Genomic DNA, 144,179 nt, shown 5'->3' on the forward strand with positions numbered 1-144,179 from the left:
TATAGACTACTGTACAGTACATACCACATATAGACTACTGTACGGTATATATCATATATAGACTACTGTACAGTACATATCATATATAGACTACTGTACGGTACATGTCATATATAGACTACTGTACAGTACATATGATATATAGACTACTGTACGGTACATATCATATATAGACTACTGTACGGTACATATCATATATAGACTACTGTACAGTACATATGATATATAGACTACTGTACGGTACATATCATATATAGACTACTGTACAGTACATATGATATATAGACTACTGTATGGTACATATCATATATAGACTACTGTACAGTACATATGATATATAGACTACTGTACGGTACATATCATATATAGACTACTGTACGGTATATATCATATATAGACGACTGTACAGTACATATGATATATAGACTACTGTACGGTACATATCATATATAGACTACTGTACGGTACATATCATATATAGACTACTGTACAGTACATATGATATATAGACTACTGTACGGTACATATCATATATAGACTACTGTACAGTACATATGATATATAGACTACTGTACGGTACATATCATATATAGACAACTGTACAGTATATATCATATATAGACTACTGTACAGTACATATGATATATAGACTACTGTACGGTACATATCATATATAGTCTACTGTACGGTACATATCATATATAGACTACTGTACAGTACATATGATATATAGACTACTGTACGGTACATATCATATATAGACTACTGTATGGTACATATCATATATAGACTACTGTACAGTACATATGATATATAGACTACTGTACGGTACATATCATATATAGACTACTGTACAGTACATATGATATATAGACTACTGTACGGTACATATCATATATAGACTACTGTACAGTACATATGATATATAGACTACTGTACGGTACATATCATATATAGACTACTGTACGGTATATATCATATATAGACTACTGTACAGTACATATGATATATAGACTACTGTACGGTACATATCATATATAGACTACTGTATGGTACATATCATATATAGACTACTGTACAGTACATATGATATATAGACTACTGTACGGTACATATCATATATAGACTACTGTACAGTACATATGATATATAGACTACTGTACGGTACATATCATATATAGACTACTGTACGGTATATATCATATATAGACTACTGTACAGTACATATGATATATAGACTACTGTACGGTATATATCATATATAGACTACTGTACAGTACATATGATATATAGACTACTGTACGGTACATATCATATATAGACTACTGTACGGTACATATCATATATAGACTACTGTACAGTACATATGATATATAGACTACTGTACGGTACATATCATATATAGACTACTGTACGGTACATATCATATATAGACTACTGTACAGTACATATGATATATAGACTACTGTACGGTACATATCATATATAGACTACTGTACAGTACATATGATATATAGACTACTGTACGGTACATATCATATATAGAGTACTGTACAGTACATATGATATATAGACTACTGTACGGTACATATCATATATAGACTACTGTACGGTACATATCATATATAGACTACTGTACAGTACATATGATATATAGACTACTGTACGGTACATATCATATATAGACTACTGTACAGTACATATGATATATAGACTACTGTACGGTACATATCATATATAGACTACTGTACGGTACATATCATATATAGACTACTGTACAGTACATATGATATATAGACTACTGTACGGTACATATCATATATAGACTACTGTACGGTATATATAATATATAGACTACTGTACAGTACATATGATATATAGACTACTGTACAGTACATATGATATATAGACTACTGTACGGTACATATCATATATAGACTACTGTACGGTATATATCATATATAGACTACTGTACAGTACATATGATATATACACTACTGTACGGTACATATCATATATAGACTACTGTACGGTATATATCATATATAGACTACTGTACAGTACATATGATATATAGACTACTGTACAGTACATATGATATATAGACTACTGTACGGTACATATCATATATAGACTACTGTACGGTATATATCATATATAGACTACTGTACAGTACATATGATATATAGACTACTGTACAGTACATATCATATATAGACTACTGTACGGTACATATCATATATAGACTGTACATACCATATATAGACTACTGTACAGTACATACCATATATAGAGATCATAGATCACAGTCCCCCCACCCACCCTAGTAGTTTCAGGCCTCACCTCGCCGTGCGGTATGTGCTTGCTCATGGATGAAGGCTCCTGGGAGGTGATGTAATCCAAGGGAAAAAGGGGAACTACCCTGGTGGTAAAGTAATTTGATCCCTCCCCGGGCTATTTAGCTTCTGCCTAAAACCATTACTTTCTGCTCCCAGATCAGCCCCAGCATGCACAGAGAGGAGATTAAAGCCTCCTAGCTGCTCCGAGTGCAGCTCAGGACCCAGCGACTCCCAGCGATTAGCCTAATCACTTCATGTGGAGTTGGATGAAGTTGTTCATAGGAAGTGATCCAATGTCAGTTTTGAGTCCCTTCCCTGCTAGGGGGTACTCTGATGTCAGTGCAGACAGAGGGTACAGTGGAGTGAGACAGCACAGGAACTGGGCCTACTGACTCACACTGCCCACATGAACAAATACTACCGTACTACACACTGTAGTATCCCTCGATCATGTCTAGTACTTTCTATAGAATGTTGTAGTATTAATACTATAGTAAATATTACCGTATTATCCACAAAAAAACACTGTAATAATTACTACATAACAGCCCTCAAAAACACTACAGTTTTTTAACTATAGTAAATACTACAATATTTAATTTGCATATACCCTGCCCATTCCCCTCCGTCCATAAGTGAGAAACCTAAATGCCAAGTATTGACCATATATTGTGTTCCCTACAGGTTATAGAAAAGAGCAGAAGCTCTGAACTATCCATTCAGAACCCAGTCCAAACTACCTACCTACAGGTTTTGGTAAATGTCCTCTTTAAGTATTTCTCCAGTAGGTTTCCTCAAGGAGAAAGCCTCCACCTCTATGTCAAAGATAATAAAGCTAAAACACTTTAGTAAATACAACAGTAATGTTCCCAAAAACACTACAGTAAATACTACAGTGTGCAAAAACACTACAGTAATTACTATAGTATATGCTACAGTTTTACTACAGTATTTATACTATACTAAACTGTAAATACCAGGGTTTGGAACATAAATTACATTCCAACTGTTCAGTTCCAACAGAAACCCTTTTTTTTGTTTGTTCTGGTGTTCTGGACAGAAAATAAAGTTCTGATCCCATTCAAACAAATAAGGTAATGGTTCATATAGTACATTTTTGTTCATTCTTTTACCTGGGAAATCAACAGTGTTTTTACATTTTAGCTCATTAATTTACTCCACCAATTAGCACTGATAGTGCAGCTTGCTATGGAACGAGTTAGAAAGTTGTTGACATGTTTGATTGGTCAGATAGGCCTAAGTGCAGGTGCGAGATGCGACTGAAATGTTTTGCTAAAATTGAATTATAAGCGAAACAAATCAAATAAAATTTTATTGGTCACATACACATGGTTAGCAGATTCCAAGATGGCGTAGCAGTCAGACGTCTTTTGTCCTCGTGTCCCGTGTATATATCTTTTTATATATTTTTCTTCGCATATCTTTTTTATATTTTTTCTAAAACTCAACTTCAAAACACTCTCCTGGAACCCGCCTCACCCAATGTGGTGCGGATCTGTATTATTCACCTCGAATCCGAAATCCCCCAACAGAAGCTAGCCAGCTCACTAGCTACTAGCTAGTAGTCAGCAGCTAACCTTTAGCTCGGACAGCTCTCGCCAGTCTGTACAACGCGACTCAAACCAGAGCATTCCGGACCTATTTTCTCTCCATATCCCCGGATTCCTACCGCAAGCTCTGGACATTTTCACCTGGATCTTCGCAGCTAGCTAGCTGCTATCCGAGTACTGGCTAACGTCGGTCTCAGAGCAAGCACCAATTAGCCTGAAACTAGCCCATGCTAGGCCCTTTCTCCCGTTTAGCTAAAGAGGCCCATCAGCCACTCCTGGGCTACAATACCCAGACCCCTTCTAGTGCTGGTACGGGGCACGGAACCCCGCCAATCCTTCACGACTGGACTAGGACATAATCTGCTCGAGGGGGTACTCAACTGGCCTCTATATCGCGACCACCCCTGAATGCCCGCTAGCCACGGCCCGCTAGCTGCTAGCTATCTAGAGCATATTGTTAGCTGTATAGATCCATCGGCCAATTTCTTGGGCCATTATACCTATTTTGCCAATTGGACTTGGACCCCTCTGTTACTCGGAACCCTACTAATCCATCATGACTGGTCTACCGACGTCACTGCATGTGGAGGCCAAAACAGACTTTCCTCCGTCGAGACGTCCCTCTAAGGCCCTTCTGCTAGCTTGCTAGCCCCGGTCTGCTAGCTTGCTAGCCCCGGTCGGCTAGCTGTCTGAATCGCCGTGTCTCCAGCCAGCCCAACCACTCATTGGACCCCTGATCACCCGGCTATGCATGCCTCTCCCTAATATCAATATGCCTTGCCCATTACTGTCCTGGTTAGTGATTATTGTCTTATTTCACTGTAGAGCCTCTAGCCCTGCTCAATATGCCTTAACCTACCATTTAGTTCCACCTCCCACATATGCGGTGACATCACCTGGTTTAAACGTCTCTAGAGACAATATCTCTCTCATCATTACTCAATGCCTAGGTTTACCTCCAATGTACTCACATCCTACCATACCTCTGTCTGTACATTATGCCTTGAATCTATTCTCTCAACGCCCAGAAACCTGCTCCTTTTACTCTCTGCTCTGAACGCACTAAACGACCAGTCCTGATAGCCTTTAGCCATACCCTAATCCTACTCCTCATCTGTTCCTCTGGTGATGTAGATGTTAATCCAGGCCCTGCAGTGCCTAGCTCCACTCCTACTCCCCAGGTGCTCTCATTTGTTGACTTCTGTAACCGTAAAAGCCTTGGTTTCATGCATGTTAACATTAGAAGCCTCCTCCCTAAGTTTGTTTTATTCACTGCTTTAGCGCACTCTGCCAACCCGGATGTCCTAGCCATGTCTGAATCCTGGCTTAGGAAGTCCACCAAAAACCCAGAAATTTCCATCCCTAACTATAACATTTTCCGACAAGATAGAACTGCCAAAGGGGGCGGTGTTGCAATCTACTGCAGAGATAGCCTGCAGAGTTCTGTCTTACTATCCAGGTCTGTACCCAAACAATTCGAACTTCTACTTTTAAAAATCCCTCTTTCCAGAAACAAGTCTCTCACTGTTGCCGCTTGCTATAGACCACCCTCTGCCCCCAGCTGTGCCCTGGACACCATATGTGAATTGATTGCCCCCATCTATCTTCAGAGCTCGTGCTGCTAGGTGACCTAAACTGTGACATGCTTAACACCCCGGCCATCCTACAATCTAAGCTTGATGCCCTCAATCTCACACAAATGATCAATGAACCCACCAGGTACAACCCCAAATCCGTAAACACGGACACCCTCATAGATATCATCCTAACCAACTTGCCCAAATACACCTCTGCTGTTTTCAACCAAGATCTCAGCAATCACTTCCTCATTGCCTGCATCCGTAATGGGTCTGTGGTCAAACGACCACCCCTCATCACTGTCAAACACTCCCTAAAACACTTCAGCGAGCAGTCCTTTCTAAACAACCTGGCCCGAGTATCCTGGAAGGATATTGACCTCATCCCGTCAGTAGAGGATGCCTGGTTATTCTTTAAAAGTGCCTTCCTCATCATCTTAAATAAGCATGCCCCATTCCAATTTTTTTTTAACCAGGAACAGATATAGCCCTTGGTTCTCTCCAGACCTGACTGCCCTTGACCAGCACAAAAACATCCTGTGGCGTTCTGCATTAGCATCGAACAGACCCAACTTTTCAGGGAAGTTATGAACAAATATACACAGGCAGTTAGGAAAGCTAAGGCTAGCTTTTTCAAGCAGAAATGTGCATCCTGTAGCACAATCTCAAAAAGGTTCTGGGACACAGTAAAGTCCATGGAGAATAAGAGCACCTCCTCCCAGCTGCCCACTGCACTGAGGCTAGGAAACACTGTTACCACCGATAAATCCACTATAATTGAGAATTTCAATAAGCATTTTTCTACGACGGGCCATGCTTTCCACCTGGCTACCCCTACCCCGGTCAACAGCCCTGTGCTCCCCACAGCAACTCGCCCAAACCTCCCCACTTCTCCTTCACCCAAATCCAGATAGCTGATGTTCTGAAAGAGCTGCAAAATCTGGACCCCTGCAAATCAGCCGGGCTAGCCAATCTGGACCCTCCCTTTCTAAAATTATCTGCCGAAATTGTTGCAACCCCTATTACTAGCCTGTTCAACCTCTCGTATCGTCTGAGATTCCCATAAATTGGAAAGATGCCGTGGTCTTCCTCCTCTTCAAAGGGGGAGACACTCTAGACCCAAACTGCTACAGACCTATATCTATTCTACCCTGCCTTTCTAAGGTCTTCGAAAGCCAAGTTAACAAATAGATTACCGACCATTTCGAATCCCACCGTTACATAGAGTCCAATGAAGTTCTTTCAGGGCTGTCGAGGTGTCTGCTTGGGGGGGATGTACACGACTGTGATTATAATCGAAAATAATTCTCACTTAGGAAGAATTTTCACTTGGGGGTGTACTCACTTTTGTTGCCAGCAGTTTAGACATTAATGGCTGTGTGTTGAGTTATTTTGAGGGGACAGCAAATTTACACTGTTATACAAGCTGTACACTCACTACTTTAAATTGTAGCAAAGTGTCATTTCTTCAGTGTTGTCACATGAAAAGATATACTCAAATATTTACAAAAATGTGAGGGGTGTACTCACTTTTGTGAGATACTGTATATACAGTTGAAGTCGGAAGTTTACATATACTTAGGTATATACACTGCTCAAAAAAATAAAGGGAACACTTAATCAACACAATGTAACTCCAAGTCAATCACACTTCTGTGAAATCAAACTGTCCACTTAGGAAGCAACACTGATTGACAATACATTTCACATGCTGTTGTGCAAATGGAATAGACAACAGGTGGAAATTATAGGCAATTAGCAAGACACCCCCAATAAAGGAGTGGTTCTGCAGGTGGTGACCACAGACCACTTCTCAGTTCCTATGCTTCCTGGTTGATGTTTTGGTCACTTTTGAATGCTGGCGGTGCTTTCACTCTAGTGGTAGCATGAGACGGAGTCTACAACCCACACAAGTGTCTCAGGTAGTGCAGCTCATCCAGGATGGCACATCAATGCGAGCTGTGGCAAGAAGGTTTGCTGTGTCTGTCAGCGTAGTGTCCAGAGCATGGAGGCGCTACCAGGAGACAGGCCAGTACATCAGGAGACGTGGAGGAGGCCGTAGGAGGGCAACAACCCAGCAGCAGGACTGCTACCTCCGCCTTTGTGCAAGGAGGAGCAGGAGGAGCACTGCCAGAGCCCAGCAAAATGACCTCCAGCAGGCCACAAATGTGCATGTGTCTGCTCAAATGGTCAGAAACAGACTCCATGAGGGTGGTATGAGGGCCCGACGTCCACAGGTGGGGGTTGTGCTTACAGCCCAACACCGTGCAGGACGTTTGGCATTTCCAGAGAACACCAAGATTGGCACATTCGCCACTGGCGCCCTGTGCTCTTCACAGATGAAAGCAGGTTCACACTGAGCACATGTGACAGACGTGACAGAGTCTGGAGACGCCGTGGAGAACGTTCTGCTGCCTGCAACATCCTCCAGCATGACCGGTTTGGCGGTGGGTCAGTCATGGTGTGGGGTGGCATTTCTTTGGGGGGCCGCACAGCCCTCCATGTGCTCGCCAGAGGTAGCCTGACTGCCATTAGGTACCGAGATGAGATCCTCAGACCCCTTGTGAGACCATATGCTGGTGCGGTTGGCCCTGGGTTCCTCCTAATGCAAGACAATGCTAGACCTCATGTGGCTGGAGTGTGTCAGCAGTTCCTGCAAGAGGAAGGCATTGATGCTATGGACTGGCCCGCCCGTTCCCCAGACCTGAATCCAATTGAGCACATCTGGGACATCATGTCTCGCTCCATCCACCAACGCCACGTTGCACCACAGACTGTCCAGGAGTTGGCGGATGCTTTAGTCCAGGTCTGGGAGGAGATCCCTCAGGAGACCATCCGCCACCTCATCAGGAGCATGCCCAGGCTTGTAGGGAGGTTATACAGGCACGTGGAGGCCACACACACTACTGAGCCTCATTTTGACTTGTTTTAAGGACATTACATCAAAGTTGGATCAGCCTGTAGTGTGGTTTTCCACTTTAATTTTGAGTGTGACTCCAAATCCAGACCTCCATGGGTTGATAAATTGGATTTCCATTGATTATTTTTGTGTGATTTTGTTGTCAGCACATTCAACTATGTAAAGAAAAAAGTATTTAATAAGATTATTTCATTCATTCAGATCTAGGATGTGTTATTTTAGTGTTCCCTTTATTTTTTTGAGCAGTGTATATATACATATATATAGGTATATATATATATATATATATATATGTATGTTTATTGTCACATACACTGGATAGGTACAGTGAAATGTGTTGTTTTACAGGGTCAGCCATATTAGTATGGCACACCTGGAGCAAATTAGGGTTAAGTGAGACAGCTGCATCACTAGCTGATTTCTTGACCACAGGAAGCCCAAACAGATATAATATTAGACTAAAACATAATAATTTCAAACATCTGTATATGACCACGTGTCTCTCTATTCTGCATGATAATACTTGTGAACAGAATTCTTCAATTAAAATCACTTGTCTGAGACCTGATGACTCGTGTAAGCTCCCACAAGCTAACACCGCTTTATCTCAGCGGGGTAAACACTATCTTCAGTCATACGGGTGACCTAGGCTCGATACCCAGTCGGTCACAAAGAGGGTACAGTGGAGGCAGGTGGGACAGGAGAAAGGGCTTACTGAGTCACACAGAGGTGCTGTCACTCACAGCTAACGACTCACCACTCAGAAATCCGGTAGTGATGCAGCCGTCTCCTCCTCTTCCTCCTCAATGCCAGACCTGCCCAATCACACACAGATTAGCTGGGTTTGTCCTTCCTGTGTCATACTTCTCTCTCTTCCCCCTGGCTATGGTCTGTCTGTCTGTTGCCTTTGTGTCCTACCTCTGTCTCTCTATCGGGTCATCCTATCCCATCCCTCTATCATTCATCATCCCTCTCTCTTTCTTTGTCACGGTAACGGAATTCTGCTGAGACTCTGATTTTTCACTTAAAATGTATGCCAAACAAAAACCATTGATTTCAAAGTTTAACAAACCATACAACTCTATGCACAAGGACTAAAACATTTTACAGATTCAAAGTTTGGTAACAGAATTTCTGTAAAATCTCAATGTGTTTTTTACGTGTCCAAGTTTTCCAAAAACTCTGCTAAATATCTTCTCTGAATTAAGATGAGCGACGTCTGCAGAAACAATGGGGTGTCAACTATGACATGACACATTGACTTTGAAAACATCTATTTTGGTTATTGAACTACAGTAAGTGAAGTGGATTTACACCCGTTAAGAAAATTGCGATAATGGAATTTCATCATGGATCCCTGATCTGTACTACACAGAAATGCATAATTATGGATATGAATGTCATTCTCTTCATGGTGATGTATCCTAAATAGGTACACTAAGGTATACATATGTACAGTGGCTTGCGAAAGTATTCACCCCCTTGGTATTTTCCCTATTTTGTTGCCTTACAACCTGGAATTAAAATAGATTTTGGGGGGTTTGTATCATTTCATTTACACAACATGACTGCCACTTTGAAGATGCAAAATATTTTTTTGTGTGAAACAAACAAGAAATAAGACCCAAAAACAGAAAACTTGAGCTTGCATAACTATTCACCCCCCCAAAGTCAATACTTTGTAGAGCCACCTTTTACAGCAATTACAGCTGCAAGTCTCTTGGGGAATGTCTCTATAAGCTTGGCACATCTAGCCACTGGGATTTTTGGCCATTCTTCAAGCAAAAACTGCTCCAGCTCCTTCAAGTTGGATGGGTTCCACTGGTGTACAGCAATATTTAAGTCATACCACAGATTCTCAATTGGATTGAGGTCTGGGTTTTGACTAGGCCATTCCAAGACATTTAAATGTTTCCCCTTAAACCACTCAAGTGTTGCTTTAGCAGTATGCTTAGGGTCATTGTCCTGCTGGAAGGTGAACCTCCGTCCCATTCTCAAATCTCTGGAAGACTGAAACAGGTTTCCCTCAAGAATTTCCCTGTATTTAGCACCATCCATCATTCCTTCAATTCTGACCAGTTTCCCAGTCCCTGCAGATGAAAAACATCCCCACAGCATGATACTGCCACCCCCAAGTTTCACTGTGGGGATGGTGTTCTTGAGGTGATGAGAGGTGTTGGGTTTGCACCAGACATAGCATTTCCTTGATGGCCAAAAAGCTAAATTTTAGTCTCATCTGACCAGAGTACCTTCTTCCATATGTTTGGGGAGTCTCCCAGATGCCTTTTGGCGAACACCAAACGTGTTTGCTTATTTTTTTCTTTAAGCAATAGCTTTTTTCTGGCCACTCTTCCGTAAAGCACAGCTCTATGGAGTGTACGGCTTAAAGTGGTCCTATGGACAGATACTCCAATCTCTGCTGTGGAGCTTTGCAGCTCCTTCAGGCTTATCTTTGGTCTCTTTGTTGCCTCTCTGATTAATGCCCTCCTTGCCTGGTCCGTGAGTTTTGTTGGGCGGCCCTCTCTTGGCAGGTTTGTTATGGTGCTCCGTGGCATGTTCAAACCAAACCCTGATCTGTACTTCTCCACAACTTTGTCCCTGACCTGTTTGGAGAGCTCTTTGGTCTTCATGTGGCTGCTTGCTTGGTGGTGCCCCTTGCTTAGCGGTGTTGCAGAGTCTGGGGCCTTTCAGAACAGGTGTATATATACTGAGATCATGTGACACTTAGATTGCTCACGGGTGGACTTTATTTAACTAATTATGTGACTTCTGAAGGTAATTGGTTGCACAAGATCTTATTTAGGGGCTTCATAGCAAAGGGGGTGAATACAAATGCACGCACCAATTTTACGTTTTTTATTTTTTTCATTTCACTTCACCAATTTGAACTATTTTGTGTATGTCCATTAAATTAAATCCAAATAAAAATCAATTTAAATTACAGGTTGTAATGCAACAAAATAGGAAAAATGCCAAGGGGGATGAATACTTTTGCAAGGCACTGTAATATCCTCCTGGCTATTATTTGAATGACATCTATGTTTCACAAGTTTGGACATCAAAGTACAGCACTTTAGAACTCAGTACAGAACAGTAGAGTAGAGTTCAGTACAGTACAGTAAAATAGAGTATAGTTCAGTACAGTATACTTCAGTACAGTAAAGTAGAGTATAGTACAGTACAGTACATTATAGTGTACTAATCTCTAGTGTGCTCTACTGTGTACTGTACTGAAGTATACTCTACTTTAATGCACTGAAGTATACTCTACTGAACTCTACTGTACTGAACTATACTCTACTGTACTGTGTTGCACTGCACTGTGCTGTGCTGTGTTGCACTGTACTGTATTGTACTGTGCTCTTCAAACATGTGAACCCAACTGTGATTTGTGATTACTTTGATTTCCCATTGTAGACAATTCAATCGTTTTAATCACTTAATACTTCATTAACAAAATTGATATCAGTAAAAACACTAGAACTAATTGATAGGTCTACCTTTACCGGTTACTTCTGTGAATTTTCATTATCCTCCCTCCTCATGAGGGAGAGAAATTCGAAAATGCCTTCAAGTTATGTGGGTTTTTGGTAAAGGAATTTCAAGGCACAAGGCAATGTTCCTTAAACTTACAGAAGGCAGAATAATTTCTACAAAACAAAATAGAAGTGTTGAAATTAGCAGACGGGGGTCTTTACTTCAACATTATTGTGTTTAGATGTATTTCTGATACATTTTAAGTCTTTTTCTGGTAGATGTTTTCTAAGACCCCTTTTCCATCTGTGTGACCAGAAATCAAAGCCTTTGATTATTCAAAATTTTGGGGATGGAAAATGTTTGAAAAATGTATACAGTGCATTCGAAAAATATTCAGACCCCTTGACTTTTTCCAAATTTTGTTACGTTACAGCCTTATTCTAAAATGTATTAAATAGTTTTTTCCCCTCATCAATACCCTTATTCTAAAATGTATTAAATAATTTTTTCCCATCACACAATGCCCCATAATGACAAAGCAAAAACGTTTTTTTAGAAATCATAGCAAATGTATTAAAAATAAAAAACTGAAACGTCACATTTACCTAAGTATTCAGACCCTTTACTCAGTACTTTGTTGAAGCACCTTTGGCAGCGATTACAGCAGATCCTCTCAAGCTCTGTCAGGTCTCTCCAGAGATGTTCGATCGGGTTCAAGTCCGGGTTCTGGCTGGGCCACTCAAGGACATTCAGAGACTTGTCCTGAAGCCACTCCTGCGTTGTCTTAGCTGTGTGCTTAGGGTCGTTATCCTGGAGAAGGTTTTCATCAAGGTTCTCTCTGTACTTTGCTTCGTTCATCTTTCCCTCGATCCTGACTAGTCTCCTAGTCCCTGCTGCTGAAAAACATCCCCACAGCATGATGCTGCCACCATCATGCTTCACCGTAGGGATGGTGCCAGATTTCCTCCAGACGTGACGCTTGGCATTCAGGCCAAAGAGTTCAATCTTGGTTTCATCAGACCAGGAAATCTTGTTTCTCAAGGTCTGAAAGTCCTTTCGGTGCCTTTTGGCAAACTCCAAGCGGGCTGTCATGTGCTTTTTACTGAAGAAGGGCTTTCGTCTGGTCACTCTACCATAAAGGCCTGATTGGTGGAGTGCTGCAGAGATGGTTGTCCTGGAAAGTTCACCCATCTCCACTGAGGAACTCTGGAGCTCTGTCAGAGTGACCATCGTGTTCTTGGTCACCTCCCTGACCAAGGCCCTCCCCCCTCGATTGCTGAGTTTGGCCGCGCGGCCAGCTCTAGGAAGAATCTTGGTGGTTCCAAACTTCTTCCATTTAAGATTGATGGAGGCCACCATGTTCTTGGGGACCTCAATGCTACAGAAATTTTTTGGTACCCTTCCCCAGATCTGTGCCTCGACACAATCCTGTCTCGGAGCTCTACGGACAATTCCTTCGACCTCATGGCGTGGTTTTTGCTCTGACATGCACTGTCAACTGTGGGACCTTATATAGATGTGTGCCTTTCCAAATCATGTCCAAACAATTGAATTTACCACAGGTGGACTCCAATCAAGTTGTAGAAACATCTCAAGGATGATCAATGGAAACAGGATGCACCTGAGCTCAATTTCGAGTCTCATAGCAAAGGGTCTGAAGGTATTTCTGTTTTCGCTTTGTCATTATGGGGTATTGTGTGTAGATTGATGAGGAAAATGTTTTATTTAATCAATTTTAGAATAAGGCTGTAACGTAACAAATGGGTCTGAATACTTTCCGAATGCACTGTATATGCCTTAATTTCTAAAACAATATAAACTCTCAGTTTTCATTTGACACCCTATTTAACATGCTCCTATGAACTTCCCATGTTAGTGCTCATGGGTAATTTAACATGGATATGACCTCATTCCATTCTCTTTCCCCTGGCGATAGTCAGTCTTTCTGCCATCATATCTCTCTTTCTAGCTGGTCATTTTTTTTACATTTACGTCATTTAGCAGACGCTCTTATCCAGAGCGACTTACAGTAGTGAATGCAAACATTTCATTTCATGCATTTTTTTTTTGTTTTGTACTGGCCCCCCATGGGAATCGAACCCACAACCCTGGCGTTGCACACACCATGCTGGCGTTGCAAACACCATGCTCTACCAACTGAGCCACAGGGATAGTTGTCATCCTGTCCCTTCCCTCTCTTATTCATCCTCCCCGCTCTCTCTCTGTCATCCCTTTCTCTTTCCCCTTGCTCTGTCTATTTAGTCTGTCTATTTTCTTTCTGTTGTCCCTTGTGTTCTTTCACTCTATTCCTGGGGAATTTCCATCTTATCTATGACCAGGGAGCATTCCTGACATTCCAGCCATTCTTCCTGGCACTGCAAGGGGTCCAGCCAGATGCAGGGGCGTCACTAATACAGAACAGACACTGACACAGCCAGGGCCAGCTCGACCTGGCCCCACTAACACCAACACTGACCTTCTCATAGACCCACAGAGAGGGAGATGGAGTAGTGGAGAGAAAGAGAGTTGGGGAGAGAGAGATGGAGAAATAGGGAGTGAGAGAGGGATGGGGAGAGGGAGATGGAGTAGTGGAGAGAGAGAGAGTTGGGGAGAGAGAGATGGAGAAATAGGGAGTGAGAGAGAGATGGGGAGAGGGAGATGGAGATGGTGAGTCAGGAAGAGATGGAGGTGAGGGATGGAGATAGAGGTATGGAGAAAGAAAGGGAGAGAAAGAAAAACAGAAAGCGAGGAAGACAACGAGAGGACAGACAGAGAGGTGGAGACAGACAGAGAGAGTGGGCGGGTGTGTAATCGTAGTGTATGTAAACTGACACAAAAATAGAATGTTGAAGAATAACTTTCATTTCCAGCCCCTGACTCACTGCCTGATATTGTTAAAAGGAGGCCAGTGAAGAGTTTGTTCCTCTTCCGGCAGAAGTTGTGTGTAATTGGGAGCATTAGTGGGGTCAAAGTGCGTGTAAACATTCTCCACTAGAATAGAAGAGTTAAGATGACTGTCATGTCTTACTACTGACTCACTAAACTGATCATGATAAAGGTGGTTAAGTGGCTTCATACAAAACCTAGTGAGTTTCAGTTGTTACTGCACAGGTGAGACAGTAAGAGTTGAGAGAAATGGGGGCAGGAGAGGTCAAACACAATGAAAGATGTTTTTCTGGAAGATATCTTTAAATGGAAAAATACCCGAAACTCATTATTACTAAGTCTGATAATGATTAATGAGGGGAATGCAGGCGGAATGCACGCTACCCTATTACATCATAGATATTAAGGAAGTAGGAAGTGATTGGACAGGTCAGGGTGTATGTAAACATTGACGTTTTTCTTTACACAGTATCATGTACGTAGCATATAAATGCAAACTCATACGTTGAGGATTAATATAATCTCTACAAACAAAGATTTACAACTGGGTTATGATGAAACATGAAGAAAATTCACAGATTCTGCAGTTAATTCACACACAGACAGGAAATAGAAAAATGAACAGGTAAACATGCAGTCATAAAAACTCGAATAAATCCTTGTTATCTGCTGTTGTTATCTGTGTGTGATTTATGATGCTTGGGGTTTACTGGGTTCTATTGTAATGTCCGGTGATGGAAGGGCTGATGTACGTCAGTGTGGACAGACACCCAGCCAGGCCCTGTCAGATGTGTGGGGAGGAGAGAAGGAGGAGGAGGACGAGAAGAGGTAGAGGAGGAGGGGTTATAAATGGTTTAAATGGTAGATTACTGAGGTGGTGTGAGCTCTAATTACTCTGTAACAGACGTAAGCATGAGTGAGTGTGTGTGTGTGTGGGGGGGGGGGCGCACGTTGACACGGTTACTCAGTGGGACAGACTGCGACGTCACAGAATTCCTGCTTCCTTTGTCTGTCTGCCCCCCCCCGCCCCCCGGGGTGTTTGTCAGCAACTCTCAGCTTCCGTAGAATAACATCAGACTCAGAGTGTGGCTGACGCAGGGAGCATGGCACAGAGAGCAGAGGTGGTCAGCTCTGTTACACTACACACACACACACACACTCACACTCACACTGACAGACAGAGACGGTGAGGGAAGACTGACAAAGAGAGAGAATGCTCAAGTAAAGTCTCCTGGGTGACTTTGCTACACGCTTAAGAATGTGCTAAAAATAAGATCCCTCACTCACTCTCTCTTTTTATTTTCTCTCTGTCTTTCTCTTTTTGCAAGTAGACCTCCTGGAGTTGCAGTGTGGGGTCACTTTGGGGAGATGGTGTAGCAGCCAGCCAGGCCAGCTGATGAAAATGATCAACTGTTGCTGGGCTGCTGAGAATGTTGTGTTGCGTTGTGTTGTGCTGTGTTGCGTTGCGTTGTGTTGTGTTGTGTTGTGTTGTGTTGTGTTGTGTTGTGTTGTGTTGTGTTGTGTTGTGTTGTGTTGTGTTGTGTTGTGCTGTGCTGTGCTGTGCTGTGCTGTGCTGTGTTGTGTTGTGTTGTGTTGTGTTGTGTTGTGTTGCGTTGCGTTGCGTTGCGTTGCGTTGCGTTGCGTTGCGTTGCGTTGCGTTGCGTTGCGTTGTGTTGTGTTATGTTGTGTTTTTGTATGTGTCGTTTTTGTTGTTTAGGGCTTCTTGTTTTTACAGATCATTAAGCCTTCAGTAAAAGTATGGCTACTGTCTAGCATGTTACACTATTATTGTATTAAAGGCACACCTGCAGGAGGGGAGAGAGAGAGAGAGGGTAAGATGAAGGTAAGAGAGATACAGAAGAGATGGACAGAGAAAGGCAAAGATGGACAGAGAAGGTAAGATAGATGGAAGAGATGGAGAGAGAGAGAGGGATGCAGACAGGACACACACAATGACAGGGGAGGAAAGAATGTTTAGGGTGACTGAGAATGGCGGTGGGAGGAGAGGGAGCTCTGAAACTGGGAGGCTTCCCCAGCGCATTAACACTGGCCCGAGATGGAGAGAGCGAGAGGGAGGGAGACAGCCGGGCAGATGGAAAGAGTGTTTGCATAGTAAAAAGTTCCTTTTTGCGTGGGTTGCCTGCTTCTCCCCTCCCTTCCCCCCATCCTTCCTCCTCTCCCTCTCTGTCTCTGACCTATTGCTTCAACTCAATCATTCATAGATTTCTTCACTTGCAGACACAAGACAACTTGGAAGGAGTGAGGGAGAAAGAGAGAGAGAGGGAACGTGAGCAGGAGAGCGATGCACAGTGAGAGGGAGGGAGGAACGGAGAGGGTTTTCGGCTGGCACTCACAGTCACACACACACACACACTGTGTTCTGTCACATACCATAGAGTTTGGTTTAATAGAGAACAGACTTAAATGTTGTTCATTCCTACTCTCGTTTCTCTCCCTCACTCTCTCTTTCATCCCTTCTTCCTTTGCAGAGAGAGAGTCTGTTAGCTGATAGAGGACAACTGTAATAATGATGCTGGTTAACGTCCTCTTCTAATGAGCCAATAAAAGAGAGCAGAGCAGATGCTCCATATCACAACACAACCCAATACAGGACAACACAACCCAATACAGGACAACACAACCCAATACAGGACAACACAAAACAACACAACACAGGACAACACAATACAGGACAACACAAAACAACACAACACAATACAGGACAACACAACACAGGACAACACAACACAGGACAACACAACACAACAACGCAGGACAACACAACACAATACAGGACAACACAACACAGGACAACACAACACAGGACAACACAATACAGGACAACACAACACAACACAGGACAGGACAACACAACACAATACAGGACAACACAACACAGGACAACCTAACACAGGACAACACAGGACAACACAACACAACAACGCCGGACAACACAACACAGGACAATCCAACACAGGACAACACAACACAGGACAATCCAACACAGGACAACACAACACAACACAGGACAACACAACAACGCAGGACAACACAAAACAACACAACACAACACTGAACAACCCAACACAGGACAACCCAACACAGGACAACACAACACAACAACGCAGGACAACACAACACAGGACAATCCAACACAGGACAACACAACACAGGGCAACACAACACAAACACAGGACAACCCAACACAGGACAACACAACACAGGACAACACAACAACGCAGGACAACACAAAACAACACAACACAACACTGGACAACCCAACACAGGACAACACAACACAGGACAACACAGGACAACACAACACAACAACGCAGGACAACACAACACAGGACAATCCAACACAGGACAACACAACACAGGGCAACACAACACAAACACAGGACAACCCAACACAGGACAACACAACACAGGACACCACAACCCAGCACAACACAGTCAACACAACACAGGACAACCCAACACAACACAGGACAACACAACACAGGACAACCCAACACAACACAGTCAACACAACACAGGACAACCCAACACAGCACAGGACAACACAACACAGGACAACCCAACACAACACAACACAGGACAACCCAACACAACACAGTCAACACAACACAGGACAACCCAACACAACACAGTCAACACAACACAGGACAACCCAACACAGCCATATCTGCATGTAGAAGGCAGAGAGAGACAAATGGAAAGGAAGAGAGCAATTGACACGCATAATTTGAAAATCACATCCGTGGGGAGTTTTCCTAACTAAACTAGCCAGAGGTGAGGGGGTGAATGGGCAGGAGCAGGGGGGTAGGAGGTGGAGGAGGTGACGGGGGTGAATGGTCGGGAGCAGGGGGGTAGGAGGAGGTGACGGGGGTGAATGGGCAGGAGCAGGGGGGGTAGGAGGTGGAGGAGGTGACGGGGGTGAATGGTCGGGAGCAGGGGGGTAGGAGGAGGTGACGGGGGTGAATGGGCAGGAGCAGGGGGGTAGGAGGTGGAGGAGGTGACGGGGGTGAATGGGCAGGAGCAGGGGGGTAGGAGGTGGAGGAGGTGACGGGGGTGAATGGGCAGGAGCAGGGGGGTAGGAGGTGGAGGAGGTGACGGGGGTGAATGGGCAGGAGCAGGGGGGTAGGAGGTGGAGGAGGTGACGGGGGTGAATGGGCAGGAGCAGGGGGGTAGGAGGTGGAGGAGGTGACGGGGGTGAATGGGCGGGAGCAGGGGGGTAGGAGGTGGAGGAGGTGACGGGGGTGAATGGGCGGGAGCAGGGGGGTAGGAGGTGGAGGAGGTGACGGGGGTGAATGGGCAGGAGCAGGGGGGTAGGAGGTGGAGGAGGAGAGGGGGGTGGATGGGCGGGAGCAGGGGGGTAGGAGGTGGAGGAGGTGACGGGGGTGAATGGGCAGGAGCAGGGGGGTAGGAGGTGGAGGAGGAGAGGGGGGTGGATGGGCGGGAGCAGGGGGGTAGGAGGTGGAGGAGGTGACGGGGGTGAATGGGCAGGAGCAGGGGGGTAGGAGGTGGAGGAGGAGAGGGGGGTGAATGGGCAGGAGCAGGGGGGTAGGTGGTGGAGGAGGAGAGGGGGGTGAATGGGCAGGAGCAGGGGGGTAGGAGGTGGAGGAGGAGAGGGGGGTGAATGGGCAGGAGCAGGGGGGTAGGTGGTGGAGGAGGAGAGGGGGGTGAATGGGCAGGAGCAGGGGGGTAGGAGGTGGAGGAGGAGAGGGGGGTGGATTGTTGTATATCTCTTGGACGGAAGACAACAGCACATTAACCGTGATCACTGACTGTGAGAAACAGAGAGTGAGAGACGTCACTTTATTGCCCAATGAATATCATCCCCGTGTGTGTCACTAGTTCATTCTCTTTTTCCCAAAAAACATCAACACACTCACTCGCTCTTTGACGTACGTAGATGCATAAAGGGCATGTGGGGAGAGGGGGTAGGGGGGAAATGATGGTGTGTGTAGGGGGGTAGTGAGTTAGGGTTACCACGACAGTTGGTCAGATAGGATGCCCTACTGGAATCATGCACTCTGAGGCAGGAATGGAAGGATGGCGTGAGGGAGGGGATGGAGGGAGGGATGTCTGAGAGGAGAGAGGTGGAGGTTATGTAGAGAGTTAAGGGGTTGTCCATCTACACAGTCATACTAGAGTAAACATTAACAGTAGTATACTATGTCGGCCTCGCGTCCGTTCCCTTTGAGCGTAAACGCTGTTTATTCTACAGCTTGGTGGAATTCCCTGGAGGAGGAAATGGTGGAGCAACATCAGCATGATGAAATGATTGGCTCCCAAAATCACGTTTGCAATTGGAGCTTCCTGTTTTTCCAGCGTTGCGTCATATTCAACATTCCCTCTGTTTACACATCCAAGGCTGTGAGGTAGGCAGGATCAGAGCCTTAACCTTCACCTCCATTACACTACAGTCACTTACAGGAGACATACAGTAACCAATGGTGTCATTTAGAACAGGAGTTTTACACTACATAAACCAATTGGAATACCAGAAGGGTTATTTGGACAATACCAACATATTAAAATGTAAATGTAAAAAAGTATGATAAATATTATGAAATGATTCAAATGTGCCCTTATTGTATTCCAGGGATGATCAACTCCCAGCCAATCAGAGCGCAAGGATCAAACCCAGCAGACACTCTGACCCATCAAAAGGCTTCATATGACAGTGAGGAAACCATGTAAGAGACAGTCGCGTGCAGAACTACACGGCGCCAGGGTTTGTCAGGGCTACGCAAAGATTGACTAACCCAGTAAAGTTGGACTAAGTGAGTCAGGTTTGTCTGGCCAGGAGGCCAAGGGAAGGCCATGTCACAGGTTCCCTACTCTCACTCTCTGATGTCTTACTAATGTTTCATACACACACGGACACAGTCACAGACATAGGGACGGCTGTAGTAAGCCGTGACACAGTCACAGACATAGGGAGGGCTGTAGTACGCTGTGACACAGTCACAGACATAGGGAGGGCTGTAGTAAGCCGTGACACAGTCACAGACATAGGGAGGGCTGTAGTACGCTGTGACACAGTCACAGACATAGGGAGGGCTGTAGTAAGCCGTGACACAGTCACAGACATAGGGAAGGCTGTAGTACGCAGTGACACAGTCATAGACATAGGGAGGGCTGTAGTAAGCCGTGACACAGTCACAGACATAAGGAGGGCTGTAGTACATCGTGACACAGTCACAGACATAGGGAGGGCTGTAGTACGCCGTGACACAGTCACAGACATAGGGAGGGCTGTAGTACGCCGTGACACAGTCACAGACATAGGGAGGGCTGTAGTAAGCCGTGACACAGTCACAGACATAGGGAGGGCTGTAGTAAGCCGTGACACAGTCAAAGACATAGGGAGGGCTGTAGTACGCCGTGACACAGTCACAGACATAGGGAGGGCTGTAGTAAGCCGTGACACAGTCACAGACATAGGGAGGGCTGTAGTACGCCGTGACACAGTCACAGACATAGGGAGGGCTGTATTAAGCCGTGACACAGTCACAGACATAAGGAGGGCTGTAGTACGCCGTGACACAGTCACAGACATAGGGAGGGCTGTAGTAAGCCGTGACACAGTCACAGACATAGGGAGGGCTGTAGTGAGCCGTGACACAGTCACAGACATAGGGAGGGCTGTAGTACGCCGTGACACAGTCACAGACATAGGGAGGGCTGTAGTAAGCCGCGACACAGTCACAGACATAGGGAGGGCTGTAGTACGTCGTGACACAGTCACAGACATAGGGAGGGCTGTAGTAAGCCGTGACACAGTCACAGACATAGGGAGGGCTGTAGTACGCCGTGACACAGTCACAGACATAGGGAGGGCTGTATTAAGCCGTGACACAGTCACAGACATAAGGAGGGCTGTAGTACGCCGTGACACAGTCACAGACATAGGGAGGGCTGTAGTAAGCCGTGACACAGTCACAGACATAGGGAGGGCTGTAGTGAGCCGTGACACAGTCACAGACATAGGGAGGGCTGTAGTAAGCCGTGACACAGTCACAGACATAGGGAAGGCTGTAGTAAGCCGTGACACAGTCACAGACATAGGGAGGGCTGTAGTACGCCGTGACACAGTCACAGACATAGAGAGGGCTGTAGTACGCCGTGACACAGTCACAGACATAGGGAGGGCTGTAGTAAGCCGCGACACAGTCACAGACATAGGGAGGGCTGTAGTACGCCGTGACACAGTCACAGACATAGGGAGGGCTGTAGTACGCCGCGACACAGTCACAGACATATGGAGGGCTGTAGTACGCCGTGACACAGTCACAGACATAGGGAGGGCTGTAGTACGCCGTGACACAGTCACAGACATAGAGAGGGCTGTAGTATGCCGTGACACAGTCACAGACATAGGGAGGGCTGTAATAAGCCGTGACACAGTCACAGACATAGGGAGGGCTGTAGTACGCCGTGACACAGTCACAGACATAGGGAGGGCTGTAATAAGCCGTGACACAGTCACAGACATAGGGAGGGCTGTAGTACGCCGTGACACAGTCACAGACATAAGGAGAGCTGTAGTAAGCCGTGACACAGTCACAGACATAGGGAGGGCTGTAGTAAGCCGTGACACAGTCACAGACATAAGGAGGGCTGTAGTACGCCGTGACACAGTCACAGACATAGGGAGGGCTGTAGTAAGCCGTGACACAGGTTCATCTGATGTATAACATTTGAACACACACACACACGGCTGGTATAGACCATGTCACAGGTTACTCTGATGTATAACATTTTAACACACACACACGGCTGGTATAGACCATGTCACAGGTTACTCTGATGTATAACATTTTAACACACACACACATGGCTGGTATAGACCATGTCACAGGTTACTCTGATGTATAACATTTTAACACACACACACACGGCTGGTATAGACCATGTCACAGGTTACTCTGATGTATAACATTTTAACACACACACACACACGGCTGGTATAGACCATGTCACAGGTTCCTCTGATGTATAACATTTTAACACACACACACACACGGCTGGTATAGACCATGTCACAGGTTACTCTGATGTATAACATTTTAACACACACACACACACGGCTGGTATAGACCATGTCACAGGTTCCTCTGATGTATAACATTTTAACACACACACACACGGCTGGTATAGACCATGTCACAGGTTACTCTGATGTATAACATTTAAACACATACACACACACGGCTGGTATAGACCATGTCACAGGTTACTCTGATGTATAACATTTTAACACACACACACACGGCTGGTATAGACCATGTCACAGGTTCTCTCTGATGTATAACATTTTAACACACACACACACACGGCTGGTATAGACCATGTCACAGGTTACTCATATGTATAACATTTTAACACACACACACACACGGCTGGTATAGACCATGTCACAGGTTACTCTGATGTATAACATTTTAACACACACACACGGCTGGTATAGACCATGTCACAGGTTACTCTGATGTATAACATTTTAACACACACACACACACGGCTGGTATAGACCATGTCACAGGTTCCTCTGATGTATAACATTTTAACACACACACACACGGCTGGTATAGACCATGTCACAGGTTACTCTGATGTATAACATTTTAACACACACACACACACGGCTGGTATAGACCATGTCACAGGCTCCTCTGATGTATAACATTTTAACACACACACACACGGCTGGTATAGACCATGTCACAGGTTCCTCTGATGTATAACATTTTAACACAACACAACACACACGGCTGTATAGACCATGTCACAGGTTCTCTCTGATTGTATAACATTTAACACACACACACACACGGCTGGTATAGACCATGTCACAGGTTACTCTGATGTATAACATTTTAACACACACACACACGGCTGGTATAGACCTGTCACAGGTTACTCTGATGTATAACATTTTAACACATACACACACACGGCTGGTATAGACCATGTCACAGGTCCTCTGATGTATAACATTTTAACACACACACACACGGCTGGTATAGACCATGTCACAGGTTACTCTGATGTATAACATTTTAAAACACACACACACACACGGCTGGTATAGACCATGTCACAGGTTACTCTGATGTATAACATTTTAACACACACACACACGGCTGGTATAGACCATGTCACAAGTTCCTCTGATGTATAACATTTTAACACACACACACACACACACACACGGCTGGTATAGACCATGTCACAGGTTCCTCTGATGTATAACATTTTAACACACACACACACACACGGCTGGTATAGACCATGTCACAGGTTCCTCTGATGTATAACATTTTAACAGACACACACACACACACACGGCTGGTATAGACCATCTCACAGGTTCCTCTGATGTATAACATTTTAACACACACACACGGCTGGTATAGACCATGTCACAGGTTCTCTCTGATGTATAACATTTTAACACACACACACACGGCTGGTATAGACCATGTCACAGGTTCCTCTGATGTATAACATTTTAACACACACACACACACGGCTGGTATAGACCATGTCACAGGTTCTCTCTGATGTATAACATTTTAACACACACACACACACGGCTGGTATAGACCATGTCACAGGTTCCTCTGATGTATAACTTTTTAACACACACACACACACACACACGGCTGGTATAGACCATGTCACAGGTTCTCTCTGATGTATAACATTTTAACACACACATACACACGGCTGGTATAGACCATGTCACAGGTTCCTCTGATGTTTAACATTTAACACACACACACACACGGCTGGTATAGACCATGTCACAGGTTCCTCTGATGTATAACATTTTAACACACACACACACACGGCTGGTATAGACCATGTCACAGGTTCCTCTGATGTATAACATTTTAACACACACACACACACGGCTGGTATAGACCATGTCACAGGTTCATCTGATGTATAACTTTTAACACACACACACACACACACACACACACACACACACGGCTGGTATAGACCATGTCACAGGTTCTCTCTGATGTATAACATTTTAACACACACACACACGGCTGGTATAGACCATGTCACAGGTTCTCTCTGATGTATAACATTTTAACACACACACACACGGCTGTATAGACCATGTCACAGGTTACTCTGATGTATAACATTTTAACACACACACACACGGCTGGTATAGACCATGTCACAGGTTCCTCTGATGTATAACATTTTAACACACACACACACGGCTGGTATAGACCATGTCACAGGTTCTCTCTGATGTATAACATTTTAACACACAGACACACGGCTGGTATAGACCATGTCACAGGTTCTCTCTGATGTATAACTTTTTAACACACACACACACGGCTGGTATAGACCATGTCACAGGTTCTCTCTGATGTATAACATTTTAACACACACACACACACGGCTGGTATAGACCATGTCACAGGTTCCTCTGATGTATAACATTTTAACACACACACACACGGCTGGTATAGACCATGTCACAGGTTCCTCTGATGTATAACATTTTACACACACACACACGGCTGGTATAGACCATGTCACAGGTTCCTCTGATGTATAACATTTTAACACACACACACACGGCTGGTATAGACCATGTCACAGGTTCCTCTGATGTATAACATTTTAACACACACACACACACGGCTGGTATAGACCATGTCACAGGTTACTCTGATGTATAACATTTTAACACACACACACACACGGCTGGTATAGACCATGTCACAGGTTCCTCTGATGTATAACATTTTAACACACACACACACACGGCTGGTATAGACCATGTCACAGGTTCCTCTGATGTATAACATTTTAACACACACACACACACACACGGCTGGTATAGACCATGTCACAGGTTCCTCTGATGTATAACATTTTAACACACACACACACGGCTGGTATAGACCATGTCACAGGTTACTCTGATGTATAACATTTTAACACACACACACACACACAGCTGGTATAGACCATGTCACAGGTTCCTCTGATGTATAACATTTTAACACACACACACACACGGCTGGTATAGACCATGTCACAGGTTCTCTCTGATGTATAACATTTTAACACACACACACACGGCTGGTATAGACCATGTCACAGGTTCTCTCTGATGTATAACATTTTAACACACACACACACACGGCTGGTATAGACCATGTCACAGGTTACTCTGATGTATAACATTTTAACACACACTCACACGGCTGGTATAGACCATGTCACAGGTTCCTCTGATGTATAACATTTTAACACACACACACACGGCTGGTATAGACCATGTCACAGGTTACTCTGATGTATAACATTTTAACACACACACACACGGCTGGTATAGACCATGTCACAGGTTCCTCTGATGTATAACATTTTAACACACACACACACACACGGCTGGTATAGACCATGTCACAGGTTCCTCTGATGTATAACATTTTAACAGACACACACACACACGGCTGGTATAGACCATCTCACAGGTTCCTCTGATGTATAACATTTTAACACACACACACGGCTGGTATAGACCATGTCACAGGTTCTCTCTGATGTATAACATTTTAACACACACACACACGGCTGGTATAGACCATGTCACAGGTTCCTCTGATGTATAACATTTAACACACACACACACACGGCTGGTATAGACCATGTCACAGGTTCTCTCTGATGTATAACATTTTAACACACACAACACGGCTGGTATAGCCATGTCCACAGGTTCTCTCTGATGTATAACATTTTAACACACACACACAACACACGGCTGGTATAGACCATGTCACAGGTTCCTCTGATGTATAAATTTTAACACACACACACACACACACACGGCTGGTATAGACCATGTCACAGGTTCTCTCTGATGTATAACATTTTAACACACACATACACACGGCTGGTATAGACCATGTCACAGGTTCCTCTGATGTTTAACATTTTAACACACACACACACACGGCTGGTATAGACCATGTCACAGGTTCCTCTGATGTATAACATTTTAACACACACACACACACGGCTGGTATAGACCATGTCACAGGTTCCTCTGATGTATAACATTTTAACACACACACACACACGGCTGGTATAGACCATGTCACAGGTTTCATCTGATGTATAACTTTTTAACACACACACACACACACACACACACACACACACACGGCTGGTATAGACCATGTCACAGGTTCTCTCTGATGTATAACATTTTTAACACACACACACACGGCTGGTATAGACCATGTCACAGGTTCTCTCTGATGTATAACTTTTTAACACACACACACACACACGGCTGGTATAGACCATGTCACAGGTTACTCTGATGTATAACATTTTAACACACACAACACACGGCTGGTATAGACCATGTCACAGGTTCCTCTGATGTATAACATTTAACACACACACACACACGGCTGGTATAGACCATGTCACAGGTTACTCTGATGTATAACATTTTAACACACACACACACGGCTGGTATAGACCATGTCACAGGTTCTCTCTGATGTATAACTTTTTAACACACACACACACGGCTGGTATAGACCATGTCACAGGTTCTCTCTGATGTATAACATTTTAACACACACACACACGGCTGGTATAGACCATGTCACAGGTTCTCTCTGATGTATAACTTTTAACACACACACACACGGCTGGTATAGACCATGTCACAGGTTCTCTCTGATGTATAACATTTTAACACACACACACACACGGCTGGTATAGACCATGTCACAGGTTCCTCTGATGTATAACATTTTAACACACACACACACGGCTGGTATAGACCATGTCACAGGTTCCTCTGATGTATAACATTTTACACACACACACACGGCTGGTATAGACCATGTCACAGGTTCCTCTGATGTATAACATTTTAACACACACACACACACGGCTGGTATAGACCATGTCACAGGTTACTCTGATGTATAACATTTTAACACACACACACACACACACACGGCTGGTATAGACCATGTCACAGGTTCCTCTGATGTATAACATTTTAACACACACACACACGGCTGGTATAGACCATGTCACAGGTTACTCTGATGTATAACATTTTAACACACACACACACACACAGCTGGTATAGACCATGTCACAGGTTCCTCTGATGTATAACATTTTAACACACACACACACACGGCTGGTATAGACCATGTCACAGGTTCTCTCTGATGTATAACATTTTAACACACACACACGGCTGGTATAGACCATGTCACAGGTTCTCTCTGATGTATAACATTTTAACACACACACACACACGGCTGGTATAGACCATGTCACAGGTTCCTCTGATGTATAACTTTTTAACACACACACACACACGGCTGGTATAGACCATGTCACAGGTTCTCTCTGATGTATAACATTTTAACACACACATACACACGGCTGGTATAGACCATGTCACAGGTTCCTCTGATGTATAACATTTAACACACACACACACACGGCTGGTATAGACCATGTCACAGGTTCATCTGATGTATAACTTTTTAACACACACACACACACACACACACGGCTGGTATAGACCATGTCACAGGTTCCTCTGATGTATAACATTTTAACACACACACACACGGCTGGTATAGACCATGTCACAGGTTCTCTCTGATGTATAACATTTTAACACCACACACACAACGGCTGGTATAGACCATGTCACAGGTTCTCTCTGATGTATAACATTTTAACACACACACACACGGCTGGTATAGACCATGTCACAGGTTACTCTGATGTATAACATTTTAACACACACACACACGGCTGGTATAGACCATGTCACAGGTTCCTCTGATGTATAAACATTTTAAACACACACACACACGGCTGGTATAGACCATGTAACAGGTTCCTCTGATGTATAACATTTTAACACACACACACACGGCTGGTATAGACCATGTCACAGGTTCTCTCTGATGTATAACATTTTAACACACACACACACACGGCTGGTATAGACCATGTCACAGGTTCCTCTGATGTATAACATTTTAACACACACACACACGGCTGGTATAGACCATGTCACAGGTTCCTCTGATGTATAACATTTTAACACACACACACACGGCTGGTATAGACATGTCACAGGTTCCTCTGATGTATAACATTTTAAACACACACACACACGGCTGGTTATAGACCATGTCACAGGTTCCTCTGATGTATAACATTTTAACACCACACACCACACACACGGCTGGTATAGACCATGTCACAGGTTCCTCTGATGTATAACATTTTAACACACACACACACGGCTGGTATAGACCATGTCACAGGTTACTCTGATGTATAACATTTTAACACACACACACACACACACAGCTGGTATAGACCATGTCACAGTTTCCTCTGATGTAAAACATTTTAACACACACACACACGGCTGGTATAGACCATGTCACAGGTTACTCTGATGTATAACATTTTAACACACACACACACACACGGCTGGTATAGACCATGTCACAGGTTCTCTCTGATGTATAACATTTTAACACACACACACACGGCTGGTATAGACCATTTCACAGGTTCTCTCTGATGTATAACATTTTAACACACACACACACACGGCTGGTATAGACCATGTCACAGGTTACTCTGATGTATAACATTTTAACACACCACACAACACGGCTGGTATAGACCATGTCACAGGTTCCTCTGATGTATAACATTTTAACACACACACACACAGGCTGGTATAGACCATGTCACAGGTTCCTCTGATGTATAACATTTTAACAGACACACACACACACACACACACACACGGCTGGTATAGACCATGTCACAGGTTACTCTGATGTATAACATTTTAACACACACACACGGCTGGTATAGACCATGTCACAGGTTCCTCTGATGTATAACATTTTAACACACACACACACACGGCTGGTATAGACCATGTCACAGGTTACTCTGATGTATAACATTTTAACACACACACACACGGCTGGTATAGACCATGTCACAGGTTCCTCTGATGTATAACATTTTAACACACACACACACACGGCTGGTATAGACCATGTCACAGGTCTCTCTGATGTATAACATTTTAACACCCACACCACACACGGCTGGTATAGTACCATGTCACAGGTTCTCTCTGATGTATAACATTTTAACACAACACACACCACGGCTGGTATAGACCATGTCACAGTTTCCTCTGATGTATAACATTTTAACACACACACACACGGCTGGTATAGACCATGTCACAGGTTCTCTGATGTATAACATTTTTAACCACCACACACACAACGGCTGGTATAGACCATGTCACAGGTTCCTCTGATGTATAACATTTAACAAACACACACACACGGCTGGTATAGACCCATGTCACAGGTTCCTCTGATGTATAACATTTAACACACCACACACACGGCTGGTATAGACCATTTGTCACAGGTTACTCTGATGTATAAATTTTTAACACACACAAACACGGCTGGTATAGACCAGGTCCACAGGTTTCCTCTGATGTAACATTTTAACACACACACACACACGGCTCGGTATAGACCATGTCACAGGTTACTCTGATGTAAACATTTTAACACACACACACACGGCTGGTATAGACCATGTCACAGGTTCTCTCTGATGTATAACTTTTTAACACACACACACACGGCTGGTATAAGACCATGTCCAAGGTTCCTCTGATGTATAACATTTTAACACACCACACACACGGCCTGGTATAGACCATGTCACAGGTTCCTCTGATGTATAACATTTTACACACACAAACACGGCTGGTATAGACCATGTCACAGGTTCATCTGATGTATAACATTTTAACACACCACACACACGGCTGGTATAGACACAGTCACAGGTTCCTCTGATGTATAAACATTTTAACACACACACACACACACACACGCTGGTATAGACCATGTCACAGGTTCCTCTGATGTATAACATTTTAACCCACACACCACACGGCTGGTATAGACCATGTCACAGGTTACTCTGATGTATAACATTTTTAACACACACACAACACACGGCTGGTATAGACCATGTCCACAGGTTCCTCTGATGTATAACATTTTAACACACACACACACACGGCTGGTATAGACCATGTCACAGGTACTCTGATGTATAACATTTTAACACACACACACACACGGCTGGTATAGACCATGTCACAGGTTCCTCTGATGTATAACATTTTAACACACACACACACGGCTGGTATAGACCATGTCACAGGTTCCTCTGATGTATAACATTTTAAACACACACACACACTGCTGGTATAGACCATTTCCCAGGTTCTCTCTGATGTATAACATTTTAAACACACACACACACGGCTGGTATAGACCATGTCACAGGTTCCTCTGATGTATAACATTTTAACACACACACACACACGGCTGGTATAGACCATGTCACAGGTTCCTCTGATGTATAACATTTTAACACCACACACACACACGGCTGGTATAGACCATGTCACAGGTTCCTCTGATGTATAACATTTTAACACACACACACACACGGCTGGTATAGACCATGTCACAGGTTACTCTGATGTATAACATTTTAACACACACACCACACGGTCTGGTATAGACCATGTCACAGGTTCCTCTGATGTATAACATTTTACACACACACACACCGGCTGGTATAGACCATGTCACAGGTTACTCTGATTATAACATTTTAACACACACACCACGGCTGGTATCGACCATGTCACAGGTTCCTCTGATGTATAACATTTTACACACACACACAACGGCTGGTATAGACCATGTCACAGGTTACTCTGACTGTATAACATTTTAACACACACACACACACGGCTGGTATCGACCATTGTCAAGGTTCCTCTGATGTATAACATTTTAACCACACACAACACCACGGCTAGGTATAGACCGATGTCACAGGTTACTCTGATGTATACATTTTACACACACACACACACGGCTGTATAGACCATGTCACAGGTTCCTCTGATGTATAACCTTTTAACACACACACCACACGGCGGTATAGAACCATGTCACAGGTTACTCTGATGTATAACATTTTAACACACACACACACGGCTGGTATAGACCATGTCACAGGTTCCTCTGATGTATAACATTTTAACACACACAACACACACACACACGGCAGGTATAGGACCCATGTTCACGGTTACTCTGATGTATAACATTTTTAACACACACACACACGGCTGTATAGACCATGTCACAGGTTCCTCTGATGTATAACATTTTAACACACACACACACACGGCTGGTATAGACCATGTCACAGGTTACTCTGATGTATAACATTTTAAACACACACACCACACGGCTCGTATAGACCATGTCACAGGTTCCTTGATGTATAAACATTTTAACACACACACACACGGCTGGTATAGACCATGTCACAGGTTCCTCTGATGTATAACATTTTAACACACACACACACACGGCTCGTATAGACCATGTCACAGGTTCCTCTGATGTATAACATTTTAACACACACACACACACGGCTCGTATAGACCATGTCACAGGTTCCTCTGATGTATAACATTTTAACACACACACACGGCTGGTATAGACCATGTCACAGGTTCTCTCTGATGTATAACATTTTAACACACACACACACACGGCTGGTATAGACCATGTCACAGGTTCCTCTGATGTATAACATTTTTAACACACACACACACGGCTGGTATAGACCATGTCACAGGTTCCTCTGATGTATAACATTTTTAACACACACACACACGGCTGGTATAGACCATGTCACAGGTTCCTCTGATGTATAACATTTTAACACACACACCACACGGCTGGTATAGACCATGTCACAGGTTACTCTGATGTATAACATTTTAACACACCACACACACGGCTGGTATAGACCATGTCACAGGTTCCTCTGATGTATAACATTTTAACACACACACACCACGGCTGGTATAGACCATGTCACAGGTTACTCTGATGTATAACATTTTAACACACACACACACACCGGCTGGTATAGACCATGTCACAGGTTCCTCTGATGTATAACATTTTAACACACACACACACACGGCTGGTATAGACCATGTCACAGGTTCCTCTGATGTATAACATTTTAACACACACAACCTACCACACACACACACGGCTGGTATAGACCATGTCACAGGTTCTCTCTGATGTATAACATTTTTAACACACACACACACGGCTGGTATAGACCATGTCACAGGTTCCTCTGATGTATAACATTTTAACACACACACACACGGCTGGTATAGACCATGTCACAGGTTCCTCTGATGTATAACATTTTAACACACACCCCACCACGGCTGGTATAGACCATGTCACAGGTTCCTCTGATGTATAACATTTTAACACACACACACACGGCTGGTATAGACCATGTCACAGGTTCCTCTGATGTATAACATTTTAACACACACACACAGGCTGGTATAGACCATGTCACAGGTTCCTCTGATGGTAGAACGTTTTAACACACACAACACGGCTGGTATAGACTCATGTCAAGTTCTCTCTGATGCTATAACATTTAAACACACACACACACACGGCGGGTATTAGACCATGTCACAGGTTCCTATTGAGTATAACATTTTACCACACACACACACACACACGGCTGGTATAGACCATGTCACAGGTTTTTACTTAGAGTATTAACATTTTTAACACACACACCACACACGGATGGTATAGACCATGTCACAGGTTCTCTGATGTATAACATTTTACACACACACACACACGTGCTGGTATAGACCATGTCACATTTTACTCTGATGTATAACATTTTAACACACACACACACACGGCTGGTATAGACCATGTCACCGGTTCTCTCTGATGTATACACTTTTAACACCACACACCACACCACACGGCTGGTATAGACCATGTCCACAGGTTACTCTGATCGTATAACATTTTAACACACACACACACACGGCTGCCGTATAGACCATGTCACAGGTTCCTCTGATGTATAACATTTTAACACACACACACACACACACACGGCTGGTATAGACCATGTCACAGGTTACTCTGATGTATAACATTTAACCACACACACACCGGCTGGTATAGACCATGTCACAGGTTCCTCTGATGTATAACATTTTAACACACACACACACACGGCTCGTATAGACCATGTCACAGGTTCCTCTGATGTATAAATTTTAACACACACACACACGGCTGGTATAGACCATGTCACAGGTTCCTCTGATGTTTAACATTTTAACACACACACACACACGGCTGGTATAGAACATGTCACAGGTTCTCTCTGATGTATAACATTTTAACACACACACACACGGCTGGTATAGACCATGTCACAGGTTACTCTGATGTATAACATTTTAACACACACACACACACGGCTGGTATAGACCATGTCACAGGTTCCTCTGATGTATAACATTTTAACACACACACACGGCTGGTATAGACCATGTCACAGGTTCCTCTGATGTTTAACATTTTAACACACACACACACGGCTGGTATAGACCATGTCACAGGTTCTCTCTGATGTATAACATTTTAACACACACACACACGGCTGGTATAGACCATGTCACAGGTTACTCTGATGTATAACATTTTAACACACACACACACACGGCTGGTATAGACCATGTCACAGGTTCCTCTGATGTATAACATTTTAACACACACACACGGCTGGTATAGACCATGTCACAGGTTACTCTGATGTTAAACATTTTAACACACACACACACACGGCTGGTATAGACCATGTCACAGGTTCCTCTGATGTATAACATTTTAACACACACACACGGCTGGTATAGACCATGTCACAGGTACTCTGATGTATAACATTTTAACACACACACACACGGCTGGTATAGACCATGTCACAGGTTACTCTGATGTATAACATTTTAACACACACACACACACGGCTGGTATAGACCATGTCACAGGTTCCTCTGATGTATAACTTTTTAACACACACACACACACACACGGCTGGTATAGACCATGTCACAGGTTACTCTGATGTATAACATTTTAACACACACACACACACGGCTGGTATAGACCATGTCACAGGTTCCTCTGATGTATAACATTTTAACACCACACACACACACGGCTGGTATAGACCATGTCACAGGTTACTCTGATGTATAACATTTTAACACACACACACACACGGCTGGTATAGACCATGTCACAGGTTCTCTCTGATGTATAACATTTTAACACACACACACACGGCTGGTATAGACCATGTCACAGGTTACTCTGATGTATAACATTTTAACACACACACACACGGCTGGTATAGACCATGTCACAGGTTCTCTGATGTATAACATTTTAACACACACACACACACACGGCTGGTATAGACCATGTCACAGGTTACTCTGATGTATAACATTTTAACACACACCACACACGGCTGGTATAGACCATGTCACAGGTTCCTCTGATGTATAACATTTTAACACACACACACACACGGCTCGTATAGACCATGTCACAGGTTCCTCTGATGTATAACATTTTAACACACACACACACGGCTGGTATAGACCATGTCACAGGTTCCTCTGATGTTTAACATTTTAACACACACACACACACGGCTGGTATAGACCATGTCACAGGTTCTCTCTGATGTATAACATTTTAACACACACACACACGGCTGGTATAGACCATGTCACAGGTTACTCTGATGTATAACATTTTAACACACACACACACACGGCTGGTATAGACCATGTCACAGGTTCCTCTGATGTATAACATTTTAACACACACACACACGGCTGGTATAGACCATGTCACAGGTTCCTCTGATGTTTAACATTTTAACACACACACACACACGGCTGGTATAGACCATGTCACAGGTTCTCTCTGATGTATAACATTTTAACACACACACACACGGCTGGTATAGACCATGTCACAGGTTACTCTGATGTATAACATTTTAACACACACACACACACGGCTGGTATAGACCATGTCACAGGTTCCTCTGATGTATAACATTTTAACACACACACACACACGGCTGGTATAGACCATGTCACAGGTTCCTCTGATGTATAACATTTTAACACACCCACACACACGGCTGGTATAGACCATGTCACAGGTTCACTCTGATGTATAACATTTTAACACACACACACACACGGCTGGTATAGACCATGTCACAGGTTACTCTGATGTATAACATTTTAACACACACACACACGGCTGGTATAGACCATGTCACAGGTTACTCTGATGTATAACATTTTAACACACACACACACGGCTGGTATAGACCATGTCACAGGTTACTCTGATGTATAACATTTTAACACACACACACACACGGCTGGTATAGACCATGTCACAGGTTACTCTGATGTATAACATTTTAACACACACACACACACGGCTGGTATAGACCATGTCACAGGTTACTCTGATGTATAACCATTTTAACACACACACACACACGGCTGGTATAGACCATGTCACAGGTTCCTCTGATGTATAACATTTTAACACACACACCACGGCTGGTATAGACCATGTCACAGGTTACTCTGATGTATAACATTTTAACACACACACACACACGGCTGGTATAGACCATGTCACAGGTTCCTCTGATGTATAACATTTTAACACACACACACACGGCTGGTATAGACCATGTCACAGGTTACTCTGATGTATAACATTTTAACACACACCCACACACGGCTGGTATAGACCATGTCACAGGTTCCTCTGATGTATAACATTTTAACACACACCACACACGGCTGGTATAGACCATGTCACAGGTTACTCTGATGTATAACATTTTAACACACACACACACACGGCTGGTTATAGACCATGTCACAGGTTACTCTGATGTATAACATTTTAACACACACACACACACACGGCTGGTATAGACCATGTCACAGGTTACTCTGATGTATAACATTTTAACACACACACACACACGGCTGGTATAGACCATGTCACAGGTTACTCTGATGTATAACATTTTAACACACACACACACGGCTGGTATAGACCATGTCACAGGTTCCTCTGATGTATAACATTTTAACACACACACCACACGGCTGGTATAGACCATGTCACAGGTTCCTCTGATGTATAACATTTTAACACACACACACACACGGCTGGTATAGACCATGTCACAGGTTCCTCTGATGTATAACATTTTAACAGACACACACACACACGGCTGGTATAGACCATGTCACAGGTTCTCTCTGATGTATAACATTTTAACACACACACACACACGGCTGGTATAGACCATGTCACAGGTTCCTCTGATGTATAACATTTTAACACACACACACACACACACACGGCTGGTATAGACCATGTCACAGGTTACTCTGATGTATAACATTTTAACACACACACACACACGGCTGGTATAGACCATGTCACAGGTTCCTCTGATGTATAACATTTTAACAGACACACACACACACGGCTGGTATAGACCATGTCACAGGTTACTCTGATGTATAACATTTTAACACACACACACACACGGCTGGTATAGACCATGTCACAGGTTCTCTCTGATGTATAACATTTTAACACACACACACACGGCTGGTATAGACCATGTCACAGGTTACTCTGATGTATAACATTTTAACACACACACACACGGCTGGTATAGACCATGTCACAGGTTACTCTGATGTATAACATTTTAACACACACACACACACACGGCTGGTATAGACCATGTCACAGGTTACTCTGATGTATAACATTTTAACACACACACACACACGGCTGGTATAGACCATGTCACAGGTTCCTCTGATGTATACATTTTAACACACACACACACACGGCTGGTATAGACCATGTCACAGGTTCTCTCTGATGTATAACATTTTAACACACACACGGCTGGTATAGACCATGTCACAGGTTCCTCTGATGTATAACATTTTAACACACACACACGGCTGGTATAGACCATGTCACAGGTTACTCTGATGTATAACATTTTAACACACACACACACGGCTGGTATAGACCATGTCACAGGTTCCTCTGATGTATAACATTTTAACACACACACACAACGGCTGGTATAGACCATGTCAACAGGTACTCTGATGTATAACATTTTAACACACACACACCACGGCTGGTATAGACCATGTCACAGGTTACTCTGATGTATAACATTTTAACACACACACACCACGGCTGGTATAGACCATGTCACAGGTTACTCTGATGTATAACATTTTAACACACACACACCACACGCGCTGGTATAGACCATGTCACAGGTTACTCTGATGTATAACATTTTAACACACACACACACACGGCTGGTATAGACCATGTCACAGGTTCCTCTGATGTATAACATTTTAACACACACACACGGCTGGTATAGACCATGTCACAGGTTACTCTGATGTATAACATTTTAACACACACACACACACGGCTGGTATAGACCATGTCACAGGTTCCTCTGATTATAACATTTTAACACACACACACCGGCGGGTATAGACCATGTCACAGGTTACTCTGATGTATAACATTTTAACACACACACACCACGGCTGGTATAGACCATGTCACAGGTTCCTCTGATGTATAAACATTTTAAACACACACACACAACGGCTGGTATAGACCATGTCACAGGTTACTCTGATGATATAACATTTTAACACACACACACACACGGCTGGTATAGACCATGTCACAGGTTACTCTGATGTATAACATTTTACACCACACACACACACGGCTGGTATAGACCATGTCACAGGTTACTCTGATGTATAACATTTTAACACACACACACACACGGCTGGTATAGACCATGTCACAGGTTACTCTGATGTATAACATTTTAACACACACACACACACGGCTGGTATAGACCATGTCACAGGTTCCTCTGATGTATAACATTTTAACACACACACACACGGCTGGTATAGACCATGTCACAGGTTCCTCTGATGTATAACATTTTAACACACACACACACACGGCTGGTATAGACCATGTCACAGGTTCCTCTGATGTATAACATTTTAACACAACACACACACGGCTGGTATAGACCATGTCACAGGTTACTCTGATGTATAACATTTTAACACACACACACACACGGCTGGTATAGACCATGTCACAGGTTCCTCTGATGTATAACATTTTAACACACACACACACACGGCTGGTATAGACCATGTCACAGGTTCTCTCTGATGTATAACATTTTAACACACACACACACGGCTGGTATAGACCATGTCACAGGTTCCTCTGATGTATAACTTTTTAACACACACACACACGGCTGGTATAGACCCATGTCACAGGTTCCCTCTGATGTATAACATTTTAACACACCACACACACACGGCTGGTATAGACCATGTCACAGGTTCCTCTGATGTATAACATTTTAACACACACACACACACACACACGGCTGGTATAGACCATGTCACAGGTTACTCTGATGTATAACATTTTAACACACACACACACACGGCTGGTATAGACCATGTCACAGGTTCCTCTGATGTATAACATTTTAACAGACACACACACACACGGCTGGTATAGACCATGTCACAGGTTACTCTGATGTATAACATTTTAACACACACACACACACGGCTGGTATAGACCATGTCACAGGTTCTCTCTGATGTATAACATTTTAACACACACACACACGGCTGGTATAGACCATGTCACAGGTTACTCTGATGTATAACATTTTAACACACACACACACGGCTGGTATAGACCATGTCACAGGTTACTCTGATGTATAACATTTTAACACACACACACACACACGGCTGGTATAGACCATGTCACAGGTTACTCTCATGTATAACATTTTAACACACACACACACACGGCTGGTATAGACCATGTCACAGGTTCCTCTGATGTATAACATTTTAACACACACACACACACGGCTGGTATAGACCATGTCACAGGTTCTCTCTGATGTATAACATTTTAACACACACACACACACGGCTGGTATAGACCATGTCACAGGTTCTCTCTGATGTATAACATTTTAACACACACACACACGGCTGGTATAGACCATGTCACAGGTTCTCTCTGATGTATAACATTTTAACACACACACACACGGCTGGTATAGACCATGTCACAGGTTCCTCTGATGTATAACATTTTAACACACACACACACACACGGCTGGTATAGACCATGTCACAGGTTACTCTGATGTATAACATTTTAACACACACACACACGGCTGGTATAGACCATGTCACAGGTTCCTCTGATGTATAACATTTTAACACACACACACACACGGCTCGTATAGACCATGTCACAGGTTCCTCTGATGTATAACATTTTAACACACACACACACAGCTGGTATAGACCATGTCACAGGTTCCTCTGATGTTTAACATTTTAACACACACACACACACGGCTGGTATAGACCATGTCACAGGTTCTCTCTGATGTATAACATTTTAACACACACACACACGGCTGGTATAGACCATGTCACAGGTTACTCTGATGTATAACATTTTAACACACACACACACACGGCTGGTATAGACCATGTCACAGGTTCCTCTGATGTATAACATTTTAACACACACACACGGCTGGTATAGACCATGTCACAGGTTACTCTGATGTATAACATTTTAACACACACACACACACGGCTGGTATAGACCATGTCACAGGTTCCTCTGATGTATAACATTTTAACACACACACGGCTGGTATAGACCATGTCACAGGTTACTCTGATGTATAACATTGTAACACACACACACACACACGGCTGGTATAGACCATGTCACAGGTTACTCTGATGTATAACATTTTAACACACACACACACACGGCTGGTATAGACCATGTCACAGGTTCCTCTGATGTATAACATTTTAACACACACACACACAGCTGGTATAGACCATGTCACAGGTTCCTCTGATGTATAACATTTTAACACACACACACACGGCTGGTATAGACCATGTCACAGGTTACTCTGATGTATAACATTTTAACACACACACACACACACGGCTGGTATAGACCATGTCACAGGTTCCTCTGATGTATAACATTTTAACACACACACACACACACGGCTGGTATAGACCATGTCACAGGTTCTTCTGATGTATAACATTTTAACACACACACACACGGCTGGTATAGACCATTTCACAGGTTCTCTCTGATGTATAACATTTTAACACACACACACACACGGCTGGTATAGACCATGTCACAGGTTACTCTGATGTATAACATTTTAACACACACACACACGGCTGGTATAGACCATGTCACAGGTTCCTCTGATGTATAACATTTTAACACACACACACACGGCTGGTATAGACCTTGTCACAGGTTACTCTGATGTATAACATTTTAACAGACACACACACACACACACACACACACGGCTGGTATAGACCATGTCACAGGTTACTCTGATGTATAACATTTTAACACACACACACACGGCTGGTATAGACCATGTCACAGGTTCCTCTGATGTATAACATTTTAACACACACACACACACGGCTGGTATAGACCATGTCACAGGTTACTCTGATGTATAACATTTTAACACACACACACACGGCTGGTATAGACCATGTCACAGGTTCCTCTGATGTATAACATTTTAACACACACACACACGGCTGGTATAGACCATGTCACAGGTTACTCTGATGTATAACATTTTAACACACACACACACACGGCTGGTATAGACCATGTCACAGGTTCCTCTGATGTATAACATTTTAACACACACACACTCGGCTGGTATAGACCATGTCACAGGTTCTCTCTGATGTATAACATTTTAACACACACACACACGGCTGGTATAGACCATGTCACAGGTTCCTCTGATGTATAACTTTTTAACACACACACACACGGCTGGTATAGACCATGTCACAGGTTCTCTCTGATGTATAACATTTTAACACACACACACACACGGCTGGTATAGACCATGTCACAGGTTCCTCTGATGTATAACATTTTAACACACACACACACACACACGGCTGGTATAGACCATGTCACAGGTTACTCTGATGTATAACATTTTAACACACACACACACACGGCTGGTATAGACCATGTCACAGGTTCCTCTGATGTATAACATTTTAACACACACACACACACGGCTGGTATAGACCATGTCACAGGTTACTCTGATGTATAACATTTTAACACACACACACACACTGCTGGTATAGACCATGTCACAGGTTCTCTCTGATGTATAACATTTTAACACACACACACACGGCTGGTATAGACCATGTCACAGGTTACTCTGATGTATAACATTTTAACACACACACACACGGCTGGTATAGACCATGTCACAGGTTCTCTCTGATGTATAACATTTTAACACACACACACACGGCTGGTATAGACCATGTCACAGGTTCTCTCTGATGTATAACATTTTAACACACACACACACGGCTGGTATAGACCATGTCACAGGTTCCTCTGATGTATAACATTTTAACACACACACACACACACACGGCTGGTATAGACCATGTCACAGGTTACTCTGATGTATAACATTTTAACACACACACACACGGCTGGTATAGACCATGTCACAGGTTCCTCTGATGTATAACATTTTAACACACACACACACACGGCTCGTATAGACCATGTCACAGGTTCCTCTGATGTATAACATTTTAACACACACACACACGGCTGGTATAGACCATGTCACAGGTTCTCTCTGATGTATAACATTTTAACACACACACACACGGCTGGTATAGACCATGTCACAGGTTCCTCTGATGTATAACATTTTAACACACACACACACACGGCTCGTATAGACCATGTCACAGGTTCCTCTGATGTATAACATTTTAACACACACACACACAGCTGGTATAGACCATGTCACAGGTTACTCTGATGTATAACATTTTAACACACACACACACGGCTGGTATAAACCATGTCACAGGTTACTCTGATGTATAACATTTTAACACACACACACACACGGCTGGTATAGACCATGTCACAGGTTCCTCTGATGTATAACATTTTAACACACACACACGGCTGGTATAGACCATGTCACAGGTTACTCTGATGTATAACATTTTAACACACACACACACACACGGCTGGTATAGACCATGTCACAGGTTACTCTGATGTATAACATTTTAACACACACACACACACACGGCTGGTATAGACCATGTCACAGGTTCTCTCTGATGTATAACATTTTAACACACACACACACACGGCTGGTATAGACCATGTCACAGGTTCTCTCTGATGTATAACATTTTAACACACACACACGGCTGGTATAGACCATGTCACAGGTTACTCTGATGTATAACATTTTAACACACACACACACGGCTGGTATAGACCATGTCACAGGTTCCTCTGATGTATAACATTTTAACACACACACACACGGCTGGTATAGACCATGTCACAGGTTACTCTGATGTATAACATTTTAACACACACACACACACGGCTGGTATAGACCATGTCACAGGTTCCTCTGATGTATAACATTTTAACACACACACACACGGCTGGTATAGACCATGTCACAGGTTACTCTGATGTATAACATTTTAACACACACACACACACACGGCTGGTATAGACCATGTCACAGGTTACTCTGATGTATAACATTTTAACACACACACACACACGGCTGGTATAGACCATGTCACAGGTTCCTCTGATGTATAACATTTTAACACACACACACACAGCTGGTATAGACCATGTCACAGGTTCCTCTGATGTATAACATTTTAACACACACACACACGGCTGGTATAGACCATGTCACAGGTTACTCTGATGTATAACATTTTAACACACACACACACACACGGCTGGTATAGACCATGTCACAGGTTCCTCTGATGTATAACATTTTAACACACACACACACACACGGCTGGTATAGACCATGTCACAGGTTCTTCTGATGTATAACATTTTAACACACACACACACGGCTGGTATAGACCATTTCACAGGTTCTCTCTGATGTATAACATTTTAACACACACACACACACGGCTGGTATAGACCATGTCACAGGTTACTCTGATGTATAACATTTTAACACACACACACACGGCTGGTATAGACCATGTCACAGGTTCCTCTGATGTATAACATTTTAACACACACACACACGGCTGGTATAGACCTTGTCACAGGTTACTCTGATGTATAACATTTTAACAGACACACACACACACACACACACACACGGCTGGTATAGACCATGTCACAGGTTACTCTGATGTATAACATTTTAACACACACACACACGGCTGGTATAGACCATGTCACAGGTTCCTCTGATGTATAACATTTTAACACACACACACACACGGCTGGTATAGACCATGTCACAGGTTACTCTGATGTATAACATTTTAACACACACACACACGGCTGGTATAGACCATGTCACAGGTTCCTCTGATGTATAACATTTTAACACACACACACACGGCTGGTATAGACCATGTCACAGGTTACTCTGATGTATAACATTTTAACACACACACACACACGGCTGGTATAGACCATGTCACAGGTTCCTCTGATGTATAACATTTTAACACACACACACTCGGCTGGTATAGACCATGTCACAGGTTCTCTCTGATGTATAACATTTTAACACACACACACACGGCTGGTATAGACCATGTCACAGGTTCCTCTGATGTATAACTTTTTAACACACACACACACACACACGGCTGGTATAGACCATGTCACAGGTTACTCTGATGTATAACATTTTAACACACACACACACACACGGCTGGTATAGACCATGTCACAGGTTACTCTGATGTATAACATTTTAACACACACACACACACGGCTGGTATAGACCATGTCACAGGTTCTCTCTGATGTATAACATTTTAACACACACACACACGGCTGGTATAGACCATGTCACAGGTTACTCTGATGTATAACATTTTAACACACACACACACGGCTGGTATAGACCATGTCACAGGTTCTCTCTGATGTATAACATTTTAACACACACACACACGGCTGGTATAGACCATGTCACAGGTTCTCTCTGATGTATAACATTTTAACACACACACACACGGCTGGTATAGACCATGTCACAGGTTCCTCTGATGTATAACATTTTAACACACACACACACACACACGGCTGGTATAGACCATGTCACAGGTTACTCTGATGTATAACATTTTAACACACACACACACGGCTGGTATAGACCATGTCACAGGTTCCTCTGATGTATAACATTTTAACACACACACACACACGGCTCGTATAGACCATGTCACAGGTTCCTCTGATGTATAACATTTTAACACACACACACACGGCTGGTATAGACCATGTCACAGGTTCTCTCTGATGTATAACATTTTAACACACACACACACGGCTGGTATAGACCATGTCACAGGTTCCTCTGATGTATAACATTTTAACACACACACACACACGGCTCGTATAGACCATGTCACAGGTTCCTCTGATGTATAACATTTTAACACACACACACACAGCTGGTATAGACCATGTCACAGGTTACTCTGATGTATAACATTTTAACACACACACACACGGCTGGTATAGACCATGTCACAGGTTACTCTGATGTATAACATTTTAACACACACACACACACGGCTGGTATAGACCATGTCACAGGTTACTCTGATGTATAACATTTTAACACACACACACACACACGGCTGGTATAGACCATGTCACAGGTTACTCTGATGTATAACATTTTAACACACACACACACACGGCTGGTATAGACCATGTCACAGGTTCCTCTGATGTATAACATTTTAACACACACACACGGCTGGTATAGACCATGTCACAGGTTACTCTGATGTATAACATTTTAACACACACACACACACACGGCTGGTATAGACCATGTCACAGGTTCTCTCTGATGTATAACATTTTAACACACACACACACACGGCTGGTATAGACCATGTCACAGGTTCTCTCTGATGTATAACATTTTAACACACACACACGGCTGGTATAGACCATGTCACAGGTTACTCTGATGTATAACATTTTAACACACACACACACGGCTGGTATAGACCATGTCACAGGTTCCTCTGATGTATAACATTTTAACACACACACACACGGCTGGTATAGACCATGTCACAGGTTACTCTGATGTATAACATTTTAACACACACACACACACGGCTGGTATAGACCATGTCACAGGTTCCTCTGATGTATAACATTTTAACACACACACACACGGCTGGTATAGACCATGTCACAGGTTACTCTGATGTATAACATTTTAACACACACACACACACACGGCTGGTATAGACCATGTCACAGGTTCTCTCTGATGTATAACATTTTAACACACACACACACACGGCTGGTATAGACCATGTCACAGGTTCTCTCTGATGTATAACATTTTAACACACACACACACACGGCTGGTATAGACCATGTCACAGGTTCTCTCTGATGTATAACATTTTAACACACACACACACACGGCTGGTATAGACCATGTCACAGGTTACTCTGATGTATAACATTTTAACACACACACACACACGGCTGGTATAGACCATGTCACAGGTTCCTCTGATGTGTTGGAGGTTTAATTCAGTTTCTCTGCTCCTCCTCCTCCGGTGGTTTATACACATTGGTGATGTCATGGGTAGCACATCGAGGCCACACACACACACACACACAAACTTAATGTTCTTGTACACGTATATACACCACACTCACACCACCACCCTACTAATTACCCACACACATGCACACACACTCACACTCACATTCGCACACACACTACCCCTTCTCCTAACACACACACATCATGGCACATAGGCCTTCTTTCCCAACAAATAGCCCCCCATGAGCACACAAACACACACACACACACACACTGCATACATGAGCACTCCCTCCCTCTCACTCACACACAACCACACACACACACATATAGTGACAGTGTGTATGAGTGATATGAGGGAGCACCACAGGCAGATTGTCTAACAGACTCTCAGTGCCTCAGAACCACCCAGGAGACCCCTATCATGGTTGGCAGACGGAGAGAAGGAGAGAGAGGGAACGAGGGAGGGAGAGTGACTAACTTCACTCTTTCTTTTCTTCTTGCCCCAGCTGTGTCTTCAAACAGCCCTTTGATGTGGGAAATTAAAAAGAGCGAGTGTGTCAATATCTCCCTCGGTCCACCACATTCATCCATTTCCTCTCCTCTCTTTTCTTGTCTGCTGTTGACCCAGGAAAAGAGAATACTACTTGTTTCCCACAACACCTCTACCACCCAGCCTCCTCGCCACTATGCCCTCATAAGTGTCAGTGTGTTTATTTGTGTATCCGTGTGTGTGTGTAGGCCCATCACTTAACACTTGTACCCACTACCCACATCATTATTAGTATGTCTGATGTTCTCCCTTGAAGACCCACCCTCTAAGCATTTTATCCTTTTGTTGGTTTATGAGTGTGTGTGTGTGTATGTGTGTGTGTGTGAGTGAGTGAGAGGGAGTGCACATGTATGCAGTGTGTGTGTCCACGTGCATGTGTGTTTGTGTGTGTCGGCGTGAGTGAATGAGAGTGAGTGCACATGTGCTCGTGTATACAGTAAGTGTGTGTGTGTGTGTGTGTGTGTGTGTGTGTGTGTGTGTGTGTGTGTGTGTGTGTGTGTGTCCACAGGCCCACTCCCCTGGGGTTTATGTCTATGCTGCATTAATCCTCTGTCTCTGCCTTGATGACTGGAAACTCATTTCTGCCTTTTTGCAACACTGTGCTATGCTTTACTGCACCTGACGGGGTGTTTCCAGGGCCGCTCAGTCAGTGACTGAGAAAGTGTGTGTTTGTGAGACTGGTGCGTGTGTATGTGCCTGCTTGTTTGCACATCTTTGTTTGTTTGTGTGTGTGTATTCATTATGCCATGTATGTGTGTGTGCATTATGCTGTGTGTATGTATTGCGCTGTGTGTGTGTGTGTGTGTGTGTGTGTGTGTGTGTGTGTGTGTGTGTGTGTGTGTTGTTTTAACTCCATCTTATTCCCCCTCCCTGACACTGTGTTACTGGACTGGAGTCCAGTCACTGTTTCTATGCAACACTAGGCCCCTTCTGGACAACACCTCTCTCCTGTCCCGCTCTGTCTCTCACTCTTTCCTTCACCCTGGAGAGGGAGAGAAAAAAGAAGGGGGGAAAGTGGAAATAACAGGATGATGTCTCAGGAGTGGCTGTCTGAAAAAAAGGAGAGTGAGGGGGGTGAGAGAGGTGTTTGCTCTGTGTATGAACTATGAAGTGGGGAACGTGCCATATGGAGTCCTACTGTAAAGCCACAGTCAAAAAGCATTTTAACACTCAGAGAAACACAATAAACAATGAGAGGGAGAGAGCGAGAGAAAACACGGTAGATCCACTGTATAAAGGATACAGGACTGGAGATAGGCTGATATAAAATTAAACAATGGCCTTTTTAAACTTCTGCAGTGATAGAGAGAGGGGGGAAGAGATTTGGAGATGGAAAGATAGAAAGAGGTAGATGGACTGATAAATAGGTAGCGGGATGCGACGGAGGAAGTGTAGACTACTGGAGATAGGGACAGGATGGAGGAGCGAAAGTGATACAGACCGAAAAAAAATGAAAAAACAACGGAACATTTTGAAAAATTTGCTAAGGGAGAGACAGCGCTGGGAGGGAGGGGGAAAGAGGGAGCACGTGTGTTTTTATGAATGAATGTCGGTGACTCAGTCGATGTGTCATACAGCCCAGTCTTTATAAAAGGACGTTTAAAACAAGCCTAAACATTTCACTGCGCGAAAATTTGACTTACACACGCTCGCGTCCCTCTCTCTGCACTCATCCGTCTATCCCTCCCTAACCATTTGTCTGAGTGTCTGTCTATCGTTACTATCAGTTCATTACTTAAACTGATCTCAAACTTTACTGAACAAAAAGTTTGGAGGCATTGAATTTTATTTCTTTATTGGATTGTGCGCCCTCATTCCTCTAATTATTCATTCATTCTCTCGTTCTTTTCCTCTTCTCCAATCTCTTGCCTCCACTCTTTTCGCGGAATGTGAAAGGGAGAAGAAACTGGAGCACGTGACAATTTCCGGAGTTCGATTTATTTATTAATTTTCTTACCTTATTTTAACTATTTATTTACTGAAAGTCGTGCATTTATTTCTTGGACACGAACAAATATGAAATGTAAGTACCTATGATTTTTTTCTTTCAAAAGCCATTATTCTTTCAATTGTTTCTTAATTGTCTTATTATCATCCTTTCTCTCAAACTTTTCTTGTTTAGTTAAGTCTATGTGCACTATGTTGGCATAATAATATGCTGCCACGATTCTGAGGGTATGATCATTGATTGGGCTATTCCATATTCAACTGCAATTACTGAGCATGCAAATGTTACCTAATTGCAGCCAAGCATTGCCATGTTCAGTGACCACTGAGTGATCCATTTGTTTCAAGAAGCCTAGACACGGACGTCTTATACCAGCAGGTGGTTAAAGTTGGAACAAGGAGTGATGCTCTCCTGAGTCCTGGCTTGTGCTTCTTGTGCTTCTCCCATAATTACACAGGCATTTATCATTTCAACAGCAATTGGGACTTTCTTTACCTTGTATTTGAACTTGAAAGAGAAGGAATGAATGAGCTTACTGTTACAGAACTGTCTTGGTTTAGGCTATGTAATGTATGTCATCCAACAACTGATGTATACTATTGCAGGTGTGACAATTAGAGGCGTTCATGAAAGTCGATAACTGTGAAGGTGTTGTTATTGTTAATAATATTATGAGTCATAGGATTGAATGATTTCGATAGATTTTCAGTTAACCTGTGAAAACATGACTCTGCTGGCTTTGTGCAACTCTGAAGGATTCCACTGCCAAGTCTGGGTTTATGTTTACATTATGGTGCAATATCTCTGGAGAGTTGACAGCCGTACCCCGAGGTCATTATCATTATATCGACATGACAACACTTCTCCGCGGTCATATAAACCTAATAATTGCTTCCGTTTCCTCCCACTCTGCAGTGCTTGTCGACTCCTCCTCCTTTCTGCTGCTCTCGCTGCTATTGGCCCAGCTTCCTTTATTTACGTCTGCCGTCCCCGCCCATAACCGGCGGCCGAACGTCGTGCACGAACTGGATAGATTGGCCAATCAGACGAAGAATCTGAGGCAGATCACAGCAGATTTATTGGTGAGTGGAATGTTACTGTACTCACTTCTGATGTCTTGATGGGGAGATTGCTATGCTGATCTGGGTACTGTATTGATTGTGTGGTGGTGATCATGCCATGACCAGTTACCCGAGGCACATGAAGAGAGACTGGCTGAAGTTGTTGTCCAATAGCTCACCTTTATGACCCCTTAATGACTACTATAGTGCCATAGTGATTGCATAGAGCAGTCATAAGAAGCCATGCTCCTTCTGCCTCACTCTCCCTGACTGACGCAATACAACTCTGGACAGTTGAATTGGACAGTTGCCCTAGATGTTTTATTCTCCTGGCTACATTAACCTGCTTGTGTTGTGTCAGCCAGTGTATTAAGAGTCCCTTAGCTGTGTGAGAAGGACAGTCAGGGCAAGCGTCAGTAGAGATTTCACTATGTGAGGTCAGCCTTAATCCAGACAGGACCAACTGGAGGGCCGAATGACCGTGGGGAAATCGGACTCAACGTCCTGGTCTGACTGGTCACCTGATACCATAGGGCCTGATGGAGCCCTCATAGTAGGAGAAAGTTGCCTCTAGACACTGATTTCAGGTCAGTTTAGTGTTAATGCTAAGGGTTATGATTGTGGGTAGGTACGCTGGTCCTAGATCTGTGCCTATGGACAACTTATACCTGGAGTAGAAAACACACACTCAAAGAGAATAGAAAGTAACTACCGGTAATAGTTATTTCTGGAACTGATTAACTCGGTTTATTAGCTGTGAGGAAATGGAAGGTGGATTGGCACCTGTTGCTTATCTGGTGCTGTTTCCTGAAGTTGTTCTAATCTAGATGCCCAAGTAAAAGCGGCTGGGGAGTTTGTATTGAAATGGAAATGATTGCTGTGTACGTTTGGCCTACAGATGTGCTGGAAGTGTCCTGTAAGCAATGTGTTTGAACAGGTGAACCAGAACATATCCTTATCTTTGGTTATTCATTCTATTTTGATATGATGTAAATCAGAAACCACATTTGTTTAAGACACAAAACTAAAAATAGTTACACACTCTAGTCTCTGGCAGGAGGATTGTTCAATAAGTGTGTGTGTGTGTGTGCAGTATCTCTGTATGAGGACACAGTGCTATAGCAATAGTGTTGTATGGGGGCCAGATGTGAGGAAGTAGCTTTATCAAAGAAGAGAACTCTGCACAGCAACGGCAATATGCTGCTTTGACAAAATGTTGTGTTCGTTTTTCACTGACATGAAGCATTTCTTTTGGTTTCTTTTCTTCTTGTGCGGAGTTCCACTGAACAGGGGTCAAGGCTAGGAAAGAAAAATACAATTGGAGACAACGGAAAGTCCCCGCAAGAAAGCAATACAACTGTGTGTGTGTCTGTGTAATGTTTCTACATGTCTGTTGTGTTCAAGTGTGTGTTGGTCCATGTGTTGTGTGAGTGTCAGAGTGTGTGTGTATTGAGGGTGCTGTAAATAGTTGTGTAGGTGTGGTGTTTAGTGTTTGGTTTTCGGTCGCCACAGCAAAGTGACCTGATACAAATCACAGAGATTTATCACATTCCAGTATTTGCATTCAGAAAGATTGTTGTTGGGGGGGGGGGGCGCAAGGTTCAGTCGAGTGAGGTCATGATGGAGAGAACGAGAAAGGGAGGATAAGAGAGAATTACATGCTGAGACTGAGCAGATAAAGAGATCAGAGAGAGGTGCATGAGAAGTGGTCACCAGCCTGTGTGTAACAGGGTGTAAGAGAGAAGGTAGAGAGGAGAAATAACCCAAAGAGGGGTGGGACTGGATTAATTATGAAAGAAAACTTTAAGCCACAAACATTAGTGGTTTTTGTAAAAGACAGAGAAGCAAGTGAGGGAGGGATGAGAGAGAGAGATGGGAAAATCAACAATAATAGCAACAACAATAATAGCAAAACACGATGGTAAAAGCACAATGAGGACAGAACACAACAGCATGAGGAAGCATTAAGTGTACACAACCCATTGTGTATCACCATCCATCATGTTTTCCTAATGCTGTTATGTTTCTCCACTGATTGGTGCTCTGACGCACATGGCATCAGTCACTGTTGTGCTTCACGTCATTCTCAGTCATTTACATTCTACTCATAAATCACTTCACCTGTTAAGGGCCCACAGAGATACAGTAGCCAGTCTGCTGTGATGTGGTCTGTCTCCCCCTAGTGGTGACTGTGAGCAGTGAAGACAGACTCTGGGGATTGTACACACATTACTACACAGCAATACGTCATCTCAGACTTTTTAATAGCTGCGACCCTGGAGTTTCCCTGCAGCTCTGTGTTGTCTATCCCACTCAGAGCTCTCTTAGTCACAGCATATGTTATTCTCCTCCTCTCCCAGTAGAAAACATCCTGTGGTTTCAGGTCACTTGCTCTTATTGTTGATGTTTAGGCGGTTACAATCTGGGTGAACTCTCCCTGACCCGACCACACTTTTCTCAGGGAAAGCTAGGGTCTCTAGTCCTGGCCAGACCAAACAGTCATCTGATCTAGGTGCTGCTGGAGTAATACTTTCCTTATGCTTACGTGACTCTTGTGAGGATGTGCAAATTTGTGAGGATATAGTTGACTGATGTAGCGTGTTGTTTTGTCCGTTTTTCTTACAGAAGGAACATGCGTTTGAGACAGACCCAGAACAGCATAGATTTAAGTCTCTGCCACTAATGAACAACAGGGCCAGTGACATCAACTCCCTTGAGGTAAATGTCTTTTACGTTGTGTGTGTCTGTCTTTCTGCCTTTCAGATGAAGGCCCAGACATTTCATGTCCCAGACATTGATACTAAATCGCTCTTTCTTCACCCCCCCTCTTCTTCTCTCCTCCAGATGAGACCCACTCTCTCTCAGCTCCACGCGGACTTGAAGTCGTTTGAGCACCATTTTGCCTGGTTGAGCAGAGCATCAAGGAAACACCACCACCCTGCTCTCCCTAAACTGGGACAGATGATGTCACTCATCAAGTCTCTCACCAGCATGCTAGAGCATCAGGTAACTGCTCTGTTCAACACTAATACGGCTGATACAGTATGCAGCGTAGTACATTTATATCATTTGGATATATTATTGATATGAGATTTTATCAGATCGTTCTACTGTTCTTATACTGTGTGATGATCTAATAATGGTATAACTCTGCAGTTCTTACACTCTGTTTCAATCATTACATTAAGGCCTGTTGCATCACATTCCTTGGATGGGAGGTACATTAGTCTAGCCTAGCACTTCAGACAGGAAATCTAAACCATCCCTCTCTCTCTCTCCGTTCTCCTCATAGATGATGAGAGTTGATGCTCAGCGTGTCTCTCCTCCCTCTCCCTCGATGCCGCCGCCACCCCCCTCTCAGTTTGATGTGTTACAGTCTTCCCAGGAGCTGCTGCTACAGTTCAGACTCTTCTGTGATTGGGCCCAACGAGTGTTCTCAGTGCTCAGTACAAAGTCCAAAATGTCTGCAGTACAATGATGATTCCTGAAGTGCTATAGTCTATAGGGATACACAGAATCCACACTGCAACCAATGGGGATCTACTAGCTTCAACCGGCACTACAACCAATGATGATCCAAGAAATCCACACTATAGCCAATGATGACCCAAGAAATCCACACAACCACCAATGATGATCCAAGAAATCCACACAACCACCAATGATGATCCAAGAAATCCACACTATAGCCAATGATGACCCAAGAAATCCACACTAGAGCCAATGATGACCCAAGAAATCCACACTAGAACCAATGATGACCCAAGAAATCCACACTACAGCCAATGATGATCCAAGAAATCCACACTACAGCCAATGATGACCCAAGAAATCCACACTACAGCCAATGATGACCCAAGAAATCCACACTACCGCCAATGATGACCCAAGAAATCCACACTACCGCCAATGATGACCCAAGAAATCCACACTACCGCCAATGATGATCCAAGAAATCCACACTACAGCCAATGATGATCCAAGAAATCCACACTACAGCCAATGATGATCCAAGAAATCCACACTACAGCCAATGATGATCCAAGAAATCCACACTACAACCAATGATGATCCAAGAAATCCACACTACAACCAATGATGACCCAAGAAATCCACACTACAACCAATGATGACCCAAGAAATCCACACTACAGCCAATGATGATTCAAGAAATCCACACTACAACCAATGATGATTCAAGATAACCACACTACAACCTTGCACTGTTGTCACTGAACCTCCATCCTCATTGTAGCCAATGAGAGACCTCCATATTCAAACTACAGCCTATGAGGATCCACCATATTCACACTATTACAACCAGTAATGATCTCAAATATACATGAACACGTCACTGCCACCCCATCCTCTCTCTTAAATACCTTGTTCCTGACTGTGTTATTTATGTATTTATTTATTTATTTAGTTATTTATTTGATGTCATTATTTATTTGATTTTGTAACGTGTCACGTATCATTTTTACTTTGTTGTGAATTTAATTTCTTGTAGCTTGTCAATACTCCCATTTTGTTCTCTCTCTCCCACTTCATCCCACCTCCCAAACTAAACAAGGAGACCACACAGTAGCACTTCCTGACTTCTTACAGTCTCTAATGATATGGATTGTATTTTCAACTATTTAACCTGTCTCTCTTTACAAAGAGTAGCCTATTTCCTCCAGTAGATGTAGCATATCTTGGGAGAGCGTACATGTATTTTTCTTACAGTGCTGTACTTTACCTTGTAGATTTAGGGTTACTCATAGAATCTTCTGAACATGTTAAATGTGCCACCTGTTTGGTTTTGTAAACTGTTAAGAAAGAGAATTATGAACCATGCCTCAATCAGGATGTCAACACAACATAGGAGAGTAGATCATTTTTCCATGGGTTTAGTTGCTATAAGTGGCTGTGTCCCACATGGAAAAATAACAGGTGGCCTATCTAACACTGTGGTAAAGGTTTATGAATATGCCCTGTTGCTAAGCACTGATCTAGGACCTGATCTAATCTCTTTGCACAAATTTGTTAGGATTAGCCTTTTGAGTCAGCTGATCCTGAATCTGTGCCTTGGTACACTTAATGTTTGAGCATTTTAGTGACATAAATACGAAATGAAAAAACACCCCAAGCCTTAAAATACTATGTATTGTGATACTATGGTTCTGCACAGCTGTACATACTTGTACAATAATGTAAATTGTTGTATACAATGCAATTGTGTAGTATGGTTTTCTATGATATAAATGTAAAATACTCTGTCAATGCTATCCCTATCGTTTTGTCGCAATATCAATATTATTCTATTCTAGTATTTTGTGACAGTATTTACTATTTATTTAAGTTACTTTGGTGGAACTATTTATTTGCGCTGCAGAGGAGCAAGTCTCCTGTTGTTTTTGTACTTTTATACTGTTTCTATTCATATTTACCATTATCATTGCTATCATCCATGTTGAAATCATTGTAGTACCATGCCTGAAACGCTGTGGAAAACCTTGTGCTTGGGGTCTCCAGCACACAGACTGACTGATTGGCCTAAATGTGAAATGTGTGCCTTGAATTTTTTTTTTAAAAGTTAATAAAGAACATGCACAATGAGATGGGCTTTTCATCTTACTTTGTCATCTTTAGGTAGGCCTACATATCATGCTCTCTTTTTTTCCTTTCCCTCCATCATTCACCATCCTCCTGTGTCTCGTCCACCGTCACACACTACAGGGCCTTTCCTACATTCTACCAAAGACTGCATTAACCATCAGGCATTGCAGCAAGCACAGTTCATAAACCTGTTTCCAATTAACCTATAATAAGCCTTTTTATATTTGGGGTTAACATTCAAACAATGTGTGAATTCAAGTACTAAATCACAAATTAGTACAGTATTATCATATATTTATATTTTTTAAACAGATCTAGAGACAAGACTTGACTGTTGTAGCTCTTACCCAATGGCAGTGGTGCATTCGGGGCTAGACCCAGCCTATAGCGATCGTCGTTGTTGGGAGGCGGCAGCGGGTGGGTGACTGCCAGCTAGCTAGTTAGTTTGTGCTCAGGTTTATTGTTAAGGTTGTATGGAGTAGCACTGCGAGTCTCAATCCCTTTTCACAATATCAACAAAAGCATTAACCATGAGTTAATGATACTAGGTGAGTAATTGTTGCAATATTACTAATGCACCATTCCTATCAAACATTATATAGCGAAAAATGCGCACGGACGAAGGCTTATAGATTCGCAGGCCAGTTGCAGAGGAGGCATTGAAGGCGGCATCTGTAACATTTTCTGCTCATAGCTAACATCAGGGTAGGTAGCATTTGTTTTTTTCTGCCTTTTATCTTGGAGAAACCGATCTTTTTCGCACACGCTCATCAGGGACAGACGCGTATAAACAGAAAGACGAGGAGGGAGAAATTAGAAGGAGGGAGGGGTCGGGAGGAGGTGGGATTTAAAGGAATAGGCGGGTCTGTCATTTGGCCGACTTTATTATTTGTAGATGTTTGAATAATTGTAGATGGAGATCAATAGTTAACGTTGCTTTGGTGTTAGTTCCTGGACCTTGTGTCATTGATCAATACTTTGTGTTTTATTTTATTTCACAGTCCTACTCTTAAGAAAGGAGACCACCCACTACATCAGCTCAGCTGTTGTTTCCACACACTGAGGAACAGAGCCACATCAGCTGAAGGAACCTTTCCACCAGCAATGAATGAAACCGGGAAAGAAGAGACACAGCTCCACCAACACTAATACACACACCTACATTAATACCAAACATACAACCTGTTATTCCCTAATCCTGTCTTGCCTCAACATGGCAAACTCAGTGGCCACTCTAGTGGTCCAAGCAGAACTATTACCCCCTGAACCGTCCTCCTCCCTCTCTCCCTTCCCATCGCTGCAGGGATCAGGAGAAGGGGAGGAGGACAGGGAAAGGGGGGAAGAAGCGGATGGGGAGAAAGGGATGGTGGAGGGGGGTGAGGATATAGTGCTGACCAGGGTAGGGGTGCAGATGGTGACATCATCGGTCCTGGCTGCGCCCCATCTCCAGGAGCACCCTGAGCACCCGTTCCAGTGCCTGGACTGTGGCAAGAGCTTCAAGTGGTCTTCAAGGCTGGCCCATCACCAGCGCAGCCACAACAACGAGAGACCCTACCGCTGTAACCTCTGCCCCAAGGCCTTCAAGGGCTCCTCCGCACTCCTCTACCACCAGAGGTACTGCAGGGAGGGAGACAGAGGGGGAGTGACACAGTGAAAGTTAGCAATAGAAATGCTTGCAGCTTATAACATGCATCTCACTTTATGAAGAGTATTGTTCTCCTTGTGTCCATCTGTTTTCATCTGTTTAGTTCTCTCACAATAATCCAAATGAGGGAATAGTGACGTGAACAATATAATGTGAGTCTCTTTAGGGCCGTGGGAAACTAGTGGAATAATCAATACAAGCAGGAATTATTTCTGTAGCCGGTATGATGTCCTGTAGATCCATTGAAGGGTCAGTAGATTGTTTGTTTTTTCTGTGCAGGTCTCATTCAGGGGAGAAGCCCTATAAGTGTGACGACTGTGACAAAGCTTTCAAACGCTCCTCTCTGCTCCAGGTGAGAAACACTGGCCAGTAGTCGTTTCCCCATTTTGTGGTAAAAATGTGTTAAAATCTTTTAACTTTAAAAAGTTGAATGTTACAGTATTAAAAGGCTCTTTTTTGGGTTAAGGGACCAGTCACGGACGTCCTCCTCTCTCTTGTGCATGTTTCCAGGTCCATCGTAGCGTCCACACAGGCCTGCGGACCTTCCAGTGCCCCTACTGCCCGCTCACCTTCAAGTGGAGCTCCCACTACCAGTACCACCTGCGCCAGCACACGGGCGAGTGCCCCTACCCCTGCGACAGCTGCCCCAAGGCCTTCAAGAACTCCAGCAGCCTGCGCCGACACAAGAACGTGCACCTGGGTCTGAAACCCTATGTGTGCACCGTGTGTACCAAGGCCTTCACCCAGTCCACCAACCTCAGACAGCACATGAGAATCCACACAGGAGAGAGGCCCTACATCTGTGGAGAGTGTGGACGCAGTTTCACACACTCATCCAATCTGGCCCTGCACCGGAATTCTCAAAGTCACACTAGTGAAGGAAAGGGGGGGGAGACAGGGGGAGGCAACATGGGGGATGAGATACGGGAAGTGATAGTGGGGGAGGACGTGACATCACAAATGTTGACGGACATGGGCTTTGTGAGCCAGGAGGCCACGGTGGGGGTGGGGGTCGGGGAGGTGTTCCTATCATCAGGTCACCAGACCCTCCTGCCCCATCTCACCCCCACCCAGGGGGGCGTGTGCACATCCAGGGCCATCGGGACAGAAGTGCACGTGAGCACGGAGTCGGGCGCCAGCGTGCTGCTGTACAGCTGTGGCAGCTGTAGTCAGACATTCAGCACACGGACAGAGCTAGAGGACCACCAGGCCATGCACCTGGGCCCCGGGGAGGAGGGGAGCAGCGGGGTGGGGGAGGGGGGAGAGGGAGGGGTGGGGCATCTGCTGGCTGACTTTGAGGAGGTGGTGGAGACGACGGCAGCAGCAGAGAACGGACACACTACGGCTGAACTACTGGGACTGACCGGGGAAGTGGACGGAGGGGTGAGTAGTAGGACTCTGTCTCAGCCTGGAGAGGTTACCCCTAAGGCTCTGTTTTAGGGTCACACCAGATTCATCCATTCATGATCAATATTTGGTTTCTTACTCTACCCTCTAGGTCAATATCTCAGCTAATATGACTGCTGTGATGTTGATGCTGTAGTGCAGTGACTCTGGCCTAATAGTGTTTTGTCCCATGTCAGAATATGGGGACTACTCAGGCCCAGTTTGACCTGCTGCAGAGCTTCACAGTGGGGGCTCAGATCCCCACAGACAGCGTGGAGACAGGGGGTAACACCACAGGTCCAGGGACGGGCACAGAGTGTGCCTACTGCGGGAAGAGCTTCAAGACCAGCGGAGGGCTCAACAGACACCTGGCACAGGTACCAATCAGCTGATGGGCTGCACATCCTCACTACTGTGTCATAAGGTCTCTGTCCTGGATGCCAGTCTGTTTCTACGTCGTCTAACTTGTTCCTAGATTCAATCAGTTAAGCATTAGCCTGCGATAACCGACAATTGCATAGAGTATCATTGCTTTTGTTTGAGAGCTGTCAAATCCACATGCAGCTCCCGGCGGTATGCCTTTCACAGACATTACCATTGAATGCATTAGTAGAAAGCCCCTCCAGCCGTATTACAAGTTGGAACTCTGGAATGTGTGATGTAATCTACACTTTGATTAGTCTGAACTGATCTACTCCTTGGTGTCAGTAAAGCTGACGTTATCTGATCCAGAAATAGTCCGTTTTGATGACCCTCTCTCTTCCCATATCTTCTTCTCTCCCTCTGCCCCCTCTCCAGGTCCACTCCCTCTCTCCCTCCCAGTCTCGCTCCCAGTTCAGCTGCTCTGCATGCGACCGCTCCTTCACCCTCCTCTCTTCCCTGCTCACCCACCAGCACTCCCACACCCCCGAGCAGCGCCTCCTAGCCGAGGCTGAGGCGGAGATCGTCTGCCCCGCATCCCTGTCCCTTTCCCTGCCCCTGCCCTCCTCCCCCAGCCAGGGGGACCAGCACCAGGACACCCAGGGGGACATCCACGTCAGCCTGATGGCTGTGACCGAGGAGGGGGACAGGGAGGTGGTCAAGACATCCACCAGAGCAGTGGTCAAGGGCCAGAGGAGAGGTGCAGCTAGTAAGACTGCTGGGGGGAACAATGGTGAGTTAGTCTTTTTCTTTTGGCATTTTGATAGAAAATACTTTTAAAAGTGAGATACCTTGACAGTAACAGAGCCTAACCAACTGCTGCTCATGAAATTACCTGTATAATTAATGTGTGGAAGAAAATAAAAGAAGTCTATGTAACATTCTCCCTCTCCTCGTCCCTGTGGGTACCGTACAGAGAGGCCGTACCGTTGCTCTGAGTGTGGGAAGGCCTTCAAGGGCTCGTCGGGTCTGAGGTACCACATGAGGGACCACACAGGAGAGAGACCCTACCGCTGCACAGAGTGTGGCAAGAGCTTCAAGAGGTCCTCACTGCTCTCCATACACCAGAGGGTAAGACGCATCCGTCCATTTCTATCTCACTAAGGCTGCGTTCAGACAGGCAGCCCAATTCTGATCTTTTTATTTCACTAATTGGTCCTGTGACCAATCAGATTAGCCTTGAAAAATATCTGATGTGAAAAGATCTGATGTGATTGGTCAAAAGACCAATTAGTGGGGGAAAAAGATCAGAATTGTGATGCCTGTCTAAACGTGGCCTATGGCATTTGTCACAATGTGCAGAACAGCGGCACTGCTGCAATATAGCAGTTTATGACCTGCTTTTCTTGTTCAAACTTGAATGTACCTGTACTTTCAGAAGAATCCAGGACGTATTCAGTTATTTTCTGACTGACCCCCCCTCTCCAGGTGCATACAGGTGTGCGAGCGTTCCAGTGCCCCTACTGCCCGCTCACCTTCAAGTGGAGCTCCCACTACCAGTACCACCTGCGCCAGCACACGGGTGAGCGGCCCTATGTGTGTCAGGAGTGTGGCAAGTCCTTCAAAAACAGCAGCTGCCTGAGGAGACACAGTCAGCTCCACTCTGGCCTGCGCCCTCACATCTGTCCCATCTGCTCCAAGTCCTTCTCACAGACCTCCAACCTCAAACAGGTCAGCACAGATAGCTCTGCTATGGCTGATGCTAGGATTCTTATGATATTGTGTACAGTGGCCCCTTTGCTCCATCTCTCTATATATACACAGTGCATTCAGAAAGTATTCAGACCTCTTGACTTTTTCCACATTTTGTTACTTTACATGCTTATTCTAAAATGCATTAAATTACATTTTTCCCTCATCAATCTACACAAAAAAAAAAAACTGAAATATGACATTTACATTCAGACCCTTTGCTTTGAGACTTGAAATTGAGCTCAGGTTCATCCTGTTTCCATTGATCATCCTTGAGATGTTTCTACCACTTGATTGGAGTCCATCTGTGGTAAATTCAATTGATTGGACATGATTTGGAAAGGCACATAACTGTCTATATAAGGTCCCACAGTTGACAGTGCCTGTCAGAGCAAAAACCAAGCCATGAGGTCGAAAGAATTGCCCGTAGAGCTCCGAGACAGGATTGTGTCGAGGCACAGATCTGGGGAAGGGTACCAAAAAATGTCTGCAGCATTGAAGGTCCCCAAGAACACAGTGGCATCCATCATTCTTAAATGGAAGAAGTTTGGAACCACCAAGACTCTTCCTAGAGCTGGCCGCCCGGCCAAACTGAGCAATCGGGGGAGAAGGGCCTTTGTCAGGGAGGTGACCAGGAACATGATGGTCACTCTGACAGAGCTCTAGAGTTCCTCTGTGGAGATGGGAAAACTTTCCAGAAGGACAACCATCTCTGCAGCACTGCACCAATCAGGCCTTTATGGTAGAGTGGCCAGACGGAAGCCACTCCTCAGTAAAAGGCACATGACAGCCCGCTTGGAGTTTGCCAAAAGGCACCTAAATACTCTCAGACCATGAGAAACAAGATTCTCTGGTCTGATGAAACCAAGATTGGATGCCAAGCGTCACATCTGGAGGAAACCAGGCACCATACCTATGATGAAGCATGGTGGTGGCAGCATCATGCTGTGGGGATGTTTTTCAACAGCAGCGACTGGGAGACTATTCAGGATCGAGGGAAAGATGAACGGAGCAAAGTACAGAGAGAACCTTGATGAAAACCTGCTCCAAAGCCCTCAGGACCTCAGACTGGAGTGCAGGTTCACCTTCCAACAGGACAACGACCCTAAGCACACAGCCAAGACAACGCAGGACTGGCTTCGGGACAAGTCTCTGAATGTCCTTGAGTGGCCCAGCAGGAGCCCGGATTTGAACCCGATCTAACATCTATGGAGAGACCTGAAAATAGCTGCGTAGCAACGCTCCCCATCCAACCTGATCGAGCTTGAGAGGATCTGCAGAGAAGAATGGGAGAAACTCCCCAAATACAGGTGTGCCAAGCTTGTAATGTCATACCAAAGACTCAAAGCTGTAATCGGTGCCAAAGGTGCTTCTACAAAGTACTGAGTAAAGGGTCTGAATACTTATGTAAAGGTGATATTTCAATTATAAATTTGCACACATTTCTAAAAACCTGTTTTTGCTTTGTCATTGTGGGGTATTGTGTGGAGATTGATTAGGGAAAAAAACAATTGAATCCATTGTATATCAAAATATGGAAAAAGTCAAGGGGTCTGAATACTTTCCGAATGCACTGTATTGCTCTGTCACCAACACTTTCTCCTCTCCCTTTATCTTTCTCTCATCCTCCCTACCCTCCTCTCTCTCCAACAGCACGAACGCACCCACTCAGGCGAGCGGCCCTTCCAGTGTGCCCAGTGTCACAAGAGCTTCACCCACTCCTCCAATCTCCAGCTCCACCTGAGAACTCACTCCTCCAGGAAGGACTACAAGTGTCCCTTCTGTGGGAAGGAGTTTGTCATGCAGTCTTACTTGCAGAGGCACATGAGGACCCATGGGAACGGGGCTGTGGCCGGGGACGCTGGGGTGGGGGGGAAGGAGGGGGGCAGGGCAGGTAAAGGGGGTGGAGGGGTGACAACCACCACCACCTTACTAAACCCCATCACCCTAGAGACCACAGGGAACACTGGGTCTCTGATCGTGTCTCAGCCGGCGCTGGACATTCCCCCCAATACCTCCCAGAACTACTTCATGATCCAGACAGCAAATGGGCTTCAGCTCATCCCCCTGTCTGCCCCCGCCCCCCCTCCTCCCCCTCCGCCTCCCCCCCAGACACAGTACATCCTCCTTCAGTGCCCCTCCACCAATGGGAGCCAGCCCAGCCTGATTCTCGTCCCCACCACAGCGACCAATCCCCAGCCCACCCTGGAGTCCCAGGGCCTCCCATTGGTCCAGACAGTTCTAAACCCTGCCCAAACCCAGATGCAACATTTCCAGACCGTATCCCAGCAACAACAGCAGCCCAGGTTCATCATCACCACCAACAACAACAATGTAAACAACCCTCCCGTTGCTAAGACAACAACTCCCTCGCTGAACTCTATGCTGAACAAGCCCATTTTAGGGAAAAGTACCCGGACAGCCAGGTCCAGGAGAGGACGCAAACCCAAAGCCGCTGTAGGTCGGAATACTGCCACCTCAGTTGCTACGACAACCACCTCTGTCACCATGACAACAGCCCCCGTCAGTCAGTCGGGGGATGTAATACCTGTGTCTAGCTGTAATGTAACTAGTGTCACTCCAGCTACTGTTACTGCTGCCAACACTATGACATCATCATTGCCATCGTCTTTACCCGCCAAGTCACAAAGTCCTTTCTCACCACCAACAGCCTCTGTCTCTGTTTCTACCCCCTCCTCCTCTACCTCTGCCACTGTTACCTCAGGACCCCTAAAGGTTGCCACAGTTAACTCAGTTACCATGGTTACCCCGGCCTCCCTGCCCTCTGACCCTGTGGCCTGGGTTGGGGAACCCCAAACCGCCCCAGAGTTGGGCGAGTCCACTGAGCAGGACATGAGAGGGGACCAGTATGTCCTCTGCTTCCAGAAAGAAGGAGGGAAGAAGGAAGAGGTAAAGATAGGAGGAGAGGGAGGAGGGTCCTACGTGTTGCAGTTTGAAGGGGAGGGGTCCGGGGAGGGGGGACAAGGAGGAATGGGCAGAGAGGGGGATGGGGAGTCATACGTGCTGCGCTTTCAGACTGAGGGAGAGAGAGAAGGAGAGAGAGAGGGAGGGAAGGAGAAAGGAGGCCTGGTGTCACTGAACCTGCTGCAGGAATGGGGAGTGAGGGAAGGAGAAAGACGTGTAGGGGAGGATGGTGGCGAGGGAGAGTCCTTTGTGCTTCATTTCCAAACAGAGCCGCAGAGCGAAGAACGGACCACTTCTGATCGTGGCTATCCAGAAGGCCCCAGCAACAGCCTGGAACTTTCCTGCCCGCCTCCCCAGGCCTTAATGCCTCTGAATGGGCAGGAGGTGGTGTTTGAGCTGGGGGATGAGAACAAGATGGTGGGCCAGGGGTCTGGAGAGAGTGTGCAGATGATAGCCCTGATCCAAGGCGAAGGGGGTGGGGAGGGAGAAGGGGGCAGTTACAGTGGGGCAGGGGGGGCAGTAGGGGAGGGAAGGGGGCCAATGGAGGGCATCTTTCAGCTGGAGGGAGGAGAGGGGATCGTCATCATTGAGGTTAGCACCAGCAGTCTAAGAGAAGGGATGGACAGAGGGGAAGGAGGAGTAACTGTAGAGAGGAGTGAAGCAAAAGGAGGGAGTGGAATAACTGAGAGGCCAGAAAAAGACAGGAACTCAGCGGAATGCATTGAAATAGAGACTGGAGCGAATGAAGGAGAAAACACAGCTACGAATGACCCTACACCTAACTCTCAGTTCTCTTAAACCTAAACCAAACAACCACTGTTAGGAAATGTGTGTGAAGGCGTGTGCATGGGTGTGCACACATGAATGTACATATGCGTGCGCACAATGTGTGTGAGTGTGTTTTTGATGTGGAGGCCTTTTCCAGCTACTGAACTAAAGGAGAGTATGGTCGTTCAGAAAGAGACTATAGAAAGTACTGTAGGAAATAATACCAAGGTGCCAGAAACACGAAGAGTTACATTCACTGACTGTTAATGAAGAGGGACCTCAACAAATAACTTATGAGTTTCAATTATACTGTCATGTTGACAGTGTTGATATAAAACACCTAAGAGTTTTTTTTTGTGGATGAATAGATGGCTATATTGGCTCGGTTTCACTATAAATATTCATACTAGGAAATAGTAATTATTAATAAAGTTGTTAATAATAATTTTTGAATGTTGATTAATTCACCTTTCTTATTTCGTAAATATAAATATGTCCCTTTATCTAAAGATGAAGACGATCTGCTCAGAATAACGGACAATCCCGGTTTATTATGGGAAATAGCGGTTCTCCACTGCGTAAAGTTCGACTGACCACATTCACGTAGCAGGTTAGTCAATTTTCTGCAGCGCCGGTACTCGCTATGCAAATGGCGTAGAGACAGCATTCATGACAGTAAATGTTATCGTAAAACTACGTAACACTACATTTGCAATTGGTGGCCACGCAAGTATTGCGAGTCATTCAATCAAACATAAGAAAAATCGTTTTGTGGAATAAATACACAGCGAATATATAAATCCGTTTCCCTGCATTTGGCGGTGGTCCAACGCTGCAAGTTTGCAAGGTAGGCTATGTAGGTTCGGCTGGGTTGAACGAGAAGATTCGACGTTTATTTAGACATTGCGCATGAATAACCCTTCTCCACTCACCAAATAAGGATTTAAAACATGTCAACGGGTTTAAAACAGGCTCAAAATATATGAAAACGGTGTGTTTTGATTTGCTTTTTAATTGTCATATTACTGATTTACGAACTATATTTATTGTACATAGGAGATCAACGTTGTTCTAAAGGAGCCTCTTGGCCCGTTGTTTGTTGTTGATAAGCCTTGTAGAGGCAGTGTGACCATGCAATAGACAAATCTTTTCCCGACCCCCTCAAATAATCGCCCGTTCTTTAGCTTGATTTTGGGAGGAAACGGCACTGCACTCACAACTGACACATTGTATCAACCTGTGCCAATGTGATGCATCGTTTGTTACATTGTAGTAACAAACATTATGCTGTTACTTTGTTGCACAATGCAGCCACCTACTGTATCCTGGCATACATAGTCTCTGATAGAGGGCTATCATAGGGGTCTGCCCTCATACTATAATGGCATGTGTTTTCAATGTGTATATGTCAAATGAAGGCAGTTAATTCAGGAAATAAACAAAAATTACAATCCAATAATTGAAAAAAGGGCATTTATTTTCAATGACTTCTCAATAAACTGAAAAGTAGAAGCAATTTATTTCAAAAGTTTTTAAACTTCCTGAATTGACTGCCTTCAATTCAAATTGAGACCAGCCCAGGTATCTATGTAGGCTACATATACAGTGTTACAGGGATGGATTGCTTTCCCTCTGAGTCATGGCCTCAAACCCAAAATAGCCTGGATCAAATATAACCCACCACATTCCTATCATCTTGAATACGATTTTATACCATTTAGCTACTATGGTAACCAGAATGTAAATACTCCGCTGTATATTGTCATTGTAGTGTTGTATGTAATCAAATATGCAAAATTCAACCAAATGGTGTATCTGTACAAAGCAATGTATTATGTGACCATGAGATTTTCTATATTTGCAGACCGGTGTGTGTTGCTGTATGAGGTGTGCGTGAGTGAGGGTGTGTGTGCAGTGTGTGTGAAGTCCAGACATGGTAAAGCTGGAGCTAGATCAGGTGGTAATGAGGAGGATGAGGGAAGACGACATCGAGACTGTCAAAGCTATCGTCAAGGTTTGTGTTATATCCTTAAAGTTATGCACACACACACACACACACACACACACACACACACACACACACACACACACTTCAAGCCTGGGTTATGCTCTGTCTCTACGCTCTTAGAATAAAAGGTGCTCTCTGGAACCTAAAAGGGTTCTTCGGCTGTCTCCATAGGAGAACCCTTTGAATAACCATTTTTTTTTGTAAGAATACTTTTTCAGGTTATCACTCACTCACCTTTCTCTCTCTGTCCCCATTCCTTCCGTCCCCCTATCTCTCTCTCTCTCTCTCTCTCGCTCTTTCTCCTCCCCCACCTCTCTCTCTCTTCGTCCCTCCCTCCCTCTCTTTCTCTGTAGGAGGGTTGTCAGGGAACAGAAAACCGTCTGATCCTCCACATCCTGACTCGTCCTGTCTGCCTCCTACTCCTGGCCACCGTCTCTTCTGTCCTCCGCTGCTTCCTTCACTCCTTCATCCTGGCCCTCATCATCCCTGTCTTCCTGCTCATCATCTACCTCAAGTTCACCATGCCACGCTCCACCGGAGTGCTGGGCACCAGCCGGCCCTACTGGGACTATGTGGGGAGCAGTTACCGAGGGGCGCAGGACGAGACCCTTCCCAACCCCTATAGCAGGATCAGTGGGAAACCCCCACCGGCAAAAGTAGGTTTCCTTTTCTTTGACTTTAGGTACTGTATGTTGTGGATGTTACATGCATTGCTCAGTTTTACTACAGTGTTTTAGTGATTTGGACTTTTCGTGCTTTGGGCCGAGTTGCTGCACAAATAAAGTTGATTATTATCTGTCATTAAAGGGCAAGAACAAACGGAGGACCAAACCCAAGGCAGAGGACAAGGACAAAGACTCGTCTCCTGAGATCGTAGACGTGGAGAGGGAGAAGGCAGCAGGGCAGGTGTGGGTGGCGGACTGTGAGGGGGAGATCGTGGGCTGTGTGTCCAGGGAGGGTGACTGTCGTCTGGGGATGAGGAGGTTCTGCAGGGTGGTGGTGGGCTGCTGGTACCGCCGAGAGGGCCTTGGCAGACTGCTGGTCCAGAGTCTGGAGCAGAGGGAGAGGCAGACGGGGGCCAGGAGGGTCTACGCCCACGTCCCCTACCCCTCTGCAGTAGGAGAGGCCTTCTTCAGGAAGCTGGGCTACAGGCTGCAGGGGGAGGTGGGCTACGACGGGGAGGAAGAAGAGGAGGATGAAGAGCAGCCGGAGAGGACATTTCTGGGCTTCCATGTCACCAAGGTGTTTGTCAAAGACCTCAAGTGATGGAGGAGACAACGAAGGGAATATGGAAAATAAGACAAAGAAGAGATACTAAAGGGAAATAGAGAGAGGAGGAGGAGAGATATTAAAGGGAAATAGAGAGAGGAGGAGGGGAGATATTAAAGGGAAATAGAGAGAGGAGGAGGAGAGATATTAAAGGGAAATAGAAAGAGGAGGAGGAGAGATATTAAAGGGAAATAGAGAGAGCAGGAGGAGGAGAGAGTCTAGGGAAATAGAGAGAGCAGGAGGAGGAGAGAGTCTAGGGAAATAGAGAGAGCAGGAGGAGAGATACAGTGAAAAGAGGTGGACTACCTCTCTTATCAAGGCAATAATGAGGGTAGAGTCTAACTAAAATGTTGGAAGACAATGGACAATCTAGTGAACAGAACCTCACTTAAATGATGTTTTTTCCTCTCCTGATTTGTAGTATGTATTTATTTCTGTATTGCTTTTACAATTGTCATTGAGTTCTTATTCAATGTAAAATGTATCTGTTTATATGTCTGGCTGGCTCTTTATTTGTAAAAACTTGTTTTTATTAATAAGTGATTTTGCAAATAAAAGTGTGCACACTTGTGTCAGTGAGTATACATTTACTGTGTGTGAGGAAGTATGTGGTTTATGTGAGTCTGCAGAACTTCTCTGTTCGCCTTTCTCTCTTTCTCCCCCGTCTTCTCTCTCACTCCTCACCTGCACCTGTGTGTGGCTTTGTATGAGTCTGCAAAACACATGCTCTCCTTCATTCATCTCTCTCTCTCTATCCTCATCCCCCCCTTTAATGACACTTAACATCCTTCCTCACACTGCACACCTGTCACATGGCAGGAGGAAAGTGTCAGCTATATTATGCTTGGTACAGCTTACACACCATGGTATTCGTAGTAAATTATAGCAGTAGTGTAGTGTGCTGTTTGCAGGTGAATGTCAGTTTGTGTGTGGGTGGAAGGGTATGAGCGACACTGCTCTCCAGCCCTGTCTCGGCCTAACCAGAATTAGAGCGTGGTTAGCTAAACGTGTGCTCACCGTGCTAACCTCAGACCGTATCATAACTACAGTAACCTGTTTCTTACAGACATACAGTGTTGGAGTGTTGGAAATGAAATAGCTAGCGGTTTGTGTGTGTGGTCTTGGGGGAGGAGTATCTCCCCTAATACAAAGTTTAAGAAAACAGCCACCAAAGATTGCATCAACTGTTTAACCAGAACAAATCCTTAGCTCTAAGCCTCTAGGATTCTGGGTAACGTAAAGTGATTCCTCTGCAGTGCAAAAGACAGTGTTCAGAATAAATACATTGCAATGCCATAACGTTTTGTAGTGCTGGGATTACAGTAAAACCCCATTAAAAATCACTCCCACTCACACGTTTAGCACTACCCATGGCCATGCACATTAGTGAAGGAAATGTGCAGACAGACAGATGTAATGGTGAGTGTGGGAGTAATTGTTATCCTTGAAACAGCCTTCCCCATTCTTCCCGTTGAGCATGAGGTCATTTTATTATTGAGAGTCATGGTTCTCTCTCTCCATGGCTGCCCTGCCCTGCTGCAGACACCTGTTAGCTGGCCTTCTATAGTCTAACCCATCTGAAACTATTATTGTTGTCAGGAAACAGATGTGAGTTCACGCTACTGGAAAGTAAGCCTGTTTGTGACTGTGGTCATGTGGTTCTGCACAGTATGGCGGTGTGTGTGTGTTTGTGTGTGGGTGGGTGTGTGTGTGTGTGTGTGTGTGTGTGTGTGTGTGTGTGTGTGTGTGTGTGTGTGTGTGTGTGTGTGTGTGTGTGTGTGTGTGTGTGTGTGTGTGTGTGTTTGTGTGTGTGTGTGGGTGGGTGGGTGGGTGGAAGGGTTTCGGAAAGTATGACTTTGCACATCCTGCTGCCAGTTGGTTCCCCCCTGACTATGGGTTAAATGCACAGCCATGTCTACCATAACCTACTGTACTCTGACACACACACTGTCTGTTACAGTAGGGCTGTGCACGAGAGGAGGGCCAGTGCACGTGAGTTAATATGTGACCGAAAGGCGACCTCGGTAAACTGTGGTCAAACCATGGAAGATGGTGATGTGTAATCCATATGTCTTACTTAAAACCACACACACACACACACACACACACACACACACACACACACACACACACACACACACACACACACACACACACACACACACATGTTTTCATCATCATATTTAAAACAGACTGGAGGTTATGAATGGTAACATTCCATAGACACATTCACTTGCACAGTGAATTTTAGGTGCTTTAATAAACATAGTGCAACAAGGTTACTAAGGTTAGTTGCTGTCAACACATAGAGTCACTCTCTCACACACATACAGCACACATACATACACAGACACATACACACACAGACAAACATTGCAGATGAGTGTAAATCTTGATGTTGGGGCACCGCACCACCGGCGGTTGGTACGTAAATGGCAAAGTGGATAAATCCGTTCCAGATGATGTGTATAGATCATAATTATGACACACTCACACAGATGGGCTCCACAATCCAACCAAACACACACTCAAACACACACAGTACAGATGAGCTCCAAATACACCCACCCTGGGAAACGGTGAATTCCCCAAACCACAGAGTGCATGAGAGGGTGAGGGGAGTGGGGAGTCATGGGAAACAGAGGCACAGGATGCGTGCAGCTGCAGTGAACGGGACCGGGCCGGAGCAAAAACAGACAGAACCACGGCACAGAACAAAGCCGGAGAGAGAGTGAACACACCCTCGTCTATGGAGGAGGATGGATGACAACATCTCATGGTTCAAAGGCTGGTTGGTCTGAGTTATACACACTGTGGGTAAGGTTAGAGAGCCACACACTGCGGCGGTGGAGCAGAGAGGGAAGCCTGGGGTGAGAGGGGTCACTCACAGCTCCTACGGTTTTTATGATTGACACACTTTGGTAAAACCCAAATATGACACGTGCAAGAACATGCACTCACAAAACCCAAATCAGAGGTATAGGTGTCAGGGCCTCTGGATTAGGGGGGACGCCCATGTCTACCCCAACTCTGGGGCCTGGAAAGGGTGACGAGGGGGAGGAGGGAAGGAAAGGAGGGAGGAGTGGAGGGGAACGAGGAAGAGTGGTAAACCCAGTCTGCATCAAGGCGAGAAGGTATCTGGAAGTTTTCATTTTTTATGATCTGGGAAAACCAGAGTGGAGGGGTGGGTGACTGGCTGGGTGAGCGAGCGAAGCGCCTTTGGAAATTTCCACCCATTTGGCTGAGTTTACTGACGTATGTGAGAAAATCAAAAGGTTACAAATCACGTCAAACACTCCTGGACTCGTGTGGTCACTATAATTACTTTGTGTTTCCTGCATTGGGAAACGGATTTGTTTCCTGGGGTTCTCTAATTAGTCATTATCAACTCATGGACTTTATCTATGTAGTATAACTATACTCAACAAACATATAAATGCAACATGTAAAGTGTTGGTCCCATGTTTCATGAGCTGAAATAAAAGATCCCAGAAATTTTGCACAAAAAGCTTATTTCTCTCAAATTATGTGCACAAATTTGTTTACATCCCTGTTAGTGAGCATTTCTCACTTGCCAAGATAATCCATCCACCTGACATGTGTGGCATATCAAGAAGATGATTAAACAGCAGGATCATTACACAGGTACACCTTGTGCTGGTGACAATAAAATGCCACTCTAAAATGTTCAGTTTTGTCACGCAACATAATGCCACAGATGTCTCAAGTTTTGAGGGAGTGTGCAAATGGCCTGCTGACTGCAGGAATGTCCACCAGAGCTGTTGCCAGGGAATTGAATGTTCATTTATCTACCCTAAGCCGCCTCCAAAGTTGTTTTAGAGAATTTGGCAGTACGTCCAACCAGCCTCACAACCGCAGACCACGTGTAGCCACTCCAGCCCAGGACCTCCACATCTGGCTTCTTCACCTGCGGGATCGTCTGAGACCAGCCACCCGGACAGCTGATGAAACTGTGGGTTTGCAAAACGAAGAATTGTCAGAAACCTGCTCAGGGAAGTTCATCTGCATGCTCGGTGTCCTCACCAAGGTCTTGACCTGACTGCAGTTCGGGATCGTAACCAACTTCCGTGGGCAAATGCTCATCTTCGATGGCCACTGGTACGCTGGAGAAGTGTGCTCTTCACGGATGAATGTCGGTTTCACCTGTACCGGGCAGATGGCAGATAGTGTGGCGTTGTGTGTTTGAGCTGTTTGCTGATGTCAACGTTGTGAACAGAGTGCCCCATGGTGGCGGTGGGGTTATTGTATGGGCAGGCATAAACAATTGCATTTTATCTATGGCAATTTGAATGCACAAATATATCTTGACGAGATCCTGAGGCCCATTGTCGTGCCATTCATCCGCTGCCATCACCTCATGTTTCAGCATGATAGTGCAGAGCCCTATGTTGCAAGGATCTGTACACAATTCCTGGAAACTGAAAATATCCCAGTTCTTTCATGGCCTTCATACTCACCAGACATGTCACCCATTGAGCATGTTTGGTATGCTCTGGATCGACGTGTACGACAGCGTGTTCCAGTTCCCGCCAATACCCAGAAACTTCGCACAGCCATTGAAGAGGAGTGGGACAACATTCCACAGGCCTCAATCAACAGCCTGATCAACTCTATGTAAAAGAGATGTGTCGCGCTGCATGAGGCAAATGGTGGTCACACCAGATACTGCCTGGTTTTCTGATCCACGCCCCTACCTTTATTTTAAGGTGTCTGTGACCAACAGATGCATATCTGTATTCCCAGTCATGTGAAATCCATAGATTAGGGCCTAATGAATTTATTTCAATTGACTGATTTCCTTACATGAACTGTAAATCAGTAAAGTCTTTGAAGTTGTTGCATGTTGCGTTTATATTTTTGTTCAGTTTAGTATTAGTCATAATCAACACACGGACAATATATATCTAGTATAACTAGTATTTGTTATCTAGTTTCCCAGTTTGTAGGCCTACATTGTTGTTTGCTGAATAACAATGTCCTGTAGTATACTGTATCTATATGGCCCTGGCCTAGCTTTGATACTCTTGTCACCCCTCCCCTATTCTTGTTTTGAAAAATCTCTCCATCCAACCAGAGCCACCTCTCTACACAAGCTGTTTGACTGAGCGTATAGGTATATATATATATATATCTACCCTGTCCCCTCCTTCCCTTCCCTCCTCCCCCCACCCTCTCTCACTCATCTCACCACTCGCTCTCGCCTGATTGACTGTGTGAGACAAATTAGGCTTCTGAAATGATCAACAAATTTGACAGGTGAGTAAAATGTACATCTGTTTTTTTGTATTCATTGTTTAATGAGTTGAGAAAATGTATATGATATAATATCACATGACGGGATCAACTAACGCATGGCGTAGTACATATTCTAAAGCTAATCACTACCAATTGGTGATTGCTGTCCTATTTATTATTGATGATGCATTATGAAACCACTCCTGTCATCTTTCTCTTATGCAGCACAATCAGAAGTTTCGGTGATGATGACAACAATGTATTGAGTAGCTTTCGCTAGTTTCACTGAAAGCTGTCTGATTGAAACTGAGACTGAGAGAACCAGGACCAGTTTGTTAGACACCAGTTCATTGACAGATGGTTAACCAAACCTGTGGTTTTGTTAAAGAAGAAGAGGAAGGTGTTGAGTAGTTAGTGCAGTCCTCATAACCAGAGTATATTGCTTTTCCACACCAGAGAAGACACTACAGGGGCAGCGGAGGGAAAAACAATAGTAGTGGCTTTAACCATTCACCTTTTCACCTTAGGCCTGCCTCAGTGTGCTTATGAATTTTTACTTGGCAGCATCTCTACTATGTATTTCAGTGAAAACCTATTTTCTGTGTCTCAGTGTTCTGTTGGCCCAGAAGAAGTTTATCTACCACTATAAGAACATGCGCTGGGCCAAGGGCCGACACGAAACCTACCTGTGCTTCGTGGTCAAGAGGCGGGTGGGACCAAACTCACTCTCCTTCGACTTTGGACACCTGCGCAACCGGTCCGGCTGTCATGTTGAGGTGAGGGAGGGAGGGTAGAGGAGATGAGAGGAGAGAGAGGAGAGAGAGGAGAGAGAGGGAGAGGAGGAAACAGAGGAAAGGGGTAAAAAATATACAACAAATCTCATCATCTGTCATTTGCTCCAGTTTCTCTCCCTCTTTCCGTCTTCATATATTTTCCTATCTCTTCCATTTTCTTTCTTTCCTTCCCCTGTCTTCATCACTCTTTCCCGCCATTCTACTCTACACTCTCTCTATCCATGCATTACTTCTCCTTTCTCTCTATCTACATCTTCCTTCCTCAAACATTCCCATCTCTCTCTCTCTTCCTCAACTACATCCATCACTCTCTCCCTCATTCCTCACCCGTCTACCTTCCTCACCTATCTCCATCACTATCTCTCCCTCATTCCTCACCCCTCTCCCTTTCTCACACATCTCCATCACTCTATTCCCCCCAGCTGCTGTTCCTGCGCCTCTTGGAAGCAGGCGCCCTGTGTCCAGGCCTGTGGGGTTATGGAGCTCCAGACAGTGTGGGACTGTGTTACTCTGTCACCTGGTTCTGTTCCTGGTCCCCCTGCTCAGACTGCTCCTACAGGCTGGCCCAGTTCCTCAGCCAGACCCCCAACCTCCGCCTCAGGATCTACGTCTCCAGGCTCTACTTCTGTGACCCGGAGGACAGCAGTGCTAGAGAGGGTCTCCGCATGCTGCAGAGAGCCGGGGTGCAGATCACTGTCATGAACTATGAAGGTAGAGAGGGTGTGTGTGTGTGTGTGTGTGGGTGTGTGTGTGGGTGTGTGAGTACGTCTCTCGTTATAATTTGGTCTCTTCCCAATAGACTATTTCTACTGTTGGCAGACCTTTGTGGCTTGCAGACAGCGTGTGTTTAAGGCCTGGGACGGACTGCATCAGAACTCTGTTCAACTGGCTAGGAAACTTAACGACATCCTCCAGGTGGGACACACACACACGCACACACACTGTACCCTTGAGTTAATAGGCTAATATTATTTACTGATTTGTCTTTCAGCCTGGAGAGGCAGAAGATTGGGGAGATGCTTTCGAGCTACTTGGACTGTGATTCACCTCTATCCCTGTCATATACACTGATATGGAGCTAATTATTCTGCTCCTCCCACTGGTGCTACCTGTCAATGTTAAACTGATCACTTTAATCTATCACTGTAAAAGTAAATAATAATAACTGAAGTAGGTCAACTGTACAACTCAATAATGTGTTTATATATTGTTATTTAATCCATGTGATTTACATTTTTACCCTTTGTAGCATTATTACTGTCTTGTAACACATCCATTAAATCATTCCCTCCAACTGTGATTATGAGTGGTTTTGTGTTGACATTATCCTATCCTCTATTTACATTTGACCAGCTCTTTGTCTCTCACATAGCCAACAATAAACAAACAAATAAAGTTTAGGATAATTGATTACAATGATCTCTAAACTATCACTGACAATGGTTGATTAATCTGGATAAATGACATTAGAAATGGATGTGAACGCTTCATGTGCGCAAATATACAGTGTATTACGCTCTCGCACCCGTTAACGTGCACGATCACCACACACCGATTGAATTAAAGTCAAGATGGCGACCGAGGGCGAATACGAGTCGATCCTGTGTGTGAAACCTGACGTCAACGTTTACCGAATCCCGCCGCGGGCATCGAACCGGGGAGTCAGGTAAGAGACCCGGTTCCGTCAGCATCAACCAGTGACCTTGCCCTGGTCTGACCCCAGCATCCATTGTTTGATGCGGCGATATATAAACGTCCCCAAAGGCAAAGCTCTTGTCCCCACATCAAGGGAATGCATAGCCCATATAAAGGCTATAATGGTCGTCTCTGTCGCCTTTGTAGTGCCAAATAGCTTTTTCTAAGGTGGCTTACTAGTCAAACTGGTTGACTTCTATTGGGGAGGAATAGTCTACCACCAGATGTCAAGGTTGCGCATAGTGGGATGGATCGGGAGAATACACCTGTCATTATTGTAGTCCACCGTTCGGTATTAGACAATGACACTGAATCCTGTTTTCATTGCGAAAAAGTGACCGTGTCGTGCGCCCTTTTTACAGAATGCGCTTTGACTGCACTCTGCTTTGTGGCGAATGTATATTGAAGGGCTATAGCGGGTACTACGGTATTTAAAGGTCTAGAGGATTAGGTGAGATTTTTACTCCCGTTGAGGATTATCTGGTCATTTTCTCTGTTGTCGCCTATCCTGTTACTTTCTGAACAGGGTTCGTTAAAGGATCTCTTTTTGACAGTGACTTCTGTCTTGTTAGGGTACAGTCTACGTTTGGCAGTGTGTGTGACTATATTGCATTTACCCATTTGTTCATTGGCTGGTGTTTTAACGTGATCCAGTCTATCTCCATGCTGACTGGACAGCGCTCCATACTGTATCTGTCTCCTGGGAGCTGATTGGCTGACCACCAGTAACGTGCCATGACCACACACAAAGCTGAGTCTGTTGTGTGATGTAGTGAGTAATAATAATGAGGGAATATTCCACCCCAGGTCTGGTGAACTGCCAGCCCAGTCACCAGCCCAGTCCCCAGCCCAGTCACCAGCCCAGTCACCAGCCCAGTCCCCAGCCCAGTCACCAGCCCAGACACCAGCCCAGCCCAGTCACCAGCCCAGTCACCAGCCCAGTCACCAGCCCAGACACCAGCCCAGTCCCCAGCCCAGTCACCAGCCCAGACACCAGCCCAGTCACCAACCCAGCCCAGTCACCAGCCCAGTCACCAGCCCAGTCACCAGCCCAGACACCAGCCCAGCCCAGTCACCAGCCCAGTCACCAGCCCAGTCACCAGCCCAGTCACCAGCCCAGACACCAGCCCAGCCCAGTCACCAGCCCAGTCACCAGCCCAAACACCAGCTCAGCCCAGACACCAGCCCAGTCACCAGCCCAGTCACCAGCCCAGTCACCAGCCCAGACACCAGCCCAGTCACCAGCCCAGACACCAGCCCAGTCACCAGCCCAGTCACCAGCCCAGTCACCAGCCCAGACACCAGCCCAGCCCAGTCACCAGCCCAGTCACCAGCCCAGACACCAGCCCAGTCACCAGCCCAGTCCCCAGCCCAGTCACCAGCCCAGACACCAGCCCAGTCACCAACCCAGCCCAGTCACCAGCCCAGTCACCAGCCCAGACACCAGCCCAGCCCAGTCACCAGCCCAGTCACCAGCCCAGTCACCAGCCCAGTCACCAGCCCAGTCACCAGCCCAGTCACCAGCCCAAACACCAGCCCAGCCCAGACACCAGCCCAGTCACCAGCCCAGTCACCAGCCCAGTCACCAGCCCAGTCACCAGCCCAGACACCAGCCCAGTCACCAGCCCAGACACCAGCCCAGACACCAGCCCAGTCACCAGCCCAGTCACCAGCCCAGTCACCAGCCCAGACACCAGCCCAGCCCAGTCACCAGCCCAGTCACCAGCCCAGTCACCAGCCCAGTCACCAGCCCAGTCCCCAGCCCAGTCCCCAGCCCAGTCACCAGCCCAGTCACCAGCCCAGTCCCCAGCCCAGACACCAGCCCAGTCACCAGCCCAGACACCAGCCCAGTCACCAGCCCAGTCACCAGCCCAGTCACCAGCCCAGTAACCAGCCCAGACACCAGCCCAGCCCAGTCACCAGCCCAGACACCAGCCCAGTCCCCAGCCCAGACACCAGCCCAGTCACCAGCCCAGTCACCAGCCCAGACACCAGCCCAGCCCAGACACCAGCCCAGCCCAGTCACCAGCCCAGACACCAGCCCAGTCACCAGCCCAGTCACCAGCCCAGTCCCCAGCCCAGACACCAGCCCAGTCACCAGCCCAGTCCCCAGCCCAGACACCAGCCCAGTCACCAGCCCAGACACCAGCCCAGTCACCAGCCCAGTCACCAGCCCAGTCCCCAGCCCAGACACCAGCCCAGTCACCAGCCCAGTCCCCAGCCCAGACACCAGCCCTGTCCCCAGCCCAGTCACTCATTTCAGTAGCAAAGTGTGGTGGTTGGTTATCAACAACATGGTCTCCCTCTTTCTCACACACACACCTGTACAGTCAGTCTCATCTCTGATTGGCTGTCTGTGTCTCCCTCAGGGCTGCGGATTGGAAGCTGGACGCCCCTGATTGGACAGGCCGTATGAGAGTGACGGCTCGGGGAAAAGTGGCTTTTATCAAACTGGAGGACAAGATCTCTGGTGAGAGGCCAAATCGTCCCCTAGCCCCTTGCCCAGGGTTACCCAATAGGCGGCCCGCAGGCCACATTTTATTTGGCCCCCCAAGTTTTAAATTTTTACAAATAATAATTTTTGTTCTTGGACATAAAAGACTGTAAAATCACCAGGAAATGCTCAAAGTTATTTTAATGTAGGAAATCTGTTCCCAAGTATTCTCACGCATAAAAAGAGAGGCATATGTGATCGTATCCCAATGTAATCAAGGTTTGAAATGATTCTGTTTTTGTCAAATACTATATCTGTTTCTTGTAGTCAATTTGCAGTGTACACATTATTTATAACTATGTTCCGAGCATCCGCTCAAGGAAAAATTGTCCCACTGCTGAATGTAATTGGGAACTCATACCCTAGCCCCTAGCCCACCTCAAGGCACTTCTAGTCAGAAGATCATCGTGCCCAATTCCAAATCGTCCCCTGGGCACTTCTTGTTGATCTGAAAGGACTATGTTAACTGTTTCACCTTGCTCTCTGACTCTTGATTTGAACCGTTAGTTATAAGGCCTAAATTCTAATTACCCTCCGTCTCTGCAGGGGAGCTGTTTGCACAGGCACCAGTGGACGAGTACCCTGGCATCGCCATAGAAACCGTCAGTGACTCCAGTCGTTACTTTGTGCTTCGGATCCAGGATGAGAGTGGTGGGTTGTTGGTTGTCGTCACTAGTCGCCATCTGGCCAAATTAGAAAGGACAGAAGTATCACACACTACTTTCTCACATTTTCTATTAGTATTTATTATACTGAACAAAAATATAAACGCAACATGTAAAGTTTTGTTCCCATGTTTCATGAGCTGAAATAAAAGATCCCAGAAATGTTCCATTTGCCCAAAAAGCTTATTTATCAAAAGAAAAATGGCACATATTTGTTTACATCCCTTTTAGTGAGCCTATCTCCTTTGCCAAGATAATCCATCCACCTGACAGTTGCGGCATATCAAGAAGCTGATTAAACAGCATCGGCATTACACAGGTGCACTTTGTGCTGGTGACAATAAAATGCCACTCTAAAATGTTCAGTTTTGTCACACAACACAATGCCACAGATGTCTCAAGTTTAAAGGGAGTGTGCAATTGGCATGCTGACTGCGGGAATGTCCATCAGAGCTGTTGTCAGAGAATGTAATGTTTATTTCTCTACCATAAGCCGCCTCCAACTTTGTTTTAGAGAATTTGGCAGTACGTCCAACCGGCCTCACAACCTCAGTCCACGTTTAACCAGTCCAGCCCAGGACATCCACATCTGACTTCTTCACCTGCGGGATCGTCTGAGACCAGCCACCCGGACAGCTGATGAAACTGAGGAGTATTTCTGTCTGTACTAAAGCCCTTTGTGGGGAAAAACTTATTCTGATTGGCTGGGCCTGGCACCACAGTGGGTGGGCTTGGCTCCCAAGTGGGTGAGCCTATGCCCTCCCAGGCCCATCCATGGCTGCACCGCTGCCCAATCATGTGAAATCCATAGATCAGGGGATAATTAATTTATTTCAATTGACTGATTTCCTTACATGAACTGTAACTCGGTAAAATTGTTGAAATTGTTGCATGTTGCGTTTATATTTTTGTTCAGTATAGTAGTAGTAGTAGTAATAGTACTAGTAGTAGTATACCACAGTAATAACAATGTATGTGTTGGATCATTTGAGTGTGTAGTATGAAACAGTATTCTACAGCATTTGGAGTACACAATCAGCTGTTTCTCACTGTGCAATGTGTTTTAGGATCAGTGTGTGTACGAAGTGATTTGATTTGTAATTTACGTTGGTCTGTTGTTCTTCTCTGGCCTCTGTCTCTCAGGTCGCAGTGCGTTCATAGGCATCGGGTTCGGGGACAGAGGAGACTCGTTTGACTTCAACGTGGCGCTGCAGGACCACTTTAAGTGTGTTGCTCTTACAGCTGTCAGCTGTCACAACAGAGATAACACTCTCATTACATTAGCGAACAAGTGCAGATCAGAGCTAGAATGTAGACTTCTAACTGACATGAATTAGTAATAGCCTGTCATCTGTTTCACTCTATAACTCTCAATTCAATTCCAAGGGGCTTTATTGACATGGAAAACATGTTTATATTGCCAAAGCAAGTGAAATAAACAATCACAAATTAACAATAAACATTATGCACATAACATTTTTCAAAAGAATAAAGATGCTTGAAATGTAATATCTAGCTATAACTCTCTGTCCCTTTTTCACACTCATTCTTTCTTTCTATCTGTTTACTGTATATATCTCTTTCTCTCTATCTGTTTACTGTATATATCTCTTTCTCTCTATGTATTTACTGTATATATCTCTTTCTCTCTATCTATTTACTGTATATATCTCTTTCTCTCTATCTGTTTACTGTATATATCTCTTTCTCTCTATCTATTTACTGTATATATCTCTTTCTCTCTATGTATTTACTGTATATATCTCTTTCTCTCTATGTATTTACTGTATATATCTCTTTCTCTCTATCTATTTACTGTATATATCTCTTTCTCTCTATGTATTTACTGTATATATCTCTTTCTCTCTATCTATTTACTGTATATATCTCTTTCTCTCTATGTATTTACTGTATATATCTCTTTCTCTCTATCTATTTACTGTATATATCTCTTTCTCTCTATGTATTTACTGTATATATCTCTTTCTCTCTATGTATTTACTGTATATATCTCTTTCTCTCTATCTATTTACTGTATATATCTCTTTCTCTCTATCTGTTTACTGTATATATCTCTTTCTCTCTATCTATTTACTGTATATATCTCTTTCTCTCTATGTATTTACTGTATATATCTCTTTCTCTCTATGTATTTACTGTATATATCTCTTTCTCTCTATCTATTTACTGTATATATCTCTTTCTCTCTATCTGTTTACTGTATATATCTCTTTCTCTCTATCTGTTTACTGTATATATCTCTTTCTCTCTATCTATTTACTGTATATATCTCTTTCTCTCTATCTATTTACTGTATATATCTCTTTCTCTCTATCTGTTTACTGTATATATCTCTTTCTCTCTATCTGTTTACTGTATATATCTCTTTCTCTCTATCTGTTTACTGTATATATCTCTTTCTATCTATTTACTGTATATATCTCTTTCTCTCTATGTACTGTATATATATATATATATATCTCTCTCTCTCTCTCTCTCTCTACCTCTGTCTCCCTGTCTGTTTACTGTATATATCTCTCTGTCTCTACCTACCTCTGTTTCTCTCTACCTACCTCTGTCTCTGTCTCTCTCTCTCTACCTACCTCCCTGTCTCTCTGTCTCGCTCTCTCTACCTACCTCTGTCTCTCTGTCTCTCTCTCTCTCTCTCTCTACCTCTGTCTCTGTGTCTCTCTCTCTACCTACCTACCTCTACCTACCTCTCTGTCTCTGTCTCTCTCTCTCTACCTACCTCTGTCTCTCTGTCTGTCTCTCTCTACCTACCTACCTCTGTCTGTCTGTCTGTCTGTCTGTCTGTCTGTCTGTCTGTCTGTCTGTCTCTCTCTACCTACCTCTGTCTCTCTGTCTCTCTCTACCTACCTCTGTCTCTGTCTCTCTCTACCTACCTCTGTCTCTGTCTCTCTCTCTCTACCTACCTCTGTCTCTCTGTCTCTCTCTCTCTACCTACCTCTGTCTCTCTGTCTCTACCTACCTCTGTCTCTCTCTCTCTGTCTCTACCTACCTCTGTCTCTCTCTCTCTCTCTCTACCTACCTCTGTCTCTCTGTCTCTCTGTCTCTCTCTCTCTACCTACCTCTGTCTCTCTGTCTCTCTCTCTCTACCTACCTCTGTCTCTCTGTCTCTCTGTCTCTACCTACCTCTGTCTCTCTGTCTCTCTGTCTCTCTCTCTCTCTCTCTCTCTCTCTCTCTACCTACCTCTGTCTCTCTGTCTCTCTGTCTCTCTCTCTCTACCTACCTCTGTCTCTCTGTCTCTCTCTCTCTACCTACCTCTGTCTCTCTGTCTGTCTCTCAGGTGGGTGAAACAGGAGCTTGAGATCAGTAAGCAGTCTCAGACTCCAGACAACACTCCTAAACTGGACCTGGGTTTCAAAGAGGGACAGACCATCACTCTCAATATCGGGGTAACTTCCTCAACTCATACCCATAATACTCCTGCCATGGTACCATCTGGTTAGTGCTTAACTTCCTCAACTCATACCCATAATACTCCTGCCATGGTACCATCTGGTTAGCGCTTAACAACTAAAAAACGAACATGCAGGCACACGTTGCAAACCCATGCTCTGTTTATAAGCTTTGTCAAGCTATCACTCAAACACCTATTCCTCTTTCCTTCCTTCTCACCCGTCGCCCCTCTCTTTCTTTCTTTCTTTCTTTCATTCTTTCTTTCTTTCTTTCTTTCTCTCTTTCTTTCATTCTTTCTTTCTTTCTTTCTTTCCATTTCTGTTCCTCTCTCAGCAAGGCAGAAAGAGAGACAAGTCCCGCCCCCAGAGCGCTGGTGGCTTTGGGCTCCTCCCTCCTCCCCCTGGTGGCGGTGGTGCCAAGATTGCCCCTCCCCCTATGTCAAGCTCCTCCAATGACAACGAAGGTTTATTCTCACGGGGAGACTTATTCTCTGCGGGAAGTGACTCGTTTTCAGGGGGTAGTGACACATTTTTAGGAGGAAACAACACATTCTCAGCAGGAAGTGACATGTTCTCAGGGGGAAGTAACACAGGTAGGTGAACAGCATTTTGGGCCACATTCAGTGAAGTGTAATGCTACTGGTTGTTCAGACAGATATACACTACATGACCAAAAGTATGTGAATACCTGCTCGTCGTACACCTCATTCCAAAATCATGGGCATTAATATGGAGTTGGTCCCCCCTTTGCTGCTATAACAGCCTCCACTCTTCAGGGAAGGCTTTCCACTAGATGTTGGAACATTGCTGTGAGGACTTGCTTCCATTCAGCCACAAGAGCATTAGTGAGGTCAGGCGCTGAAGTTGGGGCTTAGGCCTGGCTCGCAGTCGGCGTTCCTATTCATCCCAAAGGTGTTCGATGGGGTTGAGGTCAGGGCTCTGTGCAGGCCAGTCAAGTTCTTCCACACCGACCTCAACAAACCATTTCTGTATGGACCTCGCTTTGTGCACTGGGGCATTGTCATGCTGAAACAGGAAATGGCCTTCCCAAAACTGTTGCCACAAAGTTGGAAGCACAGAATCGTCTAGAATGTCATTGTGTGCTGTAGCGTTAGGATTTCCCTTCACTGGAACGAAGGGGCCTAGCCTAAGGCATGAAAAACAGCCCCAGACCTTTATTCCTCCTCCACCAAACTTGACAGTTGGCACTATGCATTGGAGCAGGTAGCGTTTTCCTGGCATCCGCCAAACCCAGATTCGTCCGTCAGACTGCCAGATGGTGAAGTGTATTTATCACTCTAGAGAATGCATTTCCACTGCTACAGAGTCCAATGGCGGCGAGCTTTACACCACTCCAGCCAACGCTTGCCATTGTGCATGGTGATCTTAGGCTTGTGTGCAGCTGGTCGGCCATGGAAACCTATTTCATGAAGCTCCCGACGAACAGTTCCTATGCTGACGTTGCTTCCAGAGGCAGTTTGGAACTCGTTAGTGAGTTATGCAACAGAGGACAGACGATTTTTACGCGCTATGCTCTTCAGCACTCGCCGGTCACATTCTGTGAGCTTGTGTGGTCTACTACTTCGCAGCTGAGCCGTTGTTGCTCCTAGACGTTTCAACTTCACAATAACAGCACTTACAGTTGACTGAGGCAGCTCTAGCAGGGATGAAATTTGACAAACTGACTTGTTGGAAAGGTGGCATCTTATGACAGTGTCGCGTTGAAAGTCACTGAGCTCTTCAGTAAGACCATTCTACTGCCAATGTTTGTCTATGGAGATTGCATAACTGTGTGCTCAATTTTATACACCTGTCAGCAACGGGTGTGACTGAAATAGCCGAATCCACTAATTTGAAGAGATATTCACATACATTTGTGTATATATAGTGTATATAATAAACCAAAAAATAAACACAACATGTAAAGTGTTGGTCCCATGTTTCATGAGCTGAAATAAAATATCTCAGAAATGTTCCATATGCACAAAAAGCTTAGTTTTCGCAAGTTTTGTTACGAATTTGTTTACATCCCTGTTGGTGAGCATTTCTCTTTTGCCAAGATACTGTAATTGTACCACCTGACAGGTGTGGCATATCAAGAAGCTGATTAAACAGCATGATCCTTACACAGCTGCACCTTGTGCTGGTGACAATAAAAGGCCACTCTAAAATGTGCAGTTTTGTCACACAAAATGCCACAGATGTTTCAAGTTTTGAGGGAGTGTGGAATTGGCATGCTGACTGCAGGAATGTCCACCAGTGCTGTTGCCAGAGAATTGAATGTTCATTTCTCTACCATAAGCCGTCCCCCATTGTTTTAGAGAATTTGGCAGTACGTCTAACCGGCCTCACAACCGCAGACCACGCATAACCACGCCAACCCAGATCCTCCACATCTGGCTTCATCACCTGTGGGATCGTCTTAGACCAGCCACCTGGACAGCTGATGATATTGAGCAGTATTTCTGTTTGTAATAAAGCCCTTTTGTGGGGAAAAACTCTGATTGACTGGGCCTGGCTCCCAAGTGGGTGGGCCTATGTCCTCACAGGCCCACCTATGGCTGTGCCCCTGGCCTCTCATGTGAAATCCATAGATTAGGGCCTAATTTATTTATTTCAATTGACTGATTTCCGTATATGAACTGTAACTCAGTAAAATCATTGAAATTGCTGCATGTTGCGTTTATATTTTTGTTCAGTATAGATCTGCTCTGGCATGTAGATTAGGGATGATGTCAGCTCCTTACAAGACAATTCTATGTGCAACGTTCAGAGCGTTGTGTTCTCCTGAATGTGACCCTGTTCTTATATTGCTGCTTCTGATTCATCTGTTTGTTTATCTTGTTCGGTTACCCTAGTAACTGCTTTTTCTGTATAGCGCATTTTGCTACCATTGTTGAAGACTATTTTTACAGTTCCCCAAACCATGCTGTGAATTCATTTGACTGAAGGGAAAAAGTGTATGTTTTATATGCCACTGTGTAATTAGGTTAAGGATTGAATGGGGCCCTGGGTGTTTTTTCTTTTAGTTTTATGAGCTAACCAAGAAAAAAGGCTGTTGTCGTTACAGTATGAATGTAGAGAAAGTAGTAGAGGGTGTGTATTGAAGGGTCTGATGTGTGTTGTCTCCATAGAGATCCTATTAAATTAGTTTTCTAATTCCTAATTCTATCGTTGTCTCTGTGTTCTCAGGCTGTTTGTTAGACCTGGACAGCAGTAACTCCAACTCTGTGGTGCAGCCAATCCCCAACCCTACAGGCGGCTCGGACATGTGGGGAGACTTCTCTGCCCCAGAAAAGTAAGGGGATAATCTTCTCTCTTTCATCCTTTTCTCTCTTCTTTCATTATTCTGTTCCCCACATTAATGCTCTCCTCTTTTTCCCCATAATGCAGGTCCATGTCTCCTCTCGCCAACGATGATGGTTCCACCAACTGGCAGCAGTTCTGAGGCGTCCCACAATCCCTTTCACTTGACCTTCACCTGACCTTTAACCCCTGACCAGAGGAGGACTCCAGCAGAACACTGTATATTATCACCTCAACCTCAGTGTACTCTCTCTCGCTCTCTCTCTCTTCCCCCTCTCTTTATTTCTCTCTCTTCACCCCTCTCCTGGCTTCCTCTCCTTACCATCCTCTCCCTCTACATCTTTCCCTCTCAGCCCCAACCCTACACTCTCTCCCCCTCTGTCCCCCTCTCCTTGCCCTCCTCTCCCTCTGTCTCTCTATCTATTGCAACAGAGTATTTATTTATTACTGAGGGAAAAGACTGAGGGAAAATCTCTCTAAATGAAAGATGGTACATAAAGGAATGATGGTGACTCACACTAATATAGTCTTGATAAATAAATACATTAATTTATGTACATAATATATTATTGTAAATGTATATAGTGTCAGTACTTTGTAATTCCCATTGTTGTTGTGGTAGTGTTGTAGCTAATTTTCCTTTAGAATCTCCAGTACAACTGGAATTATCGCCTGAAATAACTGATTTACAGGATGCATTAGTATATGACCAAGTTATCTTATATCTGATCCAAGGTCAGTTTAGCTTTTTCCTCTTAATTGCTAAGGTTAGGCCACGGTGAGTCTGGAGCTGTGCTTTGGAGCAGCTTCTGCTTTGAGTGGACACTGATCTACTGTAAGTTTACACAGCAGTCATGCTGTTTGTCGCCCTTTAGTGGGCTGTTGCGGTCCTACAACCACAGTCTGACAGGGAGAGTGGTGAGATGCACAACAGCAGCTGCTGTGGACAGTATCACTGCTGGCTGGGGATGGGCACTTGTCTGGTCCACTTGGCTGCATTGTTTTAACAGGAGGCTGGTGTTAGTTGGTCAATTAACACAGAAATGGAGGGAGAGAGAGGACAAAAGTGTGCTGATTGAGGGAAGGGAAAGATGGGTGGGGTCTGAAGAGGGATGGGGGGTGAGGAAGGGGTTTAACCCATGGGGTGATAGAGAGGCCTGATTTAGGCCTAGTGATGTAATCAACAGTCCCTAGGTGTTTCTGGGTAGTGATGACTCATTTAGGTCACGACTTTTGCCCTGCTGGATGAATAGCCCTGTGTGTGTACATACAACTGTCTGTCCGTCCATCCATCTGTCTGTATTCTATACGTTGTACCCTGGAACTAACGTAACTCTGTCAATGCAGTCAGACCATTCCAGTCCTTGTGAGATGCAGTGTTTTACTTTACTGTTGTGTTGTTATTGTGAGAGAAAGGAGGGAGGGATAGAGGGAGGGAGGGATAGAGGGAGGGAGGGATAGTGAGATGGCTGGAGGGAGGGAGGGATAGTGGGAGAGAGAGATAAAGGGATGGATGGAGGGAGGGAGGGAGGGATAGATAGATAGAGAGATAGAGGGAGGGAAGGGTTATAATGCTGTACAGGACATCATAATATTACAGTAATCCAGTTATGTGACTTTTGTACTTATCATTGTGTGTCTTTCTCTCATGGACACACACATGGACTCAAACATTTGCATTGATTGAAGACATGATGTTGATTAATGAGGTGATAATTGATTGATTTCCTGTGTGAGAACACAGCTAGTGGGAGAACTGGTATGAACTGGTGAGAGTCTGTGTAGACCCTAATCATGTTGGTTTATGTGTTTATTCTTGACATTACAAATACAATATATGTGTATGTAAATGTTGATGTATTGAAAATCAAAACATAAAGATATCAACTAATGTTGAATCAAGGTTGACTTTATTTTATTTACATGAAACTGGAATACATCAATAAAGCAATCCACACATAAACCAATGAATGACATTTTATTGGGTAGTATTGCACTGCTTCGGTGTTGGATTGTGATAGAGTGCTTTACAGTAAGGTGTCAGTAATGGCAGAGTGGATACTTTGTTCTCAGACTGTCTCTACAGTACACAACTACAGGAACTCAACAGCGTTCCATCTGAACAGTATTATACAGCCCACAACGGCACGACACTGACGTAAACCTCCAGAACATGATCCATGTCAAATAAAACACAGGTCAAATCTGTGGGGAGTGATTTCTCCCCTGATATTCACAGACAGTTCTAATAAAACACAGGTCAAATCTGTGGGGTGTGATTTCTCCCCTGATATTCACAGACAGTTCTAATAAAACACAGGGCCAATAGAAGAACTGAGACATATGACTCAGACTGTTCTTAACTGGAGTTACGTGGACTGTGTTTTATATATATATATATATATGTTGTTTGTGAGTGTATGTGTGTGTGGTTGTGTGTGTGTGCGGTTGTGTATTAAGGCACAGGCTATCACCAGGTGTTGAGCGGTGGATTTATGGTGTTTTGGGGTGTTTTTATGGAGACAACCAAGTGTTCTGTCTCCAAGGGTGTCCTCCCTCCTACTCCTTCTCTCCTTCCTCCCTTCTTCCTTCGCCCCTCCTTCCATCTCCGCCATCTTGGGCCCATCAGGCCTTGTTTTCCCAGGTTTTGGGGTTGCGGCGGCGATTGTGACAGAGTTTCTTATTGGTGGTTGACCTCTGGAAGCGTTTGGGCCAGCCGGACCGCTCCCTGCAGAGCTCAGCTGGGATGGAGAGAAGAGAGAGAGCAAGAGAGAGAGATTGAATAGAGAGAATGTGTTGGAAAGAGAGAGAGGATGTGTGGGCTCAGATGTACGTGCTGTCCTAAAGCCAGTAAGTGTTTCATGCACTCTAAGATTGATATGTTGTTGTAATCCTAACAATGGGTCTAATGAAGGGCTATCAGGTGGACTGTCTTACCCTTCAGGTACTCATCCTGTTGGCAGACAGTTCTAACACAGATCTCCTTGTTGATCACATAGACACGAGGGAGGCTGAGACAAACCAGGAGACAGACATCATTACACTATAATCAGAGCCCAGCTGCTGTCTCTAAAACATGCCTCTCTGTACAGGCTCTCAGGTTGAAACCAATGGACTTTGACTGCATGACCAGGAGGCACTGAGTGTGTCTATGTTTTCCAGTGACAGGGAGCGTGTAGTTGCAGTTTACCTGTAAAGGCAGAGGGAGTGGATGCATCTCTTGATGGGCCGGTGGACAGAGTACATCCTGGTGCAGGGGTACGTCTCTTCCCTACAGTCTAGCATAGAGGAAACACACAACATCCAGATAACTCACACACAATGTTTAGATAACACTGGACACCCCTGGTCATCCCTGGCCTAACACTGTTCAGTGATGTTTCTGTTCCACACTGAGGACCTCACTCACCAGGTGGTAGGGTAGAGACAGACCTCACTCACCAGCTGGTATGGTAGAGACAGACCTCACTCACCAGATGGTAGGGTAGAGACAGACACCTCACTCACCAGGTGGTAGGGTAGAGACAGACACCTCACTCACCAGGTGGTAGGGTAGAGACAGACCTCACTCACCAGGTGGTAGGGTAGAGACAGACCTCACTCACCAGGTGGTAGGGTAGAGACAGACACCTCACTCACCAGGGGGTAGGGTAGAGACAGCCCTCACTCACCAGGTGGTAGGGTAGAGACAGACCTCACTCACCAGGTGGTAGGGTAGAGACAGACCTCACTCACCAGGTGGTAGGGTAGAGACAGACCTCACTCACCAGGTGGTAGGGTAGAGACAGACACCTCACTCACCAGGTGGTAGGGTAGAGACAGACACTCACTCACCAGGTGGTAGGGTAGAGACAGACCTCACTCACCAGGTGGTAGGGTAGAGACAGACCTCACTCACCAGGTAGTAGGGTAGAGACAGATTCCTCACTCACCAGGTGGTAGGGTAGAGACAGACACCTCACTCACCAGGTGGTAGGGTAGAGACAGACACCTCACTCACCAGGTGGTAGGGTAGAGACAGACACCTCACTCACCGGGTGGTAGGGTAGAGACAGACCTCACTCTCCAGATGGTAGGGTAGAGACAGACCTCACTCACCAGGTAGTAGGGTAGAGACAGACACCTCTCTCACCAGATGGTAGGGTAGAGACAGACACCTCACTCACCAGGTAGTAGGGTAGAGACAGACACCTCACTCACCAGGTGGTAGGGTAGAGACAGACACCTCACTCACCAGGTGGTAGGGTAGAGACAGACACCTCACTCCCCAGGTGGTAGGGTAGAGACAGACCTCACTCACTAGGTGGTAGGGTAGAGACAGACACCTCACTCACCAGGTGGTAGGGTAGAGACAGAACTCACTCACCAGGTGGTAGTTTAGAGACAGACAACTCACTCACCAGGCGGTAGGGTAGAGACAGACCTCACTCACCAGGTAGTAGGGTAGAGACAGACACCTCACTCACCAGGTGGTAGGGTAGAGACAGACCTCACTCACCAGGTGGTAGGGTAGAGACAGATACCTCACTCACCAGGTAGTAGGGTAGAGACAGACACCTCACTCACCAGCTGGTATGGTAGAGACAGACCTCACTCACCAGATGGTAGGGTAGAGACAGACACCTCACTCACCAGGTGGTAGGGTAGAGACAGACACCTCACTCACCAGGTGGTAGGGTAGAGACAGACCTCACTCACCAGGTGGTAGGGTAGAGACAGACCTCACTCACCAGGTGGTAGGGTAGAGACAGACCTCACTCACCAGGTGGTAGGGTAGAGACAGACCTCACTCACCAGGTGGTAGGGTAGAGACAGCCCTCACTCACCAGGTGGTAGGGTAGAGACAGACCTCACTCACCAGGTGGTAGGGTAGAGACAGACACCTCACTCACCAGGTGGTAGGGTAGAGACAGACCTCACTCACCAGGTGGTAGGGTAGAGACAGACCTCACTCACCAGGTGGTAGGGTAGAGACAGACACCTCACTCACCAGGTGGTAGGGTAGAGACAGACACCTCACTCACCAGGTGGTAGGGTAGAGACAGACACTCACTCACCAGGTGGTAGGGTAGAGACAGACACCTCACTCACCAGGTGGTAGGGTAGAGACAGACACTCACTCACCAGGTGGTAGGGTAGAGACAGACCTCACTCACCAGGCGGTAGGGTAGAGACAGACCTCACTCACCAGGTGGTAGGGTAGAGACAGACCTCACTCACCAGGTAGTAGGGTAGAGACAGATACCTCACTCACCAGGTGGTAGGGTAGAGACAGACACCTCACTCACCAGGTGGTAGGGTAGAGACAGACACCTCACTCACCAGCTGGTAGGGTAGAGACAGACCTCACTCACCAGGTGGTAGGGTAGAGACAGACCTCACTCACCAGGTGGTAGGGTAGAGACAGACCTCACTCACCAGGTAGTAGGGTAGAGACAGACACCTCACTCACCAGGGGGTAGGGTAGAGACAGACCTCACTCACCAGGTGGTAGGGTAGAGACAGACAACTCACTCACCAGATGGTAGGGTAGAGACAGACGTCACTCACCAGGTGGTAGGGTAGAGACAGAACTCACTCACCAGGTGGTAGGGTAGAGACAGACACCTCACTCACCAGGTGGTAGGGTAGAGACAGACTTCACTCACCAGGTGGTAGGGTAGAGACAGACCTCACTCACCAGGTGGTAGGGTAGAGACAGACACTTCACTCACCAGGTGGTAAGGTAGAGACAGACACCTCACTCACCAGGTGGTAGGGTAGAGACAGACACCTCACTCACCAGGTGGTAGGGTAGAGACAGACACCTCACTCACCAGGTGGTAGGGTAGAGACAGACACCTCACTCACCAGGTGGTAGGGTAGAGACAGACACCTCACTCACCAGGCGTTAGGGTGGAGACAGACCTCACTCACCAGGTGGTAGGGTAGAGACAGACAACTCACTCACCAGGCGGTAGGGTAGAGACAGACCTCACTCACCAGGTAGTAGGGTAGAGACAGACACCTCACTCACCAGCTGGTATGGTAGAGACAGACCTCACTCACCAGATGGTAGGGTAGAGACAGACACCTCACTCACCAGGTGGTAGGGTAGAGACAGACACCTCACTCACCAGGTGGTAGGGTAGAGACAGACACCTCACTCACCAGGTGGTAGGGTAGAGACAGACCTCACTCACCAGGTGGTAGGGTAGAGACAGACCTCACTCACCAGGTGGTAGGGTAGAGACAGACCTCACTCACCAGGTGGTAGGGTAGAGACAGACCTCACTCACCAGGTGGTAGGGTAGAGACAGACCTCACTCACCAGGTAGTAGGGTAGAGACAGACACCTCACTCACCAGGTGGTAGGGTAGAGACAGACCTCACTCACCAGGTGGTAGGGTAGAGACAGACCTCACTCACCAGGTGGTAGGGTAGAGACAGACCTCACTCACCAGGTGGTAGGGTAGAGACAGACCTCACTCACCAGGTGGTAGGGTAGAGACAGACCTCACTCACCAGGTGGTAGGGTAGAGACAGACCTCACTCACCAGGTAGTAGGGTAGAGACAGACACCTCACTCACCAGGTGGTAGGGTAGAGACAGACCTCACTCACCAGGTAGTAGGGTAGAGACAGACACCTCACTCACCAGCTGGTATGGTAGAGACAGACCTCACTCACCAGGTGGTAGGGTAGAGACAGACACCTCACTCACCAGGTGGTAGGGTAGAGACAGACACTCACTCACCAGGTGGTAGGGTAGAGACAGACCTCACTCACCAGGTGGTAGGGTAGAGACAGACCTCACTCACCAGGTAGTAGGGTAGAGACAGATACCTCACTCACCAGGTGGTAGGGTAGAGACAGACACCTCACTCACCAGGTGGTAGGGTAGAGACAGACACCTCACTCACCAGCTGGTAGGGTAGAGACAGACCTCACTCACCAGGTGGTAGGGTAGAGACAGACCTCACTCACCAGGTGGTAGGGTAGAGACAGACCTCACTCACCAGGTAGTAGGGTAGAGACAGACACCTCACTCACCAGGTGGTAGGGTAGAGACAGACCTCACTCACCAGGTGGTAGGGTAGAGACAGACCTCACTCACCAGGTGGTAGGGTAGAGACAGACCTCACTCACCAGGTGGTAGGGTAGAGACAGACACCTCACTCACCAGGTGGTAGGGTAGAGACAGACCTCACTCACCAGGTGGTAGGGTAGAGACAGACCTCACTCACCAGGTGGTAGGGTAGATACAGATACCTCACTCACCAGGTGGTAGGGTAGAGACAGACACCTCACTCACCAGGTGGTAGGGTAGAGACAGATACCTCACTCACCAGGTGGTAGGGTAGAGACAGACACCTCACTCACCAGATGGTAGGGTAGAGACAGACCTCACTCACCAGGTGGTAGGATAGAGACAGACACCTCACTCACCAGGTGGTAGGGTAGAGACAGACACCTCACTCACCAGGTGGTAGGGTAGAGACAGACCTCACTCACCAGATGGTAGGGTGGAGACAGACCTCACTCACCAGGTGGTAGGGTAGAGACAGACCTCACTCACCAGATGGTAGGGTAGAGACAGACCTCACTCACCAGGTGGTAGGGTTGAGACAGACCTCACTCACCAGGCGGTAGGGTAGAGACAGACCTCACTCACCAGGTGGTAGGGTAGAGACAGACACCTCACTCACCAGGTGGTAGGGTAGAGACAGACACCTCACTCACCAGGTTGTAGGGTAGAGACAGACCTCACTCACCAGGTGGTAGGGTAGAGACAGACATCTCACTCACCAGGTGGTAGGGTAGAGACAGACCTCACTCACCAGGTGGTAGGGTAGAGACAGACACCAAAGTCTCCTCTTCATTCCAGTCACCTCTGGGGAGTTCCACCTCTACCAGCAGGGAAAACACAATCCGCATCAGAACAACGTCTACCCACGGCATGACTCACAGACAGAGACCTGTTGTTGAAGTCGGAAGTTTACATAGACTTAGGTCGGAGTCATTAAAACTTGTTTTTCAACCACTCCACAAATTTCTTGTCAACAAACTATATTTCTGGCAAGTCGATTAGGACATCTACTTTCTGCAAGACACAAGTAATTTTTCCAACAATTGTTTACAGACAGATTATTTCACTTATAATTCCCTGTATCACAATTCCAGTGGATCAGAAGTTTAAATACAATAAATTGACCGTGCCTTTAAACAGCTTGGTAAATTCCAGAAAAGCATGTCATGGCTTTAGAAGCTTCTGATAGGCTAATTGACATAATTTGAGTCAATTGGAGGTGTACCAGCGGATGTATTTCTAGGCCTACCATCAAACTTAGTACCTCTTTGCATGACATCATGAGAAAATCAAAAGAAATCAGCCAAGACCTCAGAAAAACAATTGTAGACCTCCACAAGTCTGGTTTATCCTTGAGAGCAATTTCCAAACGCCTGAAGGTACCACGTTCATCAGTACAAACAATAATACGCAAATATAAACACCATGGGACCACGCAGCCGTCATAACGCTCAGGAAGGAAATGAGTTCTGTCTCCTAGAGATGAACGTACTTTGGTGCAAAAAGTGCAAATCAATCCCAGAACATCAACAAAGGACCTTGTGAAGATGCTGGAGGAAACAGGTACAAAAGTATCTATATCCACAGTAAAACGAGTCCTATATCGACATAACCTGAAAGGCCGCTCAGCAAGGAAGAAGCCACAACTCCAAAACCGCTATAAAAAAGCCAGACTACGGTTTGCAATTGCAGATGGGGACAAAGATCGTACTTTTTGGAGAAATGTCCTCTGGTCTGATGAAACAAAAATAGAACTGTTTGGCCATAATGACCATCGTTATGTTTGGAGGAAAAATGGGGGACGCTTGCAAGCCGAAGACACCATCCCAACCATGAAGCACGGAGGCGGCAGCATCATGTTGTGGGGGTGCTTTGCTGCAGGAGGGATTGGTGTACTTCACAAAATAGATGGCATCATGAGGCAGGAAAATTATGTGGATATATTGAAGCAACATCTTAAGACATCAGTCAGGAAGTTAAAGCTTGGTTGCAAATGTGTCTTCCAAATTGACAATGACCCCAAGAATACTTCCAAAGTTGTGGCAAAATGGCTTAAGGACAACAAAGTAAAGGTATTGGAGTGGCCATCACAAAGCCCTGATCTCAATCCTATAGGAAATTTATGGGAAGAACTGAAAAAGTGTGTGCGAGCAAGTAGGCCTACAAACCTGACTCAGTTACACCAGCTCTGTCAGAAGGAATGGGCCAAAATTCACCCAACTTATTGTGGGAAGCTTGTGGAAGGCTATCCAAAATGTTTGACCCAAGTTCAACAATTGAAAGGCAATGCTACCAAATACTAATTGAGTGTATGTAAACTTCTGACCCACTGGGGGTCATGTGATGAAAGAAATAAAAGCTGAAATAAATCATTCTCTACTATTATTCTGCCATTTCACATTCTTAAAATAAAGTGGTTATCCTAACTGACCTAAGACAGGGACTTTTTACTAGGATTAAATGTCAGGAATTGTGAAAAACTGAGTTTAAATGTATTTGGCTAAGATGTATGTAAACTTCCGACTTCAACTGTATCATGCATCTTAATGTCTGTTGAAATAACGTGTGACCATTGAATAGAGGGCATTATTACCAGCCTGCGGGGCTTGGGCTACAGCTGTGAGGGCTGTGGAACAGAAAACCATGTGAGGGGAATGTTTTATGCAGTTAAAACAAACAGAGATGGACTCAAACCTAATTGAAGGTGGTGATTTGTGTGTTGTGTTTGTCAGGGGTTACCGTGGAAACCGCAGAGGAGCAGGGCGATTGGAAGACTGCCCATCCTTGTAAGAGCTGGATGTTTACGAGCTGAAGGAAACAGGACCCAGAAAAGCTCAAAGAGGAAAATAGTTTATATGTTTCAATTCACACAGAGGAACTCTTCAATATCTGGACTTTACATTTCCTCCGTCTTCCTTCTGCTCTCTCTCTGGCCCCACCTCTGCTGTTTCTAATGCAATGTATATTCTTCTCTAAGGCAGTTGTAGGAAATGTGTACCTGATGAAATCCAGGTAAATGAGCTAGATACAGTATATGTGCTGTTGATAGTATCAGTATATGTGCTGTTGATAGTATCAGTATATGTGCTGTTAATAGTATCAGTATATGTGCTGTTGATAGTATCAGTATATGTGCTGTTGATAGTATCAGTATATGTGCTGTTGATAGTATCAGTGTATGTGCTGTTGATAGTATCAGTATATGTGCTGTTGATAGTATCAGTGTATGTGCTGTAGATAGTATCAGTATATGTGCTGTTGATAGTATCAGAATATGTGCTGTTGATAGTATCAGTATATGTGCTGTTGATAGTATTAGTATATGTGCTGTTGATAGTCTCAGTATATGTGCTGTTGATAGTATCAGTAAATGTGCTGTTGATAGTATCAGTATATGTGCTGTTGATAGTATCAGAATATGTGCTGTTGATAGTATCAGTATATGTGCTGTTGATAGTATCAGTGTATGTGATGTTGATAGTATCAGTATATGTGCTGTTGATAGTCTCAGTATATGTGCTGTTGATAGTATGAGTATATGTGCTGTTGATAGTATCAGTGTATGTGCTGTAGATAGTATCAGTATATGTGCTGTTGATAGTATCAGTATATGTGCTGTTGATAGTATCAGTGTATGTGCTGTAGATAGTATCAGTATATGTGCTGTTGATAGTATCAGAATATGTGCTGTTGATAGTATCAGTATATATGCTGTTGGTAGTATCAGTATATATGCTGTTGATAGTATCAGTATATGTGCTGTTGGTAGTATCAGTATATGTGCTGTTGATAGTGTTAGTATATGTGCTGTTCATAGTATCAGTGTATGTGCTGTAGATAGTATCAGTGTATGTGCTGTTGATAGTATGAGTATATGTGCTGTTGATAGTATCAGTATATGTGCTGTTGATAGTATGAGTATATGTGCTGTTGATAGTATCAGTGTATGTGCTGTAGATAGTATCAGTGTGTGTGCTGTTGAAAGTATCAGTATATGTGCTGTTGATAGTATGAGTATATGTGCTGTTGATAGTATCAGTGTATGTGCTGTAGATAGTATCAGTGTGTGTGCTGTTGATAGTATCAGTATATGTGCTGTTGATAGTATGAGTATATGTGCTGTTGATTGTATGAGTATATGTGCTGTTGATAGTATCAGTGTATGTGCTGTAGATAGTATCAGTATGTGTGCTGTTGATAATATCAGTATATGTGCTGTTGGTAGAATCAGTATTAATCAAGCAGTTGGAATCAGGATGCTGTTTTAATCCTCTCTCTCTCTTTCTCACACACACACTCCCTCAGCTCTCTCCCTGCATCATTCCTCTTGTGATGTGTCAGTGTGAGTTTGGAGTCCAAGACATGAGTTCTCACAAAGGAATGTGTTTTTGTGCCCTATATGAGCACCCCTCTACTCCTCCTTTCTCATGCACACTCTTTTCATACACTTCTCTTTTCCTAAACCTTATTAAGAATGTTCTAAAGCGTCCAAACAGTTTTGTCACTCAATATGTTTAACACCCCATTCCTCCTTTACCAGCATCTTACCCAGGCCCTGAATACATTCAATTGAATTAACTTGCTTTGACTCATTTATACACTCTTGTATGCCAGGGCACATAGCTTTCTAAAATACATTACTTCTGAATAACATATTGTCACCCATGACCGGAGTTCACAGACAGTATTCTATTAGGATGACTTCATGTAAAGTTAGTTTTTTTGCAATAAAATGTAGTTTAGTTTCTCTGTACATCTTTTGTATATGTACTTCATGTTATTTATTGTAAACATTCTATATACAGTACTGCAGTGCTACTAATGTCTTTATAGTCTTCAAAATTAAGAAAAGAACACAATGTTTTCATACTCACAACTTTTCCTGTCGTCCAAAAACGTCCTTTGTTTTGAATATTTTGTCCTCTCTCCTTTCCCCTCCTTCTCTCTCCAACCCCTCCTCCTTCTTCTCCTCCACCCCTTGTCCTCCCCTCTCATTATAATTCTCTTTCTCTCAGACTTTCCTCTCCTCCAATCTGGTAGAGATTCAGGGAGAATTGTTCTAGTCCAGAGTTGGTTTCGTATACACCCAAACAACACAAACTCATTATCAAAAATATATCTCTGCTGATTTCACAATAACCATCACTAATAGTAAACACATCTATCAGCACATTGAACTAGGAACTTACACTTTACAAATAGAAACAACTGAAAGAATAATGATCAACACACGATGATAGGTAGAATATTGTGTAATAAATATGAACAATAACAATTAGCCCAGTATGCTTTAGAGCAGCTGAAGGAATATGATGGAATGACTGGTACAGGTCTGGCGGACCTTGCGTTTGCAGTGATCCCCTTTCTCCACTAGGCGGGGCAGTGTACGTGGAGAGTTTTTTTCATTTTTATTTTGAACACAACAAATACAAAACAGAAATATACAAACAAGAGTACATAAACCTAACAGTATTACATATCAACTACATTTTCATTTTGTCTAAAAGTTTTACGGTGCGTTTTGCTTTTTTGTTTTTACATTTACTGATCATTTCAAAATAATATTTCAATTCTATCTTAAATAATGTGAAGAAGGGTTTGTTCTCTGCCCACTTCGTTTTATGGATAAAGAATCTTCCATGAAAAATTAACAAGGAAAGTTAAATCAGGGTCCATATCATTTGGATATAACATAATATCAGAGTCTCTCAGATGAACATTAATAGTTGTTTCTTTTCAAATAAAATCTTCTAACTTACTCCAAAATCTTCTGACATAAGAACAGTCCTAAAATAAATGGTCTGGGTAACAACCACAAAATACACATTTATTATCAATAGCTATTTTAAATCTGTGTATAATAAAGGTCTTTACAGGGTAGATTATATGAATGAGTTTGTATGATACTTCACCTTATTAGATATGCTATATTCACCAGACAACAACAGTGTAGTTGGTGAGTGTGGTCTCAGCTCAGAAATGGCCAATTTTGGGTTTCAGAAGAGCAGAAGTGTGTGCAGGCTTTTGTTGCAGCCCAGCTCTAACTGTACAACAACTTATCGTGGTCTAGAATGAGACATGCTAGTGTTGGGCTGGAGTAAAAGCTTGCACGGCCTGTATCACTGTTCAGAGTTGCTTGTAGCTAAAGGTCACACATATTTCTGTATTCATGGGGTTCTTAATCCTGGTCCTGGGGACCCACAGGGGTGCGTATTTTGATCGTGCCCAGCACTAACACACACCTTATCACGCTTGTCAAGGGCTTACGTTAGGTTGGGTAGTTGAATTAGGTGATGGGCTGAAGCAGAAATCTGCTGTGGGACCCGATGGATCGTGCAGGATTAAGAAACTAGAGTAGACAATTATATTGCTACATCAAAAGGCACTGCAACAAAGATGAGTGAATATCACGACCGAAACTCCTGACCCTTTGTTTGATCCCCTACTTGTGTTGAAAAGAGGGTTTCCATGGGGACCATTAATAGCTTGTATGGGGGAAACCTGAGCACAGCAGGCTTCCATGAACTTGACCAATATAAATATTGTCACACATACTACCAGAGTCACATACAACAAAACTCCACTGGCACTCTCTCTCCCTCTCTCCCAAAGTCACTTCAAGAGGGACACACACTCATCATCCCCCTGACATATTGGGGCTACATGGTCAATGGGGATGAGGGTGGGGGTGAGGAGGGGTTGAGGGGGGTGAGCAGGAGAGAAGAGCTGGCCTAACAAGGTCAGGCAGGCATGGCTGATGACAGGTTGAGTGATGGAGAGATCAGGCCAGGGAACACACCGACCCGCCATTCTGAACACTCTGCTTTCACCCTGAGAAATAGGGAGGGAGGGCATAGTGAGCAAGACCCAGTCAAAAAGACATAGAAAATATGACTCTGTCTGATGTCCAAAAGACGTTCGGATTTGGTACAGAGTGAAAGTTGAAACAACCTCTTTTATGGATGTTGAAAAAAAAAAATTGGGGGGCCAAATCAAGGTCCTGCCAGGCCAGATTGGCTCAAAAATCTACATCTGTAGACGTTAAAATCAAGGCATGGGGGGACTGACACAATTTTTACCAATAAACAACGTCCATCCATCATGTCGGTGCTCACTGGGGCTAGAATGTTTTGACAAAGTATAGAGAAGGAGAACTTCAGCATTGAGAGAAAAGTGTGGGAAGAGGGACAGTAAGTGAGATTGTAAGCATAGAAAAAGCTTTAGAGCGAGAGGTACAGGGACATATTGAGAGGTAGAGGGACAGTGAATATTTTGGCAGAGAGAGAGAAAGAGAGAGAGAGAGGGCAGCAGGGTGGTTGATAGAGGGAGCCCAGGAAGCGTCCATTTTGGTAGTGAGGAGAGAGAGATGCCAGGTCATAAACACTGATGAAACCTCCAGACTTGTTTATTGGTTGAAGGCCTTCTCCCCACCCCTCTACAAGACTGCCCGTTCCTGTCTGGTGCATGTTTTCTCCACACAACCCCCTGTTAAAGATGCACTCTGGGATCTTAAGCACAACAAATTTGAATCATATTGCAAAAAATAGATTCATAACATATCACACGAATTGCAAAAAATGGGATGATATCACACAAATTGAAAAATTCGTAACATATCACAAGAACTGGATGACATAGTACACAATTGAATGACATAGTACGCAAAAAACTGGGACCCGTTTTGGCTCGTGAGCACCACTTTCAAAACTAGTGGCTGAAATTATACAAACGTTTTAGAGTGCATCTTTAACCCTGCAGCACCTTCTCTCCCTCTCTCCACTGTCTTTTTATTCTCCTTTAGTTTTTCTTATCCCCACAGGTCCACACAAGTGTTCCGTATCTATTTGCAACAACACAAACTTGACCGTAAGGGGACCAGCAACAGACAGTCATGACACGGTTGAAGAGGCTGAAAGCACAGCTCTGGCAGCAGCCCAGCGTGATGAACAAATCATCAGAAGATCGACACGGCAAGTGAGTGTCCTCATGTAGTTCAATTAGAAGATCACAGCGATTTCTCCATAGAACAGCGCCATCTTCTGTTCGCATGTTGTATGACCTTGGCTGTACTTCAGTACCTGTTCCTTTTTGTGTCCATGCGTTTGTTTCGTCTTTGTACCTCATGTTGTCAGCAGGTTGGAGTTCAGATAGGTTTCTTGTCCCTCTGTCATAGTAGAACTTTTGATTTGTTTTCGGTTGTTCTTTGAACTTCCTCACTTTCTCTCTGTCTTTCGTTTTCAGGAGGTTCTCCGTGATGGTCAGTTGGTCCTCAGTCTGCATCCCATGAGGAGGTGTGCTGGGAAAACCCCCAGTCAAGTGGCAACGTGCGGTATAAAAGCAGGCACCTGTAGAAGTCAGTTCCACTGTCTTTTGCTTTGTACATCAGTCTCTCCACTGTCTGAACAGATTTCTCCACTAGTCCATTCGATTGTGGGAAGTGTGGACTTGATGTAGTGTGGACGAAGTCCCAGTCCTTGCTGAATTGTTTAAACTTTTGCATTACAAAATTGCGGTCTAGTATCGCTGAAGACTTCACTTGCCACTCTGTGTCGCTGAAGACTTCACTTGCCACTCTGTGTCTGGATAATATGGATTTCATACACATTATCTCAGTGTCTGAGGTGGTGGTGTTCAGCCTACAAACCTCTGGATACAGGGAGTAGTATTCTGTAAGAACAAGGTCATTCATTCCATTAAATCAAATCAAATTTTATTCGTCACATGCGCCGAATACACCCGGTGTAGACCTTACCGTGAAATGCTTACTTACAAGCCCTTAATCAACAATACAGTTCAAGAAATAGAGCTGAGATAATATTTACTAAATAAACTAAGTAAAAAATAAAATAAAAAGTAACACAATAAAATAACAATAATGAGGCTATATACAGGGGGTACTGGTACCGAGTCAATGTGCAGTAAATTGTCTGGGTGGCCATTTGATTATTTTTCTTATTTTTTGAGGATCTGAGGACCCATGCCAAATCTTTTCAGTCTCCTGAAGGGGAAAAGGTGTTGTTGTGCACTCTTCACGACTTTCTTGGTGTGTTTGGTCCATGATAATTTGTTGGTGATGTGGACACCAAGGATCTTGAAACTCTCGACCCGCTCCACTACAGCCAGGTCGATGTTAATGGGGGCCTGTTCGGCCCTCCTTTTCCTGTATTCCACGATCAGCTCCTTTGTCTTGCTCACATTGAGGGAGATGTTGATGTCCTGGCACCACACTGCCAGGTCTCTGACATCCTTCCTATAGGCTGTTTCATCGTTGTCGGTGATCAAGCCTACCACTGTTGTGTCGTCAGCAAACTTAATATCGTTGAAGTTGTGCTTGGCCACGCAGTCATGGGTGACCAGGGAGTACAGGAGGGTGACTAAGCACGCACCCCTGAGAGGCCCCAGTGGTGAGGATCAACGGGGCAGATGTGTTGTTGCCTACCATTACCACCTGGGGGCAGCCCATCAGGAAGTACAGGATCCAGTTGCAGAGAGAGGTGTTTAGTCCCAGGGTCCTTAGCTTAGTGATGAGGTTTGTGGGCATTATGGTGTTGAACGCTGAGATGTAGTCAATGAACAGTATTCTCACATAGGTTACCTTCACTTTCTTGGGCACAGGGACTATGGTGGTCTGCTTAAAACATGTAAGTTTTACAGACAGTGAAGACACGTTCCAGTTGGTCCGTGCATGCTTTGTGTACACGTCCTGGTAATCCATCTGGCCCCACGGCTTTGTGAATGTTGACCTGTTTAAAGGTCTTGCTCATATTGGCTACAGAGAGCATGATCACACAGTCGTCCGGAACAACTGGTGCTCGCATGCATGCTTCAGTGTTGCTTGCATCGAAGCGAGCATAAAAGGCATTTAGCTCGTCTGGTAGGCTCGCATCACTGGGCAGCTCGCGTCTGGGTTTCCCTTTGTAGTCCGTAATAGTTTGCAAGCCCTGCCACATCCGACGAGCGTCAGAGCTGGTGTAGTAGGATTCAATCTTAGTCCTGTATTGATGCTTTGCCTGTTTGATGGTTTTACAAGTGAAAAGGTCAGCTCCTACCTTTTGGTCTGGTCTCTCGGGTGCAGGGTGGGGGTTTAATGGCTCTGCAGGTTTGCTTGGTATTTCAGACGTGCAGTACAGTTTGATACTTTGTCTGTCACATCTTGGTTAATTCTGGGCCAATACATTACTTCCCATGCTCTCTTCTTGCACTTCTTGATTCCTAGGTATCTTTTTTAACATTTCCTTCCTCAGACTTTTCAGAATTACTATTTTGCTTCCATTGTAGACAATGTTTTCAACTACTGTCAGCTCAGCTCAGCAGTTCCAGTATTCTGTTAAGTCTTGTGAGCAGTCTTGTTTCATGTTAGACCATCCATTGATTATTATTTTCTTCATGTTTGTCAGTGTTGTGTCTTTTTCTGTCTCAGTCCGTATGTTTCCATCTTCCATCTGCGACTAGCAATGCTGTTGTGATCATGTCCACTTCTGCTCTCACTTCTTCATCTGCTTTGGTACTCGCTGGCGCCTTCGGGTCCACAGCTCTAGAAATAGTGTCTGCATCATCTTTCCTGGAGTGTATGCTACATTCAGAGCATAGCGTTGTAGTTTGATCATCATTCTTTGGACTTTCAGTGGACATTCATTCAATGGTTTTTGGAACAGCAGAATCAGTGGTTTGTGATCCGTTTCAACGGTGATCACTTGTCCTGACACAAACTGATGGAATCTCTCACAAGCATACGTTATGCTGAGCAGCTCCTTTTCAATTTGAGTGGGTCTCAGGGTCAGTCATTGAACAATATGCATATTCCACTGGTTGCCAGTTGTTGTCGTACTTCTGCAACAGAACAGTCCACTCTGTGATACATCTGATGATATCTTGATGGGTCTCGCTGGGTCGTAAAATCTCAAGACTGGTTCCTGTGTCAGCTGTTTTTTCAAGTTGTTCAATGCAGTCTCATGTTCATGATTCCATTCCATTTTCTTTTCTGTCAGTCTTCTCAGCGGAGAAATCTTCTCTGAGAGGTTGGGTTAGAATTTTCCCAAGTACTTGACCATCCCTTTAAACCTCTGGACATCCTTTTTTCTCTATGGTTTTGGCATGTTATCCACAGCAGATATTTTTCTCGGGTCAGGTCTGATGCTTCTAGCACTTTTTTCAGTCTTGCGTCGTGCTCTGCATTCGATGTCCCCCATACAATAATGTCATCCATCGACGTGTCCACGCCTTCAATAAGTTTGTAGATCAGATGTATGGTTTTGTGATAAACTTCAGGAGCTGAGGCAATGCCAAACAGTAATCTCAGGAACCTGTATCTGCCATGAGGGGTATTGAATGTACATCACTTAGAGCAGGCCTCGTCTAACTTCAACTGCCACGAGTCGCACTCCTGCGCATGCATTATCCTGCCCATGCATGGTAATCAATCTGGCAAACACTATTTTCTTATATCATTACAAATATCTAAATATATTCTTGATCTGACTGAGTTCTAATCAGGCATGCCTCTTTGCGAACAAGTAGAATCATGAACAGTGGATTGTTTATTATGTTCGCCTGCATCCCCCATCCCCCAGATTTGACTCCCAGATGAGCCTTTTTAGCAGCACATTCATGTTTTAGTTTATATCGGTGGTTGTTTGTCTTATACATTACCCTCTTTTTTTACCTCTACATCACTGATATTAATACAGAATTGTAAGTAATATTCTAATAATTCATGTGAATGTGATAATATGATCATCTGTGTGCTCCATTTTGCATTTTGATGTCTGTTTGTGTGGAGCTCTGCCTCCTACCGTCACGGATCCCCCCGGTACTGCTGCTCATTCTGTTCACCAGTTCCGGAGGTCCACGTCACCGGCCTTCTAGGCTGCACTGAACTGTGTAATTACGCACACCTGGTTCCAATTCCTCACTGATTGTGTTTGTATAAAAGTGCCCTTTGTTTCCCCATTGGGCTGTCGATTATTGTTCTCATGTCTGTTGGTCGTGTGAGTACCTATGCGTTGTCTCAGCCTGCGCTGCGTGTTTTGTTTATTACGGGTCTCATCCCGTGTCGTTCTACGAGGTTTACCCTCGCTCTTTTGTTTGGGTACATCCCATTGTTTTGTATACGTGTTTGTTTCGAGTGTATTAAAAACCCAGATGTATTCCTGTGCATGTCTCCAAATCCTTTATACCAGCGTGACACCCACTCACTAAAACTCTAACCCTGGTTACAGCCCTGGACACAAACACACACAAACAACAAGTGTACATTCTTCCTCGCATACACTCACACCCAATCACTCACAGCCTTTATGACCTAGATCAGGTGACATTGTGTGAGTCAGTGCTCCCTCTAAGATAGTTAATTTGAGAATCATCCAGACTCCTATACTGATGCCGTTCCCCTGATCCAGCAGAACAATTACAGTATTACTGACTTAACAATGAGGGAGAGGGAGAGATCAGATTGGACTGTGTAGTTTCCTAAGTCATTTGGCTTGACATTTCAAACACCCTGCTACTTGATCACTTTATTTAGCCCATCCATCTAGATCTCGTTCCATCTATTTACATGTTACTCTCTGTCTGCCTGATCTCTCTCTGTTGATCTCTCTCTTTGACCATTTAAAAGTCTCTCTGTTCATCTACCGGTCTCTTTTTTCCATCCATCTGGGTAGGTCTGTCTTCAACCTGTCTCTCTCTCTCTCTCACCGTCTTGTCTCGCTCAGTCTGGTTATCTACTGTATCTTATTTACCCAGTCTGTCTCTCTGTTTAACTCTCCGTCATCCTGTCTCTCTGTCTCGCCATCTTGTCTCACTCAGTATGGTTATCTACTGTATCTTGTTGACCCTGCCTGTCTGTCTCTCTGTTTAACTCTATCTGTCCTCTTGTCTATCTGTCCCTCTGGCTTTGCCCCACCCCCTCTCTGTCCTGTTGTCTCACTGTCCCTCATATCAAACTATCTGTCCTCCTGGCTATGTCCTATTATTTAATCACCTCTCTGTCACTCTCTCTCTCTCTGCCATGCGGACAGCCTCCCATAGATTTACGCCTGGATCAGCATCTTTGTGTTGGCACTCCATTGTCTCCCTGCACCATGTGTTTCCATTTGTCAAACAGAGTGTCCGTGCTTCTGTATGAACTCCCCCCCCAACCCTGTCACATGAGCCCTGTCCCCCTGTTTCCTGGAAATAGCACACCCTAAACATCAACAACTGGGGGGGGGGGGGGGGGGGGGTGTTAAAGACATGCTCTGGTACTTTGGGGAATAAGAAAGTATTTTATAAACCTCCTGCTTTGGGATGTGTCAACGTGTAGTTCATACATACGTAATCTATGAGCAGAATTACTGTATTACCTCAATTAGCCACAAAATCCCTAGTTTGAACCCGACTGTTTTCTTGAAAAACAGAAATACCTTATTTACATAAGTATTCAGACCCTTCGCTATGAGATTCGAAATTGAGCTCAGGTGCATCCTGTTTCCATTGATCATCCTTGAGATGTTTCTACAACTTGATTGGAGTCCACCTGTGGTAAATTCAATTGATTGGACATGATGTGGAAAGGCACACACCTGTTTATATAAGATCCCACAGTTGACAGTGCATGTCAGAGAAAAAAACCAAGCCATGAGGTCGAAGGGATTGTCCGTAGAGCGTAGAGACAAGATTATGTCGAGGCACAGATCTGGGGAAGGGTTCCAAAAAATGTCTGCAGCATTGATGGTCCACAGTGGCCTCCATCAATCTTAAATGGAAGAAGTTTGGAACCACCAAGACTCTTCCTAGAGCTGGCCGCCCGGCCAAATGGGGGAGAAGGGCCTTTGTCAGGGAGGTGACCAAGAAACCGATGGTCACTTTGACAGAGCTCTAGAGTTCCTCTGTGGAGATGGGAGAACCATCCAGAAGGACAACCATCTCTGCAGCACTCCACCAATCAGGCCTTTATGGTCGATTTCCCAGACAGAAGCCACTCCTCAGTAAAAGGCACATGACTGTCTGTCTGGAGTTTGCCAAAAGGCAACTAAATACTCTCAGACCATGACAAAAAAGATTCTCTGGTCTGATGAAACCAAGATTGAACTCTTTTGCCTGAATGCCAAGCTTCATGTCTGGAGAAAACCTGTCACCATCCCTACGGTGAAGCATGGTGGTGGCAGCATCATGCTGTGGGGATGTTTTTCAGCGGCAGGGACTGAGAGACTAGTCAGGATCGAGGCAAAGATGAACGGAGCAAAGTACAGAGAGATCCTTGATGAAAACCTGCTCCAGAGTAGTCCGGCCCACAGACTGGGGCGAAGGTTCACCTCCCAAAAGGACAACGACCCTAGGCACACAGCCAAGGTTAAGCAGAAGTGGCTTCGGGACAAGTTTCTGAGTGTTCTTGAGTGGCCCCCCAGGGCCCGGATTTGAACCCGATCTCTGGAGAGACCTGAAAATAGTTGTGCAGCAACGCACCCCATCCAACCTGGCAGAGCTTGAGAGGATCTGCAGAGAAGAATGGGAGAAACTCCCCAAATACGGGGGTGCCAAGCTTGTAGCGTCATACCCAAGAATACTCGATGCTGCCAAATGTGCTTTAACAAAGTACTGAGTAAAGGGTGTGAATACCTATGTGGATATGATATTTCAGTTTATTTGTATTAAATTAGCAAAAAATTCTAAACCTGATTTTGCGTTGTCATTATTGTGTGTAGATTGGTGAGGAAAATGTATTTAGAATAAGACTGTAATGTAACAAAGGCACTGTAGGATGTCCACATGTTGCATACAGAACTGTAGACTACACCGGCTGTTACTGGCCCAAGTAAGCAGTGACCTGCAGAGACAGAAGGCAATGGAGAGAGGGAGGGGAGAGAGAGAGAGGGGACAAGATGTAATAATACATTTGAGGAAACAAAAAAACATAAGGTAAAGATAAGGGGGGGGTACGAGAGAAGGGGGGGGGGTACGAGAGAAGGGGTGCCATGATAGAGGGGACAAACTGTTGGACAACCCTTAGAGTCTAGGGCCTTGAGAGTTTTGGAGGGGAGGGAAGGTACAGATTGAGGGAGGGAGGAAGAGAGAGAGTGTGAGAGAACCGATAGCGGAAGGTCAAACTGGTTGGCCAAATTTTGAGGGAGAGAAGGAGACAGAGGGAGAGAGGGGGGAGGAAGGGAGGTAGAGAGGGAGAGAAGTAGAGACGGGGGAGGGAGGCAGCCAGGGAGAGAGGGAGGCAGAGGGAGCCAGGGAGAGAAGGAGACAGAGGGAGCCAGGGAGAGAAGGAGGCAGAGGAAGCCAGGGAGAGAGGGGGAGGAAGGGAGGCAGAGAGGGAGAGAAGTAGAGATGGGGGAGGGAGGGAGGGAGCCAGGGAGAGAGGGAGGCAGAGAAGTAGAGAGGGAGGCAGAGAGGGAGAGAAGTAGAGACAGGGGAGGGAGGCAGCCAGGGAGAGAGGGAGGCAGAGAAGGAGAGAAGTAGAGAGGGGGGAGGGAGGGAGCCAGGGACAGAGGGAGGCAGAGAAGGAGAGAAGTAGAGAGGGGGGAGGGAGGGAGCCAGGGACAGAGGGAGGCAGAGAAGGAGAGAAGTAGAGAGGGGGGAGGGAGGGAGCCAGGGACAGAGGGAGGCAGAGAGGGAGAGAAGTATAGAGGGGGAGGGAGGGAGCCAGGGTGGCAGTATAGCCCCCAGAGGTGATGATGTACGTGTTGTGTAAATAGATGGGCCTGGGGTCTATTTATAAAGTCATCTGGAGTGGCCCTTAGCTGGGGTTAGCACAGACCTCCCTTCCTGACACACACATGCATGCATGCACACACAAGCACATACATGCACACACACAAACGAACGCACGCACTCACGCACGCTGAGGATTTGTAGTTTTTCTATTTGTGTTAATTGGTATACAATTCAGTCTGCCCACTATCTACTAATAAATGCTGCTACGTAACTGGTAGCATTGGCTTTGCATTCAATTAGGGGTCAAGTCTACATAGGCTACTGACAGGCTAACAGCATGGCATGGTTGGGTCTTTGGGCTATTAGGGTAACATTCAGGGAGGTCATTTTTCTTCTGTTGGCATCATTCTCAGTGACAGAAATGGGACAGGTCCAGAGTTCCTTCTACAGCTAGGAGGTGATCCCTACTGTCACATGCAGTGGTCTGACTGCAGGGTTTAGTTATTGTACTCAGAAGGACAGTTAAGCAGTTAAGGGTATAGTTATTGTACTCAGAGGGACAGTTAAGCAGTTAAGGGTATAGTTATTGTACTCAGAGGGACAGTTAAGCAGTTAAGGGTATAGTTATTGTACTCAGAGGGACAGTTGTTAGATATTACTGCACTTGTTAGATATTACTGCACTTTATTAGATATTACTGCGCTTTGTTAGATATTACTTCACTTTGTTAGATATTACTGCATTGTCAGAAATAGAAGTACAAGCATTTCGCTACACTCACATTAACATCTGCTAACCATGTGTATGTGACAAATAAAATTGGATTTGATTTGATTTGAAGTAGGTCAAGGGTCAAGGAGGCAGATCTCTCCACAGCAGGTTATTATGTTCGTCAGTTGTTGTTAAGGCAGTGACATAACTTTAAAAGGAGCTTGTCCTGTAGTTAGGTGTTAGGGTCAGTTTTTGCAGTGTAATGATGGTGCCTGATTGACCTGCTTCTAATGAAACACCCTGATAAGCTCTTATTCCTAACGTGGGTGAAGGGGGCAGATAGCTGCCATATGAGATTGAATACTGAGCTTGGAACAGCCTCCGGGGTATTAGGTATTATTTATTGCTAATGGTAGCCAAGTGTGTGTGTGTGTGTGTGTGTGTGTGTGTGTGTGTGTGTGTGTGTGTGTGTGTGTGTGTGTGTGTGTGTGTGTGTGTGTGTGTGTGTGTGTGTGTGTGTGTGTGTGTGTGTGTGTGTGTTTGGGGAGTGGAGGAGGGGTGGAGATGTAAAGTTGGATTCAATCCACATCTTTAGTTCCAGTACTGGCTTCATTCTGTCCCAAGGTCTTAAAGGTCCAGTGCAGCTGTTTTTATGTCAATATCAAATCATTTCTGGGTAACAATTAAATACCTTACTGTGATTGTTTTCAATGATCTCAGTGATCACTGTTCTACTGCATTTATTAGAGATACTAAACAGATTAACACTGATCCTCGTATAATCATGACGAGAAATTTTTTAAATCCCAACAAGCTTTCTTCATGATGTATTACATGATGTATTACTCTGACTTGTCCTCAGCTACATCTCTCATTATGATCAGATATTGTTATGAGGCCTGGGCCAAGGCTGGGCCAAGGATAGAAAAAATGACTGTAGCTGATTTGCAGTTTTTCAGGCAATTGTAAAATAGATGCACTTTCGCAAATTAGGCCAGCTAAATCTATCTACTGTCTAAATTCCATCTCAGACTACTGGTGAGCTGTCTACATGTTGGAAAACAGTTAATGCGCTGAATATGTGAAAATCCCTCTCCTTCCCTGCCTAATCAAATTGTGTCAGACTCTGGGATCATTACTAAGAAAAGTGAGATGTGATGCTTTTAATCAGCATTTTATCCCGGCAGGCTTTTTATTGTAAATAAATTGTGGTTTAATTGGCCCTGGTCAGCCAGTCGACTGCCTGCCCCTCTCCCCACCTCTAGTTGTCTCAATGGAAGTTCTGGCAACTTCTAATGAATCTTTGTTTTCATTTCAACAACTTTCTACTTTTGATGTGCTAGACGCCTTAATAAGCAAGATTGAAAAGCGGCCCATATACTCCCCCTTCACAAAGGTGGTGACCTGTGTGACCTAAATAATTATCACCCCCTTTCCTAACTCTCTTGCCTAACAAAAATAATACAATCCTTGGTAAATACTCAACTTAGATCCCTTTTAACTATGAAATGTATTCTAAAATGAAGGTAGGTTTCAGACCTGGTCATAGCACCATTTCTGCTATTCCTTTGGTTAACTGATGTCCTTAATTGTTTGGACAAGAAGAAACACTGTGTGGCTCGTTCCACTGGGCATGGTTACGCAGGAGGGTCACAAGGAGAGCATTAGTCTTTTCCTTATTGATTCTCCTGTGTTTCCCATGGTGCTGGGTCTACCCTGGTTGGCCTGTCATGACCCCACTATTTCGTGGCAACAGAGGGCTCTCAAGGGGTGGTCACGAAAGTGCTCGGGGAGGTGTTTAGGGGTTTCCATCGGTGCTACTACGGTGGAAAGTCCAGACCAGTTCTCCACCGTGCGCATCCCCTCTGAATATGCCGATTTGGCTCTTGCCTTCTGTAAGAAGAAGGCGACTCAATTACCACCTCATCGACGGGGGGATTGTGCGATAAATCTCCTGGTAGACGCAGCACTTCCCAGGAGTCACGTATATCCCCTGTCACAGGAGGAGACGGCGACTATGGAAACATATGTCTCCGAATCCCTGGGGCAGGGGTATATTCGGGCCTCCACTTCACCTGCCTCCTCGAGTTTCTTTTTTGTGAAGAAGAAGGATGGAGGTCTGCGCCCGTGCATTGACTATCGAGGTATCAACCAAATCACTGTGAGGTACAGCTACCCGCTGCCTCTCGTAGCCAGTGCGATAGAGTCAATGCACGGGGCGCGGTTCTTCACAAAATTGGATCTCAGGAGCTCTTACAACCTGGTGCGTATCCGGGAGGGAGACGAGTGGAAGACGGTATTTAGTACCACCTCAGGGCACTATGAATACCTCGTCATGCCATACGGGTTGATGAATACTCCATCAGTCTTCCAGGCATTTGTAGACGAGATTTTCCGGGACCTGCACGGGAAGGGTGTAGTGGTGTATATTGATGACATTCTGATATCCTCCGCTACATGCGCCGAGCATGTGTCCCTGGTGCGCAGGGTGCTTGGTCGACTGTAGGAGCATGATCTGTATGTCAAGGCTGAGAAATGTCTGTTCTTCCAACAGTCCGTCTACTTCCTAGGGTACCGCATTTCCACTTCAGGGGTGGAGATGGAGAGTGACCGCATTTCAGCCGTGCGTAATTGGCCGACTCCCACCACGGTAAAGGAAGTGCAGCAGTTTCTAGGGTTTGACAATTACTTTGGTCAGGTAGCGGCTCTCATTACCTCACTGCTGAAGAGGGGACCGGTGCGACTGCAGTGGTCGGCTGAGGCGGACAGGGCTTTTGGTCACCTGAAGGGTCTGTTTACCTTGGCTCCCGTGCTGGCTCATCCGGATCCCTCCGGATCCCTCCTTGCCATTCATAGTGGAGGTGGACGCATCCGAGGCTGGGATAGGAGCCGTGCTCTATCAGCCCTCGGGTACGCCACCAAAGCTCCACCCCTGTGCTTTCTTTTCGAAGAAGCTCAGCCCGGCAGAGCGAAACTATGATGTGGGGGATCGGGAGCTGTCGGCTGTTGTCAAGGCTCTGAAGGAGTGGAGACATTGGCTTGAGGGGGCTAAACACCCTTTTCTCATCTGGACTGACCACCGCAATCTGGAGTACATCCGGGCGGCGAGGAGACTGAACTCGCGCCAGGCAAGGTGGGCCATGTTCTTTACCCGTTTTGTTTTCACCCTGTCCTACAGACCAGGTTTCCAGAATGCTAAGGCAGATGCACTGTCCCGGATGTATGACACAGAGGAGCGGTCCATGGATCACACTCCCATACTTCCGGCCTCTTGCCTGGTGGCACCGGTGGTGTGGGAGCTGGACGCGGACATTGAGCGGGCGTTATGACGTTATACGTTCCGTCTGCTGTCTGCGACCGTTTGATCTATTGGGCCCATACGTCACCCTCCTCTGGTCATCCTGGCATCGGTCGGACGGTGTCCGGTCTTAGTGGGAAGTACTGGTGGTCCAAGGACGTGAGGGTTTATGTTTCCTCCTGCTCGGTGTGCGCCCAGTGCAAGGCCCCTAGGCACCTGCCCAGAGGGAAGTTACAGCCCTTACCCATTCCACAACGGCCGTAGTCGCACCTATCGGTGGATTTCCTCACGGATCTTCCTCCCTCACAGGGTAACACCACGATCCTGGTCGTTGTGGATCGGTTCTCTAAGTCCTGCCGTCTCCTTCCTTTGCCCGGTCTCCCTACGGCCCTACAGACTGCGGAGGCCCTGTTTACACACGTCTTCCGGCACTACGGGGTGCCTGAGGATATAGTGTCTGATCGAGGTCCCCAGTTCACATCAAGGGTCTGGAGGGCGTTTATGGAATGTCTGGGGGTCTCGGTCAGCTTTCACCCCGAGAGTGATGGGCAGGTGGAGAGAGTAAACCAGGATGTGGGTAGGTTTCTGCGGTCTTATTGCCAGGACCGGCCGGGGGAGTGGGCTGCGTTCATCCCCTGGGCAGAGATGGCCCAAAACTCGCTCCGCCACTCTTCCACTAACCTCTCCCCCTTCCAGTGCGTACTGGGGTATCAGCCGGTTCTAGCACCTTGGCATCAGAGCCAGATCGAGGCTCCTGCGGTGAACAAATGATTTAAGCGCTTGGAGGAGACCTGGGACGCCTCTCATGTGCACCTGCAACAGGCCGTGAGGCGTCAGAAGGCAAGCGCCGATCGCCACCGCAGTGAGGCCCCGGTGTTCGCACCGGGGGACCGGGTCTGGCTTTCGACCCGAAACCTGCCCCTCCGCCTGCCCTGCCAGAATCTGGGCCAGCGGTTTGTGGGGCCATTCAAAGTCCTGAGGAGACTGAAAGAGGTTTGCTACAGGTTACAGCTTCCCCCAGATTATCGTATTAAACCCTCGTTCTATGTGTCTCTCCTCAGGCCGGTGGTGGCTGGTCCACTCCAAGAGTCTGAGGTGCGGGAGGTTCCTCCGCCCCCTCTGGACATCGAGGCGGCCCAGGCGTATGCTGTTCGAGCCATACTGGACTCGAGGCGTCGGGCGAGGGGCCTTCAGTACCTTGTGGATTGGGAGGGGTATGGTTCCGGAGGAGAGATGCTGGGTGCCAGTGGAGGACGTTTTGGACCCTTCGTTGCTACGGGAGTTCCACCGTCTCCATCCGGATCGCCCTGCGCCTCGTCCCCGAGATCGGTGTCGGGGGGGGGGGGGTACTGTCACGACTTCCACCGAAGTCGGTTCCTCTTCTTGTTCGGGTGGCATTCGGCTGTCGACGTCACCGGCCTTCTAGCCATCGCCGATCCACTTTTCATTTTCCATTTGTTTTGTCTTTGTTTTACACACTTGGTTTCAATTCCCCAATTACATGTTCATTATTTAACCCTCTGTTTTCCTCATGGTTTTTGTGAGTGATTGTTTTATTGTATGTTTGGTCCGATGTTTGTGGGCTTGGTATTACATCATGTATTTGGACATTTTGAGTAAAGTTCATTGTGTTACTCATCTCTGCTGTCCTGCGCCTGACTCCTCTGCATCAGCTACACCCAGAACCTTACAATTGCCCTGTAGAAGGCCTTTGATGAGCTGATATTGGTCATTAATGCAAGTAAAAACAAGTATATGTTTTTAAAATGTATTTGATGCATACGTACTTTGGATGGTGCCTCATTCATCGTGTCCCTGCTTATGACTATCTGGGTAACTGGATTGATGAAAAGCTATCGTTCAAAAAGCATGTTCATGAGTTAGTTAAGAAAATAATTTTCAATAATTATTAGGCTTCATCTACACGAACAGGTCCGGTCTTGTGTAAAATAGCAGAAAACAAATAATCCAGTCAACATTCATTCCGGTTATTGACTATGGCAATATCTAATGAATCCAGCTGCCACTGTATTGAAGCCATTGTACACAGTTTATCATAGCGCATTGCACTTTATTATGGGCGATAGGTTCAGTACACATCATTGCATTTTGTATCAGAAAGTAAGCTGGCCCTCCTTGAAGTCTCATAGATTAATGCATAGACGCGGTAAAATTGTCAATCAAAATCGACCAAAAGCATTGAATTACTATGGAATCGTGTGGGGGAAAGGGCCGTGGGAGAAAGATCCCGAATTTCCTCATTGCTCCCCAGCAAAATTAGCCTACATTTAGGCTATTGTGTATATGATATATCACATTATGTTGGGGTAAAATAAAGCTTGTATGGATGCCAACCCCCAACACATGTTCATGTCATCGTCACCAATCAACTTCATTACAGTTACAAATTACTTTGACTACCACCACCGATTTCTGTATGCTAACCAGCTTATACGAACAGGAGTTAGCATTTAGCAGTCACTTCTTCTAAACCTGAAAAGGGACAACTTCTAAATGTTATGCAGCAAAAACAGACATATATATCCAAATCTGACTTAAGTAACCACATTGTGGGCCTGTTACAATAAATAAATCATGACAAATTTGAACAATATCCACTTTGTTAGTTCAGATTTTTGATTGTGCGCCAATCTGGTCTGCGTTCCATTGACTCTTTTATCGCATCTATTGAGCTCTTTCAGTCTATAAAGCACTCTTGCATTAACTTCTGCCATACCTTACCAACCTTCAGACGTATAAGTTACCAGACCCAGACTCAGGGATAGCTAACCTCTTTTTTTGTCCTCTCATGGAAAATGATCTCCAAAAGTCCTTAAAGTTGCCGCATTTGGTGCCTCCAAGGAAATTCAGTCAGATGTAAGAGGAAGAAGAATGTGTTTGTTGATTGCTTTTCGTGTTTGCTTTTCATGTATTGATGTGTATATAAATATGTATAGTGAAACTGTTGTTTATTGATGTGTATATAGATATGTATAGTGAAACTGTTGTTTATTGATGTGTATATAGATATGTATAGTGAAACTGTTGTTTATTGATGTGTATATACATATGTATAGTGAAACTGTTGTTTATTGATGTGTATATAGATATGTATAGTGAAACTGTTGTTTATTGATGTGTATATAGATATGTATAGTGAAACTGTTGTTTATTGATGTGTATATAGATATGTATAGTGAAACTGTTGTTTATTGATGTGTATATAGATATGTATAGTGAAACTATACATATCTATATACACATGATTTATTGTCATGATTTATTTATTGTAACAGGCCCACAATGTGGTTACTTAAGTCAGATTTGGATATATATGTCTGTTTTTGCTGCATAACATTTAGAAGTTGTCCCTTTCACTATACATATGTATAGTGAAACTGTTGTTTATTGATGTATAGTGAAACTGTTGTTTATTGATGTGTATATAAATATGTATAGTGAAACTGTTGTTTATTGATGTGTATATAGATATGTATAGTGAAACTGTTGTTTATTGATGTGTATATAGATATGTATAGTGAAACTGTTGTTTATTGATGTGTATATAGATATGTATAGTGAAACTGTTGTTTATTGATGTGTATATAGATATGTATAGTGAAACTGTTGTTTATTGATGTGTATATAAATATGTATAGTGAAACTGTTGTTTATTGATGTGTATATAGATATGTATAGTGAAACTGTTGTTTATTGATGTGTATATAGATATGTATAGTGAAACTGTTGTTTATTGATGTGTATATACATATGTATAGTGAAACTGTTGTTTATTGATGTGTATATAGATATGTATAGTGAAACTGTTGTTTATTGATGTGTATATAGATATGTATAGTGAAACTGTTGTTTATTGATGTGTATATAGATATGTATAGTGAAACTGTTGTTTATTGATGTGTATATAGATATGTATAGTGAAACTGTTGTTTATTGATGTGTATATAGATATGTATAGTGAAACTGTTGTTTATTGATGTGTATATAGATATGTATAGTGAAACTGTTGTTTATTGATGTGTATATAGATATGTATAGTAAAACTGTTGTTTATTGATGTGTATATAGATATGTATAGTGAAACTGTTGTTTATTGATGTGTATATACATATGTATAGTGAAACTGTTGTTTATTGATGTGTATATAGATATGTATAGTGAAACTGTTGTTTATTGATGTGTAAATAGATATGTATAGTAAAACTGTTGTTTATTGATGTGTATATAGATATGTATAGTGTAATGGTTGTTTATTGATGTGTATATAGATATGTATAGTGAAACTGTTGTTTATTGATGTGTATATAAATATGTACAGTGAAACTGTTGTTTATTGATGTGTATATAAATATGTATAGTGAAACTGTTGTTTATTGATGCATATATAAATATGTATAGTGAAACTGTTGTTTATTGATGTGTATATAAATATGTATAGTGAAACTGTTGTTTATTGATGCATATATAAATATGTATAGTGAAACTGTTGTTTATTGATGCATGTATAAATATGTATAGTGAAACTGTTGTTTATTGATGCATATATAAATATGTATAGTGAAACTGTTGTTTATTGATGCATATATAAATATGTATAGTGAAACTGTTGTTTATTGATGCATATATAAATATGTATAGTGAAACTGTTTTTTATTGATGCATATATAAATATGTATAGTGAAACTGTTGTTTATTGATGTCTATATAGATATGTATAGTGAAACTGTTGTTTATTGATGTGTATATAGATATGTATAGTGAAACTGTTGTTTATTGATGTGTATATAGATATGTATAGTGAAACTGTTGTTTATTGATGTGTATATAGATATGTATAGTAAAACTGTTGTTTATTGATGTGTATATAGATATGTATAGTGTAATGGTTGTTTATTGATGTGTATATAGATATGTATAGTGAAACTGTTGTTTATTGATGTGTATATAGATATGTATAGTGAAACTGTTGTTTATTGATGTGTATATAAATATGTATAGTGAAACTGTTGTTTATTGATGTGTATATACATATGTATAGTGAAACTGTTGTTTATTGATGTGTATATAAATATGTACAGTGAAACTGTTGTTTATTGATGTGTATATAAATATGTATAGTGAAACTGTTGTTTATTGATGCATATATAAATATGTATAGTGAAACTGTTGTTTATTGATGTGTATATAAATATGTATAGTGAAACTGTTGTTTATTGATGCATATATAAATATGTATAGTGAAACTGTTGTTTATTGATGCATATATAAATATGTATAGTGAAACTGTTGTTTATTGATGCATATATAAATATGTATAGTGAAACTGTTGTTTATTGATGCATATATAAATATGTATAGTGAAACTGTTGTTTATTGATGCATATATAAATATGTATAGTGAAACTGTTTTTTATTGATGCATATATAAATATGTATAGTGAAACTGTTGTTTATTGATGTCTATATAGATATGTATAGTGAAACTGTTGTTTATTGATTCATATATAGATATGTATAGTGAAACTGTTGTTTATTGATGTGTATATAGATATGTATAGTGAAACTGTTGTTTATTGATGTGTATATAGATATGTATAGTGAAACTGTTGTTTATTGATGTGTATATACATATGTATAGTGAAACTGTTGTTTATTGATGTGTATATACATATGTATAGTGAAACTGTTGTTTATTGATGTGTATATAGATATGTATAGGTAAACTGTTGTTTATTGATGTGTATATACATATGTATAGTGAAACTGTTGTTTATTGATGTGTATATAGATATGTCTAGTAAAACTGTTGTTCATTGATGTGTATATAGATATGTATAGTAAAACTGTTGTTTATTGATGTGTACATAGATATGTATAGTGAAACTGTTGTTTATTGATGTGTTGTTTATTGATGTGCTTGACAGATCATCCTTGTAAACAAGAATTAGATCTTAATTGACTTATTGTATAAATAAAGGTGAAATTTCAAAAAATGTAAACAGTCAAAAAGAAACAAAAATAGCTTCTTAGCAAAGAGCCATTTCTGGGTGGGGAGCCGACACTGAGAAAGCTGTTATTGGCAGAGAGGTTTGGATTGCACATCAATCAACATTTTTGTAAATGTGCCGGATATAACCAGCTAGCTAATTGTTAACTGGAGAGCCTTGGCAGGTAGATATAAAAAAAAGCATTGTAAACATTTCACATAAAAATTCTACATTTTTAAAAAATTCGGGAAGTATTCAGATCCCTTGACTTTTTCCACATTTTGTTACATTACAGCCTTATTCTAAAATGTATTAAATTGTTTTTTTTCTAATCAATCTACACACAATACCACAAAATGACAAAGCAAAAACAGTTTTTAAGAAATTCAAAAAAATTGAAATATCACATCTACATAAGTATTCAGACCCTTTACTCGGTACTTTGTTGAAGCACCTTTGGCAGCGATTACAGCCTCGAGTCTTCTTCGGTATGACACTACAAGCTTGGCACACCTGTATTTGGGGAGTTTCTCCCATTCTTCTCTGCAGATCCTCTCAAACTCTGTCAGGTTGGATGGGGAGCGCTGCTGCACAGCTATTTTCAGGTCTCTCCAGAGATGTTCGATCTGGTTTAAGTCCGGGCTCTGGCTGGGCCACTCAAGGACATTCAGAGACTTGTCCCGAAGCCACTCCTGCATTGTCTTGGCTGTGTGCTTAGGGTTGTTGTCCTGTTGGAAGGTGAATCTTCACCCTAGTCTGAGGTCCTGGTCGCACTGGAGCAGGTTTTCATCAGGGATCTCTCTGTACTTTGCCTCGATCCTGACTAGTCTCCCAGTCTTTGCTGCTGAAAAACATCCCCACAACATGATACTGCCACCACCATGCTTCACTGTAGTGACGGTGCCAGATTTCCTCCAGACGTGACGCTTGGTATTCAGGCCAAAGAGTTCTATCTTGGTTTCATCAGACCAGAGAATCTTGTTTCTCATGGTCTGAGAGTCTTTAGGTGCCTTTTGGCAAACTCCAAGCAGGCTGTCATTTGCCTTTTACTGAGGAGTGGCTTCCGTCTGGCCACTCTACCATAAAGGCCTGATTGGTGGAGTGCTGTAGAGGTGGTTGTCCTTCTGGATGGTTCTCCCATCTCCACAGAGGAACTCTGGAGCTCTGTCAGAGTGACCATCGGGTTCTTGGTCACCTCCCTGACTAAGGCCCTTCTCCTCCGACTGACGTCATCAGTGATCTTCAGGTCGGAAAGTCGGAGCTCTAGAAAGAGGACCTAGTTCCCAAGGTGGAATTCGGAGTTGGATGACTATTCAAATAGAATTTTCCCAGTCGGAGCAGTGGTGTAGTGGTGCCTGGAGAAGTGGGTATACTCTAATATTGGTCTGTCACAGTCAGGCCAACCCAAGCTGTACTGGTCATATTGGTCTGTCAGAGTCAGGCCAACCCAAGCTGTACTGGTCATATTGGTCTGTCACAGTCAGGCCAACCCAAGCTGTACTGTTCATATTGGTCTGTCACAGTCAGGCCAACCCAAGCTGTACTGTTCATATTGGTCTGTCACAGTCAGGCCAACCCAAGCTGTACTGGTCATATTGGTCTGTCACAGTCAGGCCAACCCAAGCTGTACTGGTCATATTGGTTTGTCACAGTCAGGCCAACCCAAGCTGTACTGGTCATATTGGTCTGTCACAGTCAGGCCAACCCAAGCTGTACTGTGCAGAAGGCTAATAGCAGGCCTACTATTGGAACAGATGAACCGAGTCAGAAATTCACATTTCAGAAGTCACACTTTTTTTTCTTCCGAAAAATTGGATGTTCTAAGTCCATAACAATGCTTAAACCACATCAGGAGACCTCTTTTGAGGTCTAGGAAAAATCTCAGAAATGTTGATTTTTAGAGTAGTTACCCTTTAATTCAGGTGTGCAGGCACCTAGCATTATTGTTTGTGGTGTTTCTGTAGCACATGAGATGGAATTTGTCAAATAAATGGCCACTGGATTGACTCAAATAATATCATGGTATCATTCTGTAGTGGGGTAAAGTACTTAGGTAGTAATACTTGAAAGTACTATTTAAATAGTAGTTTTTTGGGGCATCTGTACTTTACTATTTATATTTTTGACAACTTTTACTTTTACTCCACTACATTCTTAAAGAAAAGTATGTACTTTTCCCTGACACCCAAAAGTACTCGTTACATTTTGAATGCTTAGCAGGACAGGAAAATGGTCCAATTCACACAGTTATCAAGACAACATCGCTGGTCATGCCTACAGTCTCTGATCTGGCGGACTCACTGAACACAAGTGTTTCATTTGTAAATTATGTCTGAGTGTTTTAGAGTTCCCCTGGCTATCCATGAATTAAAAAAATAAAAGCACAAGTTTCCGCCTGGTTTGCTTAATATAAGGAATTTGAAATTATTTATATACTTTTACTTTTGATACTTAAGTATATTTTAGCAATTACATTTACTTTTGATACTTAAGTATATTTAAAACCGAATACTTTCAGACTTTTACTCAAGTAGGATTTTACTAGGTGACTTTCACTTTTACTTGATTCATTTTCTATCAATACGGTATCTTTACTTTTACTCAAGTATGACACTTGGGTACTTTTTCCACCACTGTCATTCTGACAGTTAGGCTACTTCGTAGCTAGTTAACATTTCATCTACCAGAAGACGGTTAGACCTATCATTAGCATTGCTGTCATTAGTAAACCTGGACATTTATTTCATATTATGAGGCATGTCTTACCTTGACTCAAACTAGCCTATAGCCAAAATCCCACCAATTATTATTATTCTAGCTGCCAAAGGCATTATCCTAATCATATTAGCAACTCATGATAGTAGTTGCATGTTTAAATCCCCCCTCTTTCTAATGGATATTTCCATATCTGTCAATGAAACCGCTTGCGTGTGCGGTGCACATTTTAGAACGGTGTTTCCCCCAAAATGCATTTTGGAACATTCACGGGTAGGCCTACTGCCGTGTGTACATTGCTGCGCCTAAAATGTGAATAAATAATAGTTTATCAACTTAAGCTAAACATTCCGATCTGTTCCATCAGCCCTATTAATTGATACGATGTACAGCTCCACTACACTACTTTCATAAGTATCAGTGGGGATTAGTGCCGCGTTCAAAACTGGGAACTCTGGGGGAGGAAAAAAACTCCAACTCGGGAACTCGAGCCTCTTTCTGGAGCTCCGATTTTCCGACCTGAAGATCACTGACGTCATTCCCAGTTGTTTTGAACTGGGAAATGTCGAGATGAAAACCTCACACCATCATAAAGAAGACACTCATCAGAGCGCCACCCATAGGAAACAGCAGAGGAGCAGAAAGGACCGTTCGACCTCCAACCTGACCCCGCCCTTATAAATCACAGCCTACCACAGAGATGAGAAGCGTTTCCCCCCGCTTTTTTATGGCAACTCAAAGGAGTCATGCCTCTCTCGATACCTCCTGCTGTACCAGTACCTCCTGTATACCTGCCTCTCAAATGTTATTTTACTGCTGCTTTTTAATTATTTGCTATTTGTAATTTTTTTCATTATCTATTTTTTTACATAAGATGTAATTTTCTTAAAACCGCATTGTTGGTTAAGGGCATTTCACTGTAAGGTCTACACCTGTTGTATTCGGCGCATAAAATAGGATTTGATTTGATTTAACCGCCCCAGCAGCTTAACATAGCCCCATACACACACCAAGGCGCATTCTGTCTATTGTGCTGACACAACGCAGATGAGATATATGTTTTTTGCACCAACCTGTCACTCAGTCATTGTAACTTTTTTGCTATTTTATATAGTGACATAAAGCTAAAACTGAGGGGGCTAAAGTTTGAACTGAGGGGACTAAGCCCCCTTTAGTGCCCTCGTGGAGCCAGGTACACTTGTGGATAACCTAGTTTTGCTGATTTTTCACAAAATCCCTAGGTTTGCATATTGGAAATTTATTTTAAGAGAATAAAATAAAAAGTGTATTAGACAAACATAGAGAAGAAAGACATGTATATAAATATAAACTGGTTTATTCAGATATTCTTACAACATAAAGTGTGATAGAGTGATCATTATAATACAGCCTGTGTGTTGAAGGAGAACTATTTCATGTATTCTCTTAAGAGGCTACCTGCCCCTAAGCACACATGCACACTCACGATCATGTTCAAGCATGCACATACACAGGCAGGTATGGCACATGCACGCTCACACACACACACACACATAATATTAAGTTGCATTACACTGTAGAGAACTATTACAAGTTAAAACACAACTATATCAAAATACAGTAGTCTCAATTCTATCAATACAGAGTAAGAAATGTTCGGCAACCAATACCAACCTCTATAAAGCAAATATTCTCTTTGAAAATGTACAGTACATCTTAAAAATTCTCGAACCTGTCTAGTATGAAACACTTTATCTCTCCCCTCTTCCCTCCCTCTCCCTCCCTTCCTCCACCGTTCCTGCCTCTCTTATTTTCCTGGCCTCCTTCTCTACCTCCTCTGCTTTCCTCTTCTCCTCTCTCTCCGTCTCCATCAACCAGGGCCCACCCAGGTAGCTGAGGATCTCGTCAGGGCCTCCTCGAAGCCTGGGCTGTGGGTTAAGCAGCTCCCTGAAGAGAGACATCACCAGTGGGCTGAAGCCTTCAAACTGTGGGGCCATAGGGTTCGACTTCTGATTGTTCTCCAGGCTCAGGATATTGTCCTTTTCACTTTCACTTTCGCACCAAATGACTTCCTTTTCCCCTCTCAGTCCCTCGCTCCTTTCCTCCCTCTCCGTCTCGCGGTCGTACCACTCCTTGTACCTCCGGTAGGCGGGGTCGTCGTGGGTTGTCTCTTCCCAGGGAAAGCATCCCGTCAGCAGGCAGTAGACCAGCACGCCCAGGGCCCAGCTGTCTATAGTGGTCTCCACTGTGATCCAAATGTTCTCCTCCTCCTCTCCATCCTCCTGTCTCTGCTCTCTCACTTTCTCGGACTCTTTGGCCTGCTCTACCTCAGGCGTGCAGAAGGGCGAGTCGTACCAGACGGCGCGGACGGTGCAGCCAGTGGGGCGGGCCAGGCCGAAGTCACCCAGTTTGACCCAGCGACAGGCGCGGTCACACAGGAAGATGTTCTCTGGTTTGATGTCCCGGTGGACGAAGCCCATGCAGTGGAGGTATGAGACGGCACCACTCAGCTGAGACATCACTCTCTGGACACACTCTTCATCTACACCCACCTGGAGACAGAGAGAGAGATAGAGAGAGAAAGAGAAACAACATTACACTGTATATCATTGTTTCATAAATGGTATGGCCTGGATTCCTTTTGGGTCATGGTTTAATGTAGGCGGCTGCTAGGTTTAGTTTAGTAGTTATGACACACAAAAAGCTTTATGTGGGTCACGATGCAAAAATGTTTGGGAACCACTGCTCTATCACGTTGTCCTCGTCCCACCCATAGATGCTAAAAGGATCGGGGAGAGCAAACACCTTGTAATTTGTCACATTTACAAGTTTACATTTAGCAGATGCTCTTCTCCAGCGCGACTTACAATTAGTGCATTCATCTGAAGATATCTAGGTCAGGCAACAACACATCACAATTGTATCAAGGAAATTATCCCTCAACAAAACACTTACCAGCAAAGTCAGTGCTAGGGTGAAAAGAGGTGTGGGGAGGGGGAACCGTGAGAGTTATTTAAGATACTCTTCAAAGAGGTAGGGTTTCAGACGTTTTCGAAAAATGGGCATGACTATAGGGGAAAAGTTGTTCCACCATTGGGATGCCAGGACACAGAAGAGCTTTGACTGGGCTGAGCAGGACCTGCCCCCCTGTAGGGGTGGGAGGCTCAAGAGTCCAGAGGTGGCAGAACGGAGTGCTCGGGTTGGGATGTAGGATTTGAACATAGCCTGAAGGTAAAGCGGTGCAGTTCCCCTTGCTGCTCTGTAGGCAAGCACCAGGGTCTTGAAGATGATGCAAGCTTATCATCCACTGTAGGTTACTGGCATAGACCGACACAAACAAAGAGTCACTAGGGACGAGGTGGAGGCCACTGGAGAGATTCCATTGGAGTCTTTAATATGTACTCACTGACAGAGGAAGAGGGCAACTGGGACCAGGGCAATATGGAACAGTAGAGGTGGTGGCAGACAGAGGTCAGACCTCAGAGGAATTGCAATACTGGGTCTGTGTTGTGCACTTAGCTTTAGTGCTTTGACATTGAAATGAAACACCTCTCATGTATGACTGACTCAGAGACTGTAAACAGATGTATGACTGTCTCAGAGACTGTAAACAGATGTATGACTGACTCAGAGACTGTAAACAGATGTATGACTGACTCAGAGACTGTAAACAGATGTATGACTGACTCAGAGACTGTAAACAGATGTATGACTGACTCAGAGACTGTAAACAGATGCATGACTGACTCAGAGACTGTAAACAGATGTATGACTGACTCAGAGACTGTAAACAGATGTATGACTGACTCAGAGACTGTAAACAGATGCATGACTCTAACTGACCTCTGACACGATGACACTGTAGAGGTCTCCATAGAGACCAGCCTGCTGGGCGAAGACATAGTAGCAGGGGGTGGAGAAGAAGATACCCAGGGCCCGGGTGAGAGAGGGATGTGTGCAATAAGAAAGGGAGAGGTTGTATTCACGCAGGAAAGAGAAGAGGGATGTGGACTGGCGGGGGAAGAACTTCAGAGCCATGGGAGTGCCTGATGGAGAGGAGGAGAGGCCCCAGAAATTATTTAGACATTCAAATCAAATGCTGCACCAAAACATCAATAAGATCAATTATAGAGTAAATCATGTTGTCATCACTGTGACAACATTGATAACATAAAAACATCCTGGCAGATTCCATATAGCCCCGGGGATGTCTAAATTACTTCCCTATTCCCTGGGGTTTAGATAAAGGAAATCCAATGACTGTTTATGAATGGACAAAGCCATCGATCACGTGACAAAGGTTTTTATTTACACAAAGATTCACCACGAAGATTGACAATTTTCCATTCACTATCATGGGGATCCCATTTTTTGCTAACAATGCCTGCAGTAATGTGGTCGGCCTTGAACTTCTGTGGTTTACTGATAAAACTGATAAACTGATCAACTGTAACTGATAAAAAAACTAAGAAATTACATTGCCTGCAAAAATATTGTAATCAGATTACAGATATTTTGAAAACTAGATGATTACTTCTTGGATTACTTTTAAATTCAGAAAGGATGCTTGCGAAAAAATACATTATGACACCTTTCTGTTTTGTCAATGACATTGAATTCAGCATTTAAAAAAGGCGTAACTTTAAATTTGTTCCACCTAAGTGAGTCTGACCACAAGTCAGAGACTAGAGGTCGACTGATTAATCGGAATGGCCGATTAATTAGGGCCGATTTCAAGTTTTCATAACAATTGGAAATCGGTATTTTTGGACGGCGATTTGGCCGATTAAATTTTTTTTTTTATTCTTATTTTTTGTTTTTTTGAGCGTTATTTAACTAGGCAAGTCAGTTAAGAACACATTCTTATTTTCAATGACGGCCTAGGAACGGTGGGTTAACTGCCTTGTTCAGGGGCAGAACGACAGATTTTTACCTTGTCAGCTCAGGGATTCAATCTTGCAACCTTATGGTTAACTAGTCCAACGCTCTAACCACCTGCTTTACATTGCACTCCACGAGGAGCCTGCCTGTTACGTGAATGCAGTAAGAAGCTAAGGTAACTTGCTAGCTAGCATTAAACTTATCTTATAAAAAACAATCAATCAATCATAATCACTAGTTGATGATATTACTAGTTTATCTAGCCTGTCCTGCGTTGCATATAATCGCTTAGGTACACGTTGCTCCAACCATAAACATCAATGCATTTCTTAAAATCAATACACAAGTATATATTTTGAAACCTGCGTATTTAGCTAAAAGAAATCCAGGTTAGGAGGCAATATTAACCAGGTGAAATTGTGTCATTTTGCGTTCATTGCACGCAGAGTCAGTGTATATGCAACAGTTTGGGTCGCCTGGCTCGTTGCAAACTAATTTGCCAGAATTTTACGTAATTATGACATAACATTGAAGATTGTAACAGGAATAACGTTTTGTTTTCGAGATGATAGTTTCTGGATTCTACCATATTAATGACCTAAGGCTCGTATTTCTGTGTGTTATTATGTTATAATTAAGTCTATGATTTGATAGAGCAGTCTGACTGAGCAATGGTAGGCAGCAGCATGCTCGTAAGCATTCATTCAAAATAGCACTTTCGTGCGTTTTGCCAGCAGCTCTTCGCAATGCTTCAAGCATTGCGCTGTTTATGACTTCAAGCCTGTCAACTCCCGAGATTAGGCTGGTGTAACCGATGTGAAATGGCTAGCTATTTAGCCGGATGCGCGCTAATAGCGTTTCAAAAGTCACTCGCTCTGAGACTTGGAGTAGTTGTTCCCCTTCCTCTACATGGGTAACGCTGCTTCGAGGGTGGCTGTTATCGATGTGTTCCTGGTTCAAGCCCAGGTAGGAGCGAGGAGAGGGACGGAAGCTATACTGTTACACTGGCAAGACTAAAGTGCCTATAAGAACATCCAATAGTCAAAGGTATATGAAATACAAATCGTATAGAGAGAAATAGTCCTATAATTCCTATAATATCTACAACCTAAAACATCTTACCTAGGAATATTGAAGACTCATGTTAAAAGGAACCACCAGCTTTCATATGTTCACATGTTCTGAGCAAGGAACTTAAACGTTAGCTTTTTTGCATGGCACATATTGCACTTTTACTTTCTTCTCCAACACTTTGTTTTTGCATTATTTAAACCAAATTGAACTTGTTTCATTATTTATTTGAGGCTAAATTGATTTTATTGATGTATTATATTAAGTTAAAATAAGTGTTCATTCAGTATTGTTGTAATTGTCATTATTACAAATAAATAAATAAAATCGGCCGATTAATCGGTATCGGGTTTTTGGGCCCTCCAATAATCGGTATCGGTATCGGCGGTGATGTAACACCCTGGCCATAGAGAGGGGTTTCTGTTTTGAGTATTTTCCTAACAGGACTGTTTGCTGTTGTTTTTGTTCATTTTTGTAGTGTTCTCTTGTTTTTTGAATTAAAATTCTAATGATGAACACATCCTCTGCTGCACCTTGGTCTAATTCTGACGACGGCCGTTACAGAATTACCCACCAACAACGGACCAAGCAGCGGAGGAAGGAGAAGAGCCAGGAGAGGAGCGTTCAGGATTCGTGGACTTGGGAGGAAACCTGGACGGGAAAGGACCATGGGCTCAAGCTGGGCATTATCGCGCCCCGCAGTGGGAGATCGAGGCGGCGAGAGCTGAGAGGCGCTGGCATGAGGAAAGGGAGCGCAGCAGACACGAGAGGCAGCCCCCAAAAACATTTTGGGGGGGCACACGGGGAGATTGGCGGAGTCAGGCGGTAGACCTGAGCCAACTCCCCGTGCTTACCGGAAGCAGCGTGGTACTGGTAAGACACCGTGTTATGCTGTGGAGCGCACGGTGTCCCCAGTGCGCATTCAAAGCCCGGTGCGCTACATACCAGCCCCCCGCAAGTGCCATGCGAGTGCAGGCATCGAGCCAGGGCGGATGGTGCCAGATCAGCGCGTCTGGTCTCCAGTGCGCCTCCTCGGTCCAGGTTATCCTGCGCCGGCATTGCGCACTGTGTCTCCAGAGCGCTGGGAGGGTCCAGTTTGCCCAATGCCTGCTCTCCGCCCGTGCCGGGCCAAAGTGGGCATTCAGCCTGGAGTGTGGGTAAAGAGTGTCCGTACCAGAACTCCAGTGCTCCCCCACAGCCCGGTTTATCCTGTGCCACCTCCCAGGACTAGGCCTCCAGGCCTCCGTCCTGTGCCTCCTCCTAGGTCCAGGCTTCCAGTGGGTCTCCCCATCCTGGTCTGTCCTGTGCCTCCTCCTAGGACCAGGCCACCAGTGGGTCTCCCCATCCTGGTCCGTCCTGTGCCACCTCCCAGGACTAGGCCTCCAGTGGGTCTCGCCAGTCCGGAGCCGCCAGAGCTGCCCGCCAGTCCGGAGCCGCCAGAGCTGCCCGCCAGTCCGGAGCCGCCAGAGCTGCCCGCCAGTCAGGAGCCATCAGAGCTGCCCGCCAGTCAGGAGCCGCCAGAGCCGCCCGCCAGTCAGGAGCCGCCAGAGCCGCACGCCAGTCAGGAGCCGCCAGAGCCGCCCGCCTGTCCGGAGCCGCCAGAGTCGCCCGCCTGTCCGGAGCCGCCAGAGCCGCCCGCCTGTCCGGAGCAGTCAGAGCCGCCCGCCAGCCCGGTGAGTCCTGTGCCTACACCTAGGGCCAGGCCTCTTTCATGTCTCCCCAGCCTGGTGAGTCCTGTGCCTGTGCCCAGGACCAGGCCTCCTTCATGTCTCCCCAGCCTGGTAAATCCTGGGCCAGAGCCGCCAGAGCCGCCCGCCAGCCCGGAGCCGCCGGAGCCGCCAGAGTCGCCCGCCAGACTGGTGAGTCCTGTGCCTGCGCCCAGGGCCAGGCCTCCTTCATATCTCCCCAGCCTGGTGAATCCTGGGTCAGTGCCGCCAGAGCCGCCAGGGACGCCCGCCAGCCGGGCGCAACCAGGGTCGCCCGCCAGCCGGGCGCAGCCATCGCTGCCCACCAGACCTTCGGCGCGGCCAGGTGCGCCACCTAAGAGGGCGACGCCAAGGGTGGAACAGAGGCCACGTCCCGCACCTGAGCCGCCAACGTAAGAAGGCCCACCCGGGCCCTCCCCTTCAGTGTCAGGTTTTGCGGCCGGAGTCCACACCTTGGGGGGGGGGGGGGGTACTGTAACGCCCTGGCCATAGAGAGGGGTTTTTGTTCTTTATTTTGGTTAGGCCAGGGTGTTACATTGGGTGGGCGTTCTATGTTCTTTTTCTAGGTTTTTTGTATTTCTTTGTTTTGGGCCGTGTGTGGCTCCCAATCAGGCACAGCTGAAGTTCGTTGTTGTTGATTGGGAGTCACACATAAGGAGCATGTTTTCCTTTGGGTTTTGTGGGTAATTGTATTTTGTTAGTTTTGTACCTAGCAGAACTGTAGGCTGTCGTTCATTTTCGTGTTTTGTTTAAAGTGTTTCTATTAATTAAATATTGAATATGAACACTCACTCCGCTGCGTATTGGTCCACCTTTTCCGACGATGACTTCTCTGTTTCATCTGACGACGAAGACAGCCGTTACAGGTGAAAAATCACAATCGGTCGACCTCTGTGATGACACACCAAATACGTTTGATGGATAGTTTTTGTCTTCTTTTAGTGCCTCTTTAGGGGAAAGTAATCAGATTACTGACTTTGGGTAATCCAAAAGTTACTAATTACAATTTTGGACAGATAACTAGTAACTGTTACGTATAACATTTAGAAAGTAACCTATCCAACCCTGCGTGGCTTCAATGAGAAGGGGCAGTCATTCTCTCCTGAGGAAACCCCACAGCAACTCTATCCCCAAGAATGTAGTAAAGCACTTCATAGCAGCAACACTCATGCTAACGGTTAAGTTGACACTATTTAAAGACACCTCTACCCTCACGTTGGACAAATAACCACTCACTGTTCACGTGTTTTATCCTCTGAACTGTAACCCCAGGCCCCTTCAGAGCCACATTTCACTAGAACCAGAAATCACATTTCATTAGTCACATGCGCCGAGTACAACAGGTGTAGACCTTACAGTGTAATGCTTACTTATGAGCCCCTAACCATAATGCAGTTTTAAAAAAGTAACAACTAATTAAAGAGCAGCAGTAAAAAAAATAACAATATATACAGGGGGGTGCCGGTACAGAGTCAATGTGCGGGGTAGTATGTTAGTTGAGGTAGTATGTAAATGAAGGGGGGGGGCAATGCAAATAGTCTGGGTAGCCATTTGATTAGATGTTCAGCAGTCTTATGGCTTGGGATAGAAGCTGTTTAGAAGCCTCTTGGACCTAGACTTGGTGCTCCTGTACTGCTTGCCATGCAGTAGCAGAGAGAACAGTTTATGACTAGGGTGGCTGGAGTCTTTGACAATTTTTTGCCTTTATAACAAGCATTTATAGGTGTATAGTAGTCACTAACATACCATCCAGCTAAATGCTTACTGGCAGGTTCATTCTTAACAATTCAACAACAATAAGAAATTATAAAAGAAAAGAATACGAACATAAAGTAAATGGCTCAGTAGAACAGAATAAATGTTTTAGCATAAGTATAATACAGGAAGGCATCATTTATAACGCCTGCCCACCCCGTAACTCTCCAGGACCATGGTCAGGGACCACCACGGTGACCTCTGGTGCTTTACTGACCTCTCTTCTTGTGGACGGCCAGCATGACCTTGCCGTAGGATCCCTCTCCCAGCAGCTTGACCATCTGGAAGTGGTCGGAGGTCTCCAGAGTGGACATGGACTGGGCTGAGAGGAAACATAACTCGTCCAGTTCCTGAGCTGCAGCCTGACAGAGAAAACAAGGAAACATGGTCAAATAGTGAGAACATTTTTCTAAGGAGTTGATGTTTCATTTCCAATGTCTTGTTACACTAGCAGGAATTGACTAGGCTTGTAGGCTACCGCGCTGCATGGTGAATAACCAACCTACACTGAAAATGGTCAACGAGGAGTGGGAATAAATACTAAGCACTTTATGACAAATGCAATATAAATACATTTTAATTTATCAATTGAATGATTGATTGATTGATCAACTTGCTGATACATGTATGCTTAAATGTACTGTTACAGGATGTCCAGCGACCTCGGGGATTACCATAAAATGTACTGTTACAGGATGTCCAGCGACCTCAGGGATTACCATAAAATATACTGTTACAGGATGTCCAGCGACCTCAGGGATTACCATAAAATGCACTGTTACAGGATGTCCAGCGACCTCAGGGATTACCATAAAATATACTGTTACAGGATGTCCAGCAACCTCAGGGATTACCATAAAATATACTGTTACAGGATGTCCAGCGACCTCAGGGATTACCATAAAATATACTGTTACAGGATGTCCAGCGACCTCAGGGATTACCATAAAATATACTGTTACAGGATGTCCAGCGACCTCAGGGATTACCATAAAATGCACTGTTACAGGATGTCCAGCGACCTTGGGGATTACCATAAAATGTAGTGTTACAGGATGTCCAGCGACCTCAGGGATTACCATAAAATATACTGTTACAGGATGTCCAGCGACCTCAGGGATTACCATAAAATGCACTGTTACAGGATGTCCAGCGACCTTGGGGATTACCATAAAATGCACTGTTACAGGATGTCCAGCGACCTCAGGGATTACCATAAAATGTAGTGTTACAGGATGTCCAGCGACCTCAGGGATTACCATAAAATATACTGTTACAGGATGTCCAGCGACCTCAGGGATTACCATAAAATATACTGTTACAGGATGTCCAGCGACCTCAGGGATTACCATAAAATGCACTGTTACAGGATGTCCAGCGACCTCGGGGATTACCATAAAATGTGAGAAAATTATGAGATGAGAGATTGGATGAATATGCAGTATGACATTGGAGCAACCAGAGCATGCTGTATGTACATACCTACTGTCCCCTCAGTTCCCTGTGTCTATCATATCATCAGTATGACCCCTATATACATCTGCTGACCTCATTAAAATAGGATCCCACCCTACCTATAGTAACACCCCAGCAAATGAGTGAGGGATGAAGAGACTGTTTGCGTAACACAATGGATGAAGCTATAATAACACCATGATATATTTATATGTTCGACCTTGCACATATATTTGTTGCATAATAGAGCATCAAAATGTCAAATAGGGGTGCTTACAAGTGTGAAATGGAAATGTGTTATTTGCATATCCCACTCCCCCAGAGAGTGGGATTACGGCCAGGCATCAGCCGTTATTGACGGTGACCCTGGAGTAATGTTTTCGACAGATTTTCCACCTAGTCGGATCGGGGATTCGAACTAGCAACCTTTAGTTTACCGCCCACAGCTCTAACTTCTGTAATTACTTGAGTTGGGAGTAACATACTTTTGGATGTAACTGACAAAAGACTTGATTTACTAAGCATTCGCAAAGGTCAGGAGTTTGCACCTGTTACATTACAGAGTGAAATAAAGACAAGTCTTAGGAACAAATGTAAAAAACAGCAGTTACATGTTTTAACTTTCAGCTGCAGAATCTTCCATCTGATGAAACGCTCAGTTAATCTATCGGTGAGTTGGCTTTGAGTAAGTGGACTTTTATTTTAATGGACTATCTGAACTATCTGTGTCTTGTCACACAACAACGCCAAACATTTGATATGAAGCCAAGAATACGTCAGCAGGGTCCAACCAGTCTGAATACGCTGCTGCTGGGCACACTGGAGAAAATATAAAATACATTTCTAACATAAATCACAAACTCTATTTCTTGATTTGCGCTGTTGGTTAAGGGCTTGTAAGTAAGTATTTCATGTTAAGGTCTGTATTGGTACCCCCCTGTATATAGTCTCGCTATTGTTATTTTACTGTTGCTCTTTAATTACTTGTTACTTTTACTTCTTATTCTTATCCATATTTTTTTGAAACTGCATTGTGGTTAGGGGCTCGTAAGTAAGCATTTCACTGTAAGGTCTACACCTGTTGTATTTGACGCATGTGACAAATAACATTTGATTTGATAGGCTACATTGGGTCAAAGGTCATTATTTCCCTCAACCCAACTTCATATGAAAGCACTGGAAATATTAACTCCTTTGGATCACAATCAGGAATTGGATCATTTTCATGTCAATTCAGAGAATGAATTGAACGTTGACCAAATTATCTTCAATGAGGACATTTCAATTGATTGATTGAATTCACTCTTAATTGAAATGAAATTGACCCCCGGCTAGCACTGATCACAATGTCCAATGACGTTTCCCAATTGACACCAATTGCGTAACTTGTTGCTGCAGCAGGTGGAAGACAGTTGCCCCAGGCTCACCCACCTGACATTCACCGTGTCCTTGTATCCTGAGGTGATTATGAATTAATCCCTTATTGGTCAACGAATCCCCCTGTCGATAAGAGCTAGCTGTAATTGAAATACTGGCCTCTATGACAGTATTATGAGCTGTCAGAAGACTAGCGCTATTAACAGATTTAAAGACGAGTAAAACCAGTAAAGATATAAACACTGGAAGCTGAAAAGCCTCTCTACTATGTGCTCCTTTCTGGATCCGTGGCCGTGGCAACCACTGACAGCCCCAACTGAACACCCCCATATGAAGACATGTCTATATTACAATGTCACTTCACTATGCAGATACTAGCGTCAGAGTGATGTTACTGTATTTACAGACCCATAAACATAATGCCGTTGTCCATAGAATGTGACCCCAGAAACAAACTAAATCCAATGCAACATCTGACAGCAGGCTAAATCAAATCAAAAGCAAATCAAAGTTTATTGGTTGCGTAAAGCGTTCAGCAGATGCTATAGTGGGTGCAGTGAAAGGCTTGTCTTACTAGCTGCTAACGATGCAGTAAAAATGTCAGACAATACACAAATCATGAATCTACTTGTAAAAACACTGGTTCTATATTTATATGACTATAGTGCAATGTCATATCATCCTCTTGTCGATGTAGTGGGGCGAGGAAGACATTGGCTGTATAAATAAAATCACATAGTTGTCTTTGTGTCTTTATGACTATTTCGCGGTGGAATTTCTCTGCAGTTGATATAGTGGAAATTAAAATATATGACACACGCCACTTTTCATACAATTTGCATAAGGACAACAGTAGCTGAATTTTAAAGAAACGTTCACTTACTGTCATTGTGGAGTTTTCTCAAATGGGAACGTCTGTCTCTGTTCAGCTTATCTGGGTCCTCGTCAGCATCTGAATAGACTTCAACACCCTCCTGACCCTCTGTAGGTCTGCTGTTGGTCTGCTGCTGTTCTGTTCCTAACTATTGTCTTTCACTGGTGATCTACTCTTCAGGAGATCTGTTTCGCAGCACAAGTGGCTGTTATTGTTACTTTGTCTCTGCAGATCCATGCGCTGGTAGTTTTATAGCAGACACTGAGGTATATCTACCTTCTTATCCCTCAGGACCTTGGTACTTACCGTGTCTCTCCCTGAGAGACCACCACTTCACTCACTCTCTCTCCTCCCCTCTCTCTATCCCCCTCCTCCCGCTCTACTGCTCTCCCCCTCCCTCCCTCTCTCTCTGTCCCTAACACACACTCTCTCACTCAATCTGCATGTACCATAGTTGTAAGGTATTCCAACCCTCTCCCTCTCCCCACGTGTCCCACTCAATGTCAGTGTTAATGTTCAAATGTGCCCAATCTGTCAGTCTGCCTGTCTACATTAACCCTGTAACCCATTCATTGTGTTCCCTGTCTCTCTCTCTCTCTTGCTCTCTCTCCCCTCCCTCTCTCTCTCTTACTCCCTCCCTGTCCCTCTTCTCCCATACACAACCACCCCTCCCCATCATCTGTCTCTCTCTCTATCTCTCTCACTCTTCTCCCTCTCTCACTCTTCTCCCTCTCTCACTCTCTTACTCCCTCCCTGTCTCTCTCCTCCCATACACAACCACCCCTCCCCATACTCGGTTCTCCTCTCTGTCTTTCTCGCCCTCTCGCTCAGTCTTACTCCGTGAATTCCTTCCACAGTGTTTGGATTCCGTATCTAATCAACAGACGTGGTGGATTAGGATAGTCTGAATTAGCTAACAAGCTGTTTCCACCATCACTGCATCTGATGGAGTTTAGCTTCTAATGACTTCTCCTGCCAATCTGCATGTTGTATTAAATCCCTATTACTCAACATATCTCTGCTCTCTGCTCTCTGGTCTCTCTCTCACTCTCTCACTCCTTCTCCCTCTCTTTCCCTCTCTCTCACACATACACTCTCGTCTCTCCCTCTCTCTCCTTTATCTCACACACATACACTCTCTCTCCTTCTCTATCTAACACACATACACTCTCTCTCCTTCTCTCTCTCACACACATTCACTCTCGTCTCTCCCTCACTCACTCTCTCTTTCCTTCTCTCTCACACACATACACTGTCTCGTCTCTCCCTCACTCTCACTCTCTCTCCTTCTCTCTCACACACATTCACTCTCGTCTCTCCCTCACTCACTCTCTCTTTCCTTCTCTCTCACACACATACACTGTCTCGTCTCTCCCTCACTCTCACTCTCTCTCCTTCTCTCTCACACACATACACTCTCTCGTCTATCCCTCACTCTCGCTCTCCTTTATCCCTCTCTCTCTCCTTCTCTCGCACACACATACACTCTCGTCTCTCCCTCACTCTCACTCTCTCCTTCTCTATGTCACACACAAACACTCTCTCTCTTTCTGCCTCCTGCTCTCTCAAGCAGTGAAGTGAAATCAAGTCTTGTGCATCAAAAAAAAGTAAAACCCATGTCCTCTGAACTCTTAGTCAGCTACAAAGTTTAGAAAAGCCTAATGCATTAGTCATCTATTTTTCATCATACAAAACATATTTTTGGTAAGCCCTCAAAGCTACATTTCTGTCTTTCCCCTTTCACCCTACCTCTCCCCTCCACCTTTCTCCCTCTTTACCTCCCTCCCTCCCTCTAGCCCAAACTGTGTTATGTCCCATCATCTGTGAGTGACAAAGCTAACAGCTGAAACTTTACCTTACCAAACAGCTTAATACCACAGTGCCGTCAACATGCCAACTCCTTTTCCCTGCTTAGTGCCAATGAACTGGGACCTCTTCTACATCTCTCTCCCCCGACACCCTCCTTCTCTTTCTGTCTACTCAGTTTTCCCCTGATACTACATACTACTGTACTATTATTGCCGAGGGCTCTCTCTCTGTGTGCTGTGTAACTAAAACACAGGCTGTTATAGCAACCACCCATAAACACTCAGGTTACTACAGCTGCTGGGTGGCCTGACGGGCGGGGGGGCGTCCGCTCTGTGGGCTCCCCATGCCCCTGTTGTGACAACCTGCCACCACTCCACCAGGAACATGTCTCATCACTACCTATGAATGGACACTCAGCCAACTCTGCTTTAAATTCATTTAATTTCACACACACACACACACACACACACACACACACACACACACACACACGCACACCGCATATACTGTACATACACACGCGTATACACTTGCACGCACACACGCTCATACACACACCAGCATGCAGAAACGTACGCTAGCATACACACACTCTCTCCTTCCATTCACAAAACATTGTTGTTGACAGAGGCAGACAAACGACATAGTGTACCTTTCTGCTCCTAAATGACTTCTAAAGTACAGATAGCCTTTTTGCAGATTTTTCTGATTGCTTAGGCACTCTTTGAAACTATAGGCTATTTTTGCAAAACTCTACACACTAAACACAAAACCTTACACCAAACCAGCAAAACATTATACAACTTTTGCAAAAGCAAACAATTCTTGCAAAACTCTTCAAACGCTTTTTAAAAAATTGTGTTGTTGCGTAAATTCAGTACACTGTAACAGTATTCGTCATCTGAAGAAGATGAATCATCGGACCAGAACGCAGCGTGGTAAGTGTTCATGCTTATTTTAATAACTGAACACTAAAACAAAAAACAACAAAGAAAATACTGAAACAGTTCCATAATGTGCAAACACTAAACAGTAATTAACTACCCACAAAAACCCTGTGGGAAAAGGCTACCAAAGTATGGTTCCCAATCAGAGACAACGATAGACAGCTGTCCCTGATTGAGAACCGTACCCTGCCAAAACAAAGAAATACACAAAACATAGAAAAGGGCACATAGAATGCCCACCCTAGTCACACCCTGGCCTAACCAAAATAGAGAACAAAACCCTCTCTATGGCCAGGGCGTGACATACACACAAACCATCATTTGAATAAGCAGACGAAGAACCAACTAGGCACTGATAGTATGAATGAAAAACACTTGTGGCTTTTGCTTTTTCTGTGTGCAGGGCATAGCAGTTTGCAATGAAGTTGTGTCATAGATGTAGTAAACACACATACACACAGGTATCCACATTTGTAAAGTATGGATGTGTATTGCGAACATAACACACTATCAAAATGTTCTAACACTCCTGAAACAACAAAAGCACAGTAGAAGAAAACAAAAACATTTGTTCTAGAAAAAAAAGAACAGAACAAAATGAAGCTACATCCCACCTTCTTTGTGGGTCTTGCCATAAAACTTCATCCACGTCACATGCGATGTTGTCTTGAGTTAGGCAGCGTGGAAAGTATCGCCTGGAGGGCCGTATCCAGGCCTGGCATGACCCCTGATCGATGTCTCCACAAGCCTCCTCCATTGCCTGTAGAAGGGGTATGCGTTGGTTGGGCTGGCAATCATACACCTTCCAACGCCATGCAAAGAAGAATTCTTCAATAGGATTCAAGAACGGAGAGTATGGGGGAGATTGAGTGCGATGAAAAGTGGGTGACCTGTGAACCAATTGCGGATCACAGCATCCCGGTGGAAACTAACATTGTCCCAGATGATAACGTACCTGGGCTGCTCTGGCCCCTGGTCATTAGGGATTAGTCTGTTGTGGAGTGTGTCCAGAAATGTGATAATGTATGCAGTGTTGTATGGGCCTAGGATTGCATGATGGTGAAGGACTACTTTTTGACTAATAGCCACACACGTTGCTATGTTGCCACCACGTTGTCCCGGGACGTTGATGATGGCATGGTGTCCGATGATATTTCTGCCGCGGCCCCTTGTTTTTGCAAGGTTGAAACCTGCCTTGTCCACATATGTTAGCTCATTTTGCACTGCATCTGCTTCTAGCTCCATGACTCTCTTAAAGACACAAGACAAAACAATGTAGCATATTACGAAAAGACAGAGATCAGTCAATATGATGTAGCACCATGTACTTCCAGATCCAGTACCAATGATAGGATAGTATAGCTTACCTGCACATATTCATATCTCAGTTGTTTTACACGGTCTGAGTTTCTTTCGAAATGGACTTTGTACAGCTGCTTCATCTTAATTCTATTGTGTTTCAGTAGACGAGACAGTGCAGAGAGACTCACTCTGTTGACGTTTTGGAATATGGTGTTATCTGCCATTATGTGGTCCTGCAGTTCTCTGAGTCTGATGCAGTTATTTGCAATGACCATATTTACAATGTGGGTCTCCTGCTCTGGGGTGAACAGTTGACCACTTCCACCAGATAGTGGTTTTCTTGCAGTTCTGTAAAAACATTTGAATGGTTTTAGTGAGATATCCTTCTCATTATGAAAGTTTAGTACACATTACTGTACCAGTAAGACTAAAGCACTTACAGTTACTTACCAGTTCTCATTTTGAAATATCCGGATGATACCTGCAACAGTATAGCGGCTCAGATTTGGTTGAACCCGTTGCCCAGCCTCCTTCATGCTCATCCCATGGTTGACAACATGGTCAACCACAGTCACTCTGATTTCATCAGTTATTGTGTTCCTAACTCCTCTTCCTCTTCCCCATCCTCTCCTTCTCCCCGTCCTACATCACATCTTCCTTCTCCTCCTCGTTCTCCTCCTCCTCCTCTTACTTCTTCACCTCCTCGTTCTCCTCTTCCTCCTCCTCCTCTAGTTCTCACCCGTCTTGCTCTCTGTCCAATATTGACCTCCATTGTTGTCCAAATCAAATGTTTACCAAACCAATGGTAAATACATTGGCTACCAGTGTTAATGGTTTCAGAGATAGTGCTTCAAGAATCACGAATCACTGTTAGTGTTTAAGCATTCAGAAAAAACTGTAATACCTGTAATGACGTCGTTGTGGCACCTGTATAACAGGTTCATCTGTCCCCTGTCCTTCTGCAATTCTTGGTAGTGGCAGAATAACAACTATTTTATGTTTGCATTTAATAAATTTTGCATGAAAAGGAATGGTTAGCATTTGTTATATATTGTGGCCTACTTGTTTTAACTATCATAAGATCCATCAAATAATGTAAAATAAAATCTCCCTAACACAGTCCAATCTGAGAGCATGACCCAAGAGCAACCTACCATCACTACCCCGACCCACCTTTAGAGAAACACTAATAAGGAATTTACATTGCAACTCTTGCATAAACTATATTTCTTTGAAACACCAAAGCATATTTGTGTGTTTTCCTATGTGCCTGTCTGATCAGTGCTGGACCCACGCCCTCTCAAGTGTCCCCAGCAATCCTGACAGAGCATAGGGGGAGAGGGAGACAAAGAGAGCGAGAGAGAGAGAGAGAGAGAGAGAGAGAGAGAGAGAGAGAGAGAAAGAGAGAGAGAGAGAGAGAGAGAGAGAGAGAGAGAGAGAGAGAAAGAAAGAGAGAGAGAGAGAGAGAGAGAGAGAGAGAGAGAGAGAGAGAGAGTGTGTTACGTTGCCTCCTAGTAGGAGGGAGGTGCAGGAGAGCAAGGAAGTTCCAGTAGCACAAACGTTTATTAAAGGAGTCCCAACTCAACAACATGGGGGAAAACACGCACAAAACGAAGTCGCCACACACAGGGAAACTCACTCGACACATGGAGGAGAAACCTCGACTCCTAAACAAAATCTCGAAACGGTAATACTACCGAATGAAACAAAAACCCTGTGGTGCAGACACACACCCCTAACATAGTACACATACAAACAATCCCGCATAAAGACTAGCAGGCAGCGGAGGTAAATAAACCCACTGAAATCAACTAAATGAACACAGGTGTGATAAAACAGACAGACACAAACGAAAAGAAAAATGGATCGGTGGCAGGCCGGTGACGACGACCGCCGAGCACCACCCGAACAGGGAGAGGAGCCACCTTCAGTGGAAGTCGTGACAGAAAGAGAGGGAGAGAGAGAGAGAGAGAGAGAGAGAGAGAGAGAGAGAGAGAGAGAGAGACAGAGAGAGAGAGAGAGAGAGAGAAAAGAGCCAGGGGAGTTTTGTTGTCTGTGACTCCGGTAGAATTTGTGGCAAAAATATAAACGCCACATACAACTATTTCAAACATTTTACTGAGTTACAATTCATATAAGGACATTTAGGCACTAATATATGGATTTCACATGACTGGGAATACAGATATGCACGTTTGTCACAGATACCTTAAAAAAAGGTAAGGGTGTGGATCAGGAAACCAGTCAGTGTCTCATGCAGCATGACCCATCTTCTTCACATAGAGTTGATCAGGCTGTTGATTGTGACCTGTGGAATGTTGTCCGACTCCTCTTCAATGGCTTTACGAAGTTGCTGGATATTGGCGGGAACTGGAACACTCTGTTGTACATGTCAATCCTGAGCATCCCAAACCTGCTCATTGGGTGACATGTCTGGTGAGTATGCAGGCAATGGAAAAACTGGGACATTTTCTGCTTTGTTTCAGAACATTCAATTCTCTGGTGGACATTCCTGCAGTCAGCATGCCAATTGCTGTCACGCACTGACCTAGAGAGCTGTTTTTTCTCTGTTTAGTTCGGTCAGGGTGTGATAGAGGGTGGGCATTCTATGTTTGTATTTCTATGTTTTGGCCGGGTATGGTTTCCAATCGGAGGCAGCTGTCTATTGTTGTCTCTGATTGGAAGCCATACTTAGGCAGCCTTTTTTCCTTTAGTTTTCGTGGGTAGTTGCTTTCTGTTTAGTTTGTAAACCTGACGGAACTATTGGCTGTCTGTCACGCCCTGACCAGGTGAACTCTTCTATTTTGGTCAGGGTGTGGCATTTCTATAGTTTATTTTCTATGTTTTGGTATAGCCTTGCTTTGGGGCGTATTTCTATGTTGGGTTATGTCGATTCCCAATCAGAGACAGCTGTCGCTAGTTGCCTCTGATTGGGGAATCATATTTAAGTTCCTTTTCCCCCCACGATGTTTGTGGGTTGTTGTCTCTTTTTGTTTGAGCAGTAGCGATACGTTTATTCTCTGTTTTGACCGTGTTATTTCAGTCTGAAATAAATAACATGTGTTCGCTCCCAGCTGCGCCTTGGTCCACTTCTTCCTTCCTGCACGACGATCGTTACAGAACAACCCACCAAACCAGGACCAAGCAGCAGAGGAACGAAGAGGAAGGATGGACATGGGCCGAGTTAAGGAGGAGCATTTCCAGGGCGATGGAAGAGTTTAGGGAGACCGAGAGGCATCCCCAAGAATTTTTTAGGGGGGGGCACAAGGGCTGTTTGACGGGGCAGGAGCTGCCCGCCAGTCAACAGTCGTCGGAGCTGCCCGCCAGTCAACAGTCGTCGGAGCTGCCCGCCAGTCAGTCGTCGGACCTGCCCGCCAGTCAACAGTCGTCGGAGCTGCCCGTCAGTCAACAGTCGCCGGAGTGGTCAGACTGCGCTGAACTGCCGGAGTGGCCAGACTGCGCTGAACTGCCGGAGTGGCCAGACTGCGCTGAACTGCCGGAGTGGCCAGACTGCGCTGAACTGCCGGAGTGGCCAGACTGCCCTGAACTGCCGGAGTGGCCAGACTGCCCTGAACTGCCGGAGTGGCCAGACTGCCCAGACTGTCCCGAGCTGCCAGGCGTCCCCAGTCCAGTCCGGCCCGTCCCTGCTCCCCGCACCAGGTTAGTGGTGCGTGTCCACAGTCCTGTCCGGCCCATCCCTGCTCCCCGCACCAGGTTAGTGGTGCGTGTCCCCAGTCCAGTCCGGCCCGTCACTGCTCCCCGCACCAAGCCAGTGGTGCGTGTCCCCAGTCCAGTCCGGCCCGTCCCTACTCCCCGCACCAGGTTGGTGGTGCGTGTCCCCGGTCCTGTCCGGCCCGTCCCTGTCCCCCGCACCAGGCCCACGGCGCGTGTCCACAGTCCGGCACGGCCTGTGTCCGGTCCACCGGTGACCAGTCCTGTTCCGGTCGGCGGCTCCGCTCCGGAGCCTGAGCATGCCGCTCCACCGTGGTCCAGTCCGGGCCAGAGGGGTAGGGCTAGGGTGGAGGCAGGGGGAGAAACACGCCTGGGGCCAGAGCCTCCACCGAGGGTGAGGCGCCCACCCGGGTCCCCCCCCAATAGACTTTAGGTTGGTGCGCCGGGAGTACGCACCGTTGGAGGGGGGGTACTGTCACGCCCTGACCAGGTGAACTCTTCTATTTTGGTCAGGGTGTGGCATTTCTATAGTTTATTTTCTATGTTTTGGTATAGCCTTGCTTTGGGGCGTATTTCTATGTTGGGTTATGTCGATTCCCAATCAGAGACAGCTGTCGCTAGTTGCCTCTGATTGGGGAATCATATTTAAGTTCCTTTTCCCCCCACGATGTTTGTGGGTTGTTGTTTTGTTTGAGCAGTAGCGATACGTTTATTCTCTGTTTTGACCGTGTTATTTCAGTCTGAAATAAATAACATGTGTTCGCTCCCAGCTGCGCCTTGGTCCACTTCTTCCTTCCTGCACGACGATCGTTACACTGTCATTTTGTTATTTTGTCTAGTGTTCGTTTTCCATTAAAGTATATCACGCTGAGCACTCTACACGCTGCGCCTTGATCTCCTCTATACGACGCCTGTGACAATTGCATACTCCCTCAACTTGACACATCTGTGGCATTGTGTTGTGTGACAAAGGATAAATGCTCACTAACAGGGATGTAAACAAAATTGTTCACAAAATGTGAGATAAATAAGCTTTTGGGATCTTTTATTTCAGCTCATGAAACATGGGACCAACACTTTACATGTTGCGTTTATGTTTTGGTTCAGTGTAGATAGTGGATAAAAGGAGGAGTTGTAACCCACATGTATAGCAGCTCTTATAATGGTCCTCTGATCTGTTGACCACCATGCATTATGATGGTTCAGCTGGGTTCTGACGCTATACTGTACATCTCTGTAAAATAGCCTGGAGGTTACCTCTGTGTGGATGCTATATGCTACGGTAGTGTTATTGAGGGCAATACACACAGCCACCCACAGCAGACATGCACATGTCCCAGACACACAATGTCCCAGGCTCAGAGGTGTCCGGTTGGGTTAGGGTTATAGGTTGAGGTTATGGGGTTAGGAACTGGGGAACGTGATCTCTGGACATTACTGTCTGACTGTACCAAGTGTATTTGTAAAAAGAGCTCTACAAATGTGAAGGAAAAATGTGAGTGATTGATGCCTGTGGATGTCACAGCGCTTGCAGGATTGTGCCTGTTGAAAGATGATTCTCTTTTATTGTGATCATAGTTTTCATAATGATATGCACATGAACAGGGACTCATGCCTGAGGAGGACAGGATAGATGCTTCGTGTTGATGGACTTTCAGCAGGGAGGGAGTCTCACTGCACGGGAAAATGGAGAGGTGTTTATGATTACTATTCATACCAGCAGAAACCAGAGCAACAATAAGGTTACATAACACGCTTCTGTGTGAATCAGAATGTGAAGAATGTGGATGAGAGGAATAGTTCCATTCACAACGAGGTGATTTATATGAGCTGATTTTATTTATAGCTGAATATTTGCTACTGGTTTTGCTGCTAAATTTAGGAAGTGGGCCTACAGTAACGTCAACCGACACACAACACAAGCCTAACCCTCTTGAAATCAATGTCAGACAAATCTCAACGATTTGTTGTCTACTGTCCCTTAGTAATATATATACATATATTTGGTGAGTTGTGTTGGCTGGTATTTTATCTTGTCTTATTTGATAAATACTTTGAAATATAAATATTGAAATATGCTTATATTATTAAAGTATATTCATATTTGATCCTTTTTTTATTCAACGGTTTCTAGGCCCGTTTGGGAAACAGTCAGGAGTCAGATATAAAAAGACAAGCTACATTTATTAAGGGATTCAGGCTACGTATAGGTTT

The 144,179-nt window shown here is 44.7% G+C and overlaps 7 protein-coding genes and 1 non-coding gene across 12 annotated transcripts; 6 read left to right on the forward strand and 2 right to left on the reverse strand.

Moving 5' to 3' along the window:
• Positions 1-3,097: 3,097 nt before the first annotated feature.
• On the forward strand, positions 3,098-3,150 carry LOC115189571 (U7 small nuclear RNA). Its single transcript, XR_003876952.1, has one exon. It is a non-coding gene; the product is annotated as a U7 small nuclear RNA (small nuclear RNA).
• A 16,791-nt stretch (positions 3,151-19,941) lies between these two features.
• Positions 19,942-55,955, forward strand: LOC115188415 (interleukin-11-like). 2 transcript variants are annotated; one of them, XM_029747259.1, is made up of 6 exons: positions 19,942-20,157; positions 20,382-20,475; positions 50,209-50,375; positions 52,980-53,072; positions 53,199-53,360; positions 53,647-55,955. In XM_029747259.1, exons 2-6 carry the CDS (start codon positions 20,457-20,459, stop codon positions 53,830-53,832), a joined length of 627 nt encoding a protein of 208 aa, XP_029603119.1. In that variant the 5' UTR covers positions 19,942-20,157; positions 20,382-20,456; the 3' UTR covers positions 53,833-55,955. The 2 variants fall into 2 exon arrangements, with proteins under 2 accessions (XP_029603119.1, XP_029603128.1); XM_029747268.1 differs by lacking the exons at positions 19,942-20,157; positions 20,382-20,475 and adding an exon at positions 48,962-49,368.
• Positions 55,956-56,337: 382 nt separating this feature from the next.
• Positions 56,338-64,821, forward strand: LOC115165978 (zinc finger protein 729). The gene is made up of 9 exons (XM_029719557.1): positions 56,338-56,503; positions 56,957-57,569; positions 57,880-57,952; positions 58,111-58,983; positions 59,184-59,363; positions 59,785-60,139; positions 60,323-60,477; positions 60,835-61,077; positions 62,752-64,821. Exons 2-9 carry the CDS (start codon positions 57,169-57,171, stop codon positions 64,819-64,821), a joined length of 4,350 nt encoding a protein of 1,449 aa, XP_029575417.1. The 5' UTR covers positions 56,338-56,503; positions 56,957-57,168.
• Positions 64,822-65,324: 503 nt separating this feature from the next.
• On the forward strand, positions 65,325-68,113 carry LOC115188434 (N-acetyltransferase 14). 3 transcript variants are annotated; one of them, XM_029747293.1, is made up of 4 exons: positions 65,325-65,638; positions 66,656-66,805; positions 67,153-67,455; positions 67,607-68,113. In XM_029747293.1, exons 2-4 carry the CDS (start codon positions 66,725-66,727, stop codon positions 68,063-68,065), a joined length of 843 nt encoding a protein of 280 aa, XP_029603153.1. In that variant the 5' UTR covers positions 65,325-65,638; positions 66,656-66,724; the 3' UTR covers positions 68,066-68,113. The 3 variants fall into 3 exon arrangements, with proteins under 3 accessions (XP_029603153.1, XP_029603171.1, XP_029603162.1); XM_029747311.1 differs by lacking the exon at positions 65,325-65,638 and adding an exon at positions 65,664-65,782; XM_029747302.1 differs by lacking the exon at positions 65,325-65,638 and having other exon boundaries at positions 65,794-66,805.
• A 5,148-nt stretch (positions 68,114-73,261) lies between these two features.
• On the forward strand, positions 73,262-75,418 carry LOC115165100 (single-stranded DNA cytosine deaminase-like). Of its 2 annotated transcripts, XM_029718145.1 has the most exons (5): positions 73,262-73,345; positions 73,935-74,100; positions 74,541-74,829; positions 74,918-75,033; positions 75,110-75,418. In XM_029718145.1, exons 1-5 carry the CDS (start codon positions 73,326-73,328, stop codon positions 75,158-75,160), a joined length of 642 nt encoding a protein of 213 aa, XP_029574005.1. In that variant the 5' UTR covers positions 73,262-73,325; the 3' UTR covers positions 75,161-75,418. The 2 variants fall into 2 exon arrangements, with proteins under 2 accessions (XP_029574005.1, XP_029573997.1); XM_029718137.1 differs by lacking the exon at positions 73,262-73,345 and having other exon boundaries at positions 73,669-74,100.
• A 255-nt stretch (positions 75,419-75,673) lies between these two features.
• Positions 75,674-87,109, forward strand: LOC115188451 (adaptin ear-binding coat-associated protein 1). The gene is made up of 8 exons (XM_029747321.1): positions 75,674-75,784; positions 78,183-78,283; positions 78,854-78,958; positions 80,116-80,197; positions 82,281-82,389; positions 82,727-82,985; positions 85,585-85,690; positions 85,786-87,109. The coding sequence occupies exons 1-8, from the start codon at positions 75,690-75,692 to the stop codon at positions 85,838-85,840; spliced, it is 912 nt and encodes a 303-aa protein (XP_029603181.1). The 5' UTR covers positions 75,674-75,689; the 3' UTR covers positions 85,841-87,109.
• Positions 87,110-87,586: 477 nt separating this feature from the next.
• LOC115188456 (microfibrillar-associated protein 5) lies at positions 87,587-97,750 on the reverse strand. The gene is made up of 7 exons (XM_029747332.1): positions 97,641-97,750; positions 95,506-95,574; positions 95,360-95,392; positions 93,518-93,586; positions 88,889-88,976; positions 88,636-88,709; positions 87,587-88,439 (listed from the first exon to the last, which is right to left on the reverse strand). Exons 2-7 carry the CDS (start codon positions 95,546-95,548, stop codon positions 88,324-88,326), a joined length of 423 nt encoding a protein of 140 aa, XP_029603192.1. The 5' UTR covers positions 95,549-95,574; positions 97,641-97,750; the 3' UTR covers positions 87,587-88,323.
• A 24,705-nt stretch (positions 97,751-122,455) lies between these two features.
• LOC115188466 (serine/threonine-protein kinase SBK2) lies at positions 122,456-134,589 on the reverse strand. The gene is made up of 4 exons (XM_029747340.1): positions 134,245-134,589; positions 130,747-130,891; positions 124,960-125,162; positions 122,456-123,668 (listed from the first exon to the last, which is right to left on the reverse strand). The coding sequence occupies exons 1-4, from the start codon at positions 134,248-134,250 to the stop codon at positions 122,868-122,870; spliced, it is 1,155 nt and encodes a 384-aa protein (XP_029603200.1). The 5' UTR covers positions 134,251-134,589; the 3' UTR covers positions 122,456-122,867.
• Positions 134,590-144,179: the final 9,590 nt, after the last annotated feature.

Source organism: Salmo trutta, chromosome 3 (genome assembly GCF_901001165.1).
Source record: "Salmo trutta chromosome 3, fSalTru1.1, whole genome shotgun sequence".
Taxonomy (NCBI): domain Eukaryota; kingdom Metazoa; phylum Chordata; class Actinopteri; order Salmoniformes; family Salmonidae; genus Salmo; species Salmo trutta.

Coding starts and splice junctions, on each gene's coding strand:
- LOC115188415 (XM_029747259.1), top strand. Junction 50,376..52,979: donor AGATCACAGCAGATTTATTG/GTGAGTGGAATG, acceptor TTTTTCTTACAG/AAGGAACATGCGTTTGAGAC. Junction 53,073..53,198: donor GTGACATCAACTCCCTTGAG/GTAAATGTCTTT, acceptor TCTCTCCTCCAG/ATGAGACCCACTCTCTCTCA.
- LOC115165978 (XM_029719557.1), top strand. CDS start 57,169: ATGGCAAACTCAGTGGCCACTCTAGTGGTCCAAGCAGAACTATTACCC. Junction 58,984..59,183: donor CCGGGGAAGTGGACGGAGGG/GTGAGTAGTAGG, acceptor GTCCCATGTCAG/AATATGGGGACTACTCAGGC. Junction 60,140..60,322: donor GACTGCTGGGGGGAACAATG/GTGAGTTAGTCT, acceptor GGTACCGTACAG/AGAGGCCGTACCGTTGCTCT.
- LOC115188434 (XM_029747293.1), top strand. CDS start 66,725: ATGGTAAAGCTGGAGCTAGATCAGGTGGTAATGAGGAGGATGAGGGAA. Junction 66,806..67,152: donor CTGTCAAAGCTATCGTCAAG/GTTTGTGTTATA, acceptor CTTTCTCTGTAG/GAGGGTTGTCAGGGAACAGA. Junction 67,456..67,606: donor GGAAACCCCCACCGGCAAAA/GTAGGTTTCCTT, acceptor CTGTCATTAAAG/GGCAAGAACAAACGGAGGAC.
- LOC115165100 (XM_029718137.1), top strand. CDS start 73,870: ATGAATTTTTACTTGGCAGCATCTCTACTATGTATTTCAGTGAAAACC. Junction 74,101..74,540: donor GGTCCGGCTGTCATGTTGAG/GTGAGGGAGGGA, acceptor TATTCCCCCCAG/CTGCTGTTCCTGCGCCTCTT. Junction 74,830..74,917: donor CACTGTCATGAACTATGAAG/GTAGAGAGGGTG, acceptor TCTTCCCAATAG/ACTATTTCTACTGTTGGCAG.
- LOC115188451 (XM_029747321.1), top strand. CDS start 75,690: ATGGCGACCGAGGGCGAATACGAGTCGATCCTGTGTGTGAAACCTGAC. Junction 80,198..82,280: donor GCGCTGCAGGACCACTTTAA/GTGTGTTGCTCT, acceptor TCTGTCTCTCAG/GTGGGTGAAACAGGAGCTTG. Junction 82,390..82,726: donor CCATCACTCTCAATATCGGG/GTAACTTCCTCA, acceptor TTCCTCTCTCAG/CAAGGCAGAAAGAGAGACAA.
- LOC115188456 (XM_029747332.1), bottom strand. CDS start 95,548: ATGGGCAGTCTTCCAATCGCCCTGCTCCTCTGCGGTTTCCACG. Junction 93,587..95,359: donor AGCCCAAGCCCCGCAGGCTG/GTAATAATGCCC, acceptor CCCTGCTGGTAG/AGGTGGAACTCCCCAGAGGT. Junction 88,977..93,517: donor TGTCTCTACCCTACCACCTG/GTGAGTGAGGTC, acceptor CCTCTATGCTAG/ACTGTAGGGAAGAGACGTAC.
- LOC115188466 (XM_029747340.1), bottom strand. Junction 125,163..130,746: donor GGCCGTCCACAAGAAGAGAG/GTCAGTAAAGCA, acceptor CCTCTCCATCAG/GCACTCCCATGGCTCTGAAG. Junction 123,669..124,959: donor ACAGTGTCATCGTGTCAGAG/GTCAGTTAGAGT, acceptor CTCTGTCTCCAG/GTGGGTGTAGATGAAGAGTG.